Raw genomic sequence first — 144,179 nt, 5'->3', positions numbered from 1 at the left:
TCATGATCCAAAGCGTGTGATGGCATGAGCGTGCATGGCTTCCAGTGGCACTGGGTTACTGGCGTTTATAGGTAACGTGACAGAAGACAGAAGCAGAAGTGTATAGGGATATTATACACAGGGTATTCTGAAGTGTATAGGGATATTATAGGGATATACCGTCTGCTCAAAATCAGGCAAATGCAGAAAAGTTGATTGGACAGCGCTTCATAGTACAAGTGGACAACACAGGAGTTTTTGAAGGTAAAAATTTTGAATATTCTGCAATGGCCAAGTCAATCTCCTGATTTCAACCCGACTGAGCATGAACTTCTCTTGCTGAAGACAAAACTAAAGGCCCACAAACAAACAACAACTAAAGTGAGCTGCAGCAAAGGCTTGACAAAGCATCACAAAGGAGGAAACCCAGTCTTTGGTGATGTTCCGGCAGTCATTGCCTGCAAAGGATTCTAAACAAAATATTTAAAACAAACATTATATTGATGATTACATTTATTTGTCCAATTACATTTGAGCCCCTGAAAATGTGTATAAAAATGGATGTAATTATACGCATTTTGTGTTATATGTTTGTTCAGCCCCTTGAATTTCAAGTTCAAGTTCAAGTTCAAGTTGAGCTTTATTGTCATTCCGCTACATGTGGGGACATACAGTGGAACGAAATGTCGTGTCTCGCAGGACCACGGTGCTACATAAATACAGACATACAACAATGAAGTAAAAAACACTATAAACCTATACACTACTAACCTACTGACAGATTTAACTATAAGTATACTAATATATATATATATATATATATATATATATATATATATATATATATATATATATATATATATATATATATATATATATATATAAGTATTGTATATACCTGTATATAAGTATTTACCCTATACAAACTAAAAGAATAAAGGATAAAAAATACAACTATACGAATGTTTCACATAAATATTACCCTATACAAACTAAAAATAGAAGATAAAAAATACAAACTATACAAATGCTTCACAAATACTGTACATGTGCAAAGAGAGACATTTGAGTCAGCAGCTGGTTGGGGAACAGTGCAGGATGATTTGTAGTGCATGAGCATGTAAACATACATATATTGCTGAGTCTTTTGTGACATTGTGCACACGCAGCAGTGTGTGTAAGTGTCCATAGTGCACATAGTGTAAAGTGTAAGTGTCCATAGTGTAAAGTGTCCATAGTGCACATAGAGGAGAATGACCATAGTGTAAAGAAATGTAAGAATAAAATAAATAATTTTTTTTTTTTTTTTTAAGTTCCATACAGTTTTTCTTTGGTGTGGTAAGGTTTGGAGTGGGGGGGGGGGGGTGGTCCATGTTCAGGAGGTAGGGGTTTGCATGGGGTTTCAGAGGGGGGCGGGGTGGTTTGAGTTCAGGGCTCTCACAGCCTGGGGGAAAAAAGCTGTTGAGCAGTCTGGCGGAGCGGGCTCTGATGCTCCGGTACGGTCTTCCTGATGGTAGGAGCTGGAAGAGACTGTGGGAGGGATGGGTGGAGTCCTTCACGATGCTGTTGGTTTTGCTGGAGCATCGTGTAAGGAAGATGTCCAGGATGGAGGGGAGAGGGGCACCGATGATCTTTGCAGCGGTGTTCACTGTCCGCTGGAGGGTCTTGCAGTCAGCAGCACTGCAGTTCCCGTACCAGACAGTGATGCAGCTGGTCAGCACACTCTCAATGGTGCCTCTGTAGAATGTGGTGAGGATGGGTGGAGGGAGACTTGCTCTTTTCAGCCGGCGGAGAAAGTGTAGACGCTGTTGTGCCTTTTTGGAGAGTGACATGGTGTTGGTGGTCCAGGTGAGATCCTCTGTGATGTGCACCCCCAGGAATTTAGTGCTGCTGACTCTCTCCACAGTCGAGCTGTCGATGGTCAGTGGGGGGTGGTAAACGGAGTTTCTTCTGAAGTCCACCACAACCTCCTTTGTCTTCTCCACATTGAGGGACAGATTGTTTGTGCCACACCATTCAGCCAGCTGTGCCACTTCCTCTCTGTAGTGCGTTTCATCGTTGTTGCTGATGAGACCTACCACTGTTGTGTCATCAGCAAACTTGATGATGTGGTTGGAGCTGAACTTGGCAGTGCAGTCGTGGGTCAGCAGTGTGAAGAGCAGCGGGCTAAGCACACAGCCTTGTGGGGCACCTGTGCTCAGTGTTGTAGTGCTCGAGGTGTTGTTGCCGACACGGACTGACTGAGGTCTTCCAGTTAGAAAGTCCAGGATCCAGTTACAAAGGGAATTGTTAAGGCCCAGCAGGTTTAGCTTATTTATGAGCTGTTGTGGGATTATTGTGTTGAATGCCGAGCTGAAGTCAATGAACAGCATTCTAACATAGGAGTCTTTATTTTCTAGGTGGGTAAGAGCCAGGTGGAGGGTGGAGGAAATTGCATCGTCCGTAGAGCGGTTTGGACGGTATGCAAACTGGAGCGGGTCGAGTGTGTTGGGGAGGCTGGTTTTGATGTTATGCATGACTAGCCTCTCAAAGCACTTCATCATGATTGGAGTCAGTGCTATGGGACGGTAGTCATTGAGACAGGACACAGGTGATTTCTTTGGTACCGGTATGATTGTTGTGGATTTGAAACACGTGGGGACGACTGCCTGGCTCAGCGAGGTGTTGAAGATATCTGTTAGGACATCTGTCAGCTGTGCAGCACAGTCTCCCAGAACACGGCCAGGTATGTTGTCAGGACCCGCAGCCTTGCGTGGGTTAATCCTAAATAGGGTCTTCCTTACGTCGGCTGGAGACAGACAGAGCGCCCGGTCGTTGGGAGGTGTGGGCAGTTTTTGTGCAGGTGTGTCATTCTGCATTTCAAACCGTGAATTAAAGTGGTTGAGTGCATCGGGGAGGGATGTGTCCTCATCACAGGCCTGTGGCGGGGGCTTGTAGTCAGTGATGGTCTGAATGGCTTGCCACAGGCTCCGTGTGTCTCTGCTGTCTGTGAAGTGGTTGTTGATTTTTTGGGCATATGACCGTTTTGCTTTTTTGATGCCACAGGACAGATTGGCTCTTGCTGTTTTGAGGGCTGCTTTATCTCCTGATCTGAATGCTTCATCTCTGGTCTTTAGCAGCCCACGAACCTCTGCTGTCATCCATGGCTTCTGGTTTGCACGTGTGGTGATGGTCTTGGTGACTGTCACATCATCAGTGCACTTTTTGATGTAAGCAGTCACAGTTTCAGTGTACTCATTCAGGTCTGTGTGGTTGTTGTAGGTGGCTGCCTCTTTAAACATGTTCCAGTCTGTGTCCTGGAAGCAGTCCTGCAGTGCTGAGGTGGCATTGTCTGGCCATACTGTGATCTGCTTTTCAACCGGTTTGGTGAGTTTGAGAAGTGGTCTATATGCTGGGATTAGCATAACAGTGATGTGGTCGGAGTACCCGAGGTGGGGGCGGGGTTCAGCCTTGTAAGAGTTCTTAACTGTTGTGTAAACAAAGTCCAGTGTGTTGTTTCCCCTTGTTGCAAAGTTCACATGTTGGTAGAACTTTGGCACAACTGTCTTTAAGTTTGCGTGGTTGAAGTCACCGGCTATGATGAAAAAGCCGTCGGGGTTTTTTGTTTGTTGTTCACTGATGGCGCTATACAGTTCACGAAGCGCGTCCTTTAGCGTTTGCACACGGGGGGGATGTAAACCGCAACGATAACAATGGCCATGAACTCCCGCGGCAGATAGAACGGTCGACACTTCACAAACATAAACTCCACCAGCGATGAACAGTGTTTTGATAATACCGCAGCATTGTTACACCAGTCTTTGTTGATATACACACACAAGCCACCTCCGCGTGTCTTACCAGACAGTGATGAATCTCTGTCCGCTCGGAAGTTGGATAGCCCGTGCAATTGAATGGCGGAGTCCGGGATGTTGTCGTTTAGCCATGTTTCGGTGAAAACAAACACGCAACAGTCCCTTGCCTCATGCTGTGTAGATCGACTGAGTTGAATTAAGTCCAGTTTGTTTTCCAGAGAGCGAACGTTTGAGAGCATGAGTGTTGGAAGAGCCGGTCTTGAGGGGTTAGCTCTTAGCCTAGCTCGTATACCTCCGCGCTTACCGCGCTTCCGTCCTCTCTCACACCGCTTGCGACGCTGCCTTGTGCGGGTAGCGTCAGTAGGCGAGGCCGCGGTCTCGAGGTCCGGCTCCAGCAGTAAACAAAGGCCTCGTAGCTTCTCAGTAGCCGCCGGCGAGAGTTGGTGTTCGTAAGCGTTGCTGATATCCGAAAGACTTTGGCGATCATAGATGAATTCTGGGGTGATTTCCTTAAGAGTTAGCGGTAAACTGACACTATTTGGAGACGAACAGACGACATTAAACGACATAAAAGCACCGTCTTTGGGACCCGGAGCAGCCGCAGCGATCGATCGCGCCGCCATCTTCCTTCCTTTTCATCTTGATTGTTTCATTTTAATTCTATTCTGGTGGCATACAGAGCCAAAATTATGAAAATTGTGTCAGTGTCCAAATATATATGGACCTATGGAATAAGGCTGAGAACGTCTTCATGAGCGCTGAATGGCCGTTGACACCCTGGAGCTCACATCGCCAAAAACCTCAAAGGAAACTTTCAAATAGGCGATACCTTTATTAATAAACTGCATATTTGAAGTTTAAACAACTACATTCCGTAGTAATGTAATCAAAAATTAAGTTTTGATATATTTAAGGTAGGAAATTTACAAAATATCTTCATGGAACATGATCTTTACTTAATATCCAAATTATTTTTGGGATAAAAGATAAATCGATAATTTTGATGGTTACAGTGTATTTTTTGGCTACTTCAGATATATAGAAACAGAATAATCTTAATGATTGAGTTATGGATACTTGCTCGGCTCTTGGCATAATTGGCTCTTTACGACAGCATTCATGACTCCATATTTCCTTTGGAATATCTGTTTCTCTAGTGTAACATGCATGCATACAGCCTATCATTAAATGGCCTATTTACACAGTATTGCAGTGTCAAGCTCACATATAAAGCGGTCAACACCTCAGTGTTGAGAGTGGATTCCAATTACCGAGGCAGTCTCATTGCCCACAGCCGTGCTTCCTCCTGTCAACTCCTATCTCCACTATGATTGTTCACCATAGCAACAAGCCACATGGGTTCCTGATGTGGGTCAGAGCTGGTGAGACCCAAGAATGCAGTTCTTCTGTTAACCATTACAATTGGCAACCGCTTCTCAGACCTTTCTGATTCATCATCAGAGCAGTGATGAAATGGCGGCAGTACCTACACCACTCATTTCAGGAGTCCTGTCAAGACGTGGAGAGGAGTGAAAAGGGGGTGTTACTGCGGAGGTTTTGCAAACAAAAGACATCTAATCAGTGCCCAGGGAAGCAGATCGGCCAGGAAAATTGACCTTTGAAACAAGAGCTTCGGCCTTTAATTAGACCGACCCTTCATGTACTGTCAAGCTACGTGGTGGTGCAATGTGCTTACTAAAATCCCAAATGTCAGAAAGGCTCTGTGCTTTGGGAAACAAACGGTGGGGAGCATGTGTTTTTTTGGGGGGAGTATTTTTAGAGTTGAGCCAAATTGGTCTGTGCAATTTATCTATTCTAAAAATGCATTATCATGCTTTGCAGAGAAGCTCAGAAGGAAAGAGCACCTTAAAAATGTTCTGACATGAAATGTGAGATATCCCTATAGGAAGTTAGCCTGGTAATACCAAACTCTGCTACTTTGCTTTGCTTCGTAGACAGAGTCCGGAAGGGCGTAATTAACAAGCGTTTACTTTCTCGTGGGGGGGGGGGGGGGGTTGCACTTGTCTGAAGTTTAAAATCATTGGTGTAACCCGTAAGCCAATCACATAACGTTTGGTTATGAAGTATGTTATGCACCGGCTCAGCCGCCTCGAACATCCGCTGTAAACACAGGTATGCAGCCATCGAGTGAAATACCGGAGTGAAGATGGCTGTGAATGCCTTTTGCAGATTATGTGAAGTAAATCTACGCATCCACGGTACAATTAGTGCATCTAAACTAATATTTGACATTAAAATATTTGCAGCCAACTGTCAAAGTTAGGATTAGTTCTGTTAAACACAGCTCTTCGTTCATTTCGAGTCTGTCTATTAATTGCAAGATTACAGCATGACATGGCAATATTCAAGGACTGGAAAAGAAAGGAGACACTGACCTGTCAAAAGGGTGCCAGTTCGAGCTTCAAAACCTGTCGGGCGTAGGGCCATAACATCACCTCCATTCAAAATGTGAACCAAACACTCTTCTTGTTCGGGCTTCAGTTGGCAAATGCCGGGAATATTCTCCACAACAGAGCGAATAAAGAGTTTAAGAAGTATATGTAAAAAGATGGCTCAGATAAATTGGTATACCACCCCCTCTTGACATAAATAATGGTGAAATATGAATAAATCAACACAGAAGCATTTAAAGCTATTACCAAACTGCCAAACAAAGGCTTTCTGAAGAATAACAAATACATCTCGTCCAGTCTCATAGCATTTCCATGTCAGAGAAAGCAATGTAACACTGTAACAGCAGGCTCACCACCCACCCTTCACTGACTGCTGCTGCTGAGGCTAAAATATATGGTTAAGCTGAATCACACATTTGTCATTGTGTTATGCACTTTTATGGGATGACTGTACGTTCAAGGCCTGTGAAAATACATTCATATAGCTGCATAAATGACTTTACAAAGCTCTCAAATTAAAAAATAAAAAAATAAAATACAATTAAATTAAATAAAGAGAGAGGAAGTGAGCCAGAATACAAATATCGACTTTCAGTCCTCCACAGCCCTTGAGACTTCTGGCAGTCAATTGCTTCAGTCAGCTGACACCTGATTGAGAGCTAAAAATCAACCTTTTAAAATGGTGAATACACTTGATTTTTCAAACAACAAATCATTTCAGGACGCAAGAACAAAAAAAAGGTAATAATGCTTGGGGCAATGGCTCTTGTACCAGAAATTATATCTTAATTTATACTGCAAGCCATTTCCACTGGGTTTTTTTCCCCTCCTTTTTCTGCTTAGGAATTCATAGACTTGGATTATATTTAGATTCAGTCTTATACATGCAATTTTTTGCTTAGAAATGTACTGAACAATTGATTGTAATCTGCTTTTATCTGCTGACAGTGATTCACCAAATTATCGCAGTGTCTTTCAGAAAGGTTGGTACGTTGCAAGTGATTTCTTAAACCCATGATTAAAATCAGGAAAAGCGAGTTCATGAATTTCAATAAGACAGATTTAGTGAGAAGCTAACCTCATGAAGATCTGTCAAATACCCATCCTTCACTGTTTTTTTTCAAAGGGACTGTCCGTCAAAGTGACACCATGTGTTTGTACATATTACAAACACATGGTAACAAACACATACAAACAAGATGGTGCCACGCATGGCAGCCATTGTGCTTGGCTCTCCAGTTGTTTTAGTGTTTTTGTTATTTTTTTTCCTGTTTTTTGTTTGTCTAACACGATCAGTTTCACCAACGAAGAACTGCTGAACATTCGGCACAACACACCACAAAATCTCCAACCGGTTTTCGATTATTCGGATGTTTTGCTGAACATTGTAGTCGGCGGAGCTGCAGCGCTGTTTAGACACTTTAGGACACGCAGATGGGAGAAGAGAGCCGCACATGAGCACAGCTTTACAGAAACTCGCTGATATGATCACAGAGAGTGAAAAACACCACCCGGACTCTGTTTTAATCATTCTCGGGGGCTTTAATAAAGCAAATTTCTCCCGCGAACTGCCAAAATACAGACAGCATGTTACATGTCCCACCAGAGACAGTAATATATTGGATCACTGTTACACAGCAATAAAGGACGCATATCACTCTGTTCCACGAGCAACTTTAGGACCCTCTGATCACTGTTTGGTTAATCTTATTCCAACCTACAGACAGAAACTTGAAAGACATCACCAATTACAAGACACCATCCCCCAGCACTGTGGAGAATCAACAACTGGCAGACGATCTGAATGAGTTCTATTGTAGGTTTGAAAAACACCATTCACATCTCGTACAACCCCCCTCTCCCCCACACCTGAACTGCAGATAAGTGAAGATGACGTGCGCCAGGTCTTCAAAAAGAACAAGAGAAGGAAGGCCCCAGGCCCAGACGGTGTAACACCAGCCTGTCTGAAATCCTGTGCTGACCAGCTGGCCCCCATCTTCACACAGATCTTCAACAGATCACTGGAGCTGTGTGAAGTCCCCTCATGCTTCAAACACACCACCATCATCCCCATCCCAAATAAACCCAAGATAACAGGACTTAACGACTACAGACCTGTGGCTCTAACATCTGTGGTCATGAAGTCATTTGAAAAACTGGTTTTGGCTTATCTGAAGGATATCATTGGACCCCCTGCAGTTTGCCTACAGAGCAAACAGGTCTGTGGATGATGCAGTCAACACGGGACTGCATTACACACTGCATCACCTGGACAGACTAGGGACTTATGTGAAGATACTGTTTGTGCACTTCAGCTCGGCCTTTAACACTATCATTCCAGGCCTCCTCCTGCCCAAACTAACTCAGCTTTCCTTGCCCACCTCCGTCTGTCAGTGGATGAACAGCTTCCTGACAGACAGGCAGCAGCTAGTGAGGCTGGGAAAATACACATCCAGCACCCGCACCATCAGCACTGGAGCTCCTCAGGGCTGCGTTCTCTCCCCACTGCTCTTCTCCCTCTACACGAACGACTGCATCTCTAAAGACCCCTCTGTCAAGCTCCTAAAAAACTGTGGAGATTATTGTGGACTTCAGGAGAAACTCCTCTGCACTCCCCCACTCACCATCATGAACAGCACTGTGACTGCAGTGGAGTCATTCAGGTTCCTGGGCACCACTATTTCTCAGGACCTGAAGTGGGACATTCACACTGACTGAGCCCAGCAGAGGTTGTACTTCCTTTGCCAGCTGAGGAAGTTCAACCTGCTACAGGACTTGCTGAAAAAATTCTACTCTGCCATCACTGAATCCATCCTCTGCACTTCAATAACTGTCTGGTTCAGCTCAGCTACCAAATCTTACCTCAGAAGACTACAGAGGGTAGTCCGGACTGCTGAGCGAATCATTGGTACAACCCTTCCCACTCTCCAAGAACTACATAACCAAATATATCCAACTACTGTGTGTCTTCAGATACAAAAAAAAAATGTTCATGCATCTATGTGGTGCCATGCCAGTCTTGATATTTTTGTTGTATACTGCAACATTTCTCAACAAGTAAAGCTACAAGTTATTTATTTGTGGGGAAAAAAAGCAACAACCATGTTGTCTGTGAATATTCCAACACTTGGCACAGACCTTTAACCCCTAAATGTAACCCCTCTGCACATAATTTTCAAACATATTTAGCCCATGAAATGGCTGCCGGTCCCCCACCGTGTTTAACAGCTGCTGACATTGTGTGTTGAAGCCATCCTTTGTCTTTCTGCTAACATAAACCGGTCTGGATGTAGAAAATGACGTGTAATAGATGACTCATCAGAACATATTAAATTTTTCCATTGCCCAGGGGTCCAGGGTTTGTTCTTCTCACACCAGGTCATGCATCTGGTCTAATGCGAGCAGTTTCTAAATAACAAATTCTAGCTTTGTGAAGCTCACAATGTTTTTGTTGGCCCTCAGATTATTTTAGAAGCCATATTTTTGGTGCCATTTCTCAGCTGTCTGTATCTCATGTCATGAATGCTGTTCATCTTTACCAGTTTGTTTGAGCTTGTTATGTAATAATCATTATTTCGGAGGCTGATAATTGTGTAACTACAGCACACACACAACCCCGCCACATTATATGCTCTTGCTGCTAACTGTGATTCAGCTGATTTTCTATTCAAATCATAGTGCATGTGGTATTTCCATTATTTCTCCTACCGATTAAACAATAGATATGACAACAGATACTTGACCAAACCTAGACAGAATGAATTTGTTACTTTTTGACTCCTTTTGCAGTTTAAACATTAGGCTATATGAACTGACTGCCTTTATGAGTGCATCATGAATTATCCATTCAAATGTTTTGTTTAAAAACACTGATTCATTCAAGAGTTAAACAAGTAACTGTTTTTATGAATTAGTCATTGAATCACTCAACCGATTCACTCAACCGCTTTTCTATGCACTCAAAGCACTTTACATTGTGGGGGGGGGGGTCGGGGTCTCCTCATCCATCACCAGTGTGCAGCATCCACCTGGATGATGCGATGGCAGCCATAAGGCCTATTCGCACGGGATTAGTATTATCTGGGGACCATGTGTGATTTTGAAATTACCCCCCCACATCTGAATTTCGTGTGGTGAATTCACACGGGATAAGCGAAGCCTCTGATTTTACTCAATTACCGACTTATCGCCCGGATACCCGGATGTCAAGGCTTTAAAGTCCCATTCTATGGTCCAATTAGATGCATTTAAAAAAAAGAGAAAAGAAACTAATATAGTTTTGTGCCCCATGTCATTTACATTTCACCAGGTTAAAATAATATCTCAAGCTTTATGCTTGATTTATTTGTAACACATTAAACCTTTTCAGCTTTCTCTTTCTGAAAATTGTATGGTGTAGCGATATGACAGCACCCAAAATACTATCAAACACTCCAACGCAGCTCCATTCTTTGCGAAAGATGGATAAAAAGGTGCACAGGAAACAAAAACCTTGAAAAATGATATACGACCTGCCAAATGCTGGCCAAATCACAGAGATGCCGATTCGCACGGGATTAAGATCACAGACATCCTCTGCAATTATTACAAATGACTGGAGGTCACCAGGTAATACTAATCCTGTGCGAATAGGGCTATAGTGTGCCAGTAAGCCAGTAACTAAATAAGTAAATAAATAAACCAACAGTTAACTCGAACAATACAAAATAATTCTATTGTCATTTATGTGATCTACAGCTAACTGTGCATTAAAATTATTTATAGGGGTGGCTGACTGATTTTTTTTCTAGGCTTGATTGCGTTTATGGGGTGCAGTCTAACATGTGTGTCAATGCTTCATTTAAAAAAAATGCTCTGTCCCCTTTCCGATGAACACTCTGATGATTTCCTTTTTTTATGAAGCCCCTCCCTCAGAAATACGCAATGGGCTTAGATTGGCTAGCTGGCCCAGTGTGTTGTGACTAAACCGTCAGTGCGCATCTGACAGTGCCCCCCCCCCCAATTTTGTCCCTAGTGTCCTTAAGAGAGCTCTTTGGTCTTGCCCATAGTGGAGAGGTTGGAGTCTGATTGAGTGTGTGAACAGGTGTCTTTTATACAGGTAACGAGTTCAAACATGTGCAATTAATACAGGTAATGAGTGGAGGATAGGAGGGCTTCTTAGGCTACGTCCACACGAAGACGGGTTTCTCCGTATCCAATCTTTTTTTTTGCCTCAAATTCTGTAAACACGGAGTCGTCTCAGGAAATATCTGCGTCCACACGGAATCACTGAAACCGACTGAAAACGATGTAGTACACATGCCAGACCAATATGTGGCGCTGTAATTCTGCCACAGACATACACAAAAAAACAGAAGAAGACTTGGACCATGTGCGTAAACCTCGCGCGCTGAATATAAACTAACACACAAAGCAGAAGATTTTGCTTTAATAAAACTAATGAGCTCAGTAGGTTCTGCAGCACGAACACAGGCACGTAGTCTGACATTGTTGTTGTTGTTGTTGTCGCTGTTATGTGATGTAACGGTGTCTGATTAGGGGCGAGACGTGGGCTGATGACGTCATCGTTTCAGAAAATATACGGATTCGCCGTCCACACGAAAACGGCGTTTTCAAATTTATCCACCCTGGGACCCGGTTTCAAAAATGATCGGTTTCACTCTTCGAAAACGCTGGTTTCGTTTTACCGTTTCGCCTATACGGTAAAAAATGTATGCGTATACAGAGAAACCCATCTTCGTGTGGACGGGGCCTTAAAGGCAAACTAAAAGGTCTGGGAGAGCAAGAATTCTTGCCGGTTGATAGGTGATCACATACTTATTTCATGCAATAAAATGGAAGTTAATTATTTAAAAATCATATAATGTGATTTTCTGGATTTTTTTTTTTGATTCTGTCTCTCACAGTTGAGCTGTACCTACGATGAAAATTACAGATTTTCTCTCCATTCTTTGTAAGTGGGAAAATGGGTGTGTGAGAGAGGAGGGGCGCTGAAATAGCCAGGGCTGGTGGCGTGTGATGAGGCGCACCTGATTCGAATAGAGCCTCATCACCGCCGCTGTTTAAATGCCGAGCACGCCTCTCCTCGAGAGACCGGTCTCTTTCCCGTGCATGCACGCTGGTGTCCTCGTGGGTCCAGGAAGGGAGCGTAGAGAGACTCCCGCACCGGCAGAGACATGAGCTGCCGGACCCGCAGTCCGGGATGAAACCGCACCCGTGATACGGCCGTCGGGCCAGAATGCCAAGCCAACTAGTCCCGTCGAGCGCCGTGAACCTAGAGGTAGACGAAGCCGCTGGAGAAGCCACCATCCCTCGTGCCCCGGACCTCAGAGGGGAGCGAGTGCGGCCGCCGGACTCCGCCCCTTACCTGGACCCTTCCTTTCAGAACACTGCCCTCCTTCACAAACCCCGCAGCACAATGAGGACACCAGATTCCCTGTTTATTTTGGACACTTCATTTTATTATTTCTGTTTAATAAAAGCCTCTCCGAGGCCTGACGCCACACCCACTGTGTCTGTCGTTTGCTCTGCTAAATTCAAATCTGTGTTCGCTGGCTGGCACACTCTGGATAAGCACACCAATGATGTACTTATCCAGAGTGAGCAAAAGGGCTGTTAAAATCACTCTGGACCCCTCACACCCAGCACGCTCCCTCTTTGAACTGTTACCGTCTGGTCGACGCTACAGAGCTCTGTGCACCAGAACGACCAGACATAGGAACAGTTTCTTCCCTCAGGCAATCCATCTCATGAACACTCAACAATAAATGTGGAACACACAACTATAATACACTATCCATTCACCACACTCACTAATTTTATCTTTATTTTCTCATTTCTAATTTGCACATACTTGACCTGTACATACATAGTTGTCTATATTATATATTGTGTTTCTGCTGCTTTGTACATTGCCTTTTGGTTATTCTTTTATTATCTGTGTCCTGTCCTATTGCTGTCTTTCTGTTGCACTGTGGAGCTTCTGTCACTATAACAAATTCCTTGTATGTGTAAACATACTTGGCCAATAAAGCTCATTCTGATTCCGATTCTGATTAAATCATACATGGTATAAGTCTTATCTTCACTTTTTAAAAGACCACCTACATATGAAAAAAAAAAAAAATCACCTAATAAAAGCTTTTAAAATGTACCTCATTTTACTCAAGGTTGATCTGAAGGAGTGTCTAATGGAGTCTAAAGGAAATTAAATCCTCAAATTAAATGGAGTGCTAGAGAAAGTATGAGAAAGCATTTTCACCAATTGTTCTGAATAACTCAGAGATGGCTATTTTGGTAAATTGACAGGGCCATGTTACATCTCAACTGCTCAACACAATCTTTTAAGTCTGACCATACTGCACTCACAGCTACAGTTAATGAAATGTAGTCATGCGGTATGAAAGATCAGCTAAACAATAATACACAAAAAAGCAATAAGACACATGAAGTGATTTTATCATCACGTTTTGGAGGTTGTAAACCAAAATCCAAAGCCAAAACATGGCAAAATGACTGTAAAACAATTTCAACTGTGCATTTCTCATTAACAAAAAAAAAAATCAAACAATTCTACTGCCAAGTATAGAGTTTATTATGTAACTATATGAGTTTTACAGTAATCACGAAACATTGTAACTTGTACCATTACTATAGAATTTAACTGATGTGAGGTCACAGATATTGGCTTTGTTCTTAGAGTGAGCTGTCTTGCTGCTATGAAGTTATTAAGATGCCAACTCTGTGATAGTCTAACAAGCACAAAATGCACACACAAATATTAAGTAAAAATGTACATTATCCTGCTTACTGTTCTTTTTTAAACAGCGTTTATGTTAGGAATGTGACTTAAAATGCTGTATATATAGGCAGCTCACAAGATGATTTCAGATCCAATGTCTATTGACTACGGAATTGATTTTGGCTCTTTTAAAAAAAAAAAAAAAAACTAACGCTAATGCTTATAATGTCAACCGAATGCCTTTTTATTTTTAAAAGCACCTGGTTTTAATAATTTACGCCCACACGACTGACTACCCTTCATCATAAAATTAATTAGGGCCCTCAGATTTCATGGGCAGAAAGGCTCGGAGGTGAACTGAAAGAATAAAAAATAAACAATTAACACTACTCAGCATGTCTATGCTGAGTAGTATGTTAATGTGTGAATGAGTAACTGGCTGTAAATAAATCAAAACCAGAGTATTTGTAATTAAGTGGCATTTCAGAAGCATTCAGACAATTAGAACTGATTTTGAAGAGTCAGAGAAGTAGACTAGGTACAGGAGAAACGTGCCTCGTGTTTTATGTGTTATGGACGTTGGGGAGATCTTCTATCTCTCCCTCTCTGCTGCTTTAACCAATTCTGTTTTAACATATTCCAGCCTGCGATTGCATTTCCCTGGTGAACTCCACATTTCTGACTCTGAGACAGTAATTAGAGCAGTTTCTGTTCTGTGCCCCTCATCTGTCCTTTAAGGAGAAAGGGCTTATGCACAACATATGTTGCTTTAATGTGTTTTCCACAAGATACACTTTATTTATTTCAGTAAAATGGATTGAATAGATAAGGTATAATTAGATTTAACACAATACATTTTGTCTCTTGCTAATTTACACAATTTGATAAGTATACTTATAAGCTACTTAATTTGTAGCAAGGAAATATGGAAATATTAAAGTACCGTTTAGAAGTTTGGGGTTGGTAATGTGTGTCTGAAATAAGTCTCTTATTGCTCACCAAAGCAAAATACAGTAAAATCAGTAATATTATGAAATATTACAATTTAAAATATTCTTTGCTTTTAATAAATCGCATCCAAAGTAAAAGTTTTATCTACATAATATCTCTGTGTACTATGTATATTTATTATGTATCTATAAATACACACACATACAGTATATATTTGGAATATTTACCTGTATTTACATATATTTATATTATTTATTAATATATTTCATATATAAATGTAACATTTTTCTTAAATGAATACATGCATGGGTGTGTATTTATATATAAACATTATAAATATACATAGTACACACACATTTACTATGTAAACAAAAACTTTTATTTTCTATGGCATTGTGAAGTACCTTTATTTTTAAGAGTGTACCATCATAAGATCATCAGCAAAGGCTTGAACTGGCTCCATGAGAAAAATAACTAGAGCATCTTCAAGGTGCAGTGGAGGAAAGGTTTAATGTAGATTCAGTCACGGGTGAATGGTTGCCACAGAAACAGGTCCCAAATGATTCATAAGGTTGAGTTTATGTCAGGGGTCACAGCTCCAGGAGCTAGACCTGATGGACAGCACTTATGTATTGTATGAGATAAGACAACAGATTTGCTCCCAGACATACATATGCAGCCATGTGCTCTTCTTGCAGTAAATCAGTGGTGCATTGTGAGCCAAATCAACAGAAAGCCTTTTAAATATGTTCCCCTGTGCCACACTAAGGTCTCTAAGCTCCAAAACGTCGATAGGAGGCGAGTCCGCTTATTTACTTAGACTCACATAAATTGCTGTGTTTATAGACGTCTGTCTGCAGAGGTTGACCGGCGTGGACATCCTCTAATTAACCTGATGAACGATGAAGCCCAAATTAAAAAAGGTACTATTGTGTTGTCCAGGGATTTCAACCACTGGTAACATTTTCTATCATATTTTCAACAGATGTGCGTCAATCAGCAACAATCAGAAATAACTTTTTTTGGGGGATTGTGATGGTAACCTCAGCAGGTACCAATAACAAATCTCTATCAATATGATTGCAGTGCCATCAGTGCAACCCATTTAATGATTAAGTGGGCCATGGGCTACTAAACCTCCAACCAGGTGGTCAGAAAAAGGCTAGTTAGCATTACTTTCTCAGCCCTTGCTGGTGGATGCCAATACTACACTGTGATGAAAAAAAGCATGTTTGCCTATTGTCAGGTATACAAAGGTATAAAATATATATGCCTAAAATCTATATTTTATACAAAGGTAGAAGACATATTTTTCCCAGAATTAGTTCCTAGAGCCAAACACATACTCCTTAGGGTTCATACACAAGCCGCCCAACTGCCACTGAGATGAATGAAAATGCTAACGGATAGCTCTCTCTGCAGGTAATACAGACCTTCTCTGTGGTGAGAAAATTGAGATGTCATCCAATGGAGATCTCTTTCCCCCAAGCAATCTCAACAATATTTCTGAGTCTGAAATACAAAATTAATCCCACAAATCAAGCATCTGCCTTAGAGAGAGTGCGTCTTTATAAACAACTGTTGCCATCTGAAATTATCTCAAACAAGCTTCTTTTAATGTAACTAAGTCCATGGAGGAACTGTGTGTTTGGGTAGTATTAATCAATTCTATGGAAATTATGGTAAAATAGTGTGCCTATGTCACTTATAATAGTGACACATAAATTGCTCCTTCCCAAATGACCAAAAACAAAATTATGCTTTACAATTCAGTAATTAATATTAAAAAAAAAGTAATGTATTGATTCACAACCAATACTAACTGAAATGTTTAAAGTGCTATAAAAAAAATTCAGTCCTCTTACACTAATATTATCACTAGAAATTAAATTACATTTATCCTTTCAATTGACTGTGATGCATTTAGCGTTTGCCTCCATTTTAATTTGCAGTCTGCGGTTTTTAACCACATTTCATTTTAATTTAACAATTTTTATTAAAAAATACAGATAAATATGCAATGCAATCTCACAATTAATTTCAGTCCAATTAAGAATAATATCCAGTCAATCTTTACCCCTATATGAGCATTGAAAAGTAGGAATATAGTAGGAATTAGTGTATGAATGAACTACATTTGTCATGTGACTCAGTTGCGTTGCCTCACTCAACATATAAATACATTATCATAATTAAAACAATAAAATATGCATTAAAATATATCATGCATGTGTATACAATTTACTCCTTTTTATATAGAAAAAGCATGGTGTAGTTATGATTTCTTTTAACATTTTTAGAAAAATAGTATAGAACTTTCAATATTGACTATATATATTTGTATGTGTGTGTGTGTGTGTGTGTATATATATATCTTATATATATGGCTTATCAGTATTAGCCATGGCCAGAATTCATGTCCTTTAGTTCCACACTTTTTTTGTTTTTTTACTAAACTGATGACTCCAGTCCAATGGCCTTGGGATAGCAAAATGTTTTTCTGCACACTCTGGCTACTGTTTTCCTTTTGATTCATAATAAATATGTTTAGTCCCTCTCATTTAACAAACCACTTTTTTGTTTTAGTTAAGTGTGCATATTCAGACATGGTATGATGAGAAGATCGGCTTCATACATGTCTTATTTCTGCCTGATTGTAGCATGCCTACAAGGCCTTAAGACTACAGGATCTTTCTGTATTTCCTCTGGGGAGCAGTGAGAGTGCAGTCACAGCATACCAATCACATCCTGGTTTTGACTGAAATTTCAAATGTGTCACCTACTGCAGACATGATGAACTCCAGCATCTTCTGGTTCATAGGCAGAAGCGCTGAGGCAGATATGATGCCTGTAGAGAATTGGGATGCTGACAGTGCAGCTGAAAGGATGCTGAAGCCGGGCTAATAAACACAGCAGAGATGCGCTGGAAAGAGCACGTGTTGAAATAGCTCTGCAAAAGCTGTTGATACGCAGCAACCGTTATCTCAAAACAAAAATAACCCGTTATGTGCTGTTTGATTGAGCCTGACCACTGTTCAATTCTCCATTCACAACACAGAAAAAAATGGCTCTAACGTTAATTGCTTTGTCCTTTGCGAACACGAAAACAGCATCGGGTTTGCGAAATGCCCTTCGTTTTTACCAAAAGATGCCACCATTTGTTCTTTCTCAAAGGAATCACGAACTTTGTACACAACTTCGGTCGTTAAAATCAGCGTGTTGTGTCACCGTCAGGAGCCGTTGGGTTGGCTTGTTCGTTACCGTTTCTCGTCGCGATTTACTTGACCACATGAGTTATTTAACACATACAGATAAAAACAGATTTTACAGCGTGTTTACAGAATAACGCGTGTTTACCTGTCATAACTCCATCGACTGTATGACATGCTCTTATTGTTGCTCAGTCCGTCCATGGCCATCTGTGGACACAAATGCTCGATTATTCAGCGACGCCTGTGATATTGGCGTCTTGTGTTAAATCCTCCGTCTTCACCACAGTGCACGTCTTCAGATGTTTCTAGTGGAGAGCTGGGAAAAGCGTTTGGTTGAGGGGTTTAATATGTGGACTGAACCACTGGCTGTGAGAGGGGAAATGTAACTTAGTTGTTAAATTCACCATGCGCGCACACGTTTAGATTAAGATTTCCTTCAAGAAAATAACGTAGCCGTCAGTTTTGTTGTTGCAGAAGTTACAGTGGGAACCTTTTGCGTGTGTGTAATATTAAAAAGCAGCCAATTTGTTCCCGTCTATTGTAGGATAGAAGGTACATGGTAGGCAAAATTTTGTTTCGAGCATCGATATTTATATATATATATCCATACACATACAGTAAAGATTACAATTAAGCTTATAGTTTCTTCAGGATGGTTGCCCCCTTAAGAAAACTGAGCATTAGTGACAATGCTGCATTATGATGATGCATCATCCAAGATATTATTTAGAGAAGTATTTAGGGAAATAAATATAGGCTAATAAAACGCTCAACCTCTGGCACAAAGGCCCCTGAGGTAAACTAATGCCAGTCGTCATCTAATTTTTTACAGAATAGATATAGGCCTATAAAATACAATTGATAGTTTTCATTTTTTTGTGACCCTGTCAAAAGTGTACATTTTTCAAAATTGATATTTATACATCATCTGAAAGCTGAATAAATAAGCTTTGTTAGGATAGGACAATATTTGGATAGGATACAACTATTAGAAAATCTGGAATCTCAGGCTGCAAAAAAAATATCTAAATATTTAGAAAATCGCCTTTAAAGTTGTCCAAATTATGTTCTTAGCCATGCATATTACTAATCAAAAATTAAGTTTTGATATAATTACAGTAGGAAATTTACAAAATATCTTCATGGAACATGATCTTTACTTAATGTCCTAATGATTTTTGGCATAAAAGAAAAATCAATCATCTTGACCCATACGGTGTATTTTTGGATATTGCTACAAATATACCCCAGCGACAAGTTTTGTGGTCCAGGGTCATATTTTTAAAAGCTATCAATGTTGAATAGTAAATGAAATGTCATGTAAAATCATGCGATTTGACAATAGTTGAATAATAATTAAATAATGTTATTGAAAAACGAAGTAACAGAACCCCAGTCAAAAGTATAAACACTTGCAGCAATTATGAGGGGATTATCTTTACCTCATTATTTCAAAATACAAAAGAAAAAAAAAATCCACACAAATCTAATCCATATATATAATCCAGTGACCAAAATAAAAAATAAAATAATTAATTTCCAATAGAATATATCCCAAAAATATTAAATATTATTTTCCAGTTTCTTGCATTAGCTCTGCCTCTTTTCTGGAGTACCAACATGTGTTAAAAGGCAAGTGGACATCTATTAATAGAGTGAAAGAGAGAGTAATGAGGATCAGTTAGTGGGTTGCCTATGTAAGTTTTGCACTCCTTGACCGGATCACAGCATGAATGGACTGAGGGACAAAAGAGGCAGGAAATCTGGAGAGTCCAACTGTCATTCAGTTAACAAAGAGACTGATTACATGGCCAAAATCACTAATCAAAAAGTACTGAAGAGAAGAAAAATAGCACAAAATATTGACTAAAACCATGGCATATTCAAATATGTGAAGTCTTGATAATGTAGGATAAGATCAAAATTCAATATGCAAGGAAATACAAGAGCAAAGACCAATTACAATTCAGTTTTTAAACAATGATTTCACCACTGTTGATTAAATAGTTAAAAACCCAATTAAAAAACAGTGATGACTGATAGTTATCTATATGGTAATGTACTCATTAAAGAGGACAAAATTAACTTTTAGCAGATATATGCAGTTAAATATAGTCTTCTTCTTAACCGATAATATGTTTCATTTTGCACTCGCAGGCTTGTCTGTCCAATAAACTGCTCTCTAGAATGAGAATCTTTTCCCCCAATAGCATTTCATGGCCCTGAAAAAGCCCTGAACATTGTCAGAGTACATCAGTGTAAGATTTATTAAAATTCAAAATCTCTTAAAATCATCCATGAAATGTTTGAATAGAAATTACAGAGATTTTATAAAACTGATTAAAAGTAATCAGATCGTTGTTCAAAGTGTTGATCAAAACAGACTTTTGGAAGGAAAGTATCCTTACCAAATTTACAATTTCTAGATGGTGTATCAGTTTTACAGTGACAATGCTGTAACAATGCTGATCTAAACAATGCTGTTCACTCGCGTCTCTCTGCTGGTTGCCATGTTGGACATGTGCTGCCAAGAAAACCGAACTTCAAACGACGAGAATACTTGTTGTACGCAAAGAAAATAAAAATAACGACTTTTTTAACAATTCGTCTCCTCTCTGTCTCTCCGCGTCACCGTTTTGACGAGACGAATTGTTGAAAAAAAGTCATTATTTTTTATTTTCTTTGCGTACAAAAAATTGAACCACTGATGGCAGATGGACTATCCTGACGATGCTTTTCATACTTTTCTGGGGCTTGACAGTCAATGGGACAGTCACAAACCTCCCGGTTTTCAACCAAAATATCTTAAATTGTGTTCCGAAGACGAAATGACACTTACCCCCATGTCGTTTTATACGGGTTTGGAAAAAAAATCATTTTGGGGTGGAGTAACCCTTTAAACTGTCAATCCACCCATTCGTGACCCAGATGTGATCAAAGGACACAAAGCTGTCTCCCAAACAATGGCTCAAGTACAGCCAATCTAAGGCACATTCTGACCTCATAAGAACATATCACGCTTTTGCCACATGCTCATCGGGGGTGGTAGGAAAGCGTTTTAAGCTACCATAGATCAGACAAATTGACAGACCAGTGTCAATGTGCTCATTTTCTTCTTCCCTTTAATGATCTTGTGTGAAAGTGCGCCACCCCCTCCCCCCCCCCCAAATGATTTTGTATGGTTCCCTGACAGAACATTTAAGATAAACTTTTAGTTATCAGTATGCTGAATGTATATTCAGTGCTGCATGACAAACCTAAAAGCTCCACTTTTCCACACAATGTGTAACCAGGTGTTATTAAAATGTGACCCTGGATCACAAAACCAGTCTTAAGTGTCAATTTTTCGAAATTGAGATTTATTCATCATCTGAAAGCTGAATAAATAAGCTTTCCATTGATGTATGGTATGAAGTTTTGATATATTTACAGTAAGAAATTTACAAAATATCTTCATGGAACATGATCTTTACTTACTATCCTAATGATTTTTGGCATAAAAGAAAAATAGAAAATTTTGACCCATACAATGTATTTTTGGCTATTGCTGCAAATATACCCCAGCGACATAAGACTGTTTTTGTGGTCCAGGGTCACAAATGGTTTTATATCCCAATATAATTGAACATTAACACTATCAAGTCACCGTTTTTCTCAACTTTGTCAAAAACACATTAAATAATAGTTAAAATGTTTTACTCTCCCCATCAAGTCCCATGCAAAGCATGCTGGGAACTACAGTTTTAGCATTACGTCACCTGCCCACCAATGGATTCTCTGCAGTGAATGGGTGCCATCAGAATGATTTTAAATATTCCTTTAAGTAGATTGTAGGCCATTGGCGCCAATGGTCACTTAGTCATATGATGCTTTTGGGAAACTCAGCCCTGATCATTCAAGGCCTGTCTCAGAATAATCTTTAAAAATAAAGGTCATTGCACACTGAGTCCGAAATTTTCGCACATTAAAAAAATAATACGACCTCACGTTGTGTCAATCACGTTTGCACACTGCCTTTGAAACTTTCTGCCATCAAAACAAATTCGGATCAGGTTCGATTTTCTGCGTTTTCGCATCCGTAGCATGCATTTTAATAGGAGAGGATGGGGAATATGGAAAACCGCATGCGAAAATTTCAGACTCAGTGTGCAATGACCTTAACTGTGCATTCAGATTTACAATCACTATAAAACTGACACATCCAGCAACAACTCTATATTATAGCGGTCACTGCATTGATTTAATTCCGTTAATTGACACATTAACTGTAGAAGTGTCACAACATGAACAAACAGCTTTTCTGAAGCCGGTCCTCTTAATTCGGAGTATTCTCCAAAATGATATGACACCCTCCTCCTTCACAATGTTACCTAACACTTTTAAATCTCATGGAAGAATACACAGCAGACTCACTAACAATAAAACCAAGCTTTTGACATAAGTTGTCACACAGCTCATTACCGTATCAGCTGGAACACTGTCCAAGAAAAGAATGGACGTTTTGCAAATCACAGGGGATATACTTAAGGACAGCAAAATAACAATCTACTTGTCACTTGGTGACACTTGTTATTCAATGCCGACTTAAAGAACGAGAGCTATAATTTTGTGCAACATGTTGTACCCTGTTTCCTCAGTAAGGAAAAGCAAATATATCAGATAAATCATAGATTTTATTATAGCACCAGAGGCTATACAGGGGGAGGGAAAGATGTGACAAATAAAACACAGTATGTATTAGATGTACACAGAACCTGGGGAAAAGAAGAGCCATGCACTTCTGTTCTTACTAGCTTTCAATTTGATCAATGTTGCTATTAACTGGTGTAACGGACAAGGTTTAGTTAGGAAATGAACCTGAGTCATCACAAAAGGGCATCGGCTCGAAGCATTGGCCCAGTGATCACTGATAAAGTTGTTATAGGCTATGAGGTGGACAACTGTTAGGATGGGTTATCGGCTTCAGTCCACCGAAAGGACCACAGTTCAACATACATTGGCCTTTTTCAGTTCAAAACAAACCGAGATAATTAAATACTCCTCTTTACATATACACATAGTTATGCCGCGAGAGCGTTTTCACTTACAAACATATAAAAATACTCATTAACTAGTCTGATAAGAAAATAATGTATAAAAGTATATAGTAAAAACATTTAATCATGTCCACTCAAAAGATCACTTCCATCTTTTTTCTTATATTACATGATGATAAAACACAAAAACTAAAATTGTTTATTTGTATCCCTCAAACAGAAATGCACGCTGGAAAAAAAGATGAAAATAAAACGTGACATGATGTGATAAGTGATATGAACCCTTGGTGTACAAAGCCAGGAAGCAAATTATCACCTGTCAGATGAGAAATACCAGATTGAAGTGTGAATGTCACAGCGACATCAAACCATATTAAAAAAAATTAAAAATAAATAACAGTCTTGAGGGAATGTGGATGTCTGGTGTCTTTTGTATAATCTAAAAAAACTTGATTTTATCTGATTATATACATGAAAAGATGCCTGTGATGTCAGCAGTTCAACGGAGTCCTCGCGCTGTTTCAGTCACTTAAAAATGTTTCCAAACCGATAAAAAAAAACAAAATCAGTGTAAAAGTGAATTGAAATACAAGGCCAGAAAAAGAAACAATTATTTGAGAGACTAACTGTGTCATCGATCTCGGTGGGGTACCTAGTAGAGAACAGACAGCCTATTATGCACTACTGAATGAGCACACATCGTCAGAACATTGTGAAAACACTTTAAATGGAGAAACCTGAGTCTGAAGATAGTCTGTAGAAATCTGAGCTGAGAGTCAAGAAGGCTTGAACAGCTACATGTAGAATACATTTCACAATCACAGAACGGAAAGGGTAAGTTCAACCAAAGATGAACATTCTGTCATCCTTCCCAACCTGCACCACATACTTTCTTCTGTGAAACACAAAAGGAGATATTTTGAAATATGTTTTGGTCAAATAATGAAAAGAAATGGGGCCTAAAACAACAACAGACCAGAGTGACTTTCATTCTGGCATCTGATCAAAAAAAAAAAATCCCCTATTCGATATGACTATATTAATAATAAGAAGAAGAAGAATAAAACATTTGTTTTGTTGACAAACGCAGCTATTTTTTTCTCGCATACACATAATTCAAGTGGGTCATAAGATATGAAATCAGTATAAATATGAAAAAAAAAATTTTTAAATCCCTGTTCATTGTATGGACAAAAATTAAAATTCAGTTTGGAACAAATGAGGCTAAGTGAATGATTTTTCATTTTTAGGAGAACTATCCCTTTAAAAGAATCAAACCCCATACATGCCCAGAAGCCTTACAATGCAAACAAAAAAGACATCTTGACCAAAAAAAAAACAAAAAAAACTGACTTCACTGCTGACAAAATTAGAGGCTAAAAGGTTAGAGGCTATCTCTGTACATATCTGCGAGTACATTATTGTTTTAATGCATGTCAAAACAAGCTCGTCAACCTCACACAAGGTACTCTGCGACTGAGTTTTGTCATTATAAAGGTGGTCTCAACTCACACGAATCTTCACTTATGTACAATCGCTGCTTAGCATATGGAAGTAAAAACAGATATGGCACGACACACACAAAGCTTTAGAACATCATCTCACTCTAGATCTCGTGACTAAACGTCGTCTGCAATCTCAACGGTGTTTCGTTTAGTCTTTCCATCTCAGCAAACGTACAAATGTCACAAGGCAAGAGAAAAAAAATCCCTCGAAATACAAAAAAAAGGAATTGTGTGTGTGTTTTATAGCAAATTTGTAAGAAGCGATGTTTAGTGTTGGGACACGATTACCATATTCTAGGTCACACTGATGTCAGTACTCTAGTTGAAGGTAGAACGGTGAGTTCGATCAAGATTTTGTCAGTTTGGTTCTTCTAGTAGTGAAGTCCTAGGGGCGCAAATGCCCCTGATAAGGCTATGAGAGAGACTGCTGTTTTGAAGACATGCACATGTAGAAAGGCAGCGAATTCATCTGCACAGGACGTGATGTCAGAAGGCAGGGTGGGGGGCAGGGACCGGTGACAGCAGCTGGGTGAGTGGTGGCAGTGAAAGGCCAATTAGACAATCGCACAATGGCAGCCACTCTTATCCTTCTCTTTGCGCGTGGGCTCCGGCGAGGGTGGGCACTCTTGCTCTTGGAACTTCCTGTGAGAGGATGTGACAATCAGTTAAAACATGTCGCACATTTAGTGTACAAATCTCTGAGCTCAAATTAAGATTATATGTCATACGAGACATTTGGCTTCCAACTGAATTTATATCAATTTATTTAGTTATTTTTAACTGAAACTATTAAAAAATGTTTTCGATATTTGAAATAAGGCTGAAATAATAGAAATGTTAAAAATTACAAAGGCTACCTTTAGCAATACAATAAATCAATTTAAGATGAAATTCTAACATTACTAAAACACAAATATGTATTAATAAAAATTTAAGCTAAATAGAAATTGAGAAAAGCACACAATAAAATTACTAAACCTTAAATGAAAATTAAACTAAAATTTTAAAAATATAAAAATAAAGCCAATTTAACACTATAATAGTATATAAATAACACTGAATTGAAATCTGTTCAGCACAGCTGCATTTTTTGTTTCAGTTTTTTTTTTTTAAATGGAAAATCCAGATGCTGTGCATAAAAGTTAAGGATATTATATCCCACAATGCACTGTAGCATACTACTGTTTGAAATGTTTATCATTTCTTAATGTGCACAGATTTACATATTTCAAAAACAGTATGCAGTATGCAAGTATGCAAGTGCTCCATTCCAATCACAGTCTGCTGCCACCATCTCGTGGTACAACAGCAATGTATGGCACACGCACACACACCTTATGACTCGGACAAGCTCATGGAAAGCCTGGTCTACATTCATACGGATCTTAGCTGAGGCCTCCATGTATGTGACTTTGAGTTGTCGGGCAAGCTGCTGCCCCTCCTCCTGGGTCACCTGGAAAAGAAATCCCTCCTTAATTAAAATCCAGCTATGCACTTTATTTTTTCTCCTATCACAATTTTTGCTATCCGTTCGATATTGATTAAAACAATGTGTCTCATAAGATGCCTTTCATAAAGACAATTGATGCAGTTAATTTACAACAGGTTGACATTCTCTGTTCTGACACTAGGTGGCAGTGTAACACAATCCGAGTGTCTTTCTATGCACTCAATAACCCCATATCTTTTATTACAATCTCTCTCCCTCACAGACACACACACTCTCTGATATTTTTCAGCCTTTCAGCTCATTAATTTTCAGGATTGAATTTCATCCACATGTAATTACCGTGACGTTGTGTTCTTGAGTTCTGTATGCGGAATGTGTGCGGTATGTACATGTGTCATTTTACAACAGAAACTAAATAGACAGAATCCTCTGCAATGGATACAATAGACTGCCAAGTCATGCTGAGATTGCAATGCAAACAAAGAATATTAAAATGTTAATATCAATATTGATTCAGTGTAGCTCTCTGAAATTACAGTACTTGAAGTGATTCATGCCACTCACTTGTCTCTGTTGCTCAAGATCAGCTTTGTTACCCACTAGAATCATGGGAAATTCGTCCCGGTCCTTCACTCTCAAGATCTGTCGCTGGAACTTGTAGATCTCTTCAAAGCTGAGAAAAACAAGATGATGCATAGCCATTAAAAAGGTCCAAACAGCTTGAAACTAGCAACACATTTTCTCTCAGACACACACACACACAAATACAAACATGAAAACTTTATTTTTTACAACCACATGTAGCTCTAAATGTCATAAAATTCTAAATTATGATAGAATTTTCATTTCGGGGTAAACCCTATAAATAAAGAAATAAAAATAAAAACAATTTATAAATATAAAATTAAAATAAAAAATGTAAAGATAAATGATAAATCCATCAATTCATTAACCAATCAATCAAATCAATAATTTGAGGTCAGTAAGATTTTATAAACTCTCTTATGCATTTTTGATCAAAAATACAGTAAACAGTAATTATAATATACTGATCTGTTGCTCAAAAAACATTTGTTATTATTATTATTATTAATAATGTTGAAACCAGTTATGCTGATAAATATATTTCTGTAGAAACCTTAATGCATTTTCTTCAGGGTCCGTTGATGAATAATAAAAAAAAAATCAGAACAGCATTTACTGAAATTATTTTTTGTAACAATGTAAAAGTTTTTACTATCATTTCTGATAAATATAATGCATTCTTACTGAATAGAAGTATTATTTTCATTTTTAAAAAATCGCTAATATCTGCACCTTAATATTGTAGTAAATTATAAAACAGTATGCAATGATAACGTAATGAGTGTAAATTGTCATTTTAACTCATTTAACAGATGCTACTTTATTGGGACTATAAAGCCCTCGATACACCTACCCCAACCATACCCAATATGTATTTTCAACTTTCCGATTATTTCCTTCATTTTTATTGAAAATAAATGCCTTTCTGATGAGATATGAGATTTGCAAAGGGAGAAAAAAAAGTTTGGCAAAAGGCGGATTCAAACTCGGGTCGATCACATAAAAAATAACTACGGCACGCACTTTACTATCTACTCCACTGGAGCTGTTGTTAGGTGATCATCTTTTGTAGTGTTGAGTAGCCCAATCACACATTGGTGGGCGGAGTTAGTGTAAATAGCCTATGTCAACAAGGTGGCCTATTTGCACTTAGTGTAAATAGACACTCGGATTAAATGTGACCCTAGACAACAAAACCTCAATTTTTCAAATTTGAGATTTATACATCATCTGAAAGATGAATAAATAAGCTTTCCATTGATGTATGATTTGTTAGGATAGGACAATATTTGGACGAAATACAACTATTTGAAAATATGGAATCTGAGGGTGCAAAAAAATCTAAATATTGAGAAAATCGCCTTTAAAGTTGTCTAAATTAAGTTCTTAGCAATGCATATTACTGATCAAAAATTAAGTTTTGATATATTTACAGTAGGAAATTTACAAAATATCTTCATGGAACATGATCTTTACTTAATATCCTAATGATTTTTGGCATAAAATAAAAATCTATAATTTTGACCCATCCAATTTATTTTTCGCTATTGCTACAAATATACCCCAGCGACTTGAGACTGGTTTTGTGATCCAGGGTAACAAATATACTTTTCAAAGTTAAGACAAAACTCTGTGGAAAATACTATAAATAACTACACTAGTGGTTTTTCTGCTAAGACACCTGGTGTGTCAACTTGAGGGGAACTAATAACAAAAAAAAACAAAAAAAAATTATAATTGGCCGTTAACCCATATGGTCCCAATATATCAGGCATGCCTAGTGAGGACGTTTTCAGAAATGATGAAATGAAAGGACACACATACACCCACAAAGCAGATCTCCACCTCTCTACAAAACCTAAAAGGAATGCAAGCCCACCCTTCCAGCTGATGAACAGCTATCTCTGTTTTGGGCCGCAGAACTGCATTACAGTATACAGGATGACACAAGGTCACTCGGTTCTCATGCCGTTGCTATAAACTTTCCAGTAATGCTGTAAGATGGCTAGAAGCTGTATCACGGTGAACAGTGTGTGTAAGCTGGAGAGGGAAGGACACTGATATGAGGTCTCTGTTGATTCTAACAGTACGAGTCGTCTAAATGTCATGCTGGAGGAGGAAATGCTTGTCATGGACTCTGGAGAGATTGCGAGAGAGTGTGTTCAGAGAGGCCTGTGTCATCGGCTCCGAGTGGGGTAATGTAAATGCAGGAAGGAAAGACTGTTTGCTGCATAAACACAAAGTGGGAAAGACTCAAAGAGGGCACAAACTGGCTGATCACACTCCTCATTCCTCGAGGACACACACTGCAACGTGTGTGAGATCTGCTTATTTGCATGTGCTGGGTTTCACCAAGACAAAACCTGGGGCGTAAATTAGCACGCTTCTAAATTTACAGTTACAGAAAATGTAAATGAGTGCAGGGGGGAGGGACATTATTACAACCGGAATGACAAAAATGGAATGAAAGTGAAACTGAGACAGACAATGTAGGGGAAAGGGGAAGAAAGAGAGAAAGTTGAGCGAAAACGTGAGTGGAACGTTGCTCACCTTCCCCGGTCAGTGACAGAGAAGACGAGAAGGAAGCCCTCCCCTGTCCTCATGTATTGTTCTCTCATGGCTCCGAACTCTTCCTGTCCTGCTGTATCCAGGACTAACAAACACAGAACAGCCATGTTAGTCACCCACAGACAGCACATGAGCACTATGGGTTTGATTAGAATCTAAATTAAATGATTATTTTGTATTATATTCAGATTTCTTCATTTATAGGCCTAACAGGAGTTATGTCGTGTATCAATGGCAACGGTTAGGATTAATAAGTGTATTTACTAACGGGTGTGACTCAAACGGCAGATTGAATAATGTCAGTTTGAACACGTGACAGAATTTGGCTCCCTTCTTGAGTAATGCTTGTAATCACAGGCTCCATTTGTGTTTTTGGTTGAACCACTGATGTCACATGGACAATTTTAATGATGTCGTTACTACATTTCTGGGCCTTGAACGTGGTACTTGCATTGCTGTCTATGCAAGGTCAGAAAGCTCTTGGATTACATCATAAATATCTTAATTTATGTTCTGAATGAGGGTGAGTAATTAGTAATCAATGACAGAATTTTCATTTTGGGGTGAACTATCCCTTTATGTCATGCAATTTTTCGCCTAGAAAAAATGTTTAAATTTAAAGTATTTCAATAGTTTTTTTTACCAGCCATGTATATGTATGCTGGAGTAAGTAGGCTAGTCATTTAGTAGATGCTTTTGTCCAAAGTGATATTACAGTGCATTTATTATAACCCCACCTGCACAAGTATGCATAGAATAATAACAAAATGCACCAGTTCCTCTGTAATTTATCTGATCTCTATGATGTATTATCAAATCATAAAGTGCTTCATCTTTGCTGCCGGTTAGCAGTATGTTGTTTCCCTACATCCTGTGTGATTTGTTTGACAATCAGACTCCTTCATCCATCAGCGGCATACTTACTGTCCAGCCGCGCAGGCCTCTCGTCAATCACACACTGCTTTGTGTAGGAGTCTTCAATCGTAGGGTCATAGTCAGTGACGAAGTATGACTAAACAAAAAAGAGATAGAATATGAACATAAGAACGGTCAATATTGCATCAGATTTAAAAAAAATGCTGTATAAGGAGTTGAGAAAGGCATCGAGACATATTTATTTTCAACATATGAGACATCCTGTCTACTAAAATGCTTTAATCTCTTTGGATTTTGATTCAATCGATGTCTCCTTAACAGTTTATAAAATCCCAGAATCCTGTGCATGTGGTTTGACGGATGGTGGAGATGAATAAACATGGCATTTGATGAAGCAGCTAAAAGACTTTTATTTAGAAATGTCAATTCTTAGACTCAATTTTTACCAAGAAATTAGCATTCTAGTCTATAAAATATTTGCTTGTTTGTATCTAAAGCTCACTTGAATTCATTTTAGATCATTAGATGTGATGTTAACCAGCCTGTCTCACACCAGTTTCCTTTTTAAGGAACACAAACATCATAAAAAACATAATTTACTTCAGCTTTGAGGGATCTACATGCATAAAGAGCATTTGTTTTGAAAGCGGAAAAGAGGGCTTAGACTCATAACACAACAGAAAAAAATGTTCCATCTCTCTTCTGAAAAAAAAAAAAAAGAAGAGGTCTACACTTGTGTTTATGGTCAAAACATGCACTGACTTCATGTCAACATTGTCTGAGTGGCCCTCCGTTTGGGGTTGATAATTACTGTTAATTAATCGCAAACTTTTCCGTTTTCACAGGCTATGTTTCTATGCTAATCTGAACACGGTATCAGTTTGTAGGAGAAGGGGGAGTTCTAAGGAGACATTTTTCCCATGTTTTGTGTGCCTCTCCTCCCAGGAGGCTGTTTAAGTAACGACAGCTGAACGTTATGTTCAGGCATGTCTCTGTGTCAACTGAACACATGCTCATGCGCACACACAAACACACAATACCTAAGCAGTAGCTTCCTATTGTGAGTTTGACTTATTGATGTTCCTGTAACCACTGGTTGAGTAAACCGTTTTTAGCAACGAAACGAGAAGCACTCCAAAAATGAGAGTAGGGTTAAACTTTGTTCTCTTTTCTGCATCAACCATTCACTAAGGATGGAATAAAAGCCTTCAATAGCCTACAATGGAAAACCAGTACCAGTTAAATATTTCTTATGCTCTATAAAAGCTCACAAGCTGTTTACAGTAAATGTTTAAAATATTTGTTAATATGACTTTTTTTGAAAAATTTTTTTTTTGCATAATTATAATTCAGAATTCACATGTAATTCACATTTTAAAGTTTTAATGACTTTAATGTTATTCTAAAAAGTATAAAACAGTAAAAGTTAAGAATGATAAAGTGTGCCCAAGCTTTTGTCTGGTGTTACTTACACACTACCACTTTTTTGGGGCCAGTAAGTTTTTTTTTTTTTTTGAAAGCTTTTGGTACTCACCATGGCTGCATTTATTTGATTAAAAATACCATGAAAAGAGTAATATTGTGAAACATTATTACAATTTTTATACATTGTTATTTCTGTGATGGCAAAACTGAATTTTCAGTAGCATTACTGCAGCCTTCAGTGTCACAAGATCCTTCCAAAATTATTTTAACTGATTTGGTGCACAAGAAACATTTATGATCAATTTTGTTCAATCTAATACCTAATACTAAAAGTGATACATTTATTTATTTATTCGGATTTTTCAGGATACTTTGTTAAACAGACAGTTCAAAATTAATTCAATTTAATGCATCCTTGCTGAATAAAAGTATTCACTTCTTTAAAAAAATTAACTGACCACTTAAAACAAGCAGAAAAAAATATATAATTTTTTACACATAGTAGTTAAGGCCACCTATAAAGTGTGACCAAAGCTTTAAACAGAATCGGATTATTTGCAACATACTGCTATTTTTAAAGCGCAGGCAAAGTACATTTGCAAACATTTCTGAAAGTGAGCAAATGAAGCATGCATGTTAGCGTTTGTGCGTTGACAAAGTAGTCTGTAAACCCTCGCTCTTTTTTTCTTGACATCAGTCATCCTTTCTCACAGTGGCTCCTCTGTATGCACTGTGTGCAAGACTCCATCACGTCCACTTTCCACTGTTCAATAATTCATCAGCAGTGCTGCATATGCAGTAGACGCTCACTCGTCGCAGTAGGGATAGAGGCAGAATGAGGTGAGAGAGAGCAAGACAGATGGACAGGCAGAGAGAATATACCTGCTGCTAATTCCAACGAACACAACAAATATTTTAAGCTCTGAATATAAAGCTTCAGAAATAATTATAATAAACTGATCTGGTGCTCAAGAAGCATTTCATATTATTATCAATGTTGAAAACAGGTGTGCTGCTTAAATATTATGAATCTGATACTTTTTTATGTTGTGATATTTTGCAGATTTTTTTTCTTTAATTTTAATGCATCCTTGCTGAATAAATTAATTTCTTTTTAAAAAATAATGCCATCAAAATTTGAACGGTAGTATAGTTAAATTAGGACATAACATAAACTTACATATGCATATAAAAATAAATATTTTCTTTTAATGTTTTCTATTATATTTTTATAAACATTTTCCAGAATTTTAATATCAGTACATTCCTAATTTATTACATTTGTAATCTGCAACATTAGCTCAAAATACCCAAATATACAAGAAGTATCGTGTATCTTGTCAGTGTGTGCACTTGCTTGGCCATTTGTAGTTGATAAACAGGAAAGTGGGTTCAAGCGCCAGCAGAAGGCAGTGTAATGAAGTGGTCTTTAAGAGAAGCAGTCTATCAGCGGAAGTTTAAAATCAGCTCGTAAGTGTATTTACTTGTCTCAGTGTTTAGCGCATTTGCCGTTGCTAGGAAACGCTTATTTTGTTTACTAGGATGAGAGTTGCTGAAATCGCGTTTGGTCTCGTACTGTATCGTGTATCTTGTCAGTGTGTGCACTTGCTTGGCCATTTGTAGTTGATAAACAGGAAAGTGGGTCCAGCTGAATTGAAATGATCATTTGTTGGATTGGTATAAAAAAGGTTATTATACCGCGGCAGCGGTCGCGGCAGTCGTCGTGTGAAGCCCTCTTAGTGTGAAGACCAAAGAGTGTAAAGACCATCGACTCTACCGTGCGACTCCACCGGGCAGGGACACCGGCAAGGGATAGTAGTAGCTTTTTATTTAATTTTTTCATTGATATGTTTATTATTGAAATGTTGTTGTTATATGCATGTGTTAATTTTATTTAATTTCTTTATTTTCTTAAATATGTGGGTAGATAGTATTTATAGAGTTGTAACTTTTTAGTTTTAGTTACTTTTTCTTATTTGTAAGTCGCTTTGGACAAAAGCGTCTGCTAAATGACAAAAGTAAAAGTAAAGTAAAGAAAATACATACCATTACAAGAAAAACTTTTAGAGTAAAATTGCATAGGCCTATTATTTTCAGAATAAAATGCACAGTATATAAAAAACACATTTACTTTACTATTTTTTTTTTTGTATGTCCCTTGATCGCCACCAAAAGAAGGCTGTCTTATTTAATTAACATCTATGGACAATATTGTAGCCAAAGAATAGCTAAGTAAACCAAAACACATAGTCTGCTTTGGTTGTAGGGCAGGTGTAGAGGGTCTGTGGTTGAACAAAGCCTGCATTTAAAAGTCAAACAATAGCTGTGGGTAGCTGTTTAGTAATGCCCAAGTGTACACATCGCCGACCCGATGCCCACCTGTCCTACCTTCGTTCTGTGTGACAGCACGTCCCAGTTGACCTTCATCAGACGTATGAATGACCAGAACTAATGGCTAACTCTAACAGTGGGGGGTCCATCTGCTTTGGCCCTCACACAAACTCTCCCACAGAGAGTGTTTGTTCTTAGAAACAACCATCCTAAATGCAAATCACAGCTCTTCTCTTCAACAAATCTACACTCTTAAAAATAAAGGTTCTTTATTTGCATCTATGGTTTCATGAAGAACATTTACGATACATGGAACCTTTCCATTGTGCAGAAGTTTCTTTAAAGTGGAAAAAGAGTTTTTCAAAGAAGAAACTGTTCCTTTAAGAACCAATCACTGAAATGTTCTTTGGGTAAACCAAAAGGGTTCTTCAATGACATCACTGAAATATGCAAAAAAAAGCTTTTATTTTTAAGAGTGTAGCCCAATCCATTCAGCCGAGATGTTGTTGTCGTGTGAAAAAGAGTCACTCTGTACCAGTGCAGGAGATCCCTGATATAAACATTTCAGTCATCAGTCGTTTTTAGGGGGCCTCCAAACTCCCTGAATGCTCTATAAATGCTCTCCACGCCAAGGTATACCAATTAAAGACTGCTAGCCAGAGTTTCCAACCATGTCATACAACTCTAGGCTGCCATAAAGGGTGATCTGAGCCACCTGACGTAAAGCATTCTGGGAGAGGAGAGGAAAAGGCCCAACCCAGTGAGTCGAAACCAACAGGACACCTCCAACGTTTGACCTAAAGGAAGGAAACTCCACCTACAGGGCCAGCAGCCAGCAAAGTACAGTCCTCTGGGTGGTGATGATTTCACAAAAGAGATATTCCCGTTCCGCCCACCCTCCCACCGCACACAAGGACACTCCTTTCCAGTTCAGTCACTACTCTTTCTTTCTGCTTTTCAACACCCACCTATCCCTCCATTCATTCATTAGATACACTTACATACTCATTCTCTATCCACCCAGTGAATTCATACCTTTAAACAGTAAGCGCTTGTTTTCCCAGAAAAAAAAGGTCAGAGCCAATGCAAAGAACAGCAGTTAGACTGGGGTGTTTGTAGTCTTAGAGCAATACAGCAATAGAAGAAACTGTAACTGTAAGTGTCTGTAACTGTCTTTGACAATAAAAATGCAAACATAAAAAAAAATGTGTGGGTGCACACCAAGCTACACTCCCACTTCACTATTCACCCACTTCCTAACCAAAGACGCCTCCACACATTGATCCATCTGACACATTTGAGATATGAATCACATTCCGTACATTCACATGATGTAAACTGGCAGAACTCCATACAAACCATACAAGTGTATCTAATGAGCAACATTAGTGGATATGATTGAAAATAATGAAACAATTCATCTTCAATTGTAATTATATATTACTGTTTTTAATTTTGATCAAATAAATGTAACCTTGGTGGGCAAAAACATATACCAATCTAGGTTTCCCACTGCATGTGTGTGTGTGTGTGTGTGTGTACAGCTATGTATGCGAGTATGTGGAGTAACGGAGTGTGTATTTAGATGAAAAGTGTATGGCTCAGAGTCAGAATCAAGGAGACCCTGCTCCGAGCGCTGCTTCTTTAATTAAAGCCAGGCTTCCGTTATGCAGCCAGAATTACATCCAGCTCGAGGGCATCATGCCAGGCCTTAACAGAACCACTTTCCTTTACATTCATCCATCCAAAGTGCCCCTATATGCTAGGAGTAGAAAATATTAAGTCAATATAAGGTCTTTTCACAATTGAAATACTTAACCCTGGGTTATCTAGCTTCACGTTTTACCCGAGGTTAACAATTAACCCTGGGTATTCATATGCTGACGTTTCACGCTGTACATTCCTAAACCCTGGGTATAATGGTGCTAAACCTGCTCTGAAGCGTGAAACGTTCCTTAAACCCAGAGTTAAAAGAACAATAACCTGGGGTTAAGTGCAGTGTGAAAAGCCCTATACTGTGTGTGGTGACACAAAACTTGAAATATAGTGTAGGGTTAAATGGACATTTTAGATTTTTTTCGCTCAGCTGTTTACAATCACAAACTGATAAGGAGGCAAATATCCCATCGAAATTACTTTGTTTAAAAAAAGTTAGTTATAACAAATGTTACTTCTTAGTTAGAATATAGAGACTATAAAATGATATAATATAGAATATTAAAATAAAATTAAGATTAAGAAAAAATTACAGTAAAAGGAGATTACATGGTTTTATTCCTCCACTGCATTGACTGTTCAACTTAAGACTCCTGTATTACACACCAATGCAGGATTTCCATCTAGTTTTCCATTCAATACAGCTCAATTCAACAGTACATTTGAGAAACACACTCCCATGAGATGGAGCTACTTCTGGGAAGTAGGGCTGGGCGATATGTCAAAAATATATTATCGATAATCGCCGTAAAAAATATCGCGATATCCGATAATATCGTCTACCCAAGCTCCACCTCCACCTCCACCACGCCCCGCCCCAGCCGAGACAACATTGCCGACATGCACCATAAACACAGTTCAGTTCAGTTTGGTCTTAATTATTGCCACATTAAAGTTTCGTTTTTACTTTTTCATAGTTTGTGTTTAAACTAACAGAAAACATTGCTTTACTGTTATATTGGTGTTGCTAATAATTTCCATTTTGTTCTTATCAAGTTTGAAAAGAATTTTGTTTTTTGAGGAGAACTGTTGAGGAAAAATAATAGAACCCAATTTTAAGTTCATCATGGTGAAGTTGGACATGATAAATGCATGTTGATGTCATTAATAAATGCCTCCATTCATTCATTAATTTAATATCTTGAATAAAATATGCCTATTTTCCGATGTCTCTCTTTCTTTTTGGCACTGTGTAGACATTTCATGATGGTAAGTATAATGTCCTTGAATACAACAATTGTTGCGTTGTTTTAAAACTTGTAGTCAAGCTATAACGTATGCTGTTTGATATTTATCATATATGACTAAAATCATGCAGGGATTAAAAACGAATTCTGAGCAAAAACGTTGAGGGTTTTTTTTCTTTTCCGGTAGCCTACACTCAAAAAAATTATTTTCCAACACTGTTCAGTTTATTTAAAAAAATAATTTTCATTTAACACAATTATGTTAGGTTTCCCATTTATACAATTGCATTGTGCTAAACTGACTTGAAACAGTTGCGTTTTGACTCAACTCAATATTTTCAATTTGAAGGAACATAAATTATTTTACTTTTGTAACTAGGAAGTGGATTTCCCCTTCCCATCATGCTTTGCACGGCTGGATAAGGAGAGTAAATCTTGAAATAAAATGTTATTTCAGGCATTTTTATTAAGATGATAACATTGTGAGACTTGTTAATGTTTACTGCTCTTTTATGTTTGTATTTAAAAGAGTTTCTGGTATGTTAGTGTTTTTGGGGGGTTACCATTGTGGTAAAGTGTAGAGCATGTGCTTGGGTTGAGGACCTGCTAATGCGTACATGAAGTAAAGTTGTGTAAATGATTGGAAAATGAGTATGGGCATACCACAGATGCACCAATACCATGTTTAGTAATGCCTAGCAAGTTGGATAATGCCGAAAATTCAATAAATTCAGCAATAATTTAATGGTGTAGAAGGATTTCTGCCTGATTATAGTTAAACTTAATCAATGTATCACTTTCATTTAAACTATATGTGATCATATTGAGTTGGCCTAACTCAATAACATTTCATGGCATGAATTAGTTTTTTATGAGTTGGGGCTACACATATTTATTGGATGGAAATCCTGCCCTTAATTAAATTGAGTTCATTCAATGAATTATTTTTTAGTAGGAATGACAAAAAATTTTTTTTGTAGTCTTCACTGAAGGAATTTAAGTTTATACGAGATTACAGCAAATAATTTCAAACTAATTAGATTTTGTTGGAAAAATGTAATTAAATTTCGTGGAAAAGTTTACCATAGTTTTTTTAAGTTCATTCAACAACTTTTTTTTTTGAGTGTAGTTCAGAGGTCTCTTTTGGCCCGTTTTTAACGAAATAAAAATAACTACTTTTTATTTAGAAGCGGGGTAATTTTTTAATTTCATTTTTGTATTTTAAATTTTATAATTTTTGTTTTATTATTCAAAATACAATGCCCACAATATAATTTTCAGTGTTGGGCTGCCGAAACTCCGAGCGCGTGCATGCTGAGATAGGCCTAGGCTAGAACTATAATGCCTTAATCTGTTTGCAACAAAACTTTATAGTTTTGTTGCAAATGAATTAAGAATTTAAAGTGCTATATCTCAGCTTAATTATACTGTATACACCGTTTAAAAAAATCTGTAAAAATGTGCGTTGTGAAGGAATTTGCGTATTTTAATTATAACCGTCATGTTTGTGGTTTTTCATCGTTATACATCGTTTAAATAAATATTCAGAAACACATGCAGTGCTACTATTTTTCTTTTTTCTGTTTAACTTTTATTAAACTGCAGATCAAAATAGAATAGGTCTATACCCTAAATGAGGATAAATAGGATTGGAACGCATCTCCAAAATCGCATACACAGATGCACGCTGCCATTATGGTAGTCAGCGCTGAAAAACGACAAATAAAATATAAACCGAGGTTACAAAAGTGATTCAGTCAAGATCAGTGAGGGATTTTCTTTTCTTTTGTTCTTTGATTAACATTAATGACTGGCGGCTGCGGCTGCTGTCAATGCATGGATCCAATGCACCCTTGTATTCTTTCTCAACTCTTTAAGTTCACTTAAGACATAACCGATTGTATTTATGAGATATTTTGATATCATTCTGTGTGTATTTGTCCATTCAAATGTGTAAGAATGCGCGAAAGAGAGCTGAGTCCAGTGTTCGTGTATATAAGAGGCGGCGTGTGTGTGTGTGTGTGTGTGTGTGTGTATGTGTGTGCGCGTGCGTGCGTGCAGCACGAAAAACAGCGCCCGAGTGCAGAAGCGAGTTCTATTTCTTTGTCTTCTTGTAGTTGAATCTTTTGAAATCACAATAAATGCGCATACAGAAATCGAGAAGCAGAATCGAAATTTAATTTTATAACAGGTAATTCGGTTCCTGACCTTCCATCTGATCTGATTTCATAAATTGGAATAGCTTTTCGATTCCCAACCCTCCTACTAAATGATTTAATTCTTGCATGCAAAAAGACCTGTATGGTGACTATGGGGCTGTGTAAAATATTTTTTGCAACCTACAAGTTTATCACTTGTCATTTTTTTTCCTGATAATGTCGATAATCGTCTGTTACCTGACTGTTGACATCGACATCGCGATACTTACGAGACATCGTCGATATACCATAATATCGTCATATCGCCCAGCCCTACTGGGAAGGTTACAATTAAATAAAAATGCCAATAAATGCCCTAAGGTCGCAAAACTCTGGACTTTTGGTAGTACCTAGGATAGCAAAGTCCACTAAAGGAGGTAGAGCTTTTTCACATTTGGCTCCCAAACTCTGGAATAGCCTTCCTGATAATGTTCGGGGTTCAGATACACTTTCTCTGTTTAAATCTAGATTAAATACACATCTCTTTAGCAAAGCATTCACATAATGCATCTTATAATCTTGTACTGCAGTTATATCTGATCAAATGTACATTATTATTATTCTTTAGCTTAGGTTGAACAAATATTTTTTTCTTAGATGGAACAGCAGCTACGCTAATTATGTCTCTATTTGTTTCTCAATAACATCATGATTAACATCCCGTGGTAACTAAGAATTACAACCCTTAAATGATCTGAGATGACCGAACACCTGAGAAAAGATGATGCCAACCCCTCAGAGGACCTCAGAGGATGCCAAAGCTCAGACAACATACAGAATTACCAAATTTTGCCATAAGTTAAATATATTAAGGTTCTGCAATATATAAATATATTGTGGAAACTTAATTTCCTGTAGAGCTGCTTTGCAACAATTTGTATTGTAAAATAAATGCTATACAAATAAACTTGAAACTCAATGCCAACTGGTTTTCATTTTTATGGGCTCTAGGACTCAATGAGAGAAGAAGGGACAGATTCATCCTGGAATTAATTTATCACAGTGCAGCTGACTGCTGCAGACAGTGCCAGCTTACAGTCTGAGACCATTTGCTACAGGAAGAACTCTTGTCTTGTAGATAATCATGATGAAAAATAGGATGGTAGAGACATGAAGGTCAGGGACATGTGACAAATTGCAGTTATGCTAAGTTTTTAACGATTCCCTGAAGCCACTGACCATGTTTGTATCGCTCTCCTGTACACCAGTCAAGCATATCAATCACGCTGAGCAACATGTAACCAACAATCTACTTATTCAACATTTTACCATGACGACCTCTCGACTTTCAGAGGTCTTCACACGGCTGACCTCTACACAAGCTAGTAGACGAGCTTGGCCTTTGCCAGCTGTCAGTAATCACAGGCCAATAGCTGTGATGGGAAGGTTAAGATGAAGCAGATGAACTGCGTAGTGCTGGTGTCCACACCGTGAGATCAGGGCCTCCATTTCCCTCTTGTTCAGTACAGACAGACTAGCACACAAAAGAACCTCCATTTCCTGGGGAAACGCCTATTTTTCCCATGAGCTCATGCAACAACCAAAAATTTCATTCAATAATAACAATATGAATAAGAACAAGGCGCGTATAGGGCAGGGGTGCCCAAACTCGGTCCTGGAGGGCCGGTGTCCTGCTTGCCTCAACACACCTGCTAGGAAGGTTCTAGTATGCCTAGTAAGAGCTTGATTAGCTGCTTCAGGTGTGTTTAATTGGGGTTGGAGCTAAAATCTGCAGGACACCGGCCCTCCAGGACAGAGTTTGGGCACCCCTGGTATAGGGAGTAATTGTTGAAAGAACGCAGGGGATTGCAATGTTTCTAGCCAGTGCTTTAAATAATGATGTAGTGCATCACATCAAGGATGTGCAAGATTCAGAACTGAAAAAATGGCTCATTCGATTTTTTTTAAGCTGGAATTTGAATTGAAGTGGTTTCACCTCACAGGAAGTTGAAGTGAAATTTGAAATGAGATGAATTTACTCAACTGCATATGCAAAAACAGTACACCAAAGGAGGAGTATGTCTAAATCAGGGGTGTCAAACCCAGTTCCTGGAGGGCTGGAGCCCTGCAGCGTTTAGATGCAACCCAAATTAAACACACCTGATCCAGTTAATCAAGTCCTTCAGGCTTATTTGAAAACTACATGGTTTGTGTGTTGAAGCAGGGTTGGAACTAAACTCTGCAGGGGTGCAGCCCTCCAGGAACTGAGTTTGACACACCTGGTCTAAATAGAAATATCTGAAACACACAGGTAAAAAGAAACTTAACTACTTCCTCCAAGATTCTAAAGTGAACATCTGATGGAAACTTTACAATCCCATGGAGCCACAGGAGAGGGGTCTGCAATTCTGCATCCAAAATTTAATTCAAATTCAGGAATTAAATTCTTACTGCTTACATCTTTTGTAAATGGGCTGACACTCATCTGAAACTTGTGGGACACACTAAATTTCCTGTTGACATAATTTTCTTTAGATAAGCAAATGTATTTCCATCCATGTTCTCATCTCATGAACTGCAGCTGGAGGCTAAAAGCTGCAGAATCAAGAAGACGACACACAACTCTTTATTTCCATATGTAATCAAGGATTCTAGCACGGTCATGGATCATTCCCAGCAGTGGTCTGAGCAAATCATCTGAAACCCCTGGAGTCCTCAGAGCAGCTGGTGAGGCATGAAAACCTCCATCTGTGGGTGAAGGAATCTACAGGTGTCTCGTTAAAAAGTATGAACTCACATTAAAATCACACAAAACCACATAGACCATGGGGAAGTCCAAACCATCAGAGATGTGTGTGTAGTGAGGACACCTGTGAATAGTTTTTGAAGCGGAGCTTCATAAACCTGAAATAGTTCAATGGAGCCTGTTGATGGCCTTGCCAACAAGAGGAGCATCCCTGCAGAGTTTAAAAGAACCGAGAGACTGAGAGAGCTGACCAACAGTTTAGGCCTTCAAACATGTTGCAAAAGATCAGCATGATCTAAACGCTCTGTTTAAACTTTCCAGGAGGTCCTATAAAGACACACGACCAGCAACCGCCCCACTCAACACACTCAAAGAGCTAATTTCACGCAACTGGCTTTTAATCAGCGGCTGACCACTCTGCATCATGGCCTATATTTTACCGCAATTTGGGGAACTGGTTTCCAGTTGTGTAACACACTTCCTTGTCACCTGCATGGTTGGCTTTGTTCTAAATCACACCAAAACAAGCAGAAGCACAGCATCACATATCAAAAAGAAACACTCTTAGCCTCCCTGTGAGCTCCAGATCCAGAGTTGAGCCTCTAATTTTGCTAGGCTGCCACTAGGGCTGAGCGATTAATTGCATTTGCGATAATATCGTGATAAGAAAAAAATAGATTTTTCAACCGCAGAGGCGGCGATTACACTCTGTCACGTGACACGCGAGAGTAAAGAGGTGTGTTCGACTTGAATATCGATCGGTGTATGACATCAAAGTACGGCAAGAAAAAGCATAAGGAGACGTCCGCTCTCTTATAGCTCTCGCAGTATTTGATGACACACAGCGATCGGTCTAGCTGCGCTGCTTCAAGTCGAACACATCTAAGCAGTCTTCAGAGGACGCATCAACTTGGCACGCTATGTTGCCAAGTCCGCAGTTTGCGGTCTTACATATCTTGCATCAGTTCCTCTGGAATTCTTCAGCTTTTAAGAACTGCCGGGTTTTCCGGTAGTGGGTGGGACTAATGCGCAAACGGCAATCTCATTGGCTGGCGCTCACCTATTATCCTCCCTGTTTTGATTTCAGCGAATCAGTTCGAACGAAAGCAGACAAGCTGATTAATATTCATGAACCCAGCAGCTCAATAATCCTTAGTGCATTTTATATTGTTCTTATTAGTTGTAGAATTCGTAATAGTTTTATCTTATCAGTATTAGTTGTAGTTTTTTCCCCCCTTTTTTTATAGAAACACTAAATGACAAACAATATCTTAAGCACCACCACCAGACCTAAGTTCAGTCAGCATGACAAATATGCATTCATACATGGTTATTCTAATTACTAAAGTTCTATCATCATTTAATGCTAAATTATCATAATATCGTATAACGTTTGACTGACTGATGCTAAGTGAGATATTTAAAAAAAACTGTGCCATTTTCCAAACATAAGCTTATATATAAATTAGTATATCAGATCATTAATATTAGTCTGGTAAGTAAACTAAAAAAAATTACAAGCCAGTGGAGATTCTATTACCAAGTAGAGGGTTGATATTATTTACAATAATCAATTGAATTTGATAGGTGTCTCTCACATTGTCCCACAGAAACATTAAAATAGTGTAGATTACTGTACAATGTTTTATAATAATAATTTATTCTATTTAGTGACCATTTCTTTTAACATATTTAAAATTGGGGCATCCAAGTTATTTGACATATTTGAACATTTAAAAAAAAGTAACAATAGTTACTTTCCCTGGTAATTAGTTTCTTTTATAATGATGTAACTCAGTTACTGTTTGTGAGAAGTAACTAGTAATATAATTATTTACTTTTTTAAAGTAATGTGCCCAACACTGCATACTATACAATGATTTATTACTTGTCTTTGTTGAATAATACAGAATATAAAAAGCTTTAAAAAAAAATATATTGCATATTAAATCGCAATCGCAATATTGGTAAAAAAAAAAAATTTGCAATTAGATTATTTTCCAAAATCGTTCAGCCCTAGCTGCCACTGTGGCCTCTGATTTTGTAGTAGCGAAGGGGGAAAAAAAAGATTTTTTTGTTTCGGCTGGCATCAGACCCTGAATGCTAGGACTACAGTATTCTCATTTCAGTAGTGTATCAGACTGAAGGGGAGTACCATTCAGTTGGCTGGCCGAGAAAACCAATCAGTAATGGACCACAGTTAAAATACAGGTACATCTAAAAAAAATTGAATATCGTGAAAAAGGTCAATATTTTTTGTCACTCATTTCAGAAAGTGAAACTCATATTATATAGATTCAGTACACATAGAGTGAAATAATTCAAGCCTTTATTTCTTGATATTTTGATGATTATGGCTTACAGCTAATGAAAACCCCAAATTCAATGTCTCAGAAAATTTGAATATTAGATCAATAAAAAAAAGGATATTTTAAACAGAAATTTCAGGCTTCTGAAAAGTATGTTCATTTCTATGCACTCAATACTTGGTTGGGCCTACTTTTGCATGAATTATTGTATCAATGTAGCGTGGCATGGAGGCAATCAGCCTGTGGCACTGCTCAGGTGTAATGGAAGCCCAGGTTGCTTTGATAGCAGCCTTCAGGTCATCTGCATTGTTGGGTCTGGTGTCTCTCATCTTCCTCTTGACAATAGCACATAGATTCTCTATGGGGTTCAGGTCAGGAGAGTTTGCTGGCCAATCAAGCACAGTAACACCATGGTCATTGAACCAGCTTTTGGTACCTTTGGCAGTGTGGGCAGGTGCCAAGTCCTGCTGGAAAATGAAATCAGCATCTCCATAAAGCTTGTCAGCAGAAGGAAGCATGAAGTGCTCTAAAATTTCCTGGTAGATGGCTGCATTGACTGTGGACTTCAGAAAACACAGTGGACCAACACCAGCAGATGACATGGCAGCCCAAATCCTCACTGACTGTGGAAACTTCACACTGGACTTCAAGCAACATGGATTCTGTGCCTCTACAGTCTTCCTCCAGACTCTGGGACCTTGATTTCCAAATTAAATGCTAAATGTACTTTCATCTGAAAAGAGGACTTTGGGCCACTGAGCAATAGTCCAGTTCTTTTTCTCTACAGCCCAGGTAAGATGCTTCTGACGTTGTCTCTGGTTCAGAAGTGGCTTGGTAACCCTTTTCCAGAAGACGTCTGAGCGTGGTGACTCTTGATGCAAAGCTTCAGTCCACTCCTTGTGAAGCTCTCCCAAGTGTTTGAATCAGCTTTGCTTGACAGTATTCTCAAGCTTGCGGTTATCCCTGTTGCTTGTGCACCTTTTCCTATCCAAATTCTTCCTCCAGTCAACTTTGTATTTATTATGCTTTGATACAGCACTCTGTAGGGATGGTCATTTATTGAAACTCAAATGTAAATATTCTAATATTTTGAGATACTGATTTTTGACATTCATGAGCTGTAAGCTCTAATCATCAAAATTAAAACAAAAAAACTTTTTAAATGTTTTACTTTACATGTAATCAATCTAAAATATATGAAAGTTTCACTTTTTGAAATAAGTTACAAGAAAAAAAAATAACTTTTTCACAATATTCAAATTTTTTGAGATGTACCTGTATCTGACCTCATTCATCACAAGTTAACTTGGTGACTCCACTAATGTAGTAAAACTATCCTATGCATGAGCTCATACATCCATTCATTTCCATCTGATGTCTTTAGAGCAGCAGCAAAGCCATATAGGATTTCATATGGTGGTCTTTTGCTCAAGTTACTCCTCGCAGGTGAACCATACTGAGAAACATTTACTAACAGAAACTAGATTTTAAATTGTGAGCAGTGCTTGATTCGAAAAGACAGTGCTAAGGTGTTGTGGGTAGTGGCCAGGGAAAGTCTTTAATGTGTTGCTATGTGGTTTCCTACTGGCCCAAGTCTCATCCCTAAATCTCTATTGCTGTCTGAATTTGCCCCTATACCTTTATATAGTGCCCTATTTGTGGGGATAGCAATTTGTAGCAGTTTCCGAAACCATTCTCTGTGGGAGTTGTGCTGAATGAATTACCACATCTTGGCAAAAAATGGTGTCCACAACCCTTCCTGAACTCAGTGTTCAAAATTGCTCACTTGTTTTTATTCACTCCATTTAAGTGGACTAAACTAATGACAGAATAGTGTATCAGGGTGTATGAAGCAATTTTGGATACAGCCCATGATATTCTGGCCCCTGTATTAAAGGTAAAGTTCACCTAAAAATGAAAATTACGCACTTACACAGTAAAAAAAAAAAGATTTTTCAAAATTGAAATAAAGCAAAAATGATTGGAGCGGGCTTTACGAGAAAATACTATTTCTGTCTTTTTACAATTTCATGTTTAATTCAATGTTTTACTTGTGATTTTTTTGTAATTATTTGAGAAATTTACTATCAATTTCTAATTGGACATTGTTTCCAAGTAAATTGTGCACCAATTTTTTTCCATGTATTTTGCTGACACTCTTGGGTGCTCTGCAAAATTCATCCAACCAGATAAGTGGAACAACCGTAATGTTATGAAGCAACGAGAATACTTTGTGCGCAAAAGAAAACAAAAATAACTTCCAAGAATTTCTTCTCTTCTGTGTCAGTCTTCGCCACATGTTCACAAGAGTACCACAATGCATGCGTGTGATGCTGCTGACACAGGAGCCGGTGTTCTGACGTAGAACACGGATGAGCTGTGTCTTGTTTACAAGCAGAGGAATGCACACGCATGCGTCATGATACTCTTGTGAATGCAACACGGAAAAGAAGAAATTGTTGAATAAAGTTGTTATTTTTGTTTTCTTTGTGCACAAATAGTATTCTCATAGCTTGATAACATTACAATTGAACCACTGATGTCACATGGACTATTATAATGATGTCCTAAGTAGCTTTCTGGGGCTTGAACGTTTCAGTTGCATTGCTGTCTATGGAGGGTCAGAAAGCTCTCGGATTTCATCAAAAATATCTTAATTTGTGTTCCAAAGATGAACAAAGGTCTTATGGGTTTGGAATGACATGAGGGTGAGTAAATAATGACAGAATTTTCATTTTTGGGTGAACTAACCCTTTAAAGTGAGGATGTATTGTCATTTTATTCATCAAATCCATCATTTTTGGGGTAAACTATTATGGGTAAACTATTATTTTAACTCTTCAATGCAATTCATTAAATCTTTTGACACATTTTATGGTCTTCGGTGAAAGTCGCAATTCATATTCATTAACATCCATAGAACAAACAGTGTGGGATGAGTACCACGCCAAAATCTAATACTCAGGGTGAGGAGCAACACTAATATTGATGCTTGCCTTAGCAAGCAGCACTAATTACCAGACCACTTCAGATTCCAGGAAGTACATGACACAAGCATACTACAGTCATTCAATGCTTGGAATGTGGAACGAGTCAGCCGTGTCAAAAACGACTATCAGCCAGGAGCGTGAGCGGGTTGAGAGCAGTCACCCTCTCGACCCCCATCTAATCAAACAGCCTTCTTTTATGGTTACTTCAGCTCGACGTTAACCACCCACACGGTCAGAATTCCACTGCCACTATGGCTTTCCAAGGACAAAAGAGGAATTTTCTGATTGAAAAAACCTTCACACAGCTTTCTGGCTACGTAATATTACAATATTTTGGAAGTTAAAAAGAGGCTTGTGAGTTGTTCTAGAAAGACTACCAGAATGAGATCTTTGCTTGGCAGCCTGACAGAAATACAGCACCATTACCGTTTTAGGCCAGCGGTCTCCCAACGCACAGAGAACAGAAATGCTATTAAAGCACCAGACTGCTGCTAATAAATAAGAGCTAATGGCACTACGCACCGACTGTCCTCAAGAGCCCTCCTGTTTGAGAAAGCGAGAAGAGAGCTGTACAATTCATCTCCAGACACCGTTTTAACACCCGGGGAGGCTGATACAGATCACATTAAATCAAAACGCTCCTCATTCTCAACAAACATTACTCTATTCTGACAGAGGAATTAGATCTTAATCCTGAAAGAATGTTTTGGTTGCTGAAGCTTAGAGGTTACCGCAACCGGAGCTATACGTGTGCAATCTGGGGACAGGTCCTGCAAAACAAAAAATATTAAATGTTTTGGTTGCTTATGCCAACATTTATCAGACCCACTTGACATGTGTCCTCTTAGGCCAAGTGGTTCTAGTAGGCCACATGCTCTCGGGTCGTGAAGCAGGCTGTGAGACACACGTCCTTCACCTGTTGAGGAGCTCTCCGGCCCCCTGCTTTCTATGCAACAGCTGCGCCGCTAATGAACTCAACTCGGCCGTCTAAACTGAACCTGTCTTGCTCACTGACAACTGGCCTGCCCCCGTGGACTGGACCCCAGGCACCAGCAGACTGAGAACATCTCCTGCAGTACAACGATACAGATTGGTTGGACTGGATCATGTGTGCTTGAATAAGTCTATTTTACAAAAAAAAAATATGAAAGGTTCTCCTTTATTGCTCTACAAAGGCCTTTAGCTGTTCATAGGAAATGGGATTATTAGAATCACTGAGCCTGGAAACCGTGGCATTGGATTACCGTCACAGTTTGAACTCTTAACAGTAAACAGCTAACAGAAAAACTCTACACCACAAAATAGGTTTCCATCCGCATATTTGGCATACTGCATAAATTTGATGGGTGGAAACACCAAAGTGCAATTCAAATTTCTGCAATGTGAATAAAAAGCATCTGCTCACTTGAGGTACAACGTGTTGGTCTAGCAAAATGGTATTCGCATTAACTACAGTGAAAACACATTTACTGAATAAATTCTTAACTGTGCATCAAAAAAGTTCAACATATCATGTCCCTGAGGAATTCACCAACAATTCGCTTAAGAGATCTGCCATTGATCATTCATTTGAAGAGTTTTGTCTACATGTTCTAAATTAAAATATGACTTAATTTCATCATCTTAAAGGAAGTAAAAATCTACAACTTATTTAAGACTATTATGATTTAATTATTTAAATTATTATGATCACTGAACTGCAATTAAAATTTCTAAATTGTGTATTTTCATAATAATTTTGTAGATAAAAGCTTGTTCGGTAAGAAGACATGCACATAAAGTGTGATGGAAACACATTTAGTGAATACATTTCTAGATGAGCATCAAGAAATTTGCAACTTTTTTCAACACGTCTAAATGAATAATTCATGAGATCTGCAATAAATTAATAGCAAATATGTACTTTGTCAAATATAATATAATATAATATTCATTTAAAATAAAATCTTGCTTCATTTATTAACATTAAAAGCAATATAAATGAATAATTTGTTACTTAATTTGATAAAAGAGGCCAGTGGTTACAACATCCATGCATCAATGTATTCGTATTCAAAGAGAAGAACTCTTCTGCCTTCTTACCAAAGGAAGACAATACTTCTAGCTTTAACTAAAAAAGCATTTAACAAAAAGCAACAAATATCTCAGATACAGTAATCATTTAATTGATAACCACCAACTTAAATATTTTTTTTATCAATTTAAGGTCTAATTTTAAAATGCAATGTAATGGAACTTCTTTTCAATACTTCTTTATTTGTAATTCACATCATAATGAAATGGATTATAAAGAATGAAAAATATGTCGGGTGGAGACTTGGTTCGATCCACTGGCAGATCTGAATGCAAGCTTGCAGTTGATTGTAATTAAGGGGCAGAGTTTATGTGGAAGAAATGTGTTTAGTGAAGTCTGGCATGTGTCACCAGAGAGAAGTCTGTAGTTTCTCTGTAATATATTAAAAAAAAAATGTATACATGAAAAATATAGATCAATAACATGGATTTACATAATAGGATGGATTTTCATTTCATGCTGACTTTAAATAGGATAGAAAAGTCTTCTTTGTAAGTTCGGATGGTGGTCTGCATGCTGTTCTACAGCTGGAGGTGATAATGGTGCATGCTAGGCTAGGGCTGAGGGGAGTGGGTGGCTTATACTGGGCTAGACCAGGAGCACAGGGTGAGGTATGCATGCATACTGAGGGCACATGAGGAATGCAGGGAAGGGGGGGCTGATTCGCTGGCCAGACTTCCGGGGGAAGGCGCCATGAGTTCAGTGACTCACAGAGCAGCTGAACTGTAACTTCATCAAAGCCCACTATAAAGCCACTGACCCCGTGGCACGTGCCTGTATGGAAAATCATCAAGGCAGGCAATGCCAAAAGGCTCAAATATTGCTCCGCAGCACAGAAATAAAGACCGAAAGAGAATGGGGGGGTTGAGCAACTGCAATTGTTTGGGAGTGTGATATCAGGTCAGCACTTTCATAATGTCCCTCCTGCGTGTGACTGTTCCACACTTGCTGCCACAATAAAGACTTGCATTGTTACCCACCCAGCTTCAGAGAGCAAATAACTTTTCGTCCAGCTTGCAAAAATAGACAACATTATTTACGCAGAACATTTTTTAAATGTTTCTGAAATTCTCACCAAGGCTGCAATTGAAAAAAATACAGTAAAAACAGTAATATTGTAAAATATAAAACAACTATTAAAATGTATTAAAATATATAATATTTTGTAATATTATTACAATTAAAAATAATAATTAATACATTTTAAAGCTGTGGTGATAAAGCTTTTCAGCAACCAATACTCCAGTTTCCAGTGTCACATGATCCTTCACAATCTTATGCTCAAGAAATCAATCCTCATTATTAATGTTGAAAACCGTAGCTCTGCTTAATATTTTTGTCCACATATTGTGATTCTTTGATTAATTGAAAGTTCAAAACCATTTATTTGAAACAGAAATATTTAGTAATATTATAAATGTCTTTGTCTCTTTTGATCAATTTAATTCCTTCTTGAATAAAAGAATAGGCTAGGGATGGGCATTTTGGGCAATTTCTTATTTCGATCATCGATAGGTTTAAAAAACGATTAATCGAGTAATCGGGGGCGGGCCGTGTGCGGGGGGCGGGGCATGACCGTAATGGAGATAATGAAAATATCTGAAGGCTGTTACGAAAATGAATGTTAAAAACAAAAATATGACATGAAAACAAGTCTATTAAAACACGTACATATGCAGCAATGTTATTAAAAAAGAAGCATCTAAAAAAGAATAGCTGCCTTAGGCGAAGCTGACTTTATGCCAATAAACTGAAACCCGTTCTGACGCTTCCTATGATATTAATCAGATAACTTAGATAAATAACATAAACGTAACATTACAACTTGTATCTACACAAAAGGATGCATATGCCAGTGAACTTTAAGTTACGCGCTATAGCGCGAGAGAGAGAGAGAGCGCTCCCGCCTTGATGCACTTTAAACAGCGCGCTGAAAAACGGGCAAGGACAGGATTTACTGTAGATTTCACATTCTATAAAGTTCTCATTATAATACTTATGTCATTAATGTTTATGGCAGATTTGTACAATATTTTCATCTACGTTATCAAGTGATTCCTAAAATTGCCTGCATGTTTTCAAAGCCATACGAAGTAAAAACATCACTGTTGCATTATTATAGGATCGGTATTTTTTAAAAAGAAACATCTAAAAGCAATATGACCATCTCAAATAACTCAGTCAATATTGGGCATTGCATTTGAGCATGAAACTAAATATTGGTAATATGCAGCGCATTCAGCTGCATGTAAATACATGTTAACATCCCAACGCAATCCTATTAGATTAATCAGATGTGTATAGCTAACCCAGACATCACTTGACTTCGAAGCCAAGCTTCTCTCTCTTCTCACGTCTATACTTAGAACCCCATGCTGTTGCAAGCTAAACAATCAGAGCTCAGGGTGCCGCCCAAAGTGCTGCTATAACCAATCAGAACCCCACCCCCCACCCCACAATCATCGTTTTCATAATCGATCATCGCTGTCACGGCCGAGTAATCGAGTACTCGATCACTGATGCACATCCCTGGTATAGGCCTACTTTTTCTTTTAAATAAAAAAAGTTGGACTACTAGACACAGCATCTAAAAACAGTGATCCTTATGCTGAAAAAAAGTTACACATAATGCAATTACCAATGATTGTGAGTCTGACTCATGCACACAGATCATTTCAATTGAAAAAATCGTGTAGACCGGACATCCTATGTGAACCCATAAGTGTACCGGAGACATACAGATATCCTTTCATGCAAAACTGACTGTCCTAATTTGAAGCAAAAATAACATGTTTACTGTTGAACAGACAGAACTCTGATTTAAAAAAACAAAACAAAAAACAGACTTGGTTCTAATTGAATTGCAGATATATCAGGGTTCCTCAAATCTTTCGCTGGAGGACCAATCTGCTGCAGAGTTTAGCTCAACCCTGATCAAACTCACCTACCTGTGATTTTCTAATGATCTTGAAGACTCTGCTAATGCATGCTCAGGTGTGTTTGATTAGGGTTAGAGCTAAACTCTGCAGGAATGATCCAGATTTGAGGATCCCTGAGATATATCAATAAGCAGATATTAAAGCAGATGTGAATATGTTTTGCAGATGCTCATCGGACTGCTTGACATGACCGATCTCCTATTATTCTCCTCGTTTATACCTAAAAAATTATTAGGCATATTAGAAATACAAACTTTTAATAGTCTCGTTGGAAGAAAACAAACATACATAGTATGTGTTAATTAACACAATTCCAAGAAAAGCAAGAGTATAGCATGCAAACTCAACAGACTGTATGTTTTTTACGCAATGGAAATGTTGTTTTTTTGTTTCTATAGAGTAGAAAAGGTGTGGTATAATTTTCAGAGCACAGCGTAAAGCAGACAAGGTGTGAGCCACGATTCAATCAATAGATGTTCATCCAGCAGTTAGCACAAGTAAACAGGATACCTCAGAAGAACACGAGCCACATAAAAGCCACAGACGTTAACGAAAGAGGCAGTATGCGAGCGAGAGATGTGTGTGGGCGCCACACAACAAACATCAGGCAAACACAGACGCACAGCCTACATACCCTCCCCCTCTCATGAAGAGTCACACTCCTCTACTTCAAACACAAACACGCTCAAAACACATGTAGCCAAAACTTACCATTTCTGCAAACTGCTACTCTAACCAGTGCAGAGCTGTGTTTTCAGTAGCGACGCAAATCGGAAAAGAGTGACTTAATTTAAATGAGGGCTGAAAAACATCCGAGAGGTATATTATTAGATGAGCCGGGCGTGGGTAACCTACAATAGACGGGCAAGTAAATGAGGTATGCCGTGTGCTCCATTTCTGATGATGAGGTGTAGTCTCCTGAGACACCGCAATGAATTGGCCTGTCGCTGTGCTTTATTAAAGAACCGGCTAAGTCAGCACAGCGGTGGATAAGCTACAGCTGGGAAGAAACGTAACCCCTCTAAGAAGTTTAAGCTTACAGCATCTGCCTAATGTGCTAGTTGGAATCAATGGATTTCTGCAAGGAGGTTCGCGTAGAGGCGTGTGGGCCTCCTTCTCGATTTATACAAATCAAAGGCCAGAGGTCAACTCATATATTCTTATGATTTATTTTTTTCCACTGAGGTCCACTTATTTAAAGGGGCCATCGAATGCCCATTTTCCACATGTTAGTGTAAAAAACACATTTTTTACCCTGTCAAAATCCTGTTTTTTAGTCCATGTTGCATTAAATGCTAATGAGCTCTGCTAACCCCGCCCCTCTCTTCCGTGGGGTGACGAGCAGATTGTAAACTTCAGCCGTGAAACTGGCTAACTAGCACATATTGATCCTTGAGAAATCATTTTGATGTGTTGACTGGCTGCTCAAGAAACATTTCTTAGTATTAGGGATGCACCGAATGTTCGGCAACCCTCTCCAACTAGCATAAACATTACATAGATAGGCCCACTTAGTTATTCACTAGAGAGCAGTGCATCTCCGGATAGCTTTCAATCTACTAAAATAAGTAATGGAACATAATAACTAAGAAATATAGTGAAATTGCCAATTAAATGCAAAAATCAGACATGCTATATATAAGCATGTTTTAAAAGAAGTGACTAGAGCACCATTTATAGCTTTGTTTTAGCTAACAACACGGAAACAAAATGGATTATCATACGCTGTTAACAATAAACAAAAAGCAGGAATTAATAATAAACAAAAGAGCAGCAAACTATGTTTGCTTAATCGAGAAGATCCTGCATAAAATCCTGGCCATAAGGGGTATCTTGCAACAAAAACCTAAATGTGAGCAATTAATAGGCCAACCAACAACCCGCAAAATGTCCTATCATTAGTGTGACACACTGACTAAGAAATGACATGGGGAAAAGAGAAAGAACATGTCACCGAATCGACCAATTTCCATAATGAGCTAATCAAAACTGTACTCACAAGACAAACAAAAACAGGCCCTTGCAAACTGACAATCTCAACTGTTAAACTGTTCTGTGATAAATGACAGTGTCTGCTTAAAACTGACATTATTTAGCTCGAACTGATTATTTGGCTTGAACTGACAGCTACTCTTGAGAGTATTAGATCAGACGAGAGGAAATTAACTGTGACTCAGCTCATAGATGCACGGAGTTTGTGGGATGCCAGTGATCAGAGCCAAAACTGTGTATCACTATATGAATAAATTAAATTAAATTCATGATTTATTATTACTGTGTGTTGCATGGTTAAGTCATGACTAAACTAATGATTACTTAGTGATTATGTGAGTGATAGGAGTTTGAGTACAGCTTGCAACACAATCCTATTTCCTCTGTCCTCTTTCCTATTGCTCTCTACTCTAGCTGTCTAGTAAAGAAGCAAAAAACAAAACATTAAATCATAAAACAAAACATGTTGCTGGACAAGTTTCTTTAGGGATTAAGAAAAAAGTTTGGGGATGGTACAATTTGTTAAGGTTTTTAAAGAAGCCTCTTACGCTCACCAAAATACAGAAAAAAAAAACAATTTAAAATAATACTTTTCTTTTTTTTAATATATTTTAAAATGTAATTTATTCCTGTAATATTGAAAACTGTTGTGCTGATTAATATTTGTGTGTAAACCCTAATAATTTTGTTCAGGTTTATTTAATGAATAGAAAGTTTAAAAGAACAGCATTTATCTACATTTGAAATCTTTTAGAACATTATGAATTATTGTTGAATAACAATATTAATTTCTTTAAAAAATAAAAAATAAATTGACCCCAAACCTTTTAATGGTAGTAGTTACAGGAAAGTACTTATAAAATGTGGAGGTCCTTCCTCTTCCTCCTACAATAGTACCATGTTTATCAGTACAGCAGCGTGAGAAATCAACAGGTGAGTCTGCAGGAAGAAAACAACATCTCTACTCTCACGTTACCTGCTTCAGACATCCTCCCACACAGTCTTTCACACATACAACTGTCAACCTCATTGTGAATATGTAATGATTTCTTTAAAGGTAAAGTTTACGTTTAAAAAAAATTCTATTAACTTTTTCCCCTCCACTAAAGATCTGTGGTTTGAGGTAAAATACACGTGCAAAAAAAGACCTTTACGTTCTCTGAATGCTCCATACAATCGGCTATTGCATGATCAGAACCAGCTGCAATACAAACTGTCTACCAGATTGTCAGAATACTGGAGTCTCTGCTTTCCCTCAGCACAGCATATATGTCTTGTTTGAAGCTAAAACACTCACATTCGCAAGCACCAATGTCTGACCATGCTGCAGTCGTAAGGAAACAGTGCTGCAGGGAGTCCGTTCTCCCAGAAATGAGAGCCAGCGATAAGAGCTAATATTAGCTAACAGGTGATCATGCCTTCAACAGCACCATGCTAGTGTACTCTGAGACCGCCTGAAGCGATAAAAAAGTCAGTGAGGCCTGCAATGATTTCATTTTCACACTTCTGCTAATGAGGAACAGCCGTTACTCACAAGAAGCTCGGCTGACAACTAACAATCTAGGAAAACCAAAGGCAAAAACAATGATTTTCTTGCAGCTTTAAATCACAGCACAAACTACATCAACTACACCTTTACCTAAAAGTTATAAATAAAAAACAAAAACTAAGCCTAGATATAATATTTAGTATTATTATTAATAATTAAATTATAATTCATTCATTTAATTAATATCTGACACAAAGTTAAAATAGTCAAAAATAATAACATAAATCATCTTTTACATTATATTATTAACATTCATTCTAACGCATAAAAGGTAATCTGCTACTATACATAATATCTGCACGAAACTCTATGAAAGGCCATACTTATACTGCACAGCTTGGGTTGCATCACAATGACGTCAACTAATCCATTTTGGTCTGAGTCACATGCCTGACTGGCGCTGATCATGGCCCATGCCATGACGTTGGTTGAGATCAACCAGTTTGCTTTTGTAGTGAAGTCATCCTTGTGGCACCGTGTGAAGCAGTCAAGCAAAGTAATGCATCATCTTCAACCAAATTTTGACAGCAATCATTTCAAAGCAATTATGTTTTCCGACAGCGTAACTAACAAAGAATGTCATGCATGCACCTAACATTCTGTCGCAAAGCGGTGTGAGTTAGGAGGCTGCACATACTTTCCCATACACATCCAGGAGGTCCTTAGAGACCGAACAGGAGTGGAGGGACTTCCTCTTTCAGAGACCGGATTCCGGCTTCTCCTTGATCATTAACCCAACAGGGCTCAGATGAAACCTCCCTGAGTAACACACATCTGAATGGGAAAGCCTGGACTGCACTTTTGTCACTGGCAAAAACTTCTAGACACACTCCAACAGGAAGGGTCTTGCATGGTTTTCTTTGGACTACTCTCGTTTTCACACATTTAGTACCAGTGGAAATCAGCACTATCCTCCTACATCCCTACCAGTGTTGGGCACGTTCCTTTAAAAAAGTAATTAGTTATAGTTACTAGTTACTTCTAACAAATAGTAACCGAGTTAGTAACTGAGTTACATCATTATAAAAGTAACTAGGCCTAATTACCATGTAGGGCTGCAACGATTAGTCGACATTATCGACAACGTCGACAACAGAAAATTGTCGACAAATATTTTTGTTGTCGAGTAGTCGTATGATCTCATGTGACCTAATGTTAGAGCCTGCAATACTGTGGTTTGACCAGACTGTAGTTCAGCCCTCCTGGATGCATTCAAGAGAAGAAAACACACAGCGCTTCAGAGAAAATGCATCCGAACTTGAGTGAATATGTTAATATATACTGTGCGCTTTCCTCTCAGTAACGAAATAAACACAACAAAAACTGACAGCAGTGTGAAAGCAGCAGTTAAAAATGCATCTGATTACAACGATGTGGATGTTTGCATGAGCCCTGCACATCATGTTTATTTATATAGCACTTTATGCAATAGATAGCCATAATTCAAGCATCTTTACGGTATTAAACATGAAAAACCAGAACCAGTGTTGCTTTCAGTTAGAATTACAACTTGATTTTTGATATAAAGCAGCTCTCCAGTGTGGAGCTAGCTAATGATCAAATATTTTTATTAATGGGAAAAAAATAGTTTCATTAAAGTGACAGTTTGGTTTACAGAGACCAAAGCTTGATCTAGCTAAGGACTGTTTTGATTATCATAAGGTATTTTAAAATATTATGTTGTGAATAAAATAGTTTATCCAAAGCGTCGTATCACTTACCTTTATTATGTTTCTTATCTATATGACTTACAAAAGGAGAAGTTAGGCAGAATGTGCAAGATGTGTCATTCAGTTTCTTTTTCATGTAGCTAATTAAATAGTGAGAGAGTGTCTGTCTGTCATCTCATTTTGTGTGCCAAATACATCTATTTGTATAATGAACTGGTAACGCTTTACAATAAGGTATCATTTATTAACATTAGTTAATGTATTAATTAACATGAATGAACAATGATCAATGCATTTATTACATTTAACTATTAATCTTTGTTAATGATTTTAAAAAAAGCATTAGTAAATGCTGAAATTAACTTTTAGATTAACAAATGCTGTAGAAGTATTGTTCATTCTTAGTCCATGTTAACTAATCTTAACTAATGAACCTTATTGTAAAGTGTTACCAATTAATTGTTTAATAATTTTTATTACATAATATGTTTTTCTAAAGCTGAAGTGACCTTTATTTATGTTAGAATATGTATAACTTAATATTTTAACTAATTGCAAAAGCTGAATAATCAAAGTCTACCGATTAATCAGTGAAATAATCGATGGTTAGTCGATTAATCGTTCTAATAATTGTTAGATTAATCGATTATTAAAATAATCGTTTGTTGCAGCCCAACTACCATGAAAAGTAACTATTGTGTTACTTTTAAAAAATATATTTGAATATGTCAAATAGCTTGGATGCCCCAAATATTAAATATATTAAATGAATTAAATGGACACTAAATAGAATAAATTACTAAACATTGTACATTAATCTAAACTATTTATCTACTGACACTTAGCATCAGTCAGTCAAGCATTATATGATATTATGATAATTTTGCATTATATGATGATAGAACTTTAGTAATTAGAATAACCAAGTATGAATGCATACAAGCATTCAGATGAACTGAAAAATAAAATTATAATAATATTATAATAAATGAAAGTGAAAGTGACATACTGCCAAGTATGGTCACCCATACTCAGAATTCGTGCTCTGCATTTAACCCATCCAAAGTGCACACACACAGCAGTGAACACACACACACACCGTGAACACACACTCGGAGCAGTGGGCAGCCATTTATGCTGTGGCGCCTGGGGAGCAGTTGGGGGTTCGGTGCCTTGCTCAAGGGCACCTCAGTCGTGGTATTGAGGGTGGAGAGAGCTCTGGACATTCACTCCCCCCACCTACAATCCCTGCCGGCCCGAGACTCGCACTCGCAACCCTTCGATTACGAGTCTGACTCTCTAACCATTAGGCCACAACTTCCCTTGTGGTGAATGATAAATGATAGTAACGCCGCATTTAATTGTCAGTAACGGTAACGCCGTTGTAACGGGGGAAACAGTAATTCGTTTGATTACTCGTTACTGAAAAAAACATATATTTATAACGCCGTTATTCCCATCAATGATCCCTACTAAACCCCATTTCAGATTAGTACAGTACACACACTTAAAAACTTTCACCGCATGCTGAAGTGTGTTAGGTTAATGTATAATTGTAGTCTGATTTTCATTACATCTGAAGGTGTTTTATTTAGTCCATTTGCTAGTAACAGATCATGATGTCAACAAATGTTGATTATTAAGCTCAAATGTGGCACTGCCAGCAGCAGCTAAGCATTAGTAAAAATCACAAGGGCTTAAGGTGATCGAGCATATTAATCCACTTTAATTCCTCTCTTGCTAATGCTTGCAAAAATATAGGCAAAGAAAGCAATATTTCAGCAAGTCTATGATCAAACTGGTTTATGGGGAGGAGACTGTGACTTATCTGGAATGATTGAAACGAACATACAACACTACTACAATAAAGAAAGCAGTTAAAGAGAAAACACCTGTTCTGATATTGATCTGCTGCTTTAAGCAGATCAGACCGATTTTCAATGAAAACATCTATTGTATTTCGCTGCTTTTAAATCCAACAAATATATTTTTAATATATAAGTTCACACTATAAATTAATTAGTTACTGACAAGCTTGTTGCACACTCACCCAAACATTTATCATTGGGTTTCTTCACCAAGATAAAATAGTTGGGCTTGAACGTATACCTAAAGATAAGAAATTCTGATTTCCTATTAAATGTTCATCACAAAAACAAATCTGCTTCCTCAGGCATGTGACTACATTTTCTTGAATTACACCCAAAATAGCTCATCGACGTGTTGCCAGTCGAGCCAAGTTATTTAACACACTGTTGCTCAGTAATCTGCTGTAATGTAGCTGCCTTGCTAAAAGTTCATTGGGACAAACTATGAGAGATGAGGCAACTTTACGAGAGACAGGTTTAGACCGTGTCTCAAAATTCTAGTCAGTTGTCTACCTAGACACCATTTTGGGGCATCACAGGCACATAGGTCACCTAAAATGTGAGTACTGGAACAAACAGACTACAAAACTAAATAAAAACAGTTAATGCATCACAGAATTATTTTTACATTTATACTTCTTTTTGTTTTTTTCTTGTGTAACATTACAACAGTGTCAAATACAAAAATCCCATTGACAAATTTAGCATTCACTTCAATGAATGAATGAACTGAGACAACAGGGTGGCTTCAAACCGATTTTCGGCTCCAACTATTGAGCTGTCACCACAGCCAGACAGAAAACCTTACATTTTTGTTGACCGCTTATGATATTCACAAAACAATCATGTTTCACATATCACATGAAAAGCAGTAGCCATTTTGTTTATCTTATGTTGCTTACATGACTTACTTAAACTTTAAGAAAACATCTAAAAATCCTAAACAATTTCTTTATTATTTTAACAATGGCGCTTGTATATCATAATTGAACAAACAAAAAAAATAAGCATAATTAATTTTTGAAAATATTAAAAGCACAACCTGTTCCTTCTACCAAGACAGCAGTAATATTTTAAATATATTTATATACTTACTTTCTTAAAGTTTAATAGATTTCTATCAGTACATGAGGTACTGATTAATGTAATTAACTGTCTGAGAATAATGTAATGTCATAGATAAAATAAAGCGAAATGATACATTTCTGTTATGAACATTTTATTTACCCTTTATGGTTAATTGTGATGTGTTTATGTTGCCATTTTGATAACTAAGCAGGTAAAGTTGCAATACAAGTTTTGTCCCATGTCTCAAGAATGAGTGTAACAATAACTGAACCTGTAACTGCAGTTTTTACTATAATAACCTGGTATTAACCACCTATTTTCTCAACAACTACAATGACATAATGATTCTGAAAACAACTTGTTACACTATAAATATAATTTTCATTAGCACAGATTTGGCAGAAGAAACAATATCTATAGCAACTATGGTATCCTGGCAGAAACATTTCTAAGGGACTAGTCAACTATCCAAAAGAAAAGGGGGAAAACTTGTGTCAATATTGTTTTACATACTGTTCCATAACTTTGTTATGCAGTCTTTAAATATATTCCTAGTCACTATATAGCCTTTGAAACTCCAAACAAACAGCTCAAGTATTTCAATCGCCTGCTATGGTTATTAATTTGGTGTAACTCAGTCTAATATGCAACAGTTTACGAAAGTGCCTATGAACTACATACAGCACTTTCGCTACAGAGTTTTAACTCTTACTAGATGCATTAACGCCTACATTTCTCCTGATATCTTTGTTTTTACGTTTAAGCAGTAATTTTCTTAAATAAAGGCGGGGAGTTAAAGTGACGCAGGCCTCGATCGGATTCCTGAACCCCCTTTTCCGCTTATGGGGTCCCCATTACTGTGAGCAAAATCCACCCATATCTCCTAAACAGCCTCACATCTTTTTTTTTTTTTTTTTAAAGGGCCGAAAAGCACATAAGATTCCGCCATCTATCCGCTTACCTGGATAAACTGGATGGTTAATGCTGATTTCCCGACGCCTCCACCTCCGACGACCACCAGGCGATATTTCTCCTGCACTGAGCCGTCCTTCCAGCCAGCCATCGGGGACACACTGCTGCTCTCGGTCCGCTGTCTAAACACACGCACACCGAGCCACTTTACTCTGTGACAGGCCTTCAGATGGAGAAATGTAGCGGAAAAACGCGATACGGTGTTTAGGCGATATGTGAACTCAGTGGTAATCCGTACGAGAGGAGAAAAGTACGACCACAGTCTGTGGGAAATGCATTCACTGCTGCCTCAGGTCCACACGCCCTCGTCTAAATCGCAACCAAGCACGGACTGCCTGCGCTTGCTGCAAGATGAGGGGAAGATAGGGCTAATCAGTCCAGCCAGTACACGCGGCAGGCGCTAGGTGGCGCCGCAGCTATTCCCGCCGGTATGTGTTGGTTTCAAACTCATCATCATGTGAATGTATCATTGATCTCAGTTACTAAATATCCGGTATTACGTCGTAAACGTTTAAGTCTGCCACTGACAAACCCATATTGTCCCACTCAGTGTCTGTGGTGGTCCTGGGCTATCCTATGGTCATTCACTGTTGAATGTCAGTCTGAAAAATACCCAAAACCCCTCTAAAACGAGCCAAGGCTGGGAGACCATTTAAGACCAGTTAAGACCAGCAAACCATTAGGCTGGTTTGCTAAATGTACATTTGAATCCTCTATCAGTGGTTCTCAACCAGGGAACTGGAGCGCGCCAGGGGGCTCGAGCACAAGTCCGAGGGTCTGCAAGATGGCTTAAAATAGTTACTTCAAAAATGCTACAAGATCTAATACCTCAAAATACCTCAACAACTGCCATTTTGCCATTATTTAAGAACCAGGGTTCCCACAAGTTTAGAAAAACTGGATTATATATGCAGGGATTTTAAAAGTGTGTATTTTTTTTTTGTTGTTTTTTTTTTTGTAGACTTTGAAAAGTTATGGAAATTAATAAAATAATAAATAGTCATGGACATTTCTATAGGCTAATAAATATACATTTTGTAATTATGTCAGTTATGTAAAATGTAAAATTGCTATTTATGAGTAAATAATAATAACAATAAAAACAAACTTAAAAATCTTGTTTTCATTCAATTCAGTTCAATAAAAATATTATTATTTAAATAAAATGTAAAAAGAAAATACATTTTTACCAATCATAGTTTCTGTACAGGAAAAAAGTTTGAAAACAAACACCTCTGTAATTACATCCTAAGTAAAAGAAACATAGTGGGTATTTAGATATTGTTTTGGACAATGGGGGTCTTGGAATTAAAAAGGTTAGAACCACTGCTCTAAACTGTCATTATACATGCAGTGCTCAGCACAAATGAGTACACCCTCTGCAGCTTAACAAATGCAGCAATTGCTTTTTACTTAGAAGACATATTAGTGTCATATTAGACACATCCAGCAAGTCTGCTTGATCAATTACCAAAAAAAAAAAAAAAGCATTTTAAAATTATTCAGGAAAATAAGATTTTCTTATCAAAGTGATAAAATGTTGTGTTGCAGAAATGAGTACACAAATGATTTACAAAATAAAACTAAATAAAAAAGAAATTCTGGTGTAAGTTAAAGGCCTTTTTTGATCAACAGGTGGGTGTGTTAAACCAAAACCATTAAAGAGGAGTAATTCTTGACAATTAAACGTGTTACATAGCCCACTGAATCATTCTCAGACTTAATAGTGTCAACAGTGGAATCACTTGGGAGAGAATTGTCAGGAGACTTGTTTCAAGTGGAATACCAAATCATTGTTTTAAGTGTGAAAATATATCAAAAGTAGAAACACAAAAACGTTGAGCTTGTGGCAAAATCCCTGATATAATCAGGCCTTCACTGTCAGCTGTCATTTTGATATGAGTAAGAAAAAGAGCAGTATATCAAGCTGGTAAAAGCTATAAATGTGGCAGTTTGGCTATTGAACTGTTGCCAAAGCACAAAAAACTCATTTAGTGTTTTCCAAGGCTCACAGTGAAGTTCGGTGGTGGTATAGCTCTTATATGACATGAGTAATTGCTGAAAATGTGAAGGAGTAGTTCTTTATCAGTGCTGTCATGAATTCACACTAAACTGAGTGATGTAATTAAAAAAAATTTAAAAGGATGATGCCACCCTCTCCTCGTTCCCTATATTGACGTGCTTTTTTTCAACATGACAATGAATATATACATTCTCCCAAGATGAAAATCCTTCAGAGGACAAGTATTTCACCCAGTTTCAACACTCTTGAGCACCTGTGGAGGATTCTGAAGAGATGAGTTGAGCAACACTCCCCAAGGCATTTAAGGAGGTCATCCTCCAGAAGTTAAACAGGACAGATGTGACAATTTGTCATGAACTTGTTCACTCAATCCCAAGAAAGTACTTAAAGTTTTGGAGGACATATGTTGAATTTAATCAAGGGTGTACTCATTTCTCAATTTAAACAAAACTGGCTAATTTACGTATTTTACAGATATTATATTTCTATTTTTATTAAGTATATGTTTAATACATTTAGATTTTGCCATCTTTCCATACATTGTATTATTAGTGATTATTAAGAAGAAAAAAAAAACTTTTGTATTTGTTCAGAGGGGGTGTACTGGGGGTGTTCACTGAGTACTGAGGTAATATTATTCATTGTAATGTTGAAAATGAAATGTATGATCTCACTATGTTTAATCTCTTTTATTGTATGGGTTGTTTGTCTCCTCTCCTAAAGGAGCTGTCAAGTACAATTTTAGATTGTGGAAAACCTCTGTAAAGGATTTTATCTGTCTACTGAAATCTGAAAAAGACAACCAACAGCACAGCACCTGTTTGTGTGACAAATATAACAATTAAGGCCCTTTTCCACCCACTTGAATGTGCGGGGTTTATAATGGAGCTGTTTATTTCCACAGCTGCAGAACAGTGACCAGACACTTACTTACTGAGGCTCAGTCTATCTTAACACAATGACCCATCCTAATAAACCCCCAACAGCCCTCTACATGTCATGACTTGGTATTCTGACCTCTGGAGGTCTTCACAAAGAGGGCCTGTGAATCAACAGATCAAGAATTCTTACAACATGAGGAAGCATCAGCTGTGAAATGTAAATCCTGTAAATACTATGCCACTGAACTCCAGAAATGTCATTGATACTGTGGTTTGTATACTCATTTTTGTTCACACACAATGGTTTGCATACTCTTTTTAGCAGTAGCTCGTACACAAACGTTCGGAGAGATATTATTTTGAGTAGCAGAATTAATCAATTCCCTTTGACTCCTTCACTCGCCCCAGAGGAATTTAAGGAATTTCAATTAACTCGTAATCTAGAACTCCAAGATACACATGGTCCCACTGCAGTCGCCGAGAGGAAAGCAACAACAGGAGTTCTTTCCACCTCCCATAGTCCTGGAAACCAAAAAGATAGTGAGTGTACATGTTGCATAAAACATCTGATTAATATTATTTTTCCAGCTCCTCTCAAGAAATGTCAGTTTTATCTATAATGAACCCTCTGAACACCCTCTATCCAGTGTAGCAGAGATAATCATATATTCTGCTTTTATTAGGAGTCTGTAATATAACATCTCTGGGTGATATCTGTTCACCTCACCAGCTTTTGCCAGCTTTACTTCTCTTATTTGAAATGACTTGTCCCTATACAAAACTGTTCAAATATCTCAGTAGTTTAATAGTTTTTAATGAAGTCTCTTATGCTCACCAAAGCTGCATTTATATGATCAAAACTACAGTAAAAACAGCAATATTGTGAAATATTATTAAAATGTTTTCTATTTGAATATATTTGAAAATGCAGTTTATATGAATTTTCAGCAGCATTACTCATGTTTTCAAGTCACATGATCAGAAATCAATATGCTGATTTGATGATCAAGAAATATATATATATATATTTTTTTATTATTATCAACAGTTGAACTGCTTTAACATTTTTGTGGAAACCATAACTTCGATTCATAAAGAGCTCATTTATTTTCAAATAGAAATCTTTTGTCATATTTTAATTGTCTTTACTGTCTCCTTTGATCAATTTAACGCATTCTTGGTCAGTAAAATAATTTATTTCTTCCAATAAATAAATCTTACTGACCCCAAACTGTTGAACATAGTGTACATTAAAGCAGTATCATACAACTAAGAGTGTGTTATGAGCATTTATCAGTACAGAGTGTGATTGTGTGCTTTTAGAGTTAATGAAATATCATGCAAAATGAAAATGAATACAAAATAACACAAGTACTATACTGTAAATCAAAGGAACAAAAACCTTTTAATGCAAAAGTCAAAACTCTGAGACCATGACTCACATCATGGAACAATTCTGTTATTACTTTACATGTATGATTAATAGTCACCAATCTAAACAGAAACTGTAGCTAGCTTCGTCATTTTGTGATTCACCACTCATTTAGTCACTAATTACAAAATGAGGCTAAGCAATCACTGCAGCATTTTCAAAGGGCTGATCAGTTTCAATGTTCTGAAATCCCCATGCAGAGTCAAGGTTTTTTTCTTCTGTTTTACAATCAAATAATAGTCTACATTTTACTGATGTGATGAACATGTTCAAATGTGTCTCATGAGAACTAAAGGAGCTGACAAGTTACAATATAGATCAAAGTCTCATTCTGAAATTGCTTTCTTGGAAAAAACCTGACGTGTAAAGATATGTCAAAGAAACCAATCAAGCTCCAGCTTTGTGTCACTGTTAGATGGAGAGTCTTGAGTGCTTTAATGAGTTTTGAATAACAGTATAGAATATAATGGTAATGTCTTCAGTTGTTGCACAATATTTTAAGTGAGGCCTTCATGACATATAATGTGAAAAACTTTATGAAAAGCTGATCCCCTCCAATTAATAGTGTTTGCTTAAAGGGTCATGATGCAATTTCAAGTTTGGAAAATAATGTGTTTTTTGAACTTTAAACCACATAAACACATTGCATTACACCAAATACACAAAATATTGTTCTTTTTAGCAAAGTCATATGACCACTTTAACTTTATTACCTCATTTCCCTGGCTGTCATTTGATTATATGTGGAACATTTATAGCAGTAAGTTTGAGAAACTCATAAAACTCCATTAACGTAATTTTTATGTAAGTAATGTTCCTCGTTATAAAAGCCTAATGAAATTAAATGCAGGACTTACATAAAGTCACATCAGCACTTTTCACATCCATCTCCAACACCCTACATGAAACTGGAAGCTACTTAAATCTAATGTATCATTTACATCAAAAACTGCTTCCACTGCACTTTAACAGACAATGACTGCTGACCAGGTATAAGTCAAGTCAAGTCAATATTATTTAAAGGACTCATCTGGTTCCTGTGGTCTTGTCCCGATGGCCGTCTTGGAGACAGGGTCTTCACTGGGGATCAGTCTCTGGGGCTCATCTAGGTGTCCTGGCTGTAGAAGTCATCTCTAGGTGCTGATCCACCTTTTGATCTGGATGCAGTCTGGATCTGGGTGGCTACGGTGACCTCAGAATAAGAAAGAAACAGACTAATATTAGCGTAGATGCCATTCTTATAACATGTAACAAGTACATCAGGTGTTTTGGGAAGTGTTCCCGGTTCCGGTTGACCTAATTAATGCAGCCTATCAATCCTTTAACCCTTTAAGACCGGCTGTGTCGTCGCCGACACACTAAACCAAGCTGTATTCACGTTACCGTAACTCTTGAACCGTTTGCACCATCACAATAATTCAAATTGCTCCTGACAGTAAACTACATGCGCTTTTCGGCAATATATTGCTTATTACGGTAATTTCTTGCGCTCCGTCGACAAATGATGACTGATTTCCGGGAGAGCGGGGAGGGAGAATTTGAATGGAGCGATAGGGAGCGCGGAGTTTTGGATTGCATAAAATAATAAACGAAACAAACAAAAACATGGTGAAGGAGGAGTAAACAGCACAGGAGTCGATTGGGATGATTTTTGAGGAGACTTTGGGAGCAGTCTGAGTGAGACTTTTTCACATGTAGTGTGTGCATCGCTATAATGAGTCCGTGCGTGTAAATGAATGGGTGTATGCATGTGCACGCATTTACATGCATGTATAAATGTATGCGTGTATGAACAAAAAAGCCTCCTGAATGAAAACTGTGCAACCCAGTGTCCCAAAACTACTTGTATATATGTAATATAGTTGAATTTTGAAGTAAGAAGTGTTGGATTATTTCGATCACGATTTTTCTCTTTTTTATAAATAAAAAACAGAAAATGTTTTACTGTTGTTTTTTATTTTTGTCTATTTAAATTCTGTTTACAAACTCAACACACGACATTAATGGTCAAAAACTGTACTTTTTTGAAAGCCGTCTGTTTTCTGAAAAAAATGACACCTTGCACTTGAAAATAGCACATTCTGTTAGAATTTTACAGTCAAATAAACAAAATATGTAAAAATGACCTATTTTACCCTTAGGTTTTAAAGGGTTAACAGATTTGAATTATAGAAATGCGATAGTGTATTATGTGTAAACCAGGTTAAAGAGATGGGTCTTTAATCTAGATTTAAACTGACAGAGTGTGTCTGCTTCCCGAACAGTGTTAGGTAGATTTTCCAGAGTTTGGGCGCTAAATAGGAAAACGATCTCCCGCCCGCAGTTGATTTTGATATTCTAGGTATTATTAAATGGCCAGAGTTTTGAGATCACAGCAGACGTGAAGGACTATAATGCTATAAGAGCTCACTCAAATACTGAGGTGCCAAACCATTCAGGACGTTATAGGTAATTAGCAAGATCTTAAAATGTATACGATGTTTAATAGGGAGCCAGTGCAGTGACAGAACCGGGCTAATGTGGTCATACTTCCTGGTTCTAGTAAGAACTCTAGCTGCTGCATTTTAAACCAACTGGAGTTTGTTTATTAAACGTGCAGAGCAACCACCCAATAAAGCATTACAATAATTTAGCCTCGAGGTCATGAATGCATGAATTAATGTTTCTGCATTTGACATTAAGAGCATAGGTCGTAATTTAGATATATTTTTAAGATGGAAAAATGCAGTTTTACAAATGCTAGAAACATGTTTTTCAAAGGAAAGATTGCTATCAAAAAATACGCCTAGATTCCTAACTGATGACAAAGAATTTACAGAGCAGCCATCAAGTATTAGACAGTGATCTAGGTTATTACATGCAAAAGTTTTTGATCCAATAATTAACACCTCTGTTTTTTCAGAATTTAGCAGTAAGAAATTGCTAGTCATCCAGTTTTTGATATCAACTATACATTCTGTTAGTTTTGCAAATTGGTAAGTTTCATCAGATCACAAAGAAATATAGAGCTGGGTATCATCAGCATAACAGTGAAAGCTAACACCATGTTTCCTAATGATATCTCCCAAGGGTAACATGTAAAGCGTGAAAAGTAAGGGGCCAATTACTGAGCCTTGAGGTACTCCATACTGCACTTGTGATTGGTATGATAGCTCTTCATGTACTGCCACAAATTGATGGCGGTCAGATAAGTACGATTTGAACCATGCCAGTGCACTTCCTCTAATGTCAACATCATTTTCTAGTCTATTTAAAAGAATGTTGTGGTCGATAGTGTCAAACGCGGCGCTAAGATCCAGTAGCACTGATAGAGAGATTCAACCACAATCAGATGATAAAAGCAGGTCGTTTGTAACTCTAATGAGAGCAGTCTCAGTACTATGATATGGTCTAAAACCTGACTGGAAATCCTAACATATATAATTTTTCTCTAAGGAACATAGTTGTGATGATACTACCTTTTCTAATATCTTTGACGGGGCAGTTGTGGCCCAATGGATAGAGTTGGCTTGTAACCTGAAGGTCGTGGGTTCGAGTCTCAGGTCCGGCAGGGATTGTAGGTCGGGGGAGTGAATAACCAACACTCTCTCCACCCTCAATACCACGACTGAGGTGAGACCCTTGAGCAAGGCACCGAACCCCCAACTGCTCCCCGGGCGCCGCAGCATTGGCTGCCCACGGCTCTGGGTGTATGTTCACTACTGTGTGTACACTTGGATGGGTTAAACGCAGAGCACAAATTCCGAGTATGTGTCACCATACTTGGCCACACACCACTTCCCTTTCCCCTTTTCCCCTTCAGAAAAGGGAGATTCGAGATTGGTCTGTAATTAATTAATTATTTGTGGTCAAGTTGTGGTTTTTTAATGAGAGGCTTAATAACAGCCAGTTTGAAGGTTTTTGGGACATATCCTAATGACAGTGATGAGTTAATCATATTCAGAAGAGGATTTATTACTTCTGGAAGCACCTATTTTAGGAGCTTAGATGGAACAGGGTCTAAAATACAGGTTGTTGGTTTAGATGATTTTAAAAGTTTAAAATCTATATAGAGATCTATATTTCCAATAGAAGAGAATGAGTGGAATTGTTTCTCAGGGGATCTATAATGCACTATCTGATGTGATACTGTGGCTGACAGCTGCATGGTTACAATTTTATCTCTAATAAGTTTCGATCTTGGAAGTAAAGTAGTTCATAAAGTCATTACTACTGTGCTGCTGGGTAATGTCTTCACCTGCTGATGTTATATGTTTTCTTAATTTAGCCGCTGTATTAAATAAATACTTGGGGTTGTGTTTGTTTTCTTCTAAAAGAGACGTAAAGTAAGCAGATCTAGCAGTTTTTAATTATTTTCTGTCGGATAGGGTACTTTCCCGCCAAGCAATACAAAATACCTCTAATTTTGTTTTTCTCCAGCTGCGCCCCATTTTCCGGGGCTGCTCTCTTTAGGGCCCGAGTGTGCTCATTATACCTCGGTGCTGGACTCTTTTCCTTAATCTTCCTTAAGCATAAAGGAGCAACCGTATCTAAAGTGCTAGAAAAGTGAGAGTCAATAGTTTCTGTTATATCATCAAGTTGTTCTGAGCTATTGGATATGCTGAGGAATTGAGATAAATCAGGAAGATTATTTATAAAGTAGTCTTTTGTGATAGAATTGATGGAATAGAAATCTACCATATTTGTAACAAGGAGTTGGCTTTACAGCTTTAGCTATATGGAATATACACACAACTAGATAATGATCTGAGATATCATCGCTCTGCTGCAATATTTCAACGCCACTGACATCAATTCCATGTGACAGTATTAAATCTAGAGTATGATTTCGACAATGAGTAGGTTCTGAAACGTGTTGTTTTAACACCAATGGAGTTTAGAATGTCTATAAATGCTGATCCCAACAAATCGCTTTCATTATCAACATGGATATTAAAATCACCAGAAATTATGACTTTATCTGCAGCCAGCACTACCTCAGATAGAAAATCAGCTAATTCTTTAATAAAGTCTGTATGGTGCCCTGGTGGCCTGTATACAGTAGCCAGTACAAACATCGCAGGGGATTTATCATTAACACTTGTTCTTTGTATAACGTTATATGAAGCACCATTACTTCGAACAAATTATACTTGAAACCCGACCTCTGAGAAATACTGAAAATATTGCTATAAATTGTGGCAACACCTCCCCCTTTACCTTTTGGATGCGGTTCATGTTTGTAACTGTAATCTTGGGGGGTAGACTCGTTTAAAGTAATGTAGTCATCTGGTTTTAGCCAGTTTTCTGTCAAACAAAGCACATCTAGTTTATGGTCAGTTATTTTAAATGACAATAGTTCACAATGTTACTGTTTTTATTGCACTTTAAACTAGTGTATATTCACTTGAATGTACACCCTTATAAGGCCAAATCTACTCAGGGCAAGGCCACAGCCTTGACACCTTTGTCCTTAATATTATTATACATTATGCAAATATGAAAGTTATGACTGACCACAAGTCTTTTGAGCCTACGTCATCTAAGAGGCAGGAGACCATAACAAAATTCTCAAAATTCCAGAAGGTTTTCTTCAAGAGAACACATCCTTTGTTGTGTCAACTGGTTTGAGGGCAGGACTGTTCTTGACTACTTACAAGCCACCCAATTTATAAAAAAAAGGGTTGTTGTAACACTATTCATTAACAAGAGAATACAAACGCTTTCATGATATATGGTGTGCAATGTTTATTGAAACAGATTAAAGATTAACAGGGTCAATCCCTTTTAGAGCAGTAAGGAAGAATCGTGTTGGTAGAAAATGTCAAAATGATCCCGTTTAGACATAGTTTGAGGGATTGAAGAGCTTAGATCTTGGCCACAGAGCACTGCATGTGTACGGTAGTCTGGAGAGACACAAAAGCAGCGATAGAGAGAAAAAAAAAAAGACAAGACATAGGAGTAACCATATGACTTTGTCAAATCTCGCCCTTTCAGTCAATATCCTCAGTCTCTGAAATTTATGCGGCAGTCCTCTTCTGAGAGAGGTTGATTTTGTCACCCAGACTCAAAGCCATACCCTATAAAAAAAACAAAAAACAGTAATTATCAATCATGCAGTAAACTACACAGGCAAATTCAAGAACGGACTGTTGTAAAAAAATTAATTATGACTTTGTAACGGACCATTAAAATATACAAATGACTATACATAATCCAAATTCACCTGGCTTTTGGCTCGGATGCGAATATGACCATTGACTGGGGCATCAGGTCCCATGTGGATTTGCTTCTCAATGCTGACGTTTGCAAGGGCATCCTCCCCAAATATAGAGCGGGCATATAGATTTGCTGCCATAAAGCCACAGATGCCGGACAGGGCCTGAGTTACAAAAGCAAAATGTGAGATATGAACGAAATAACATTACAACGTCATAAAGGCATTTACTGTTCTCATCGAGTGGGTACTGTACCTTCTCTGGGGTCAAGCACTTCATGTTGGTAGATTTAAGAATGTGTAGGAGATACTCGTTCAGATCTATGATATTGGTGTTGACGGTAACCTGTGTGGAAACAAGAGCACAGAACAAATTCCAGACATTCCCGCTCACAAAATGGAGAACAACATAGCCACTATCTGCAAAAAGAAATCACCAGACACCAAGACTTGCCTTATTTTCCCACTCAAATTCAGCCCACATCTGTCTGAACTCGGCATCTGTGCAGGAGGCCGGCTGAATGTAGTCCATGATATCAATGTGAATGTCGCTGAGAACTACGCAGTTCCTGTCACTGGCTGCTCCTGATACATCATATACTGCAAAACATGCGGTTTTGTTTATTAAAGTGATTCCCTGTCCCTGCTCAACAACAAAAATTAGTACAGGTATGAATAGGGACAGCTACACATATGGCACTTTTCCACTGCATGGTGCGATTTTTTTCAGTACCACCTCGGCCGAGGTTCCAAGCGAGCCGTACCGTTACCAAAACGTGACGTGTAAACTCTGCTGATCACTGATTGGCCAGAGAAAATCGTCACTGCCTGCGTCATTGAACGTGCGGCACGAGACACAACAGACCCGCTATATTTAAATCAGCACAAATAGTGAAGGACCGAACACAACTGTTTTGAATGAGCGTACCTTTCTTTTAACAACCAAATAATGGCTGTTTCGTTGTCTGTTGAGGAAGTACAGACGTTGCTCTCGTTGATAGCCGAGGAGCGGATCCAGCGAGAGCTTAAATGGAGCGACGCGGAATTAAAACGTTTTTCAGGAGTCACGGCAGTAGAGGCGGCGCAACTATAACGACACGTGAATAATGCCGCCCACTCTAAAGCAGTACTAAACTGCAGTGGAAACACAACCCTAGCCGAACTGAGCCGTGTTGTGCTGTTCTGAGCCGTGCAGAGTCGTACCACGCAGTGGAAAAGCGCCAATAGTCCACAAACCTATGTTTCCAAATATGATGCCATTCTCTGTGGAGGCCACTTTCACATTGGCTTTGATGTTGGCAAAGTCGTGAGGAGCCAATGTAAGAGGAGATGGTTTCTCAACCAATTTAAGATCACCTGGAGATTGAAAAACATGTTCAGTAAAACATGCACCAAACACATACAATAGTTTTTTTAAGGATCAAAGGAACAACTTGTACCAAGTGTTGCCAGCTCCAGGGTGCAGTTCTGTAGGGTGTCGCTAGTCTGATTAACAACCAGGACATCCAGGACAATGTCATACTGATTGACATGGACATAAGCTTCTGCATACACTGGATCTGAGAAACCAGTTAATTGGGTGACCTGGAAGAAAACATGAGACGGCTCAATCTAGGACAATGGTTTTCAAACAGGGGGCTTTAAGATAACTTAAAATGACTTAAAATAAGAAATATCAAGCTAAAAAAAAAAAAAAAAAAAGAATAATATAAAATTAGCTAAAAAATTATTATTTTTTATTTTAACTATTTATTTATTACAGCTCTTAAGGTAGACTAAGTTTTAAATGGATATTTCTAGACCTGGAGAAGTCATATAAATGTATTTGTTAAATAGAATAAGATTCTTGAAGAACATTTAGCTCTTAAAACTTTCAAAATTTTATAAAAAAAAAGAAAAATAAATTTTCATTACATCTATAAGTCAAAAAGATTGAGAACCACTGGTCATGGTAATCTAACTGATAAACAAATGCACAAAAATGAAAGACCAGAAGCTCCGATATCAAATGAGGATGATGAGTTAATTTCTAGCATGTAAGATGCTAGAAATGGGTGGAAAATTCAGACTCCTGCCTGATGTGAGGCATTAACAATTTCCATCAGGTGAACCAACATGCCCTCTGGTGGTCAAAGATGACAAACTACAAGCAACCTTTCCAATTATGTTTAAGCTTTGCAACTAGTCGTCGTCCTCATCATAAAAATATGGCTTGTACAGATTCAAACAGATCCATATAAAATCTTCAAAAAACCTTATTAAGTTTGGAGGCCAGAGGGTCTGCGGCTTCTTTCCTCTGAGTATTGCCCATAGCAGCCAGCAGACTGAGCTGGAATTGATCCTCTTTGGATGCCATCTCGTTCTTAGCGGTCAGCTGCATGAAGGAGATCGGATCATCTGCCTGAACTGTTACACTGCGCTTCTCCGACTCTTTCTGAGGGGCAAACAAATAACACCATGATTAAATATAATGGTCACAAATAAATGAGCAATGGTCATCTTTTAATCTGTAAGACAAGATCTGACAATATGTTTGTCTATATCCTCACATAGATATAACAATGCTATAATCATATGATAAGGTTTCTGATTTCACTTACTATCAGGAAGCAATGAGGGGAAACGTGCTTACCTTCTGAGACAGTTTCTCCTCCTCCAGTCTGACAGCGAGCATATGGGACAGAGATCTGCGGCATTCCTTGTTAAAGATGTCATTCATGAGGGGCGAGCACTCAGACAGGACCTTGAGGCACAGTGAGATCCGGTCCACATCATCATCTGTGATGGGCTTCTTGGGTAGAGATGACTTGCCAAGATGGAGCACAGTGGCCATGATCAGCATGGCCTCAGCAACAAATGACTAAAGGCAGGAAAATAGCATTTATTCCACCACAAACATACACACGAATAATTAGAGTTTAGTCACTGTTTTAAAATGAACTTACATTTTGCCTTTTTTTGTCCTCGGCAAGGGCAACATAGCGCAAGGCCACTTTGGTGAGGGTGGTGGCCAATGAGGCAGCAACGTAGAAGTCTCCGTCCATCAGGAAACCCCTAAGAGGAGGCCTACAGAATAAAGAGATATTTTAGAGATGTAATACGGAGGATAATCTCCATAATGTATAAGTAAGGGGGGATAATCACCTATCCTCTTCTTTTTTGGATGGTCTGGAGGTGCTCAGGGCACTCTGAGTGACGTAAGTGCCCATTTCTGTCACCAGCTTAGGAGCTGGAGCTGCAGTCACCTCCTCCTCAGGTTTCACCTCTCCAGCCTCCTTTTTCAACTCATTTTCCACAATAGGGATCTGAATAAAAAGAAAGATCATAATTTAAAACAAATGTTTGAGAGCACTGTAAGGTGTAGTACAATTAATAGAGAATGCTTATCACAATTTTTGTATATTTTAGAGCACCTTAGTTGTTTCATATGCGTACTGTGAACTTTTCTGCAATCCTGCATATTTTAATATATAACTATTATATATATTATTAGTAGAAGAAATAATGTTATATTCAGGGCTCCCACACTTTGACAAATTAACTTGTCTATGACTTTAAGTCATTTTTATTTTTTTTAAATAATTTTACAGTGAGCACACTTAACATAATAGTTCCTAGCCAAATACATTTTTTCTCACTTTTATATTGACTACAGAACTGTCCATGATCTTAAGATATTACTTTTCAAGAATTTTCCAGCCCTTGAAATCACATTTGTGAAATTCCCAGATATTTCCAGAAACATGAGAACCATCATTTTTATTTTCCAATACAACACTAATTAACCCTAAGACCTCTGACTCGGTTTCATTCAACTTAATATGTTTACTGCTGTTAATGGTGTTAATTTGGTTCTTGTTCCAGACAAGTGTTAATGATGAGCCCTGAATGTAACAAAGCAATATGAACTGCTGCCCTACAGACCTCTCCCAAAGATCTGCGGACTTCTGTCATGACGCTCTGTATGTCTTCTTTAGTGCTGGAATATTCACCCAAAATCCACAGTGCTCCTCTGTAAATCCTGCAACAGAAAAGTCCTTGTTTAAAATCACTGCAATGCATCATAATCCCTTTTATAGCCCCAAACGACACAAAGTAGCATTAAGCAGTCCAGAATAATACACCAATTAATTTTTAATACAAATGTTTTATGCAATTGGATTTATCAAACTTCTAATGAAGCAGTTAAGCATAATTTCTTACTTGACCGTCTTGATAGCGTGAAAGACCTCTAGCATCTTCTCAATGATGAGAGGTCTAAGGTTGTCAAACCTCTGAATTGCCTCACGCACAAAGTCCAGCACGTCGGCTGCGGCCGCCTCGTTAGTGTCACTCAGAAACTCCATCAGCTGTGGCCACACACAAAACACAAATGTAAATTTAAGAGCAAAGATGAGAACAGTGAGTTTATTAATCATGAGAACATCTAAAAGGGCTAGCGATCTGGTGAAGTGTGTAACTTCAATTTTGTTGCTAGTAATGAATGTTTTTAAATAGCTGAAATGCATAAAAAGAGCTTAGAGTGTTCACTCAACAGCCATACCACAGGGATGACATTGGCTGCCATGTCAGGGAAGCGCACGCTACAGGAGTGGAGAGTGCGAACAAGCAGCTGCCTGTACTTGTCTGTGTCCTCATGCTCAGTCACATTGTTGGTTTTGATGACTTCTTTCTTTAGTACTATAACCAGCTGCAAAAAAAAAAAAAAAGAAAGAACAATTCAGGTCCTTTGCTTGAATCAGAAAGATTATTTGATATTAAATAGTAATCATTTACCATTGTATGAAAAACCTTAATTTTGTTTACTTTTTGTATACATATAATGCCAGTAAATAGGGATCCAGCATGTCAAGCTCCAAAATAATAATAAATAAAAAAACCCTCGAATATAGCACATAAATCAGTGATCACACTAGACTAGCGAAATTTCTTCAGACACTGAACGAGGTATGACATCATGCCTTTTTGGCCGTTTAAGGTTTCCGTAAATGTCCCCATGTTCCCTTCATTACATGGAAAAAAGAGGACAATACAATTTTCAAAATTTTTTCTTTTGTGCTTTTACCCCTTAAAAAAAGCATATCATAAAGGTTTGTAACAACATAAATGATGATAATGTTAATTTTTGGGTGAACAATCCTTTAAAATGGCAGGTATCGACACACACCTCTTCTACATTGCGGGATGACACCAGGTCCAGGGCCAGCTGTAGGGTCTTCTTGCGGACCTCAAGATCAGGAGTGGTCAAAACCCTCAGAATATCCATCACAAGATCCTAAGTTCAAAACACAGCAACAAGCTTACTGCTAGGTTTCATTTGTGGAATGAATGTCTCCAAACGAGGTGATATACTCATGTGTACCTGCAGCACACGCTCATGTGTAGGATGTTCCTTCAGCTCGATCAGTCGGTCCAGAACAATGAGCTTGACGTTGTTGTCACTCTCTTTAATGATCAGATCAATGTAGCACTGAGCAGCAGCCTGAAACACAAAAAGAACATGCAAACAATGCCATTCAACTTACATTTACCACCATGCAGAAAAAGTATGAGAACAACTGTGGAGTTAGATGCTGTACCTTGATGGCGGTGGGAGCGCTGGACAGAGTAACCAGAGTTCCAGCTGCTTCATATTTTACAGCAGGACTGGATGACTGCAGCAGGTTGTAGATACAACGGATGAAACGAGCTCTCTCTGAGGGGTTGGCATGGCAGACCTAAACACATTTAAGAATGTAAAATAGACATGGAGAATGCATTTAAGACCATCTGGCAGTATGCAGTGTGTGTAAAGCTGAAGAGCTTAGAATTTGATTGAACAAGAGGGATAAATGTGCTGTTGATGACAGCATTTCTGTAATGAAATAGGGCATCCAAAAAAGAAACTGATGATTTGACGTCGGCTGCAAGATAAACAATATAGCATAAAATAGCAAAAAACTTGTGGACTTGGACCACTTTCATGGTTCTTATGTCCTTTCACGGGGCTTGACAGCCCTAAACTAAAAACTTTAAAAAAAAATTTAATAATATTAATAATAATAAAATAAAACAAAAAGTTCCAACAAATAAGAAATACCCATCAACATGTTTTTTTAAGAAGCCATTATTTATAAAAAAAAAAAAAAAACTAAATTGTGAAATGGACATTTAGCGTTGTAAAATCTCACCCCTACAGTACAAAATGTAAGGATAAAATGGTGAAGGTTGTGTGTAAAGGAAGTTATCTGACTGTTTAAACACTGTAATAAATATTCACATCCAAGCATTTATTTATTTATATAATATATTAATTTATTTATATGCAAGCCCAAAGTATACTCTGGGCATGAGCCTTGTCAAAGCCTTTCCCTTCACTAGACATACTGTGGCAGTTAATGTACTGCAAATATTGTCCCAAAAAACTGTTGTTTAGATCAATTTCAGAGTGTCAACTACAGTTGCAGTTCTACTATGTTGGGTCTCTAAGGGTTAAACAAGAATGACTTGTGAAGATAGAAGATAGATAGTCCTGTGAATAGTATTGTGAATAAACAACTCACCTTATAAATCAGTTCCACAATAACAAGCTGTAGAATGTCTCCGAAAGTATGCACCTGATCAATACAGGTGCTAAGGTAGTCCAAAGCTCTATCCTGAAATAATTATTAGAAGAACAAGTACGTAGTTTCATGAGATTCACATTCTTGCACTTAAAAACACAATTTGCAAAACTATAATAAGACTATGTACCTGATCTGCATGAATCAGCATCATAAAAGCATTTCTCTTACAGCTTGCGTCTTTCTCATTTACGAGAAAATCATGAATCAACTCAGGGGCGTCTGGGATCAAATGCTCAAAGTTCCTAAACAAAAAAAATTATTATTAATAATAATATATTTATATATATACACACACACTGAACAAAATTATAAACAAAACACTTTTGTTTTTGCCCCCATTTTTCATGAGCTGAACTCAAAAAATCTAAGACCTTTTTTATGTATACAAAAGGCCTATTTCTCTCAAATATTGTTCACAAATCTGTCTACATCTGTGTTAGTGAGTCACTTCCAGAAAGCTGGGGTGATGCTCTGACAATCTACTGTCCTCAGGAGACTTTGACACAGAATTACAGATGCTACACAGCAAGATGCAAACCTCTGACCAGCACTAAAAATAGAAAGGCAAGATTAGAGTTTGCAAAAAAGCACAAAGGTGAGCCAGAAGAGTTTTGGAACTGTGTTTCTGGACCGATCAGACAAAGATGAACCTTTATCTAAGTGATAGGAAAGCAAAAATGTGGAGAAAAAAAGGGAACTGCAATGATCCCAAGCATACAGCCTCCTCTGTAAAGCATGGTGGAGGTGGTGTTGAGGCATGGGCATGCATGGCTTCCTCTGGAACAGGCCCTCTCAACTTTACTGATGACTTAATGTATGATGACAGTAGCAGAATGAATTTGGAATGGTACAAAACCATCTTGCCTACCAATATTCAAGAAAATGCCACCAGATTCATTGGGAAGTGCTTCATATTGCATCAGGACAATGACCCAAAACACCCTGCCAGTTCAGTCAAGGAATTTATAAGGGCAAAGAAATGGAAAGTCTTAGATTACCCAAGTCAATCTCCAGATTTAAATCCGATTGAACATGAATTTCACCAGCTGGAGAGGAGAGTAAAGGCAGAAACTCCTCAAAACAAGCAACAATTGGAATTGGCTGCATTAAAGGCTGGGAAAAGCATTTCAAAGGATGAGACCAAGAGTCTGGTGATGTCTATGGGTCACAGACTCACTGCTGTGATTGTGCGCAAGGGATCTGCAACTAAATAATAGCTTTTAATCTTTTATATCTGCCTTATGTTCAACCTTCCCAATACGTATGCTCACATCAATGAGTGGGATTAACTCAAAAGTGCTGTTCTTTTTATTTGGTAAAACATGTATGTGTTGAAACGGCTAATAATAAAATGTGACATTCTGTAGTTTTGTCTCATATTCATCTTTTAATCATATTTGCAAATGTCTTGACTCCACAGACAACAGAGCAATTTTGTCTTTACTGTTCCAATACTTATGGAGGGCACTGTATATAAAACATCTTTGATGTTTGTTTCTTGCTTGTGCGCACAAAGATCCATTAACACACCTGTAGATAGTGTAGATGGCCAGGACTGCATTGCGGCGTACATAGCTGTGACGATGCTCCAGACAGGCACGGATCGCTGGCATGAGGGGCTCCAGCAGCTCAGATTCCTTCAGCTTGCACAGGAAGCGCAGGGTGGAGCCACGGATGAACTCGTTGGGATGCTGGAGATCCTAAAGATGCATAACACAGATGGCATATTTGAACAAAGAAATGCACACAATATACATCTTTACAATAAACAATAAGCTGCATAGCTAATGCCTACCTTCCTGTAGGCATCACAGACCAAGATCATCTCCTGAAGAAGTTTGCCATCAGGAGTAGTTTTGGGAACTATCTCCCAAAAAACTAGTAATAGTTTCTTAATTGTGTGGTCCTGAAGAGGCAGCACAAACCGAATAATGGTCATTAATAGGCCTGGAAGTTTCTCTCCATTCAGGATCATGATGATGACCTTTTTCAAAGCCTCTGTCTTGGCTTTAATTTCCCCCTTTTCTGTTTTGACAAAAATTAGAGAGAAAAACTGTTACACACATTTACTACCTTTCAAATATTTGGGGTCAGCACAATAGTTTAGAAGAAATTAGCACTTTATTAGCAGTAAGGACACATTAAATTGATCAAAAATGGCAAAGAATTGTACAGTGTTATAAAAGATTTCTATGTCAAATAAATGCTGTTCTTTTGACCTTCAAAAAGAAAAAAGACAGGTTCCACAAAACAGCAGCACAAGTGTTTTCAACTGTGCTAAAAATAAAGTTTTTGAGCACCAAATCAGCATATTAGAATGATTTCTGAAGATCATGTGACTATTAATGGCTCCTGACAATTCAGCTTTGCCATCCACAAGAAAAAAAATGACATTATAAAATATATTAATGTAGAAAACAGTCTTTTTAAATTGTAATAGTATTTGATTATACTAATTATTTTACTGCATTTTGATCAAATATATGCAACTCTAGTGAAGGGACTTCTTTCAAAAACATATGAAAAATCTTACCAACCCCTAACTTCTAAAATGGCATGCACTGTACGTTATAAATATATGTAAATTTACATTTAAAAAGTCATTTTATTTAATAAACTCCACATGAATATTACCTAAATCAGTTTTCAAGCTGACTTCTGATGGTGGTTCAGAGTCATTGGTGACATTGATAAGTGTGTAACACACATTCTCCGCCGCTGTCATGATGTCAGCTTTCTTCTCTTCACGAGACTCCACTCGAAGAGAATGAGTTTTACTGAAACACAGGTTACAACACAATCATTAAAAGTTCAAATGAATAGTCAATTTATTACAATGGGACAACTCTATCTGTGTGAGGTATATTATCTGGTAGTTTTATGTTCATGCACATGCATAAAGTGACCAGACCACTAGCTCAAAGCACTATATAAATTATTCGTTTTCAGAAGTAAAACCTTTTGTTATCATCAAAAACACAGGTCGCACCTTTAAATGATTACCATATCCACGCACCTTGTATTTACGTGGCATTCCAAAGCACTTCAAAGAACACTATGGTACTTCCACAGTATGTGTGTATAACTACATGCATTTTAGCTGATTTTCTGTCTCTACTCTGTTAAGGAGTTTTTATATCAATATCCCGTCCAAAGTCTAATCAAGGTCTGCGGCCGCACAGGATTCAATGAATTAGCAGCTAGTTTGCCAGCCGTGGCAGAAGACCAGTTTGCACCATGTTGTGCAGTTATGATAAATAACAGCGTATTAATATCACCACTGCTGTTTAATAACACACCTTGATAACGGACTTAAAGTTATACAGTTATATTAATGATTGCGTGATCATTCGACATCACTGCTACAGTAGCAGCTAGCACGCTAACAAAACCTAACACAGACGACCAGCGCTTCAGAGCTTGAAGCAGCTCAAAATAACAACAAATTTGTCTTTTATTAATGTAAGTTACTCTTTTGTAAAGCTGCCAATTTATTACCTTTCAAACAGGTCTTAGGTCTCTCTCTTCTTCTGTGTGCGCATTCGTGTCTGGAGAGATTCTGATCCTTCCGAATGACGTGGAACCTGACTGACTTCGCCACATCAATACTACAGCGAGCCAGAAGGACCAAACCACACGGCGCGTTACGCAAACGCGAAAGTTTGCTGCAGAGTGTACAGTATGTTCGTGACTGGAGTAGTGTGATTTATGTTGTGCTTGTTCATACTGGAATATTACACTTAAATTTCCCTGTGATTTGTTTGCCAACCGCCTTAAAACACCAAAAGAAGAAGAAGAAGAAGAAATTTCCCTGTGTTAGTCAAACCCCCGGCTTCACAGAAAAGGCTTAAGCCTATTCCTAGACTAAAATGTAAGTCTGAGCTGTTTCAGCTGAAATAAACTTCCACTGACTGATCATAAAATATATCAGTGCCTTTGTTTGTCTCAAGATGCACACCAGTAATGTTTTTTTCTAAGCATGTTTATAAAAATTACTTAAATGTCCTAATTGAACTATGGCCTAATCCTGGCTTAGTCTAAGACCTGTCTGTGAAACCGGGCCAAGATATATATAAGGAAAAATAACAAGCTATTTGTATATTAATTGCTGTGAAAAGAGGTTTTTATCTAAAACCATAAAAATAAAAATATTTTTTAATTAAAGTACACTGTAAGAATAAAATCTGTGGAAAAATGGAAAAAGTACTGGTAAATTGTTGTTGTTTTTTTCATTCAGTTTATAGACATTTCCTGTAACAAATCAAAATACATATATATGTAATTCAAAATACAGGGGGAAAAACTGTAAAAATGAATAAAGACCTTCATACCCTCAAATTAACACAGTATTACATTACATGTACATTACATATACATTTGTTTATTCATATAATATCATTGCCTCCTGCTGAACAGCTTTCTACCAGTTCCATAAAAGCTTGGAAGATACATTAGTGTGATCCTCACATGAGAATGACTGGTGGTTTTATTGACTTGTCTACTCAAGCACTTCACTTGTGCAGTTGGAATCATGGAAAAGCTCTTAAGATAGCTATGGGGATTGCAGCACAGAAGTAAAGTAAATGAGGTCAATTTCAATGCATTATGGAACCAGCATTAGTCTCCAGCATTTGAGATCATAAATGAACCATAATACGAGAACCACAATTTCAAACCAATTTTCCAGCCAAGTGCATGAATTGTTCTTGCTCGTCAATATGGAATAAATATATTACATTTTCATAAACTTCTATATCTGGATCTTTTTACAAATGTGAGTCATCTTAAGACCATTAAAAAACATCCTTTGTGTTCACGCTTGAAAGGAAAGGCCACAACTTTGTTCAGAATACAGGTTCTTTTTACCTGAAGCATTGGCATGGGAGGGACTTTCCCTCTTTATAACGTTTTTTAGGAAAGGGAAAAGGTGTTGACTGAACAAAGACAAAGGGAGCATGGGCCAATTTCATTTTCTACTTTATATTACATGTCTTATAATCTCTAGATCAGTTAGATAAAAAAAAAAATTAAAATAAAATAAAAGCTTCAGTTTTACCAAGGAATGTTACAAAAGCAAAAGTCCTCAAGTTGTAACCTTGAATTAAAATAATGCTCAAAAAGTATATATATAGCCTAATACTCTAACAAAATATTTTTAAAGGTACTGCAGGGATCTGTGGACAGATTGATTTGCAATAAGAGAGATTTTTCAAAAAATATATTAAGTTTATTTGCAAAAACAGATAACTTTAAAATGTAAAAAAAAATCATATTGTGTTTTACTGTGTTAGCTGTATTTTTTTTTAGTTATTTTTACTTAATCAAAATAACCCAAATGCAGTTTGAATGAGACTAGTTGGAATACACAATTAAAAAAACTTGATTTTTGAAAATAGTTAAAAACAGAGTTTTTGCAAATGAACTCTTCATATATCATCTTTGGTTGATTTTGCTTTTATAGAGGACATTGTAAAGAATCCAAAATTCAATGAGAAAATTAACATAATATAATAATGATGAGTTAGTATACAGTGTTATAAATAAAACAACAATATTAGGGGGTTCCTCAGCCAGCTAAGACTTGGGATCCCCATGGTAAGAAACAGTTGATAACTCAGCTGTAACATAATATCAGTGTTAGTGACCTCTTGTGGTGCTTATGCATTGAAACCAAAAGGGCCTGTTGCCGAAAACGTAGAAGATACTATAGTAAAAACTAGTCTGTTTACGTGACTGATTAGTGACTTAGCTCAATCATATGCTACAATCGTTGATATAAACAAACAATAAAGACAACTTATGCATACATACCCACGACTCTAACGTTAATTAGGCTATAGGATACACTCACTCACACATAGGATTCAAATATGCTGTGTTTTAAGTTATATATATTTATATATTTTCCACATATAGATATACTTCAGCATTCTTTAGTATTGTTCAGGAACCGCATTAAGGCTAGGAAAAAAATGACCAGAAATGAAAGATACAAACATAAATTTAAGGCGGCGCGGCTTTGCTGCGCTGCAGAGCGCGCGCGTGTCTCTCGCGCTCTAGTCATTGTTACAAATTGTCGCACCTAGACGGCGACATAGAGCTCGAGTCTGCTAAAAACAACAACATTTCAGCCTCTTTTCCTCCTGGCCAAAATGCCTGAGCACGTTTGAGTGACCATGGAGCGCGTTTGCCGTCATGTAGTGAAACGTTGACACGCAGAGGATTTATCTCGGAGGAATGAAAGTTTAAAGCGCACCGAAGGAGGACAACATGGCTGTGCGGGAGGAAGGAGAGGTTTTGCACAGTAAAATCAGACAGCACGATGGTGTTGTTGGCAATGCAAACAGCGCGGAGAGCTTCAGGAACGGCTATGTGAAGAGCTGCGTCACTCCGTTAAAACAAGACCATCCGAGGGGCTTTTTATTTTACGTCTGCAGGTTTTGCAATGAGGATATCCTCAAGTCCAAACTATTCCGCGGCTCGGCTCTCTACGTGGGAGCGCTGGCAGTCCTGGCGCTCTCCTGCTTCATTTCTAGGAGCTTTCAGAGTGAACACGGCGTCTCGGAGCTGCGGACTTTCCTCTTTGATTTCTCTCAGTCCATCAGTCCTTTATTCAGCATCGGCTGCGCGTATTTCTTCCTCACCCTCTACCTGAGGCGGACGAAGAGGGAAAGCAGCAGATGTTGGCTTTTGTCCTTGCCAGCATCATGCTACTTGGGGGATTTGATGGTCTTGCGCTTGTTGCAGTGGGGAGAGGAGCACCATCAGATGCAAATGATGGGCAGGTTGCTGTTTGTGCTGGGCTGCGTGGGTCTGCTCACTCTCATCCCCACTCTCAAACTCAAACACAGCGTCCTGATCCTGGTCTTCGCCAGCCTGGTGTGGCTGCTGTCCTTCACCAGCCTCGGCTGCCTGTCTCCGTACCTCAGGCCGGTGCTGGCGTGTATGGCGGGGGTCTCCGGCTCTCTGCTGGCGCTCTGTTTCGATCACTATTACCCACCGAGAGAGACGGCCGGCAGGATCCCTAACGCGGAGGAGAAAGTTCCCGTCATCAGACCCAGGAGAAGATCCAGCTGTGTGTCTTTGGGAGAGACGTCCAGCAGTTATTATGGCAGTTGTAAGATGCCCCGCAGACCTTCTCTGCCCTGTATATCCAGAGAACAGGTAGGGGCTTTCAGCAGTCGGTCAACTCAGTTACCGCTTGATATATGCCATCACATTCCTGAAATGCACTATAAAACCCATCGCAAATCATCATACCCCTGATACACACACTCACACTTCTGACTCTCCAAAAGGCCACATACACTCATAAAAATAAAGGTTCTTTATTTGCATGTGTAGCTCCATGAAGAACTGTTAACATGCATGGAACTTTTCTATTAAACAACAAGTTATTTATAGTGGAAAAAAGGTTTAAAATGTTCTTCATATTTAGAAAAATGGTTCTTTTAAGAATGCTTCACTGAAAGGTTCTTTGGGGAACCATGTTCTATGGCATTTCTGCAAAAAAAGAGTGTACATTGCCATCCTAAACACACTGCTGATACCCCATCACACTACACCACACGTCTTATACAGCGATTGTCCACAGAGTTTATATCATAAATGTGATAGTATTATACACTGTTGTTGGTCCAGGTCTTAATGTTTGGCCAGTCACCTGTTGCCTAGTTTCCAAATTTATTTAGGTTTGGTTGTTTCACTGCAATGGGGTGAGAACTTGTCTTTATTTGCTAAACATTTCAGTTTAACTTTGTATGGTATTTTAGAGTGAACACAGAGCATATTTCGGGATGTTTCAGATGGATTCGAAATTGCATTTAGGCCTATGTAAAGTTTTTGGTTATATCCCCTTTTTTGGTCCAGTAGTCTGATTCAGTTTTATTTTAAAGATGAACATGTGTCCTGTAAAATATTTTTGATCCTTTTTTTAACAAGTTACAAAATTACAATCATAGTAATATTTCCTTATTGCCTTTTCTCAGTACTACAGGAAAACATTTACTCTTCACCCACAAGACATTATTCATGCAGTTTACAGCACTCTTATAATGCTGCTCAAAATGTTGTTCGTCCTGAAGTGAAACAACTTGCACTATTAATCATGGGTTCAAACACTTGAAAAGTGGGGCATCGCTTGTCCCAGTGTCTGTGCTGTAAATAGAGTATATAAGGTTTTACATGTTTTGCTTTGATTAGCTCTAATTTTGCATTCTAGTGTGAAGTGAAAAGTTTTAACAAAAGTATTTGGTTTATGTTATGTGTGTGTGAGATAATGGAAAATTAGCAGACTGTTTATTTAACTTTTTTAGACACATGCAGTTTGTTATCTAAGTTGTATAAATATGGAAACTTTGTTAGTTCATTGAGTAGGATATGGTGCTTGCAGTTGTTTGATTTTATTTATTTTTTATCTTTTTTAAACGTAAAGCCCACATTGCCCAAAAAGTTAGCCCCAGCCAAGGGTAAAGGGTCATGTTTAAACACTAAATTCAAGGTCATCAAACCTGTGCGGCAAAGTAAATATACTGACACACAGTGCTGGGTTTTCATGTAGTCATCCTGACTTGTTTCTGTATATACATAAAGGCAGCATTTCAGTAAATTACAAAAATATATTATAATAAAATATAAAGTAAATTTGGAGCTATGCATGTTTTCATCCTAATTATAAAGCATTTAGTTCCTTCTCTACTTGCTTGGACATAAGGCCATTCACTTTGTGCTTCAAGTGATTTGAGTGTGCTTTGAATGAGTGCACTGTGCATGACCAGTTTCAGTATGACCAGTTTCAGACGTTATTTTGACCTGCGAACACCTGTTCTTACTGAGCAGTAGCATCAGTTCTCCCTCACGTGGGATCTGTAAGGACACCTGGAACAAAATATCAAGTTAGAAAGAAAGTAACTGGAATTTGCTAAGTTTGAACTCCATCTTGTCCTAGTTTGAATTGCAGCAGTTGGTGCTTATTGAGACAAATATATTTAAATTTTACTTTTGCATTTGAATTTTCAATTTTGTGCAACTTTTCAATCTTTTTCTCAGTTTGAGTCATATGACATGAGAGACAAGTCTCTCGTTCTGATTTGCTCTGACTGTTTTTGATGGTTAAGCTTTTTTTCTTTAGTTCAAACTCGCACACAATCTTGTTTAGATTTTTTTTTCCCTCTCAAAGTGCTGCTTGGGCTTAATTTTATGGAATGCATTATATTGGTATTAGTATTCTCAAATTTATCATGGATATTATTATAAATTATGACAATATTAATAATATATTTTATGGTTAAGTTACTTTTAGTAAAAATATACATAAGCTCTAGTAAATGTATTATACTCTGAGTGAAGTTGATCTGCCTAAAACAATATTTGTTGTGTACACTACAAAATAAACTTTTTTATATATATATATATATATATATATATATTTATTTATTTATTTTTTTTTTTTTTTATCTGGATATATATTTTTAAAATGTTTTTATATTCTTTTTTCACATTCTCCATGTACAGACCTCGAAAGCATTAGAGTGTAAGGTTATTATCAGTCATTATCAGTTGTGAAAAAACGTCATGGGCAATCTGAAGTAAACACAAGTTTAGCCTATTTTGTTCTGCTGATAAACCCTTTGCTGTGTGAAAGTAATGTACATTTATTTATTTTATGTTACGGGCGCTATGTAGTTTTTCTCCCGTGACAGGGTCTTAATGTGTGAGTGAGTGTTCTATTTTCTTCTTTTTCTTCTTCTTTTTTTTTTTTTGCATGCTGTTCCGGTCAGTGCTTGCACACAGTGCGAAACGGCTCCAGTCCTCTCTTCAAGCCACCTGTGACTCATTGCATTTTCAGCTCAATGTTCGTCACAGCCTGAGCTGTGTTTAGAACTGATGGCAGGATTATGGCACTTTTAAGATGGACCACTATATGAGGTAGCCAAGCTTGTTTGAGATGTTTATGTGGCTTGGATCTTTAAATCAGTTGATAATCATAACAAAGCCCAGTCACATTTAGCATAGCACATGGAGCGGGGATTATATTGTAGAGATGCTAGGGGCCAAGCAGCAAACAATGTCTTGTTCCTTTTTGTTTTTTTGTTTTTTTTATTACATAGAAGTTGAGCTAAAATAATGCAATTAGATGGAATTTGGTTTGTTTTATACATTATCATATATTTTAGAGTTAGAATTGAATTTAGCTCCTCGAGTTATGACCATAACACACACACACACACACACACACACAATATATACAAAAAGAAGCAGTTATTTGCAGATCAGGTGAAGTTGTGGTTGTTTTATTGGATCATGGATTGGAAAAATCTGTTTTTGTTAAGGCCAAAAAAGTACTGGTTAATCAGGAGGAATTGCATAATACATTTCTATTTAAAATTTTATTTCCAAAATCTATAAAAATGCTTAATTTGTATAAAACATGCTTTTTTTTCTGTTGATGCATATTTAGACTTTTACTCAAGAAACATCTTTAATTTTATCACCTTAGAAGGTAGTTAGAAATTCAAGGCAGTACTTAACTATGAAGAAGTTTGAGCAGTAGCAAACAGAATGCAAATAAGTGTACATGTTTTTATTTTAACATTTCAAACGGATGATTTAATGTATATTGTTTATTGAACGTGATCATTCTAATTTCTTTATCATTAAGAGTAAACAGTGGACACATTGAAGATAGATAAAAGACACTGGACATTTTTTAGGTCCATTCCATGGGGTCTGCTCTATGTTGTCAGACATCTTAGTTATACTGTACTGATAAAGGGCATGGTGAAGGAAAAGCTGAGCAATTGAAGAAAATGCAGAAAGAATTGCACAGAGAAACCCAACATGACCAGCCAATCGTGTCGCATAATCTGTTTGCACTTTAATCACATTGTAAGCTGGTCAGTTACGTACATGTGGAAATACAGTTCATGAAAATGCAGCAGTCAGCATAACAGCCATAATGCTTACAGCCTCGAATTAATATGTGCGTGCGTTAATCAGCATCAAGCAAAAACCATCATGAGCAGCATCACTGGTGTGGTCAGTTATTGGTCAATTGTGGCACAGAGCAGCTAAGCTGGATATTTCACTGTTGCCCATGGTAACATATAGGTGCTGCTTTCATGTTTCGTCACTTTGTGGACTCTTGTTTTTCATATCAACTCAAGCTAGTTAGTGCCATGTAGTGTCTCAAAGCACTAACTCCAACTACTGAATCTTATATTTTTAATATAAATATTCTCTGACAAAAATACATGCTAGTCCCAAAAGAGACACAAAGGAAATATTTAGCCCTTCGAATGTGATATTGTTGCTATATGGGTGTATTGTCATTTAGCTAGGCTGAATGTTAATGCAAGATAATTTACAAGTTAGATAAAAATATTTAATCAGCATTTGATGCCAACATATTTATTTATTTATTTAATAAGGTGTGATATGAGTCCTCTCTGCTTCAGGGTCCTGATCACACTAGCAGGGGTTATTTTGTGATGATGACTGGCTGGCTGTACATTCAGTGACAAAGTGTAGTAAATGTACTGTCTGCCTTATTTCCTTACTATAAGGCAGAACTGTTTTAGCCAGCTGAGTGATGCTTTTTGTGGCATTTGTTTGAAATTTTTGGCATTTTTTAAAAATTATTGCCATGATTAACATTGCGATGCTATTATGATATTACATATATTTATATATGTATATGAATATGTGTGTGTGTGTGTATGTGTGGAAGCGATTAATCGATTTTAAAGCGCTACTACTAATAATAATAAAGTTTATTTGTTGTATGACGGCCTTTGCAAAATTATATGTAAACTGATGAACAGCGCTGACCTTTGCTGATGAAAAAGGGTACTGCAGTATTAAAGTAAAAAATAATTAATATTTACATGCTGTGTCATAATTGATGACAAGTGATCACATATTATAAAAGTTTAGTTAGAAACTTTTTTTTTTTTTTTAGAAAATACATTTGTGTAATTTTGCTTTTTGTTGCTATCAGAATGATTCAGATTGGAATGTAGCTTGGTCATTTGCTATTAGTGGCTCATGTTGATATGGAAGCTGTGAAGTTGGCAGTTGTTGTTTGTCTCTGGGGTGTTTTGCCATATGGGTTTGTAGATAGTTTTGGGTATTTTGTGATGTTGGTGACCTCATGAAAGCGAAGAGAATGAGAACAATCACTACTTGGCTCATAGCTATTTTCAGTTTTGCCAGCTTCTGGGAGGTTTAATATATTGTGTTTAGGTAAGGTTTCAGCTAATCTTTTTCAACACGCCAACAATAAGTGAGGGCCCAGAAGGTTTAGACATACATAAGTAATGCTGAAGTCACGAAAGTTTAAAATGCTGTCACACGGGGCTGGATCTTTCAAACTCTACAAACTGACCAATGTTTATTTGATGAAATACAGTTTGTTTAACAGCTTAATGCTGATTGTGACAGTGTTTCCATTATAGTGCAATCCGCTGAGAAACCGCTATTCTTAGTCATGCTGTTGTTTTATCGAAATTAGAAATTTATGGGAATTTCACAGCTGGCGTGTATTTCATATTCAAATTATTGCAATGGTATGAATGAGAACTGACCAAAACATTGCATTGTTTTCTTCGGGAATATCTTTCTTCATTGAACTAAGAATTTAAATTATAAGACTTTAGTTATATACACTGTAAGAAATTACTTATAAACAAAGATTATTGGAGTATATTTAAGAATAATAAGTATAATTAGAATTTAAATATAATAATGTAAGATTTTTATGTTTTTTGTCTTTCTACTTCAAAATTGCACATTTAATTCACTTTGTGTGAAAATTATTTCTAGGTTTTTAGTGTGTGTATATGTACGTGTGTGAAAGTGGTTTGTCAGGAGAATGATTTGAATGAATTGATGACCTGTTAAAGGCCTGTGATTGTGTGTGTGTGAATGCAAATGCCAGAGAGAGGCCATGTGTGCTCTCAATAATTTCGCTCAGTTGAAAATGAATAGATCACTTTTGCGAAAGCGATGCCTGAATGTGGGAGATGTCCTGGGCCGGGAATCCCCAGCAATGCATGTGGCACGTTTGGAAAGCACTCCATATTATGTATTTATGAAAGAACAGCGAGACTGACAATTCATAATTCATTGGACTTGATGAGAGGGATTTACATTTTACCGCCGATGAGGTGTCAGTGAGGTGAAAGTGCGTGCGGAGATTCACAGTAAAACATCATCATCCGAACATCGGTTTATGCAAGCTACCCAAAAAAAGGGAGCAATAGCATAAGTGCATCTTTTCATTAGGTATAAAGGCCTTGTTACGCATACATCTTATTTGAATGTTTTTCTACCTTGCTTTGGCAAAGTTGATGCTTCACCCATTAGTTGTTATGTTTAATATATTGAAATGTTCTCTTCTGCTGAATGTGGTGCTAGTGTGTTTATCCGTGAGAGCTGGAGCTCTTCAAGCTCTGATTCAGTCTCTAAATTTTATTTTGGATTAAGCAGGAGCATTTGCAGTCACTCATCAACATGAAGTGTGTGTGTGTGTGTGTGTGTGTGTGTATTAAAGGAAAAAAGCCTGTGTGGTATTACATGGCCTTCTGCCATGGTGTGTGCCACAGTCATAACGTCTCATTGAGATTTTTGAAACATCAGCTGTTACTGTGCTTTACTGTAATAATACAGAGGACTTAAAATAGTAAGAGACAAAGGCTGTCACACAGATAGTGTGGTGTTATTGTAAGTGCAGTCAGCAGTTTTGTCTTTTTTGAATTGTCAAATTATGTAAAATTATCAAATTAAATTATTTTTATTGATTTATTTATTTTTCATCTTGCATCCATTAAGTACACACAAATAAATCAACAGTGCAACAGACAAATTATTTAATTTACTAATTAAATGACTTTAATTCTTTTAGTAATTCAAATTCATGTATTTGTGGTCATATAGTGGCAAGCAATGCCTCTAAGCAACCCTTAAATATAAAGCAAAGAGAGCGAGCGAGAGAGAAAAGGTGCGTGTGTGTGTGTGTGTGTGTGTGTGTGAGGCGGTGGAGCTCCTCTCAGCTGTCACGTTCTCCTGCACTAATGCCATGTGGAATGATATAACATTGACGTCACTAAGTGGTGACGTATGAGAGTATGTCTACTGAAAAAAAGGCCAAGTTTTACTTATTGCCATGTACAATTTACTGACTGCCTCCTCAACGGCATGATCAGAGTAGAGAACACTCCGTCCATACCGAGCGCTCGGAGACATGACAAACCGTTGTGTGTGTGTGTTCTCTCGCAGAGGTCTGATAGTTTCAATATTAATACTTTTCTTTAAATGAAAATTACAGCTTGAAAAACAATGACAGCATAATGTTTCAAAAATGTAGTTTGTAGTCATAAATGAAAAAGATGAAGTGATGTGAATCAGGGTGTGAATCTCTGAGAATGCCTTTTAAAACAAGTGAAAAGAGAATGGGGAGGCTTGGCCCTATTATGTGTGAGATGAAGCGCTGTGATCTATTTCCATTATTGGAGTGCGAGTGAGGTTTTGGTCTCATTCTCTGAATGGACTGGTATGGTGAGTGTGTGTGTGTGTGTGTATATGTTGGAAAGGGGATAATCTTGAAATGTGGAAATGTAACTACTATTCACACATTTTAGGATTAAGTGACTGCCTTCCTCTGCAGCATGTATAAATTGGTGGTTATGTGTGTTGTATCTGTTAACATTGGTTACACAAATCCTCTCCCTGACCCAAGTCGCAAATTTAAAATGAGGAGCAGGGGCTAGACGACACGAGTAATGATCTTTAAGCCGGAAACACTTATTTAATAATAATCAAATTACTACTATTATTATTGTTATGAAATTAACACAATTAAATTAGGGACTTTCTGAATTGTTTATTTTTAAAAATAATTTTTATCTATTGAAGTTTTAGTTAAAACAATAATGAACTGATATAGTTATACTATTACAAAAATTGCTCTTTATTTCGTCTCAGCTAGATTTACAGTGCATTCACAATGTAATGCTGTTTGATTATCTAATAATGTGTTCGGCTGGTTTTAATGTGAAATGTGCTCTTTATTGAGGGGAGCAGTAGATAAATGTGTGCTGTTGTGCCAGGAACCGTGCCAAGCTGGAATATTTCAACACTTGACGCTTTCAGTTGCATTCTTTTCATCTCTCTCAGTTCGTAAGTTGTCTGTTGCATTTGAAGGTAGACACAAAGAACCGTAACGTTAAACCAGCTGTTCCTCTCTGTTACTTCCCAAAAACCCCTCTTATTTATTTATTTTTTTCCCAGACTTCCACCCGACACGATCCTAACAGCACCTGTGGCGTGAGTAATTACTGTAGCGCGCAGCAGTTCTCCAGGTTAAGGAGGAAGGGGTTAACCAAGATCAGCGGCATTTCTGTATGCAGCCTGAAACAGGATGCAGCGAGTGCATTGTCAGCCTGCTGGTGTGAGTGCAAACAGATGAGGAAATGCTGGAACGGCTACTCCAAAACTCGGGTTACCTTGGAAACCGTTTGCGTCATGATCACCAGCAATTAGCTTGCAGCTCTTTAGTTTTTCATGCTGGTTGAGCCAAGCTGAGCAGCGGTTGCTTAACGCGCTGAAGTGTTGCCGTTAGTCAGGTTTACTAACACGGTGTGTTACTTTTTTATCAAACACATTTTCATTTGATTCTTTTTTTAAATACTACATTTTCTTTTCTTTTTTTTTGCAGTAGAGTTTTTTTCTCCCTTCTTGTTACCGCCTTGTCCACATATGTGCATCATTTCTATTAATTAGTCTTGATGTCTCATCCAGTTGCTGTATTTCTTCAGACAAGTTCAGCAGTGGTTTCTTTAATATATTACATGTGATTGACATGATTAACATTGATAAATCTTATTATTTTAGCACACAAGGGATATTTGAGGACAAGCCGTCCGAGCCAAACTCTTGTCAAATTGTACTCTGGCTGTTCCTCATTTTCCCAGCTTCTTATCTGGCCTTTTCACACTTTCTCCACAGCCGTGTGTGTGTGTGTGTGTGTGTGTGCACTCTTGCTCGCCGTATCCATGCAGTGCTTTGTGTCTCCATGTATTGGGGACATTAATGGAAACAGTTGAGAGATAAGTGGCTTTTCCTGGAAGTGTAGAAGTGACGGTTCACACCTTCTCTTAGTGAACAGGGTCGAAAGTAAGATAGGAGACCCGCGGGTCAGAACAGGGGACGTCTGGCACACCTTCCTTCTTTATATTAGCCACACACTCAGCACATCTCATTGGTTTTAAGTAGGCCCAGGGATTTTCTGCATGGCTTATCGTGAAAGGTTTATTGCACCATAAGGTTCCCAGACACTCAAACATTTAAGGTGGCCTAGTAGCTCTTAAGTCCACAAGGAGCTTGTTGATCCTTGTATGTGTCCAGCATTTTGAAAAAGCTGTTTGTTCGCTTAGCTGGCTGCGGGGGGGACGAACACATGGAAAGGTCCAACGGGGAGGAGGGAATTGTGGGTCGAATGTAGAGTTCATGGGTGAGTTACTGAGCTCGGGAAGCCTGTGTCCAATTTACGTAAAGATCCCGATTGTAACTTGGCTTTGGCACGAGAATGAAAGGCATGCAAGATTGTATTTATTTTTTATTACTTGAATTGTTACACTTGACAATTAAAATTTGAGAGCTTTATTAAAAAATACTGTAATAAATACACAATTCTGTAAAAATAAATCTAAATCATTATTTTTTTTTTTTAAATACTGTAATTTCCAGTATGAATACTTGGTTTTGGAAACACAACTAATATTATTATGTTTAGTATTTTATTTATTTTTAAGTGTGTGTGTGTGTGTGGGGGGGGCATAATTTTATTTTAATGTCCCAAGTGTGTACATTATTCTGTGAAGGCACGGAAAGCATTAGCTAAATCAAATCGAACTGATTTTTTCCTAAAAATATAAAGCTCCATAAATGTGTGTGTTTGAGGAAGCATTAAATTACTGTGACATTATGCCATTGAAACACAAGTATCTTAAAAGCGTCGCTGCCCTCCTTTTTCCTCTTTTTTTGTCTATTTTTTTCTTACTTTTACCATCTGTCTCTCTCTCTCTCTCTCTCTCTCTCTCTCTCTCTCACTCTGTTTCTGTCTTATTTGAAAACAGTGTCAGCACTGCTGCTTTTACACCGAAAGACTGTTGCTAGGTGACTGCTGACGTCAGTGGTGGCTACAGAGGAAGGTCTGTGTGTTTAGCTGCTGTGAGCGAACCCCACTGAAAGAGGGCAAAACTATGAAACGCTGTTACTCACTACAGTGCAGAAACCTGAACTTCTGGAAGAACTGGCCTAAATATTACAAACATTTCCTTTTCTATTCAAAGTTTTCACTGTGAAAATGTAATGCTAATAAAATGTAGCCGTTCCACCGGCCCCCCTCCCCCCACCCCCTGTTTTGAGCTTCAGCTATGATGACGTCAGTCGCATTTCACAGGAGGGGAAAAGTCAATCATTAGTGTCAAAAGAAGGGTCCTAACTTCAGGGGTGGCGTCTCGCCCACTCTCGCATGAGCCCTGTCCTGAATTTTCTTGACTTTGTTTGTGCTGCTCAGGAAGTCCTTCTTTTCACCAGATGAAATGGTTAAAGGCAGATGTTTTGCAATGTTTTAACAGGTTTAGAAATAGCATTTTACTAGCGTTTTTTATAATAATTTTACTCTGATCCTGTCAGATTTTCTTTTTGCCTTTGTGTATGGTTCAAATTTTCAAACTGATATTTAAAAACTACTGAACTGGGACTGCTGTATTTTTTTAAATTATTAATGTTAGTTTACTCTTGAAATTAATTTTACAATTAAAGTGTGTTTGTATACAACGCAGGTTTTGTTAGCAAATCAAACTTTTAAAAATATAAAATGTAATTATTATTAAAATTAATATCTTAATATATAAAATTAATAATTATTAAAACATAAAAATCTAAAATTTAAATGCATTTAGTGAATGTCTTTCAGGTCTGTCCACATTGGCATTCTTATTGGTACATGACTAAAATGTATTAAGTTTATAGAAAAACAACATCGTAAATGTAAGTAATGAGGCATAAAAGTACTGTCTGTTAAACCCTGAGAGGTGTGTGTCTGTGTATGTCTCTTTAGGCTCATGTGTGTGTTATGAATGACGTGAGCTGTCATGAGAGATAAGAAGGCCACTCAAGCATGTGGCTTAATGAAGAGTGTGATAGGCATCTGTGGGAATCACGTGGCCATTAGCACAGAAGACTCGTTACTTTAGTGAGCTCTCTCACAGACACACGCTCCGGTGGTGGTGGTGGCGCTGCGCTATATTAAATCAGAATCGTGGCCCACCCAAACTGCCACGTATGACGCACACACAGTTCCCCACCAGGTTAATGAATAGAGGCCTCTAAGAAACAGACAAGTGAGCTTTGATTGTTGATTGTAGTTTTTTCTCAAAAGACGTCACAGAGAAATATAACAGTGCTTGAAGAGAAAGGAAAAAAATTTAAATTTCATGCCAGTATATATATATACCACATATTATATTTGTCTTAGTATATGTAAAAAAAATATATATATACACAGCATGGCATTTGCTAGGGTATAGATGCCCATTTCGGCCACAGAATAAAACAAATAAAAAGGTAATTATGACTTTTTAATTGAACAATTCTGACTTTTTTCTTGCAATTATATTTTGCAATTCTGAAAACAAAAATCATAATTCAGTCAGAAGTCAGTTTTTTTACACTTTTTTTTTTTCACCTAATTCTGTGTTTATATCTCAGATTTTGGACTTTATTCTTAATTCTCTACATTGAGTTTACATTTAGAAGTTTAGACCCCCCCCCCCCTCTGAATTCTGAATTCACATTTCGCAATTCAGTTTTCTTTTTCTGCCAAGGAATAACAAATAAAAATGTAATTTTGACATTGTCTCACAATTTTGTCTTTTTTTCCCTCACAATTGTGAGCTCATATCTCACAATCCTGAATTTTCTTCTCAGAATTGCAAGTTTATATCTCACAACTAACTTCAGAATTAAAAAATTTTTCTCAGTATTCTCAGTTTGTCTCACAACTCTGACATTTTGAACTCATAATTGTGGAAAAAAAAGTCGCAGTTCCCTTTTTTATTTATTTATTTTTATCTCATGGCAGAAACAAGCTTCCATATAGGATGATTTTCTTGGTGTCTTTTAAACTTTTTATCCCATTTTTGAAGTGCTTTTAAGAGGGAACGGGCTCTTGGGAAATGGAGCGTGATGCTCCTCTTCGCTCGTGCCCGGAGAATGACTGCAGCAGCTGCAGGGCTCCCACAGTGCTGTGCAACAGGGATCATACAGGAGCACGGCAAAGCCTTTCTCCGCTGCACACAGACAGGCTCATGGAGAGTTAAAGTTCCCTGGCTCGACCCCGGTGCTTGACAGACAGATCTGACCCCCCCAGAAACCCGATGACAGCAAACACGGCCCTGCGTACACATAGGAAGGGATGTATGACCAGAAGCCCTATCACGATCCCTGTCGCAGCCTGTATCATGTTCGCTCTCGGCATCATGGCACACAGGACAAAAGGAGCTCAGTGGTCTGATGAGCACCTGTATCCTCGATGACAGGCCGCTGAGGTAAAACCTGCTTAGGGGCGCCACGGATGCGAGCTTGACGTTACTCGGTTACATACTCGCTGCACGTAGGCAGAGGAACCTTTATGAATCATTAAGACAATGTAATTAAAGGAAAAAATGTGCGAACTGTGCCCCTGGCCCTTAGACCTCTCAAGATTTAGATGAGTTTGTTTCTGCATAAGAACAAATTTGGAGAAATTTAGCATTGCATCACTTTCTCCCCAGTGGATTCTCTGCAGTGAATGGGTGCCGTCAGAATGAAAGTTGAAGCAGCTGATAAAAACATCACAGTAATCCATATGACTCCAGTCCATCCATTAATGCCTTGTGAAGTGAAAACTGTGTTTGTAAGAAACAAATCTATCAAGATGTTTTTAACTTCTAGATAAAATATGAGTCCTCTATTCACAATATTGCTTCTCCAGTAAAAAAGTTGTCTCTTCTGAATCAGGGCAGAATTATGCACAGATACAGTTCTAAACAAATATGTTGGTGGATTTTAATGTGAGAGAAGGAGATGAACTTTCCACGAGAGAAAGCATCTGCATGGGCTCATATTTAGGCCAGAAGTGACAGTTTAAAGTTAAAATGCCTTAATAATGGATTTGTTTCTTACAAACACACAGCTTTTCACTTCACAAGACGTTAATTCATTTTGTGAATTATTGTGATGTTTTTATCAGCTGTTTGGACTCTCATTCTGGCGGCACCCATTCACTCTAGAGGGTCCATTGGTGAGCATGTGATGTAATGCTAAATTTCATCAAAACTGAAGAAACAAACTACTGGGGTGTCTTATTTTTATGCCGACGATACCCAAATTGATCTACTTATCTAGAGAAATGATCCCTCTGCATTTACTTCCTTACTAAAATGCTTAGAGGAAGTTAAATTGTGGCTAGCCCAAAAGTTTTTATCATTAAATGAAGATAAGACTGAGGTGATTGTTTTTGGGACCTCCGGCAATTCTCAGGCAACCAGCTTTGACCTGGGTAGTTTATCAGTGTTTAGATCTTCACGTGTATGGAACCTGGGCGTTTTGTTAGATGAGTCCTTAAAGGAACACTCCACTTTTTTGGAAATAGGCTCATTTTACAACTCCCCAAGAGTTAAACAGTTGAGTTTTACCGTTTTTGAATCCATTCAGCCGATCTCCGGGTCTGGCGGTAGCACTTTTAGCTTAGCTTAGCATAGATCATTGAATCACTGAAAGTAGTCCCCAGCTCAGTAGCCTATGATATAGTTGGGGACTACTTTCAGGCGCTGCGTAATATCATTGCGCCTGCTGCACCCATGGTACGGCAGCAAAGTTCCTTGATTATTACACCGGAATGAGAGTATAGTTCCTAGTAGTGTTGTCACGATACTGGAATTTCTAACTTCGATACGATACCTTGAAAAATATCGATTTTCGATACCATGGAGAAAAAAACTGCCACAATATTAAGGGGGTAATTTTTTTTTAATTTAAAGATAAATGTAACAAGTCGAGAACATGCGGTATATTTTACATGAACAAAAAAATGTCTTGAGGTACTGCATTTGTTGATTTATTTATTAATCTTTTATTAATCTTAGTTAAATGTTAATTGAAACTAACATTTACTAATACGTGTACTAATTAAAATCCAAAGTTCTATTTGTTGATATTCTCATTTGCTTCATAACCAAAATATTTCCAGATATAGGGCCCTATGAAATCCGTTTTATTTTTCCCCAAATTTTGTTTTATTTTTTTCTACATTCAATTTTTCCCATTTAAATTTTTCTGGACTCTTTTTTTTTTCCGTTTGAATTTTTCTGGACTCTTTTTTTTTTTAATGGTCAAATTAAATGCTATTAATCTAAAAGCATGTCTAATTAATTAAAATCATGAAAATTATACAATTTAACATTTAATTTATTAAAAGTGTAACAAAAATGACACGTTTAGGGCCGTATGAAATGTTTTATTTTTTTCTCACCTTATGTTTTATTGTTACCAAATTCTGTGTTTTAGCATGTCTATTATTTGAATGCATACAAACAATTTTTATTTATTCTTACAGTAGCCTTATGAAATGTGTTTTCCCCCTCAGAAATTCTGTGTTTTGTATTTAAATTTTACTGGATATCAGATGAAGGCATAAAACAATTTTAATTAATTTATATTTGAATGAATGAAAATTAAACATTTAAATTTTTGGCAAATGAAGGGGATTTACTATTAAAATTAAAATATTTTGTGATTATTTCTTTAAAAAAAATTAACAGCAGTAGTAAGTAGTAGTATTATGTACATTCTACTAAATAATAGTAATATAGCCTATTTCTGGCACACGGTCTAAGGCTAAGTTAAACCGAACTTTTATTTTGACGGGTTGCCGTGAATACCTTTAAAGTTCTGTGTGTGTATGATATGACGCTAGTTTTACTCAAATTAAATGGTAAAATGCTCGTAAAGTGCCTTTCAGATCAGTTCTGGAGATATTGTTGATGTATTTATGTCCTCATTGAGACGGCAGACGCTGAAATCACCGCGAGCGCCACATTAGTAAACAAAACCGCACGTGCAGCACATTCACACAGAGACTCGCAGAACATGCAGGATTCATATTTAAATCGACTTTTGCAGCTTAATATTTACAGATACTATATCGCGATTTGATTTAAGTGTAATGACCTACTTTTGATTAATTCATCCAAACTTTGACAAATTCCGTGACATTCCGCGTTAAACTGTAAATTCCGTTTTTATGACTGGATTCCGTGCACGTTCTCTGCATCGCGGAGATCATAGATCCTACAGATAGCGCTCCTTTAGGTGACCTCTTTCTATTCACTTCACTTTTGCTATTTAACCAGAGCGAAGGAGACGAGTGCGGTCACGTGTGGTGCTTGTCCACGCGCCTTTGGAGAGAAGTGAAAGTGACAGCTCGGCTAGTATCGGTGTATTGATACTTCGGGAAATTAATATTGGTACCGTTCAGATATTTCAGTATCGATATTTATCGAAATATCGATATTTTTGACAACACTAGTTCCTAGCCATATCAGCCTAGAAAATCGCAACTTTTCATTTTCCGTCGGTCTTGGTACACGATGTAACTACAGAAGTGTCAAGTTTTAAATGGGAAAATTATCGAAACTCTTTGGTCATTTTTGATGTCCAAATGCTAATGGTCTAATCCGATTCAATGATCTATGCTAAGCTAAGCTAAAAGTGCTACCGTCAGCCCCGAAGATCGGCTGAATGGATTTAAAAACGGTTAAACTCAACTGTTTAACTCTTGGGGAGTTGTAAAATGAGCCTATTTCCAAAAAAAGAGGAGTGTTCCTTTAAACTTTGACATTTCCTCTGTAATCAGTTCTAGTTTTTATCAACTTCGCCTGCTATCAAAAATCAAACCTTTCTTAAATCATAAAACCTTAGAGATGGCTGTTCATGCTTTTGTCACCTCACGCTTAGACTACTGCAATTCACTTTACTGTGGTAGCTCTAAGTCATTAATTTATCGCCTTCAACTAGTTCAAAATGCTGCTGCCAAATTCCTTCACAATTGCCGTGAAAGCGCTCACATTACTCTTATTTTCAGGACCCTTCATTGGCTGCCTATTAAATTCAGAATTGATTTTTAAAATTATTTTATTTGTATATAAATCTTTACATGATTTAGCCCCTATTTATCTATCTGGATTGTTGTACCCATATACTCTCTCCAGATGTTTAAGATCCAGTGATCAGAATCTTCTTCTCGTCCCACAATCCAGACTCCGAGCTTTCTCAGTGGTTGGGCCGCGGTTATGGAATAACCTCCCTTTAGAGACTAGACTTGCCCCTTCTCTGTCCACTTTTAAATCTCTCCTAAAAACATATATATGTTTTCTTTTGGTTTATAAATAAATATTTATTACGGTCTTCGCTTAGTCTTTTATGGGTTTATACTCTTTGTTTCTTTTGTGTTTTTAATACATTTACTTATCTTAGGGCGAGAGCCTGTTTAAATTGTTTAGTTGTGCTGATTTTTGAATCTCTGTAAAGCACTTTGGTCAGCCGTGTGGATGTTTTAAATGTGCTTTAGAAATAAATTGAAACTTAAAACCACATCTTGAATGTAGGGTCAAACAAATTTCATTAAGGCATATTAAAAACGGAAACTGGAAATCCACAATTGGCCTTAGCGGAAAACAAGATCTCACCTGTTTACGTTTAAAGTGATGATTGTGATGCGATTACCCTCTAATCAGATCTAGGATCTTTAGGATAGAAGGATCAGAAGATCTTGCAGTGATTGTTTGGGAATGTTACCGATATCCTAAAGACCTGAATGTGGCAGATCCTTGATTGATGCTGGCTCAGACTTTAGGACGAGGACCGAGGAACATGATTTAGTCACTGTTTCAGCGGGAGCCGCTCTGGGCCCATTTATTATTTTTTGGGATGTTCTCGCTGCCTATAACTCATTAGTCAGCTGTGCGCTGTGTTTGCGCTGTTTTTCTTTTCCTAAAAAGTGATTGGAGAGTCTGTATCGTGATAACAGTTTTAAAGGCCCTTGGGGATCAAGTGGAAAGTATTCTTTTTGCATTCCTCTCATGCCTTGCTCTTTTCGAGATGCTGTTTGGTTAGTGCAAATTGACACCACATGTCGAAGGTAACCTACACTAAGGCATTATAATATTTCATTTGTGTTTGTTTTTCTATGGGCAAATAAAAAAAATATTTACTGTCTGTTAATTATGAGACAGCATCAACAAATGTTTGCTTAGGGAAACCTCAATTCCATTGGGGGTTTGACACAAAAACATTACATGTTTTATGTAAGCAAAAACAGCCCATGCAATATTTAGTGTAGCTATAGCAGTCATAAAGTATTTTATTTTTAATCCTAACAATTAGTAAATAATTATCATATTTTAATAATTTAAATGTGTTCTGTTTTTTCACAAGTTATCACTAAATGTTTTAATCAGAATCCGTGTGTTTTTTCCTCTGTCAGTGAATTGCTTTTGTTTTGTTTCTGGAAACACATTTAGGAACTGGAACACTGCTAATCTTGCCCGGAGAGTCAGCCTAGTCAATTAGTAATCCTGAAGAGATCTTACTTAAGAAATTTCCTCTAGCCACCACATTCCAAAGATGTGACTTTGGCCAACTAATGTGTTTTTCCCTTTATCACCTCTTACCTCATCCAACTTGTTTGACCACAACATTGGAAAACTCATTCATGAAGATACAAAAAGATTTAATTATAATTTTTTTTTCCCTTTTATTGATTTTTAATGTTATTTTGTATCACTGAACAAGCTAGTGCCAGTTCTGTGGGTATTCTGCGTTCACTGAATAAGGCCATTTGTTCTGCTGATCTCGGATGAAGCTGGTTTGCGCTTGAGTGCTTTCTCTGTTTGGGTTCATATAGGGTTTATATCTGATATAAACCCTAAGTCGTGAAGTCGTGGCCTAATGGTTAGAGAGTCGGACTCATAATCCAAAGTCTCGGGCCGGCAGGGATTGTAGGTGGGGGGAGTGAATGTCCAGCGCTCTCTCCACCCTCAATACCACGACTGAGGTGCCCTTGAGCAAGGCACCGAACCCCCAACTGCTCCCCGGGCGCCGCAGCATAAATGGCTGCCCACTGCTCCGGGTGTGTGTTCACGGTGTGTGTGTGTTCACTGCTGTGTGTGTGCACGTTGAATGGGTTAAATGCAGAGCACGAATTCCGAGTATGGGTGACCATACTTGGCTGTATGTCACGTCACTTCACTTCACTTCGTATTTGAACATTAAAGCACCACAGTGATGTGAAAAATGATGCTCACACTAGATGACACGAGACAAGTGCCTATAGACTCTGGAGTGTTTGGGATTTAGTCTAATACGTTGTCTATCTGTCTATCTGTCTGTCTGTCTGTCTGTCTGTCTATCTATCTATCTATCTATCTGTCTAGATGAACTGATTAAGATCCAGGAAGGACCAAAGGTTTTGTAATAAAAAAATACTTTCACGTCAGTTGAGAGTTGCTAGGAAAGATAAAAATAGTAATGACAATAGTAGTAAAGTAGATAGAAATACACAGAATATATAATTAAAACAGTCCAAGGCACCCAGTAATCTCACTCAGACAGTGCTTTATTTTGAAGTGAGTGTTAAGTTGGTCATGGTTCTGAATCACTGAGGAGAGACAGAGCAACATGAATTGAAGGGAGGGATAACATCAGGTGTATTTTTAATATAATACATAATGTTTATTTTTATATAATGTTTGTTTTTTTGGTGGCAGCATTTGTGAAGACCCGGCTGTGCATTTAAGTGAATGACACTTATATATATCTAAAATAATGAAAAGGAAAAATCTAGTTTGTTTTCAAATAGTAATCTTTATATTTGTGTTGTTTTATACTGTTTTAATAATAATAAAAAAAATGTTTTATTTAATGACTCTAAAATGTGGTGTAATTTTCAAATATCTTTTCGATCCCACTTTATATTGTGGCCCTAATACCTGTGTACTTACATAGTATGTAACCCACAGTGTAAGTAATTCACTATGTACACATCTAGTTACTATTGGTACATAGTATCTACAGCTCTAATGTTTGTGTAACTACACATGTAACAACCCACTGAATGGTATGTGTAAGTACAAATGTGTAACAGGACATTGGTAACCACACTTTTTGGTAATGAAAGTACAAATGTGTACCAGGACTAACAGCACTTTTTGGTAAAGAAAGTGTTACTTTTCATATTAAGTAAACAATTCCTACAGATTTGCCATGTTACACAGCAGTGGCCAGTAAGTTAGGCTTTACATATAAATTGTGGTTGGTGTCCAGAATGTTACACTTTATATTAAGTGGACACTTCCTGAGGAGTTACAATGTAAGTGCACTGATATTACATTGGTGCACCAACTCCACCAACTTGAGATCCAACTCCTCCCACTTTACATAACCCTAAACCTACCCATTCCCCCTGGATCAAATTGTTCTAATTACTCTTATACATATTGTTGTTACAAAATGTAGTTATATAATTCCTGCTACATGAGTACTTAGTGAAGGGGGAAAAAATGTTGTTACCAATGTCCTGTTACACATTTGTACTTGCACATATATTCTGAGGGTTGTTACACTCTCTGTCTTCTCCGTCTCCACGAACTGCTTTTAGAAACGCGTCACTAAAATGAACTGAAACTCAGCAAATACTCAGCACACAGACATTGGCGTTATATCTATAGAAATTTTTAAGTGTCTACTTTTAAATGAAGTAAGTCATATCAAAAACAAATATTCTGTGATAAAGTAATCTGTATGAAACCAACATGATGTTCAGTCTTTCCTGTCTAAACTCATTATCTCTAATGTAATCCCGCCCCCGTGCAGCTCGCACTCTTCATATGTAAATATCCACGTGAGACGCGCGCACATGTAAACGCCCAATGTAAACGTGAGGAGATCGTTCATCGCGGCTACTGTGTTTGTTTCTGGAAGAAAACGCGCTAAGAGGAATAAGGCAGAATTTCCCTCAAAAGAATTTCAGAAGATTTCATCTAGTATAGGAGATCAATCTGACGAGTAAGTAATGTTTCTTTTTTGCATTAGTTAACATGATATTGTGACACACATTTACTAGATGGGTTTTTCCCAAACTACAACATGATGAATGCTACGTGTCTAAGAATGTTTAGACCATGTTTGTTGTTAATACTCTGTTCACAAATAGATTTTTTTTCTGAACAATTTTTTTTATTTTATTTAAAGGGCACACTCAAGCACATGAAAAGACACAAAACAAAAATAACATACATGAATACAAAAACAACAATGTAGGGGTGTGCGATATGACGATTTTTGATCGTGGACGATAAAAATGTCTCCACGATCTGCTTTTTAAGAAATATCGTAGTATCGCGCTACCGCGCACATTGTCAAATACAGTTCTGGCGCCGCCGTCTCTATATACTGTACAACACGACATACAGCAGTAGAGTTACTCAGACAGGACACTGCACTTATTCGCGATCGCAAAAGTACATTATTTGCATAAAAGCCTTGCTGGTTAAATGTTTAATTCGCGCGCTGGTCTGACGTGCGCTTGTTCTGAGCGCATACACCTGAAGCACGCGCACTAAAACGCCTGTCTAACAGCGCCTGATTACTCAACTAAGTTATATTTTGCGCTAATACTGTCAAAACACACAAGGTTTACATACAGACTGAGTTGGTTATCTCTAAAATGAAAGTAAATAGTTAAGAGAGAAACGGATGCGTGCCTGTACTGTATATTAGATGCGTGCAGCTCTTAAAGGGACAGGACACTAAACGTGCTGTCGACTGTCATTAAAGGGATAGTTCACCCTAAAATTTAATTTCTGTCATTATTTACTCAGTGGAAAACCAAACAGTTGCTGGTCTACATTGACTTTGATAGTAGGAAAGAAAAATCCTATGGAAGTCACTGAGGACCAGCAACTGTTTGGTTTTCCACCTTCTTCAAAATAGCATTTATAAATGTTCAGCACAAGAAAGAAACTCATTCCGGTTTAAAACAACTTTTGAGTAAATGATGATATAAAAATACAACATTATGACAGAATTGACAGACAGATGACAGAATATTAATTTGTGGGGGAACTATTCATTTAACGTTAACAAAACAACAAAACGCAAAAGAGAAAAATCACTCACTATTCTTGACTGAAAATCTTTAATACAGTTGCTTTAGGAATCAGTCTATCTAGTGTTTTATTTTTATATTTGTTCATTCAATTTCATTGAATGCTCTGCTAAATACACCTATTGTACCTGGAAATAAAGCACTGTTTGTTTTATTTGTATATTATGTGTATCTTTGTTCTTATTTTTTAATAAGAAAAATAAAATAATGACAAAGATTTTTTATCTTCACCCACTTTGGCCTAAATATCTGCCATGCATCTTTGTCTTTCTAGTTTGGCTGTAATGCTCAGACAACTTGTAAAACCAAAATAGTAAAACTAACAAAGAATCGTGATAAAAATCGTGAATCGTGATATTTCTATAAAAAATCGTGATATGATATTTTTCCCATATCGCCCACCCCTACAACAATGGTCTGCATGGTTGTACGTAGAGAAAAGAGCAAACGACGGAAGCAGAAACAACAGAATTATCAGTTAGGATCAGGGAGAATTACTTTTCACAAGAGATGTACAGGCAATTCTGTCAGCATTATCACCATTTCTGTCCAAATGGAAATATTCAAATTTCTTCAAACAGTTATCAAAACATCTTTAGTTTTATTGTCAGTCACAGCTTTCTGGATCAAAGCAATGTCAACCTTTTTTCGTTGCAGTAGTTATAAAAAACTTGTACGTTTATGGGGGCCATTTAAACCATTGACATTACAACTTATTATATTAATTTCAGTCATTACTATCAAACAAATAAGTGAACTGAGCAAATGAGAGAAAGTTGTAGCACTGCAAATTAATAAACTCAAGTCTGCCTTTAAAAACCCATTAACATAAAGAAAACCCACCCCATAAAACTTTTACAGACTGGGGTGAAAACCCCAGCCTGCCGCCCTCCCCTGTCTTAATCAGTGACAGTAACATGACAGCCAGTACCATTCTTTAGAACTCCGCCATTAGCCCTATTATAAGAGAACAGAATAACTTTGAATTAACACGAGTAATAAAGTGGGGTAAAAAAAAAAAAAAAGTGTGTACTTTCCATAACGAGGAAACAAACAAATATTTGTATCATGTTCATTAAAAACTGTACATTAGTGATACCAAGTTTCCTAGCTTACATGAAGAACTGACAGTAGCCGATTGACACATGAAGTTCTAGATCAGTAAATCAGAAGGCGAGTCACTCTGTATTATCAAACCCTTATGCCACGTCCATCCCAGGAGAATGAGGAGCATTACTGGAGCTCAGGAATTGACTCGCTTCGTCCGGTGAGTGCATTAGTTTGGCCCCTGATCGTCAGCGTAGCAGGATACTGAAGAAAGGTCTGCAGACCCGCCTCTTTCAATTCCTTCCGTATTGCACTGAAGGAGCTCCGCTTCTTTGCCGTCGTTGGAGAGAAGTCGGGGAAGAAGCTCAACATCGCACCATCACCCGCTTTCACAGGACCGCGGTGTCTTGCTTCAGTAAGGGTCAAGGAAGGATTCCTGTTGTTGTAGCGTAACAGTTTGAAGAGAAACACTCGCGGTTTGGAGTGATCAGTTGAATCTCTGGGGTAAACTCGATGCGCGCATTCGATCTCTATCTCTGCCTGCAAGTGATGGGATCCAAATCGGCAGTGACCGTTTCAGAAAGCCAATCGGGTCATCCTTCTCGGCCCCTTCAGGTAGTCCCAGCTGGTAGAGATTACTGCGTCTGCTGCGGTCTTGTAAATCAGTCACCTGCTGCTCGAGGGCATCCAGATGGCCAGTGTATTCACCGATCACTCACTTTTTTTCTGCTCTCTCTGTTCGCCGATTAAAAAGTCAATTTTAGAGCATATATTATGGATTGTAGTCATGCGAGAGGCGAATTCGGTGCGCATTGCTGCTAATTCAGCCTTCAAAATCAGGGCTCGCAAAATCGCTACCAAAATGAATCACCTCCCTGCCCGACGGGCTACCTTAAAATACAGGGCTCCCACGGGTCCTTAAAAATTCTTCAATTTAGTTGTATCAAACTTAAGGCCATAAAAACTTTTAAATACGTTAAACGGTATAATAAATGTCTTAACTATAATTTCAAGAGGTCTTACAGTTGGGGACGGAAAGACAAGAATCGCGATACGGCTGGATTAAACTTCAAAAGGCAATGATGCATTGAATAAATATGAGCGCTGCACGTTTCAAATCAAAATACGACACGGATGTCTTTATGTGAATGTATCTGAAGGGAACCGACTGTCTTCAGAAACGTGTCGTTGGCATTTTTATTTCGTCTTACCTATAATGCCTGATAAAGCAGTGTTTGTAAGCGTGGACGGTGCTGCTTTGTGTAATGTTGCTAACAGGGAATTTTCCTGAGGGAAATAACATTAAGCCGCTCCTAAAGCGCCACCTCGTGGCAGAGAATGAATTTTCATTTCCAATAAGCCTTTCTTGCTGCTTATGGTCAGGTCAATGCAAATATCGACCCATGTTTTTAAGCAGCAAACACATACCCCCGGTTTCACAGACAAGGCTTAAGACTAGTCCTAGACGTAATCTAGGACGAATTACGAATGTTATTCTGAGCTGTTTCAACTGAAAGAAACTTGCACTGACTGGTCTTAAAACATATCAGTGCCTTTGTTTTGTCTCAAGATGCACACCAGTAATGTTTTTTTCTAAGGCATGTTAATAAAAATGACATTAATGTCCTAATTGAACTATGACCTGATCCTGGCTTTGTCCAAGCCTTTTCTGTGAAACCGGGCCATAGTGTTGTAAATGAGAAGGAAGTTAACGTTCCTTCTAAAAATCTAAACAATTAAGACAGTAATATTTATTTGTTTTAAATGAATAGAATAATTTATATGCTTGATTTATCCCTTTTCATAAAAATGGTCTGAAATTCTTGCAATTCTAGCAATAATAGCAATCTGATTTTCTATATTTATTTGGGCTAGTTAAATAAATTTCCGGGCTACCAAAATCTGAAGAGTACCTGCCCGAAGGGCTACCGGGGATTTTGAAATTTTGCGAGCCCTGAAAATGTCCTCAAATCGCTTTATAGTGATCACCATATTGTCTTCAATGTCGGCTCGGCCCGCTGCGGCTGCTGGTTTTGTTTTCTTCTTAATTGGCGAGGATGATGGTGAAAGATAAGGGAGTTTCCGACAGTGTGACATCTCCAGACCAACGACAAACAAAAAAAACTACCCCAAATGTAAAAAAAGAAGACGAACAACAGTAAAAGACGGTAATATACACGGAACTCAGCTAATATGCGACTTGGCTCATGAAAGCGTCACATGATCCCCTGTTCACAAATATATTTTAATAGCATGCTAAACAATAATAATTAGTTTCTCCGATATAAAATATCCTTTTCTTTTTTACAATAGTACAAAGCATGCGTGAGTCTATGGATACAGAATCATATCATAGGCTACAATAAAATCATACATAAGCTACTAGGCTATATGACTACAAAATCATAGTTGGGTTTTTCCCAAACTATAATTCTTGACTAAAATGTCTGAAATCAAGTAAGACATTTTGAATATGATAGGTAATTCATTGTATTTAAATTTCTTACAGCGCAATGTTTTTATGCTCTATATAAAACAATAAAATTAATATGAAAAAAGTGTTGGCCCCCTTCCTGATTTTTAAATTTATTTGCATGTTTGTCACACTTTAACGTTTCAGATCATCAAACAAATTTAAATATTAATCAAAGATAACACAAGTAAACACAACATGCGGTTTTTAAATGAAGGGGTTTTTTTTATGATGGGAAAACAAAATACAAACCCACATGGCCCTAGAGCCCTGCATTTCGGCCCGGGCCCGACGGGCCCCGACTTTTTTATGCCTCCAGGGCCAGGCTTCGGGCCAATTTCCACGTCATAGTTAAGACGTGGGCCGGGCCTCGGGCCTCGGGCCGGTTTTGGGTTTCACCTTATTTTTATATTATAGACATCTATCGATTGGTGATGAAAAAAATTGCAGCGCTGGTGGAAACAAGACGAGACCGTGCCGTGACTGTGAGCAGCTCGATGGTGTTTAGTGTCCCGCAGCAGTAGCGTGCGCAAGTGACTTCAGCGCAGCTGAGTAGTTCTGCGTTCAAATGCACGCAATAGGCTAAAGCTTGCTGCAAAACCCCAGCAAACATACCCATGAATGTGTCTGCGGGAAATAGTAAGGAGATATTTAAATTATTTACTAATAAACTAATGTTTTCTGAATCTGTGTCGCAAGGATGAAGTTACTGATCCTGACTCGCCGTCTCCTCATTAGACGCGCCTTTAGAGAGAAATGCATCTTTATTGATTATGATTAAGATTTAAGGTATAATAAAAGAGTTTTTGTTTTCGATTTTTTTATTTTTTTCGTTAAGTGATAATTTAAAGCTTTCTATATGTCTGTGAGGCATGTATTCGCTCAGCTTCAGGTCATTTTTGTGAAGTGCTCCTGTTCAAGACGGCAGAAAGCGCATCATGTTTGTTTTCTTTATTTTATAAAAGAACTACCTTTTGTTGGTATTGTGAGTGCACACAAATACAAGTAGACCCTTTATAGTCCCGAATGATGTATTACTCTTATCAAAAAGAAAAAAAAAAATTACGGCATAGGCTATTTTAATTTGTTTCCACTGAAGTAAATGCAAGTGTTTGCTGGTGCCTCCATGTCCTGCAGAGCACGCTTTAGCTTCCACTCTCCGCACAAACTTATCTAGGCTAGAGCACATTATTATTATAGCGCAGGTTTAACGTTTAAACATTGTTATATACTTGAACTGTTTTAGTATATCTATAGATTTTATTTCAGGCAAGTCGTGATGATATGAGAAGGCTAAATGTATCAAACATAGGCTATGATCAGCTCATGCAGCTGACCGCTTGGTCGTTACTTTAAAAAACTTATAGGCTATTTAACGAACAAAAATGCTCCAAACGTTTTTTCTAAATTAACTTGATAAAAAAACAAAACGAAATATAATAATTTTGCCATTACACACAAAACTGAACTATTTTAATAGCCGAAACAGTAGTATAAACTGTTTTAGGTGAAGGGGGTAAAAAAAGACGGGCTCGGTTCGGACTCGGGCCGGTAATTCTGATAAGCTGTCGGACATGGGCCGGGCTAGGGCCTGAGCGTCTCGGTCCAGGGCCAGGCTAGGGCCTAAATTTGAGGCCCGTGCAGGGCTCTACATGGCCCTGTGTGAAAAAGTGTTGCCCCCCCCCCCCCCCCCCGTTAAACCATAACTGTGGCTTATCACACCTGAGTTCAGTTTCTCTAGCCACACCCAGGCCTGATCACACCTGTTCGCAATCAAGAAATCACTTAAATAGGACCTGCCTGACAAAGCGAAGTATCTTTTTATTCTATTGCATTTATCCTTTGCTTTTTTATTACTGACAGTTTAATTATTTCCAAATATTTTGAGGACTTTTGTTTGTTTGTTTCTAATATCAGTTACCCTCTGATCTCTAAAATGTAATGTCATTGCAAGTAGCAACCTTATTTGCAGGAAATATATATTTATATTTAATATATCACTATATTTAAATATGTCACTCATATAAAATTTTGGGCATATGGCCCACTCATAATCGTGTTAAAATAATCTTGATTTCAATATTGACCAAAATAATCGTGATTATGATTTTTGCCATAATCGAGCAGCCCTAACTTACACTGTGGTTACATACTACGTACACATCTAGTTACTATGTAAGTACACAGGTATTAGGGCCACTTAATATAAAGTGGGACCATATTTTCTAATATACTTCTTAAAAATAAAGTTTTAAAAGTTTTTTTTTATGTTGTTGAAAATTGTCTTTTGCTTACCATGCAAGGCTGTATTTATTTTATAAAAATACTCTAATATTGTGAAATGTTGTTACAATTTAAAAGAACAGTCTTCTATATTTTGGTGTAACATCAACCTTCAGAAATCATTCTAATATGCTAATATGATGCTGAAAACATTTCTTATTATTATGAATATTGAAAACATTTGTGCTGCTTAATATTTTTTTTGTGGAAACCATGATACTTTTTCCAATTGAAATAAAAAAATATTTATATGAAATGGAAAACCTTTCGTTTTTACTGTGACTTTTGATCAGTTAAAGCTTCCTTGCTCTCTGCACATCAGAGGGTGGTTGAGGCCTTGTTTGATATGATGCCTGGATTTCTGATTTCTCACCTACGTACGTACATACCGTGTTCTACACATTTCACACTCTCCTGTCATGATTTGGACTCTTGATCCAGAACAACACGCACCTTGCCAACAAAGGACCATTTTATGTTTCTCGTAAAACAAATCATTACACTCACATTTGGCGACAAGAGGGCATTTTTCAGGCATTTCACAAAGCATACCCTGAAAAAACCAGTCAGTGTCTGATATTTTATTAGTGTTTTGGCCAGAATACCCATGATTTGATTGTGCTGATTGACAGCAGGCAGAGTACACAGTTTGTCAGGTGCAAGATCACGATAACACGGCTGTGCCAGTGAGTTTGAGGAAGATTAGTTGGGTTTACAGACTTGTCTTGTGTTACTTTCTTGGCCAGACTCTTGTGTAAGACAGAGAACATGGTAGCGTGAAGTCATATTTGCGCATGTGAGATCCCACTGTGAAGCAAGGGCAGACATCACATACTATGGCAGCACACTAGATGGCTAACCTTTCCTGCCCTGATCCCCTCTCAGTTCTCAGAGCTTTTCCTCGTCGTCCGCTGTTCCTTAACAACTACCGGCCTGTGAGCTCAATGCTTAACACTACTGCCAGAATCATCAAAAAGCTTTCTATGAAATGCCTTATTGCTGGTATTATTCACTTTTGTCAAACGTTTGCCATTTGTATCATTGCTGCAACTTTTAGTGTAGTATTCAGTACTGTCAAGATACCCCAGGTGAACTGGGTAATAGATATCAGCATACTTTCCCAGTTGATTGATTACAATAAATATTGCAAACGTTATAGTATTACAAGTTTAAAAAAAAAAAAATGTATATGCAAATGAGGCATTATCTAATTAAATGTGCACTAATTTGTGTACATTTCCAGAATAGAAATGTGAACATTCCATAAAGCCAGATTCAGTTTCATTTTGTTGTCTCATTAGAATCAATGGGTTTTTGTTTTGGATCTCTTTTTAATATTCCATGAATCAGAAAATACTGTCAACAGCCAAAAAAAAAAAAAAAAAAGATTTTCATCATGTTTTAGGAAAGTTTTTAAAAAATCAGACAAATGATACTGTGAACAAACCCCCTTGTAAAAATGTTCAGAATATTGATAGGATCATTCATTTGTGAGAAAATGGCCTTTAAATATATTATATCTATAATCTAATATAATTTTATTGTTATATTATAATTACATTATATATATTATGTTGTGCAATATAATTAAAATCTGCAAATAGATAAGGGGACCTAAAATAAACACTTAAAAGTGTGTTATGGATGTTTTCTTTCCATTAGTCTGAAACAACGTATATATTTTTTTTCAAAGTTTCCAGTAATGGAAATAAAAACAGTTGTTTTTGCCTCTAGAGTCTTGTCTTAACATAGCTGCGTCACGTGTTTATTGATAAAATGTGTTTACTGGTTAATATCTTAATGTAATATTCCAGGACGCTGTTGTTTACTTACAGAAAACCATTTCAATTCATCTCGTGGTTTGTGTAAAAAACAAAAAAAGTTTATTAACATTTGCATTCTAACTGGGATATACACTAGGCTAAATATTTTTCTGTATGGCTTTTTACAGGCCTTAAATACAATATAAACTGTACCCTAGAACAACAAAACAAGACTGCATGCTCCCATACATCAAAAAAGTTTGACGATGCCCGTCTGTCAAGACAAAAGCAGATCGCTCCCAACATAATCAAGAGTGCCGTATACACTGGAAGGAAGACCTGTTTCTGTTTTTGATCGGCTGCACAGCTAGACCAGCTACTTGCCCAGCTAAAATAATATTATTTACACAAACCGTGTGTGTTCATTGATTGCCATATATTTTCAGTTGTTTTATATTTCTTATGACAGTTACATCAAAGCCAGCTATATTTTTTTTTAGCTGGGGAAAAAAAAAAAAAAAATATATATATCAATCACTTAATTTAGTTTTATTATATTATTTAATTAGTTTTATTATTTGTAAATGCTTTGTGTTAATTGTTTTTTTTCTATCATTTATAATGTATATAAAATATATATGTATAATTCCTAATGTATAATACATATAATATATTATTTTAAAATACATTCATATATTATTTAATATATTATTATATCTCATTCTTAATTATAATTATTACTATAATTTATAATGTATATAAAATACAATGTAATATTTTACATAAACTATTTACTTAGTTGTTTATTCATTATATTTTCACATACAATATATAAACATATAGGCCTACATTGCTGTCATTTGGTAACTTGAATCTGTTTTAACTTTTTAATGGCTGTCAGTGGCACCACCTGGTTATAAAGGCCTCCAGGTCATTTTAGTTGGAGACCCCTGATTACAGTTAATTTGTTGGATATGATTGATATGTATGTAAGAGTTAAGCAGGAAGAAGAACTCATGGTTATATGATAGCTTTGATGAGCAGTTAAGAAGCCTGTGGCCCCAAGCGTCCACTTGTTTGTAAATGATTCACTTGTCAACAGGCGATTTCTCTGGGTTCTCTAATAGATGGCAGCTCGGCGCAGTTCACAGTCTTGTTAGTGACTGGAGATCTTGGGCTTCCAGAGCGCCTGTGTTTATGTGAGAGGTCTGTCCGCGCTGATTCCAAGATAAAGCCAGATGTTCCCTTACAAGGCCTCCAGCCTGGGCCTATCTGGCAGCCATGGCCATATCAGGTAGAGTCTTTCTGTTGTGCTCCGACTCTCCCCCTCCACCCCCACTCCCCCCTCATGAGAGGATGCCTCTCTGCCAGCGTTGTTTGTGTGTTTGGCCTTACTTGACACAAATCAGTCTGGCATGAGCCGTGCTCCACGGAGCGAAAAATTCCTGGGCTTGACGTGTTGTATCCAGCATGTTGGCGTTTTGGAGACATTATGGGGTGTAATGTTAACACTGGAGTTCTGGACAAACTCTGAGGGATCAATTATGCGTGAGGCTGTCGTGTGTGTGTGTGTGTGTGTGTGTGTGTGTGCGTGCGTGCGTGAGTACATGTGTCTTCTGTTTCATCAAGCTGTAAGGAACAGTGGCCTGTGTTCGTTCAGCCTTCATTTACAAGGCAATTACTGCATAAACGTCTGTCTGTCAGGAAACACTATATATTACCCCTTCCTTTCAAAGTCACTTACATAAAATATATGAGTGGCTTTTGATGGTGACAACAGGGAAGTCAAAGGCTACTTTAGAGTCAATCTTGGATCATGTACTGTAACATTTCTGAACACAGTTTTATTGTTCTATTGCACGTCAGCTTCACAAGAAATGCGCTGACAACTTTCAGTAACATCTATATGACATCAGACTAATGAAGTTTATTCAAGATGCCAGAAAAAAATTAAAGAATATTTCAATATTTTATTTTTATTTATTTTATTTTATTTTTTATTTAGTTGTATTAAATTTTACTTTATTTTATTGTATTAATTACTTATTTTATTGGTAGTTTTATTAGTATTGAAGTAAAAAGTACATAGATAATTAAAAGCAGTAATAGATTAACATTCAGGTGACATTAGACTAGAGTAAGCTTAGTCAAGGCACCATATAAATTTGTTAAAGAATGTTCCAGTACTCGGCTTGATTGCTTTATTTATTTTTATAGTGTCAAATTACTATTAATAGCTTTTAGTTTGGTTTTGAAATCATAAATGCAGAGATACTTTTGATTTATATTTACATCCAGATGATATCGGACTAACAAAGTTTGGTCAAGAACACCAGAAATAATTTGTACTTATATATTTCAAAACTGTGTGCAGTTTTTTAATGTCTGCTAAACGTAGATAAACTTGGTAAACTGGTGGCTTGACAAATGAAGGCTGAGCTTAAGAGGCTTATCATTGAGAGGGACTGTTGAGGGTGTTCATGACGGTAGGGTACATAGCCAGTGTCCATTTAGACCTATTTGTGCTGGGTTGAACAGCTGAGGTCTAGGTCAATAGAGGATACTGGGTGCAGATAAAGCTGAACCCATATGAAATGTCACCTGTCTGAAACTATTAATGGGCGTGTGATTTACTGAGTGCTGTGTTTTAACTTCGGATCAAACTACCTCGCAGAATCTAATCTCAAAAGTACACTGATGGCTTGCATTAACGTTGCTGTATGGACGCAATATACTAGCTGTTGTTATGTCCCTAAGCTGCTAAATTTATTGGGTGCAATAAATTGAAAATAAGAGATTTTATGATAAACCTAAAATGCTCATGCTTTTTCATGTAGCTTGGAATTGTATACCTCTTGATTCTGTGGAGCTTGTATTTTAACTTGATTTGCAATGAAAGCTTCCAGAAGACAATAATAAATAGAAAGGCAGGGGAGGAGTTTGAGTTGGTCGAATGAGGCTGCTTCACCTTTCATGCTGTAGACTTTTCACACTGTCCTATCAGCCGGAGTTTGAGAGAGTCAGTCAATATGTCACACGCTCCTGCTAGAACTCCATGTGCTCGCCCTGGAACAGTTTGGATAAGCTTTCAAAACTGACTTTAACAAAACCTGCTTCGACTTTTGTTGTGAATGTTTCTTGTTTATTCAGGGATCAATAAGGAAGGCCTGATGGCCCAGGGCCAGTGACTGTACAGACCAGTTGATGGAAGTGGGTTATCAATATATTATATGTTTGTTGGTCATGAACGTTGTTGTTGTTTTTGGATTTAAATATCACTAAGGTATTGTAATGACTTGTGATTGTTTTGGAGCCTGTTACAGCTGGTAGAAAACTATAAGCAAATTAGTATTATTTTCCAGCCAAAGTGTGTTTTTTATGAATTTATAGCTGTTGTCAAGTCTTTTTTTTTTTTCTGACATTTTAAGATAAAATTTATAAATTCCTGATATGTAATAATATACTACAAAAAATAGGTATTTATCATATATTGTGGGGCCTTTTTATTATTTAATAGTTTTTTTTAAAGCACACATTAATGTTCAAAAGTTTAAAAAGCAAAACAAATTAATACTTCTATTCAGCAAGGATGCATTAAATTGATCAAAAGGAACAGTAATATTTTCAACATTGATAAGAAATTCTGCATCAAATCAGTATATTACAATAATTTCTGAAGGATCATGCAGTTTATTAAAAACATATTATATGTTGTGAAAATGTATTAGATGTATTATAATAAAGTTATTTAAAAAAAAAATATTTTCCCGCATTACTGTTTTTACTGCATTTCTGATCAAATAAATGCAGCTTTGATGAGCATAAACTAATCTAAGAAACATTAAAAAGTGTTACCAAACCCAAACTTGTTAAGTGTACATATTATTGTAGTTATGTCAAACATGCAGAGATGACGCTACATCGCTGGGTTTCTTCAGATAATTTGTATATATAAACCATAACCTGTCTGTGCGGTTTGTTTTGGGTGTGTGTGTTCATTATAGTTCTGGTACTTTCTAAACACGTTTGCATGTGGTTCTTTGTTACTTTTTCACTCTTATAATGTCGAATTTTTTGATGAGTATAAAGCAGAACAAAGCCAAATAGCGATGGGCCATTTAGACCTGAAGCATACCATTGTGGGAAAAAGTTCATCATTGACGTAATATTGTTGACCTTCCTCAGCTTGTGGCATTTTTGTTGTTCCTGCAAAAACGTGTTTGTTATTATGCAAGCTCTGCTCGGTCTGGCATGTGGCCAAGAGCCAAACCTGAAGAGACAGACACGATTAGCCTTGCGTGTGTTCGCAGCTTTTGAACTCTTAAGATGTTATCTGTTATATTCTATATTTTTTTGTTTTCCTGGTGCATTTTTTCACAGATCTTCATGTTTGAAAGGAAATTCAGAAACACTGCTTGCACACTACTTCATGTAATATTGTTCATTTTATACACTTAATCCAAACCTTATGTTAAAACAAGTTCTGACAGTCTTTTAAAAGAGATTTGATCATTTTAATCAGTTTCACTTGCTGTAACATGTCTTATCAGAATCACAGGTCAATTTAAAGAAAGAAGTCCCAGTACTGACGACACCTTCCAACCGTCTGTGTTCTGGACTTTGGAAGAGCTCTGAAAAATCCAATCCAGGAGTAGGGGTTGATGGAGGTAGTGTGACTTGAGAGAGTGGAAAATGCAAGATCACACCGTCAGCAGGTTCAGAGCCAGGTCTTCCAAACGACACACAACTTTCGGCACAGATTTACTGTGGCTCTGGTTTCATTCTCCAGGTGCCACACTTGCTTGAGCTTGATTACACGCGTCAAGGACAACCTTTGGGAAACCCTCGTTCCCTCCTCGAGGATTCAACCCTGGAGTCTTTCTTCTTGGAATGGAAGCGTTGTGACAGAGGAACACTGTGGACCGGACCGTTTTGCGTCAGCAGCATCTGTTTGTGTTGGAGGCAGGTGAACCCAGAGGGGTGAGCTGTAAATCGGAGAAGCACAGCAGCTGGGACGGCCTGTTTAAATGTGTGCTCATATGCACATTATTTATATGTATATTTGATCATATCGACGCATACAAACAGTGATTACAACTGTACGCATACAACTATTGCTTTCTTTCCCTCGAGTGCCTTCTGTGTCAGCACTGTCGGAGATTCGTCACACACTCAGATGCGCTGTATTCCCTGCTCTCCCAGCCACACTTCAGACAGCAGGATTTTCATTTAAGCCCTAAAAAAAAAAGAGCAGTCACTTTGGAGTTCTTTGCTCTTAGCTGTGCCAAAACAGCAGAGGGGCAACGTGGTGCAGAGCAGCCAGCCAGCTGTGCGCAGAGGCAGGGCTAAAGAGAGGGCAGCCAAACTCTAGGGCTGCCCTGATGACCCCGTAAAGCCTCCCCACCTGTTCCCAGCACCCGCTCTGGTGTGACTGGGATCTGGTTGGTTTGAAAGCGACTTTTGTGGCTGCTGGCCTGCGATTAACATTTGGCTGCTTTCTTTCTTTTTCCATTTTGCTTTTCAGGAGTTCTGCTCGAATCATACGTTTAATGCAAAAAAATAAAAAATTGTATGTATATAATACTTAGCAAGGACACAATCATTTGATCAAAAGTGACTGTTGTGAAGACTGTTGTTACAACCTATTTCTATTTCAAATAAATGCTGTTCTTTTGAACTTTATTCCTCAAAGAATCCTGAAAAAAAGTATCACTGTTTCCGCACAAATATTGAGCAGTACAACTGTTTTCAGTGTTGATAATAGTAAGATATTTCTTGATCAACAAATCAGTATATTAGAATGATTTCTGAAGGATCACGTGACACTGAAAACTGGAGTAATGGGTGCTTTTTAGTTAAAATGGGTTCCTTTTTCAAAAAAGTACAATCTTCAAACCTCTGAACATTGTTTTAAATTTTGTTTTCTTTTTTGGCAGCATTTTTGGTACCCTGCCATCATGTTTTTTTTAAGATGCTTCCTTTTTGAAAAACAGCCCTTTCTAACGTATACATTTTCAAATATATAGATTTGCACATCCCTAGACAGGACAGGATTGCCTTCCTCCTAGTCTAGCGAATCAGATACCCTGGATGACCACTGAATAACCCCACCTCCACAGCCCCCCTACGGTAATACCAAAACAAATGGCGATGGCTAAAGCAGATGCTAGCGAGCTCAGACTAAGACAACACACAATAAACTGGAACACGTCTTGGAGCTTAACTGTGTTCCAGACCCAAATCAAACTAATTCTTGTGATGTTTAGATTGTCATATTTTGCAAAAAGAGACAGTGAGCCATTTTGAAAACCATTGTCTTTATTGTGGAAAGAAGAAAAGCCATCAAAATCATCATCCAAAGACGGCATTGTGCGGAAATGCTTTCAAACCCTCCCTTTGGAACGACTCTCCATTATCACCCCATAACCTGTTTTAATAATTTATAAAACTGCAATTGATGCATCAACCCATTTACAGCATCTTGGTTTTAGAGCACCTCATAATGTCTTGCATCATTTCCTGGAAGACTGTAATCACACAATCACCATCATACTGAAGCTTTTTGGCCAAGTGGAACGTTAGAAGCATGTAGCCGGTTCGGTCTGTATCTGTAACTACCCTAAGTAGTTTGGAGAGAAGTGATGCTCCCATGTGAAAAGTGCAGGACGGCGCGGTATCTCTTCTTCATTCCCCTCCGCAAAGGGAATGTTCCACAGGCCTGCCAGCTCCTCTTGACAACATAACCCTCTTCCCCAGTCTCTCTCCTGTCCGTCAGAGTCCTGACACCAGCCACTGAGAGCCAGACATAATCACTGCTCAGCATGAAGTCACTGACTGCTTTCCAGAAGACAGCATAACTCTGTAATGACTAGGACTGTGAGCCATTAAGGATGGGTTGTGCCCAAGTTCAAGGGCGAAAGCAGTGATATTGGAGATGCTTGGATAAATATCTGTCAGATAATTATGCTTGGCACCAAAAATCTTTCAGGTTGCTGTACACATGAATTGATTAAGTAATAGGGTGTGAGATGCTATTTCACTACTTCCTTTTTTTTTAGGTAGCAGTGCTCTTGATTTTGTGGTGTTGCGTAATGATAGCTCCATTGCACTGTTTTCCCGGAGAACGCGAAATGTGCAATTCAAATCGATGCGGCCGAAAAGTCATAATGTTCAATGTGAAATGCGATCGTCTCTAGGGGTCAGATGAAACTTGAGAAAGGGCCGTTGACCTTGTCTTTGTGAGACTGGCTGGAGTTGACTGCAGAGTAGCCAGGACTTTCCCACACTCACAGCTGCTGCAGACGAGCTGAGCCATGAGGGGCGTTAGCCTGCACTGACATCAGCTCTCTGACACCCACAGGAACACAGACTGGGACACATTCAGCTCTGCTACACACACACACACACACACACACACACACACGCACACTCTTGCTACCATACATGATATGGCCATTCAAAATCACCACATTTTTTTGGGCTAAAACCAGATACATCATCATTTCGTACATGGTATTTTTGGTGGCATAAGTTTTAAATATTATTTCTGGCTTTTTGTTGCTCCTTTTTGAAGCTTTTATCTACATACTGACCCGTTTTTTTTTTTGCAAACCCTTATGTGCTGATTTCTTTACTTGGATCTATTTTTGTTGTATTATGATAAATATCCTCTACCATTCAAAAGTTTGGGATTGGACTCTTTGTTTTTGAAGTCTCTTATTCTCATTCTCAAGGCTAAAAAAATCCTTTAAAGTCTTAATCAAAACAACAGTAAAACCGTAATGCTTTGAAATATTATTACAGTTTAAAATAACTGATTCTGTTTTAATAAATTTGATTAAAATTCTCATTTATTCCAGTGATAACAAATATGATGTTTTTATTTCATTACTCCAGTCTTCAGTGTCACATGATCCTTCAGAGAACATTCTAATATGTTGATTTGATGCTTGGCAAACAGTTCTTTTTTTCATTATTACAATGCTGAAAACAGATGTGCTGCTTATTTTGGTGGAAACCGTGATACATTCTTTAATTACAACATACAGAACAACAGAATTTATTTGACAGATGTTTTTTTTTTATTATAATACGAAAGTGTTTTTGATTAGTTTGAAGCATCCTTGCTGAATAAAAGTATTATTCTTTTTCTTTTTCTTTTTTTTTCTTAAATGTTAGTGTAAAGGCCCTACTATTACTATAGAACATATAAACTTTTACTAGTATATCTGTTCTATATATACAGGTACTATAGAATCTGTTATTCGTGTCAAGTTGTTTTTTAAGTCACGTTAGTTCATAATAAATCAAATAATGTTGCTTTATACAACTTTGAATAATAAAAATGTATTAGTATGTAAACATCAACATTTAACATTAATAAATATAATTAATTGGTAGTTACGCTATTGCATTACACAATGTTAATATATAGAAGCATATTGTAATGTGTTTTGGGAAAAAGCTTTCAAAATCACCCAATAACGACATGTTTGTCATTTCCCGTGTTGCATATCCGGGTATATTTTCATTGTCTTTATTCTCAGATCATACAGCATTTGCTTTTAACAAACTGTTTGCTGTGTTTTTAATCAAATAAAACGGGTTTCTCGTTTTTATAAAATCATGAAGTACAGACTGGTGTTTTCCCCTCTCTCTCTCTCTCTCTCTCTCTCTCTCTCTCTCTCTCTCTAACGCTGTCTCTCTGCATGTAAAGTGATACGTGTTCATCAGCGGTTGGTTTGTTGTTCTGGTTCACTGGCTGGTCTGTTGTGTGTTGATGAAGCTCTTGACTGGCTCTGTGTAGTTCCGTGGCTTTTATGATGCTGTTTTTGTTTGGCCAGCCCTGGTTGGCCTCTTTCTTTCAGACGGTGTGCAGTTATTTAGCCACTCGACTGAGATTCTCTCAAACACAAATACACAATGGTCTTATACTCTCCATCTCACACCTCAATACACTGACTCTCTTATAAAGACAATTTAGTAGCGGAAGTTCTGGGGTTTTTTCAGTCTTGTTGATGTCTCATTTTTATTTAGTCTCATTGTCAGCAAAGTTCCCACGTCATTTGTGTTAGCTTTAGGTTTACGTAAAGTATGATGGCTTTGACCTTATGTAGGCGAATATCTGCAGACTAGAGTCTACTTTCCAGTGTTTTAAATTGGTATTTTGTAATGCAAATACTATGACACATTTTCCCCACAATACACTCGCAGGTTATCTGTCCTTAAAAGAACAAGACTCTCTTTTTTTCCCTCTGGGTCGGATTAAGTGAGTGTATTTTTTACACATGTATGGGTGTTTGTTCTTTTACTTTTTGCTTGGATTGATACCGATTTTTTTTAGTTTTTTTTGGCTAAATGTCAGTATAAATGTGTTAAAAATGCAATTCTTCAGTACAATTATTATTATTTTTTTTAAAGAAATTAATAGTTTATTCAGCAGGGATGCATTAAAGTAACGGCCAAGAGTTTTTACATTTGAGTTCTAACCAAAATGTTCTATTTTAAATAAATGCTGTTATTTCTATTTATCAAGGAAAAATGTATCACACTTTCCACAAAAATATTTTTCAACAATAAGAATAATAATAATAAATGTTTATTGAGCAGAAAATCAGCATGTTAGAATGATTTCTGAAGGATCGTGTGACACTGAAGACTTTGCCATCACAGGAATCTGGAAACTACAAGAGTTTAAGATGTATTAAAATAGAAAACATTGATATTAATTATCAAAAAATATTTCACAGTATTACTATTTTTGTATTTTTTTCATCATACAAATGCAAACTTGGTGAGCAGTAAGAGACTGCTTTCAAAGACATTTTATTTAATATTTTAGTTTTGACCTTTTGATTTATCAAAGCTATAGCAAATGGTACAACTCTAGTAAGACAACACAATATTCATGAGATTCATAAATTCATTGTATTTGTAAAAAAATAATACTTTTTTATAATATATAAAACTTTTTGAAACTAGTGATTGAGATTGTACACCCATATGGAGTCAGGGTAAGACAATATCCTTTAACTTTTTACAGGTGTTTACTAGTTACATGAATCTCAAGTGTGTCTCCTGTGACCACTTGTGATCGGATTTCATGGGGAAAGTCTCTGATTTCATGACTATATGTGACCCTTGACCACAAAACCAGTCATAAGTGTCATATGAAAGCTGAATAAATAAGCTTTACATTAATGTATGGTTTGTTAGGATAGGGCAATATCTGGTCGAGATACAACTATTTGAAAATCTGGAATCTGAGGGTGCAAAAAAATCTATATATTGAGAAAATCGCCTTTAAAGTTGTCTAAATGAAGTTCTTAGCAATGCATATTACTGATCAAAAATTAAGTTTTGATGTATTTATGGTAGGAAATTCACCAAATATCTTCATAGAACATGATCTTATGTATCAATATCCTAATGATTTTTGGCATAAAAGAAAAATTGATCATTTTGACCCATACAGTGTATTTTTGACTATTGCTACAAATATACCCCAGCGACTTAAGACTGGTTTTGTGGTCCAGAGTCAACGTATACATCACTGACTGCGTCCGAGTGTACAAGGAAAATCTGCATAGTGTTACTCTCAAAACTACATGCATTTTAATCTAAAAACAAACATGATGTTTTAAGTGGAATTGTCCTTTACCTACTTTATTTACTTCAGCTGTGCTTCATGTGATCTGTCTCACTGCATGTCAAAATCAGTAAATTTATCTAAAATGTATTTGAAAAGTCTCATACTCACCAAGGCGGCATTTATTATATCTAAATATTATTGTGATTTGTGAAATATTACAATTTAAACTATTTTTGATTTAATATTTATGCATATAATGCAAATTTAATTTATTTCTGTGATGGCAATGCAGAATTTTCAGAATGTTCCATTTCTCCAGTCTTCAGCGTAACATGATCTTTCTGGAATCACTATAATATGCTGATTTGCTTTTTTTTAAAAAGTACTGTATTATTATGAATGTTGAAAACAAGTTGTGCTGTTCAGTATTTTGTAGAAACCATTATGCACTTTTTACAGGATTCTTTGATAAAGAGAAAACATAAAAGGAAATTTATTTAAAACAGAATTTCTTTTATAGCAATTTAAAATGTTTTACTGTCACTTTAGATAAATTTAATCCAAACTTGATTAGTAGTTAAACTCTAAACGGCTATATGAATTAGCTCACAAAACATTTTGGACCCACATTTAGTGCTGTTCACTTCACCCCAACAAATTTTAATACCAGGTATACAAGAGTCAAAATATTGTAAAATATTCAAGGATGCAGATTTTCTGAAACTGACCCACCTTTATTTTTCTGTTAATCTCTGTTCCATCTGTGAAGCTTACTAGCTCAACAGAGCGTAAAGAACAAAGCGAGATTTGCTTAAGTAACTCTTTGACATTCTGAGGGGTCAAGACTCGAGTCTGTTTATGTACTTGTGTAGCTCTATACCACATGCTTGATTTAATGGGAATGTATCTGACCAGTCAGATGTTAAGAGGTCATTTTTGACCCACAGAACCTTTCCTGTGTTTGAGAGAGAAAGTGTTAGAGGAGAGATGTGTCAGAAAAAGGTGCCTATCTATCTCCCGCCATCCTGGATGCTGTGACGTTTGTACTATTGTTTGCTGGCCTCTGTCAGGTTGCCATGGCAGTGCTTATTTGCCATTCTAAATGCCTGATGGTGTTAAACAGATGCTGACAGCTAACAGTGATCATCTGTCTGATCAGAAAAAAAGCTGATTTGAGAACAAGAGGCCACAGTGTGTACATCGTAAATGAATCCCAATCCAGACTTGGAATTAAGGTTTATGTTGCACTTTTGATTCAGTGAAAGCAGGTGAGTGTGTTTCCATCACCTCCATCTGTTGCTCTCTGAGCCTGTGTGTTGGATGAGTAAGAGTCTGTGGTCATGTCTTTAGGACAGAGCTCTGAGTGCCTGAGAGTGCTGCTGGTTTTAAAGATCAGAGCTGCTGGAAGTGACACATGACACAGCCAGCGCAGGTGCAGGGGACTTCTGCTTTGTCTGTTGTGTGGAGAAACCAGGCTCTTCTCTCGCATATCACCAGTACTCCCTCATGTGGGCAAACGCTGCGCTGCCATTCAGTTACAGTGACTTTCTGAGTTTAACATGGCGACTGCTTGCATATGAGCCGTTGCTGGCCGAGAACTCTCTCGAACCTTCTCTTGTTTGTCTGATTATTTTAGAACTGTGACATGCCACTGTTTTGATAATGCTGTTGATCTCTTGTTAATTTGTGTTTGCTTGGTTGCTAAATTAATTTATGCCACTGTTCCCTGAAAAGTTTTCCATATCCCTGAAAGAAAGGATTTTATTTCTCTTTATTGTTGTAAACACACTAACCAGACTCCTTGTTAAAAAGGGTTGTTATAAAATTTTAAACATTTTCCTAATTCCTGTAAAACTATATACATATAGTCTTTTAATAAATATGAGGCCATAAAACTGCATGGAATTTATCCTTTTAAAAAATTAATTTGTCACTTTTTAGGTCTGTAGAATTGAACTGCAAAAATATAAACTGGCCAGGAAAATGGCCAGAAACATATTTACTTATTAGTTATAGCTCCTATTTTTTTCTTGCATATTCATATAAACTTTAATAAAATATTAACCAATGTATTAATGTTGAAAAATAAACAACAAACCCCCTTTTTTTGTTAGTCAGCCTAATATGGCTCATACTTTCCAAATTTGCCAAATGAAAAAGATATTTTTAGCTGAATGCATATTAAAATCACATTTAACATGTCTGTTTAGCGTGTGAAATATTTGTTTTTTTTTTGCTAAACATGTTGTTTGTGACTTGTGCAAGTTTGTTTTAAAGTTTGAGCCTCTAATTTGGTATGTAATGGATTAGTGAAATGTCATTCTACAAGACCATTCAATCATATTTTTTTTATATATATATATATATATATATATATATATATATATATATATATATATATTTAGACAACTTGTTTTGCAATGTAACTGTAAACGTTGCTTTGCTACTCCATGATACCAAAAAACAGACACAGCCTGTGACCTATCTTGGTGATAGTGTTGTGGGACTTGGCTTTTGTTGGGTGACTTTCCTCTGAGCCTCTGAGACAGATAACGTGGAAATGCAGTCAAATGACGTAGTTTTGTTAGATAAGATCTGTGAGCGCTATTGTTGACGTCTCATTGTGGTTACAGTGGTTTTCTTTTTTTTCCCTGGAAGCCCCATTTAGCAGTTTTCAGCTCACGAAAAGCATTGCTCAGGTGTTGACAAAACGTTCAATCTCACATCAAACGCTTGTTCAAACCAATATGTACAAATGTGTTTATTTTTACATGGTTATAGGCACTTCAGAAACATAAAAATAACTAATTTATCTGCTGCTTTGTCTTAAATTTCCATAGGTTTTGTGCAGGGTGGCAGTTGTGAATGAAATGTGCTTTAAAGAGCCTTTGTTTTGTGTCCTTTAGATGATCCTGTGGGACTGGGACCTTAAACAATGGTACAAGCCACAATATCAGGTCAGTACAACGCCTGTTTAGCTTTTCAACATTTCATCGGCATGATTTATGTAAGTTTTGCACTCCCATGACATTATGGCTTAAATAGCCAATATCCAGACCAGACTATGTTTTGAATTCACTTTTTATGAACCTTTTGTGAGCTACTTTCAGTTATAAATCAATGCATAAAATAATTTAATAAAATGTATTTAGTAATCATTTATTCAGAATGCCTGGTTCTAAATGTTAAGCACATTTTATGTTTTAAAAACATATAATTAAAATTATATATTTTATTAGTTATTATATATTTGATTATTTATTAGTATAATCTTTGTGGTCCGTCACATACAGACTAGTATCTCCTCTCACTTTCTTTCCGTCTGAATGAGCCTTATAATGTCCATCTGAAGACAGTTTGTAGCCTGTTAGCATGCTGAGGCCTGTAGCCCCTCCATCTGCCCGCCTCTCATTACTGCGGCTGACCTGCGAGTGGATAACCCTCATCCTGGCTTACATAAAGCTTGCCAAATGACGTCAAATCCTGAAGGAAGTGCTCGCTGTGCACTTTTACCACACATGTGAGCACGCACACACACGCAGGTCGCAGCAGTGCCGCCACTCTGCTTTATTACTTTCATCAGAACCACAACCCCCTCTTCAAAAAAAATTATGTAGGTCTGAATTAAATACAATCAATAAAACGAGCTCAGCATGTACGCACAAGGCTGAAGATGGATTAAAACTAGCTGAGTTTATAGATACCCAGAGTTCTTCCTGTAATATCATTATGAACGGTTCCTTTTTTTCCGTTGAGTGGATATCATCAAAAACTGTCTCTGCTACTTGGCTGGATTTATCAAATGGATGGCTCCGAGAATGAGTCATTCTTTGCTACAGTTACTACTGGCACGAGTCTAGAGCAGCAGGATGGCATGCTGTAGTGTTGCTGTAGCTCAAACATTGCATGGTGCTATAAACGCCAAAGTTATGGGTTTGATTCCAAGGGAATGCATGAACTGATAAAATGTGTAGATTTAATGCAATGTAAATCACTTTGGATAAAAGTGTCTGCCAAATGTGAAAATGTATAAAATCCTGCTGTACTTCTAAATGACCACAAGGAGGCAGTATACGTCTCATAAACAGATACATACAGGGTAAATTGCTATTTCTTTATGCAGCAAATTTCCTAATTTTGCATTCTATCTGATGTCTGCTTAGGGTGCAGTGAGTGGCAATGGTGTGGATCTGTCTGTGATAAACGAAGCCAGGAACGTGGTGTCAGACCTGCTGATGGACCCCTCACTGTCACCACACGTCCTCTCGTCACTGCGCAGCGTCAGCAGCCTCATGGGAGCTTTCTCTGGGTCCTGCCGGCCCCGGGTCAACCCCTTCACCCCCTTCCCCGGCTTCTACTCCTGCGCTGAGATAGAAGACCCCTCAGAGAGAGGAGAGAGAAAGCCACTGAAGGTAGGTGAGCCGCAGTGTTGGGAAAGAGACTTTCCTCACCGAGTTTCAAGTCACTCAGAATTTGAAGTAGTGTAACTGCAGCCAAGCTACACTTTTAAAACCGTAGGTAGCAACTACTGACAAAAAGTAGCTACTTTATTCTTGTTGCTCAAGGGCCAATAGTTATATATTTAGGGTAAACATATCTTCTGATATGTTTATATATATATATATATATATATATATATATATATATAATTAATAATTATAATTTTAGAATTGAATGTATTTTTCTGTGCACTGATATTAAAGTTATGACCAGTGCTGGTAAGCTGATAATTATATAAATTTTAAGGCAGATTACTGACCAAAAAAAGTAAATTCTGTGCCATTTTGTCGGTATAAATTACAGTTTATATTAAAGTAAAATCAGTGGTTTTAAATGCTTAAAATTAATTTAGGCATCACATCATTATAATGTATAGTCTGATAGATGGATATTTATTATGAAAAGTTAGTCTAATAATATGGTAAATGTGGCATAATTACATTTCCAGTATGAGCCATTGTATATCCAATATAGACAATAACAATGAAAAAAAAATCTCTAATATCAGCTAATAACCATTATGGAACCGATATACACTATCATTCAAATGTTTGGAATCAGTAAGATTTTTATTTTTGAATTTTTTTTTCTGTAAGAAAACTGTACATTTGTTTAAATTGTCTTTAAATAGCTTATTTTTGAATTTTGATTCTATTCTTCAAAGAATCCTGAAAAGAGTATATCCCGGTTTCCAAAAAAAAAAAACTTAAGCAGGACCTTTTCTCAACATTTGATTAATAATACAAATATTTATTGTGCACCAAATTAAAAAACTGCTTGACAGTTTCATGAATTGAATAATTTACTAGAATGAATAATACTTTTTAATACTACAAATGAGAGCGAGAAAAGGTGAGAAGGCAGTTTAGGAGAGTGTTTTAAAATATTAACTTGGGGCTAAGTGATCAATACAGTGGGACATTAGGACATTTGCTGGTTCAATCTCTGCTAGTAGCCGTCATCTTTGCCCTTGAGCACAGTTGTGCCCTCAGATATCTCCAGAGGTATTGTCCCTGCAACTGGTGCACTGTATGCCATGCCTGTTTATTGAGTACTTCCTAAATGACCTTGCACTTTCAGGGTCTGAGCAGCAGGAACAGTCTCCCTACCCCTCAGCTGAGGCGCAGTTCAGCCTCTTCCTCTCTGCCCCCACTGGAGTCTGCCTCGTCACGCTGGGAACGCACCAATGGAAAGAGATCTCACTCTGAGCTCAGCAGGTCAGACCTCTCAAACTGTCTCACAATTCAGAAACAGAATCAGCTTGATTCGCCAAGTGTGCGCAAACACACGAGGAATTTGTTGTGGTTTTTAAGAAGCTCTTGATACATACATGCATATCTGACACGAGAACAGAAACATTTAAATAAGACTTAACAATAATAATAATAATAATGTGTAAGAATCTGGAACAGAAGATTTATGTACAGATTTGTGCCTCATTTACTCTATATTTACAGCTGTTTAGAAAAATATACATATATATTTACAAAGTACTAGGGAGAGAGTCAATAATTAGAGATGGGGAATGAATTACAGGCATTAATTACAGGACACAGGTAATAATTCCTGTGTTAGTTGTTTAGGCTGGAGATGGCATGGGGGAAAAAACAGTTTTTAGCACCCTTACACCTCTCTGTACTCCTCAGGGGTGGGCAAGGACAGGAACACAGGTGCATTTGAATCTGTGGATAGATAATCGTCACCAAGCATGATATAATATGACCAAATAGTTGAGGTTTTAGTGGGACACTGCTTTCTGTAATTTCACTGTTTGTCCTCAAGGTGGCAGTGTTAAAAAGAGATCTGTGAGAAGCTGAGTTGAGAATCGCTAAAGAAACTTCATCTGATGCAAATTTGACTTATAGCTAGGCTCACATGGAATTGTTGAATGGGAACATTATTCATTCATAAGCCCCCCCCCCCCCCCCCCCCCCCCCAATGTCTTTTTATTAAATATTTTAATTATAAAGTTATTTTATTATGCTTTCAGCTATCCGTGAAATTGTAGTGATCTCAGTTGTGACACATTTTGCCATGTGACTTATATACATTATTATTATTTTTTTTACCCTACAGCCAGAGTTGTGTTTCTAATGGGCCCAACAGCAACTTGCTGACTATTCCTAAACAGAGATCCTCCTCTGTCACGCTCTCCTACGGCCACACTATACCCAGAAGACCAGGTCTGCAACCATCAAGAGTGAAATAACCTTCTTTTTATAAAATATTTTGTAAAAGTTATGAGTTTAGCCAGACTGATTTACATGTCATAATTGTGGAGGTGGCATTACTTCAACAGCTGTCCTCTTCTTATATTGGTAAATGAAAAATAAAACAAAATCTACTATAAAATACTTAAGCAAAGTCTGTCTGTCTGTCTGTATTTTTATTTATTCTAAAGAAAAAATTACATTTATTTTTTAAACATATTGTAGAGATATATTTTGGTCTAAAGACTGGTTTAAAAAAAATGTGTGGTGTAACCAGTAAGTAAAACGTAAAAACAAATTCAACATATTTTCCAAAGTTAAATGAATGAATGTGTGAAATGTGTGAGATATAGAATACTTAAAAGTATAGTTCATCCAAAACGAAAATTCTGTCATTTGTTTATTCACCCTCATGTTGTTCCTCATCTTTCTTCTGTGGAACTTATAAAATATATTTTGAGAAATGTCTTTTATGTTTTTGTCCATACAATGGAAGTCAAATGTCACTGATGTTGATGCACAACATGAGGGTCTGAAGGGGTCTTTTCTCATTGTTTTCTTGTTGCAAGACAACGAAATGGCCACCTGTACAGTATGTTGACTAAACCACACTTATTTAATTGGATAGAAAAGCAAAAATATTTGGCTATGCCAACATTAGTTTTTCAAAAATTTCAGTATTTTAATACTGGCCTTAACAGACCTTTAGCGGTCTCTGTACAATTACACCACCTTGACTTAAAGCCCACAAAAATATCAAAATGATTTTAATTCAGGACTTAAATAATTGCACAAATGTATTTGTTATTGGATAAATGAATAGATATTGATTTTCATGTCTATAGGTGCTTCTCCCAGCCTGAGTCCTGTCAGCTCCCCGAGTCACAGTCCCCCTGCTGCTCCCGGCTCCTCTCTGGTCACACGCTCTCCAGTGGAGTTCCCAGACACCGCTGATTTCCTTACCAAGCCCAGCGTCTACCTGCACAAACCGCTGGGCTACACGCTGAGCTCACCTGATTTCCAGCAACAGTATCGAGGTCCCTCCTCGGCCCCCTTGTGCACCAGGTACTGTAACATCTAGAACCCTTCCCCTCTCAATTAGGTTGTACCTTATAAACAACATAATTAATTTTTTTTTTTTTTTTTTTGTAGCTGTGGCCGACAGATGCTAAAAGGTGTGGCCAGCATGGAGGTGGGTGAGGGCCATCATGCAACAGCCAATGAGATGCAAAGAACACGCTCAGGTAAAGTTAATAAGCCATGACACTAGTGCCATTTATCACAACAGAGTTATTCCTGATTCCATCCTTAGGTTTATTACTCAAAATAATGCTTTTGCTTGCTTTCTTAGCTGAAGGAGCAGAGTATGGTGGGGAAAACTTGATCCGAGAGGAGAGCTTGGAGGCAGAGTCTCAGGAGGAGAGGACTGCAGACACAGCCGGGGGAAAACTAAATAGCCAGCCTGAGGAAGAGGAACAGACGTCCAGTACGGAGCAGTCCTCATTGGATCCTGAGGTAGAGCATGCACACATGCTGAACTATATGTACACTTTATTCCTGCATGGTTTTATTATAGTAATGTCTAAAACATTGCCTCAGGAACTGAAATCAAGATCCAGTGTTGCTTGTGGATGAGTAATTTTAGTGCTGTTTTGCCTTAGAAAGGGCCGCAAGAGAAGAGCTTTTCTTTCACGTAACCTGAAATGCCCTCATCTTGATTCCACCGCTCTCCTACTCCTTTTATTGGCCAATCTGGCAGTTGTTAAAGTGGCCAGCTGTTGAACAAGCCGTGTGGAGTTTAGAAGCCGAGTGCTTATTTGCATTCCCATGCCTTTGCATTATTATGTGGTTGCTGGATTTATAGCTGTGATCTCTCTGCAAACCCTCAGTTTATTGTTCTTGCCAAAGGGGTCTACAGTAAGAGCCTGTGAGGACAACATATATTTAGCTGACTTAGTAAAACCCTTTCCTTTTTATCTCTGACTTTTTCCTGCAAGACAAAGCTGAGATTACTGCAAAACCTTCTACCTTCTGTCAGCTGACTGTGGTTGATCTCTGGCAGGGAGACGAGGAGTTTAGGTTGGACTCTATGCTGGTGGACCATGAAGCACTCATGGAAAGGATCAACACCTGGAACTTCCAGATCTTTGAGCTGATGGAGATGACGGGAGGAAAGACTGGCAGGATTCTCAGCTATGTTAGTGCTTTGTACCTCTAAGTATTAAAAAATCCTGTTGAAATGATTAAGCTAATAAAAGGCTATTATTGAGTTTTGGGAAAATGCAATTGAGAGGGGTTTTTTTCACTTTGGTGGAAAACATGGTTCTCTTTTAGCTAATTGAAACCATTCCCGTTTATTTAAATCCACAAAATTACACACTTTTATTGTCTGATCTGGTGTGACTGGCATTTCATAGATTTAGCTGAATGTAATGCGAGTGGTCCTTCTCAGTACTCCGTGCCAGTAAACATGAATCTGCAGGGACTCAATGGCTCACTGCTTGTCTTTTCTTAATGAAGTTCTGTTTGTTACATTCTCTCAGGTGGCGTACACTTTGTTCCAGGACACGGGTCTGTTCGAAATCTTCAAAATCCCTGTGCGGGAATTCATGACGTACTTTTGCGCTCTGGAGAACGGCTATCGTGACATCCCCTGTGAGAATAAAAAAAATCTTGTTGAAGTTTAACTTGAAAACTGGGTTAGAATTGTTCCAGTATTTCTCAAATTGGACCACGGTGAAGATTTGTTTCCTGTGAAGCTGAGAACGGTTGAAAACAATTCCAGTGAAGCGTTAACTTGATGATTTTTCTGTTCTTCCTTTAGATCACAACCGTGTCCATGCCACTGATGTCCTTCATGCGGTGTGGTATCTTACCACCCGGCCAATCCCAGGCTTTCAGCAGATCCATAATGAGCATGTCACAGAAAGTGATACAGGTACATCTGTACTCTCACACTCTATTATAGTTTTGGCATCAAGAAACTTTGGGGTCTGCAGGGGATGTGTAGTGACCTGGTAACTGAAGGTTGTAGGTTCATATCCCACAATGGCCGATTCATGATCTACCATCATTGTGCCCTTAGATAAGGCACCGGATAAAACGGTAATATGGAGTACATGATGGACAGATTCAGGTTAGAGCATCTGTATCGTCAGTCATGTCTTTAATTATAACTCACATACCTCCTGATCCATCGGAACTAAAGGGAAAGGGAAGTGGTGTGTGGCCAAGTACGGTGACCCATACTCTGAATTTGTGCTCTGCATTTAACCCATCCAAGTGTACACACAGTAGTGAACATACACCCGGCGCCCGGGGACCAGTTGGGGGTTCGGTGCCTTGCTCAAGGGTCTCACCTCAGTTGTGGTATTGAGGGTGGAGAGAGTGTTGGTTATTCCCCCACATACAATCCCTGCCGGACCCGAGACTCAAACCCACAACCTTTGGGTTACAAGTCCAACTCTCTATCCACTAGGCCACGACTGCCCAAATAAATTAGAGGCCGTCGCTGCTGCCCGGTCTTCGTTATTCCAGCCAGTGGCACAAATGCTGTCCGATAAGAGATCCTCTATTACGATTGAGATCTGAGGTGGCTGCTGGCTCAGCATGTTCAAGGCTTATTTTAAGTCTGCTGATGGCCCTTGTAATTTCTCAAATGGAGTTGACTCTGAGTCACTCTGCTGCTGTTCCACGCAGCAGCCAGCTCTGGCAGGCAAATGTGTTGAATCACACTGAGATCAGTGACTTCACTAGCTGGCTCAAATACGGAGTTGCAAAATATTCAAAAATCTTTGGGAAAGAGATGGAGTATGGTTTCAGAATATTTGGTTTGCTTAATTGCAGCCTCTTGGCAGTGTTTGATTCTCTTATTTCATTGGTGACATTTTAAAGCCTATGCAAGTTTGAATTAGTAGCGAAGAAATAATGCAAAAAAAAAAAAACTTCCCTGAACAGATGTTGACGTGTGTGTGCAAATAAAAAATTATTTGCTGAACAATTTCTGTATTTGTGTATATTGTATATTTACTTTTATAACAATTTCTAATTTAATCTAAATGTTTTTTAGAGGATTATTATAATGAATTAATTTTAATGGATAGGTTTCGTATAAAAATGCTGCACTTTTCTATGGTTGCATATTGGTTATTGTCTGATATTAGAGTTTTTTTGTTTTGTTTTTTTACATTTAAGGAATCTAAATTGGATATATATGGCATCTTACATTCCCATGTCGCCTGATTTTGACTGATTACTTTCTTAATTTGAACTCAAAAGAAGATATTTTGAAGAATCAAACAGTTGTTGGTCCCCATTGACTTTCATACTAGGGAAAGAAATACTATGGAAGTCAATAGGAACCATCAGCTATTTGATTACCAGCATTCTTCAATATATCGTCTTTTATGGTCAACAATCAATGAATTTCCATTACTGTATATTATAATGTTGTGATGTCTAAATTCACTTATAGCATTTAAAGAAATTGCTTTAGTGTTCAGTATTTTAAATTTGTTTAGAAAAAAATGCTACCAAATAAATTTTCAAATCAGGCATTTATCAGTCATTTGCCACACCATGAAATTTTTATTATTGTGGAATCTCTATCACGTGTGATTAGCTGATAATTTAAATTGTGAATTATTGGCTAATTCAGATTCTTAAAATAAAGCAAGTTCAGAAAATCAGATTGCATGTGCCACCTAGGTGTTTATGTAAGACACTGTATTGATTGTGACTGTCACCTGGAAAGGATGTGTAGTAGTGTATTATCACTTTTCTTTGTATTTATTAGATTCGGACAGTGGAATTTCCCCAGGCAGGGTGGCATATGCCACGTCCTTAAGTTCCTCGTTCTCGGATGACAGTTACGGCTGTCTGGCCTGGAATATCCCTGCGCTGGAACTCATGGCACTATATGTAGCAGCTGCTATGCATGACTATGATCATCCTGGTCGCACAAATGCCTTTCTTGTAGCCACTAACGCTCCTCAGGTAAGTCATGAGCAATGCCCAAAATTGTAGTTTAGAAGCACCTTCGAATTTGTATAGTTCATTTGGTTCTGAATCTAGTTTTCACACTGTTTCGTCAAGAAGTGAAACCAGCCCATCTTTTATCAGAAGCATATGCTTTTGTAATCAGAGCAGGGAACCTCTTGACTCATGCACACCATGTTTCTCTCTCCTTTTCTTCATCCTTCTTTTCTTATTTCCACCTCTCCACACACTCTGTCACACACAGGCGGTGTTGTATAATGACCGTTCAGTTTTGGAGAACCACCATGCAGCCTCTGCCTGGAGCCTGTTTCTTTCCCAGCCAGAGTTCAACTTCCTGTGCAGTTTGGACCATGTTGAGTTTAAGCGTTTTCGGTTCCTAGTCATCGAGGCCATCCTTGCAACAGACCTAAAGAAGCACTTTGACTTCCTAGCAGAGTTTAATTCCAAGGTCAGTAGTAGGGGTGCATTGATATGGTATCATCAATAATCAATAACAAGGACAATAGCTTATACAGTAAATCAGACCAACTCTTAACTACTGGTTTTTATTTTGCTGATCTTTTTTCTTTCTTTTTTTTTTTTCAAATATAAGTAACCTGTCAACTTCTAGTCAGCACCTAGCACCCATATTGAACTAGGTTCATTAATCCTTTCAGCTAGAGGAATCAACATGACCAGACAAATGGCTTTTATTATTATCTTTTATTAAGATAAAAATTTGGGTGGATTATTTAATGAATAGAAAATTCAAAAGAACAGCACTCATTTGAAATAGAAATCTTGGTCCCACTTTATATTAGGTGGCCTTAACTACTATGTACTTACATAAAAAAGTACAATGTACATATTGTATTGCAAGTTATTGAGGTGGGATACGGGTAAAGTTAGGGACAGGTTTGGTTTGTATGGGTATGTTTAAGCGTGGGTTAAGGTGTAAGGGATTCAGCTTTGCCATTACAGGAATAAAATACACTTTAAAATATGTTCAAAGAGAAAACCGGTATAGTAAATTGTAATAATATTTCACAATATTATTGGTAAATTGCAATAGTATTGTATTTTTGAACAAAATAATGCAACCTTGATGAGCATACAAGACTACTTTCAAAAACATTAACTTATTTATTATAAACTTTTGATCAGAAGTCTATGTTTATAAATGTATGATTTAATGCATATCTCCTGAACATGCCTACTGCAGGAAATTGTTATTTTTAGGTTAATCCTCTGATTGATCCTTTTCTTTTTTTTTACAGGTTAATGATGTGAATAGTCCAGGCATCGACTGGACTAATGAAAATGACAGGTTGTTAGTGTGCCAAGTGTGCATTAAGCTGGCAGATATCAATGGGCCAGCCAAAGACCGCAGCCTTCACCTCAAATGGACAGAGGGTATCGTCAATGAGTTTTATGAGCAGGTTTGTCCTATTCTCTTCACATAACATACAAAACATTGAGCAACATAAGATCAACATTTGTGCATTTTTGCATTTCCGCCTTCATAGGGTGATGAAGAAGCCACTCTAGGATTGCCCATCAGTCCTTTCATGGATCGCTCGGCACCACAGTTAGCTAAGCTGCAGGAGTCTTTTATCACGCACATCGTCGGGCCTCTTTGTAACTCCTACGATGCTGCCGGCCTGCTGCCGGGATACTGGATTGACGAGGAGGGCTCAGACGACGAAGAAGAGACGGAAGACATCGAAACAGAAGATGAAGAGCTGGACGAGGATCTTGAACCAAGTATGAGTATACACATACAGTTGTGCAGAAAAGGCAGACCATTTGTGTTTAGATTTTTATTTAGCTAGTACTTCGGTATCGCACACTAATCGAGTAGTTTTCCTTACAGAGAGGAGGAAGGGTCAACGGCGGTTATTCTGCAGCATCATGCAGCACTTAACAGACAACCACAAGGTGTGGAAGAAAACCATAGAAGAAGAGGAGAAGGCCAAAGAGCTGGAGACTCAGCAGCAGCAGCAATCCGAGAGCCCCAGCCTTCCTCCGTCCACCTCCTCCTCCGACGACATCCAGGTCATTCAAGAGGAGGCCGAGGAGGAGGAACGGCAGTAGCAAGAGGAGAAGGTCGAGAAACGAAGCTCACCGAGGGGTTTACACAGAGGTGGACGACCCCTCCCTCTCCTTCACCTACACAAACACACACATTGACACCCAGAGGAAGACCCTAGCGGATCTCCCCACGCTGAAATTCGTCACTGTGCCGACACTCTGAAGCTAATGCAGTTAACATTGTGTTGAAAAAAAGGCCTTACTACTGTGAGAGGACCCTTTGGTGGGAGCCCCACTCCTATGCACTTTCACCCCATGGAGAATCAGCAGAGAACGAACAGAGCTTTGAAGATGCCGAACCGTATTGTGAGATTAAAACCAGACGGAGAAGAACACAGGCAGGGGAGAATCGTGCCATCCCATGGTTCACTGGCTGTGACGCTGCCTTCAACGTAGAGCTCTTAACTCTCCCGTAGGTACTTAAGTCCAAAAGGACACGAAAAAGACAATGATGTAATTGACACCCGTTACCAAAGCGAACAGTTCAAAAACATAGAAAGACTGCGACTGAAGCCGTTTCAGGCTCAGTGTCAGGAAGCATAACTCAAAATGTGCCTGTCTGAACTTTAAAAAAAACATATATATATAAAATATTGTTTGTTTTTATTTTTCTTGTGGTCCAGAAAATGGGCTATGTACGCTGCACTGTATGTGCAGTCCCCAATTCATGCTGGCGACATAAAACACTGTATTAATGAACGGAGTCATTATGACGAGTGGAAATGCTGACATTTTGACTGAAAAATGACCTGACTTCTGCATCGTTTTGGATGCTTTTTATTCATGTTGATCACCTTCATGCAGTTTTGTGTTTGCCTATGTTGTTTGAATGGTTGTTTCTTTCTTTCTTTTTTTTCCCCCATTTGTGGTGTCCCCCTGCTCCCTCTTTTTCCTCTTCAGGAACGCTGAATTGCCAATCGTTCTCTGTAAAGTCTGTCTGTGTTTAAAAGCATAGCAAATGGGACAGGAATGCTGTTCAAATGAAGGGACGTTTCTCCTTTTTTATGTTTAAATAGATATATTTTTTCACGGTTACTCAGGATTCATGTGAAGGATCGATCCTTGTTTTTTGCGAAAATTTAATTCTTCAATTTCAACTTGCACATCGAACGTTCTTTTCAGAGGTGGGACAAAAAAAAAAAAAAAGGTTTCTATTTTTTGTATGAATAGCTTGAAAGTCGCTAACAACAAGAGATGCTCCTCCAAAGTGCAGTGTCCTAGACATTAACCCCCGTCCTTATCAGCTGCTCCAGACCAGTATATCCATGTTTGTTTTAAGACCCCTGATAAGAATTGGGAGCCAGGAAAGTTACTGAAAACTAAATGTTTGAGTTAGCATGCATGTCATAGACTAAACATTGCTTTGGGGTAACTTCACGTTTGGCATCATTTGAACATGCTTGTACTTTAATTATTGCCAAACGCGAAATCCGGCCAGTTCATTTTCAAGGAATCCAGGGTTTCACATTGAAAGCTGTACTTTTTTTTTTTTTTCCTTCGTATTTTCTTATTCTTCACCATAAGGCAGGTTTAATACTAATAGTTATATATTTTTTTTGGCTGAAGCAAGAACTCTAGGCATTCCACTAGAATAATGAGGGGCGGACAGGGAGGTGGAGATAGACCCGGGTCTCTGGGTCTCTTTCTCTCTCTTGGTTTGCCTCACCTCAACAAAAACTCATTTTGTCTCTGTAGAGGAAAGTTCTCAAGTAGGCAGTGTAAATCAAGCTAGTATATTTAAGAGTTAAAAAAAAAAAAAAAAGATATAAATGTGCACATTTTACTACCAAACAAGTGTTTAACCTCTGCACAGAAAGAATACTTGCCTATATAAATATATATTATATTATATATTTTTTAATTAATCAACAATGCGTCTGTTTTCTACATACAGCTGACATATATTGTACATTGAGACCATGTAATTATCATCTTGTTTCAGGAGTTTTTAAAAAAAATCTAATGCTATTTACAGATGTGGATGTGTTTGGGTGTTGTGTTTTTCAGTTTGTTAGTTGTTGTTTTTTTGGGTGCACTGTCTTTTGTTCCTGCCCATAACCACTCTATGCTGAAAGCCCCTAATTTCTAAAGCTGGCGGCAATGCCGGATGCCTCCCTGTCTCTGTCTGCCTTTGTGGGTTTGTTCATTAGTCACTTTTTTTTGGCCTGTGCTCAGGGTGTGTTCTGTGTTGGGGGCTTGTGCACACCCAGAACAGCTTGTGGTGCTTCTCTCTCTCTCTCTCGCTCTCTCTGTCTCTCTTTCTGTCCAGACTGTGTGTTCATCAGTTCTTGGATCCGGGACTCCAGTGTGGCTCAGTTCGTCCACTTCACTGAGCTCACCCCGGCTGAGCTCAAACCCACACACTCTGAACTTCATTCAGGTTGCCAAGCAAGGTGACGGCGGATCAGAGCTTCACGGCACCCCCATCCCCTCGTGTTGACCACTTGCTCGACTGTGGTATCTCACTTTTGGGGGTTTGTCGCACCACAGTAACCTCCGACGATCCTGTCATCAGTACCTTTATGATGGCATTCACTTTTTTTATGTAGCATTTAGATAGCAATGTCTGATGTAACCATTCAGCCTTTTCAGGGTTGTGGGGGAGAGTTGATTTTTTGTTATTATTTATAGCTGTCATAAAAGCACCATCCCTGAACAAGAGTTTCACTCTCTCTCTCAATTGATTTCTGCCTGTCTGTGTCTTTTTCGTTTTGTGTTCTGTTTTGAATGAGAGCGGATGTGTACTTTCCTGTTCTAAGTCAGGGGTTTTCAAACTGGTGCGTGAAGAGGGCCTGCAAAAAAAAATAAATAAAGTATTTCAGGGCCGTCAGGGAATGCATTTTAATGCTGTTAGAGCCGTCAGAGAAGTCAAGGTTTGCACTTACGATATTAATGAAATCTATTGACAGTTAAGAAAAAAATCTGCATGTTTCCTTCACTGAGGCTCCATAAATATGAATCAAAAGTACAGAAAAAAAATACTGTAAATTCACTTTATAATCTTTTTCAACAGTCATTAGTCCAGTCTTTAGTGTCACATGATCCTTCAGAAATCATTTTAATATGCTGATTTAGGGCTCAAGAAACATTTATCTTTATATTTTTGTGGAAACGACAAAGCATTTTTTCAGGATCCTTTGATGAATAGAACATTAGGAACAATATAAACATCTTTACTGTCACTTTTGATCGATTTAATCTTCAGCGAGTATTTAATTCTTTAAAAATGTACTGACCCCACACTTTTGACTGTATGTAGTTTGTATTTTTCCCAACAAAACTATACTTTTTCAGCTTGAGCTGCCAACTCAAAGTAAATATGGTACACATGTAACATTTTAATCACACTACAGTGAACATGACCTTTCACCTATTAAGAGATGTCCAAACACAAGCAGAATGTCTTCACCCTTCAGAATTATCTCTATGATGCAACATGTTTTTGACATTATCTAAGTGTGTTTACTGAGCATCATCAACTCGATGTTGCTGCTTATTTCCTTCGTGCTCAGCCCAAGTGTTCTCCTGGGAGGAACTGCCTGTAAGATGACAGTCGGCAGATGATGAGTCCCCAAGTGTAGGTCGTATGAAAGGCCAGCCTTATCTCTTCAGATGACAGCATCTCTGTGACAGCTTACCCAAAGCAACAATGCCCCTACCCTTCACTTCGCTTTTGAGTTTTCCGGTCCTGAGCAGGAAAGATTTTTTCGGCCAGTAAATGTTTTTACAGTGACAACATAGGGGTTTTAAAGGCACTGCAGAAGGAAAACAAGATATTCCATAGGTTCACAATCAACAAACACTTGTCACAGCCAAAAAAAAAAAACGCTTCCAAAAAAACCAATTCATACAACTGCTCGAGTCACTCAAGAAATCTTGAGGTTTCTATCTATATGCTCCTTTTCCAGCTTTATATGGTGTATAATTGGCTTTGGAAAATTCCAGCACAGTTGAAAGAGGTCGCAGACAGAAAGCTTAGGATCAGCAGTAAAACCCAACACGCAAAGCAAAGGCTTTTGTCTTTATTTTATAATTTTTTTTTTTGTCAGGTTTTTCATTTTTTTTATCATAACATGCAAAAAAAAAACTTGTTAAAAGTGAATAAAAATAATATTGAGCTATAAAATGTATACTGGAGTCCAGCTTTTCATGAAAGCACCTTTTTTTTTCCTCAGAAATATTGCAGCTCAAGTTTCTCGACAGTCTCTTTTCACTGAAATAAACTAGGGACAGGGCCTTTACTGCAGAATTGATATATGGCATTAAACCAATGGGAGTCAAGAAGCATTTCCAAAACTTTCTGGGAAAGGCAGCTGTTCTCTTCTCACTTGACTGACTCCAGAAATGGGGGAATTCAAGGAATGCTGGAAAAGACAGACCTCCAAACCGTTATAGAGGTAAACCCTGTCAATCATTGACACAATAGCTCGTCTCATATTGACAAGCACAATGTTCGGTTTGCTACACAGTACACTTATTGGTTCAAGTTATGAAAGATACATGCTACATTTATCTTGATACCCTCATGCACATTCTCATTTGGTAACACACATTCTTTGCTCTCCAGAGCATGTGTTCTGTAACAGTTCTCTTATCACTCTCAGGCTGGGTTCTGTGAAACTATGGAGGACAGGTTCTGAGAATTTAACAAGTCAATATCAGAGGTCAGTATTCCCTGCTGAAAACCTGGTGGAATTTAAGACGGGGAACTGCTCTGCCGTTTGCATTTCTTTGTAGGATCCCCTGAGGTGAGTGCATGTGTTCCAGAGTTCACAGGGCAAGGTTTACTGCTGTCTCCTGATGGCACATATGGAGTACGGCCGAGGCTGAAGGGTCATGCCTAGTTTCGGAGAGAGGCTTGGAATAAAGCCTTCGGGGAACTGAAGATGGAACCTCTGGAGCAACGTGGCGAAGAACAAGAACATCTCCAGCCTAGCCAACTGCTCTCCCAGACAGTGCCGCTTACCTAAAGACAAACACACAGAAATCAGATACATCAGAACAACGAAATGCTTTTAGATTGAACGATTCCCAAATATCTGCCGCTTACCTATTGAAAAAGGAAGAAACGCTTCATGCCGGACAAATTTGCCATTACAGTCAAGGAACCGCTCTGGGCAGAAGATGGATGGGTCGCTCCAGTACTTCTCATCAAAATGCACCGAGTACAAGTTAGTGATGACCATGGTGCCCCTGGGGATATTGTAGCCACGCACCACCGCATCTTGAGATGTAGCACGGAAGATGCCCAGTGGGACGACATTGCAAAAGCGCAGGACTTCATGCAGCACTGCCTCCACATACGGCATCCTCTGCTTGTCTTCAAGAGCAGGTGGTCTGCCATTCAGGACGCAATCGATCTCCATTTGGACCTTTTCTGCATGGAAAAAACATAACATGATTAGTGCAACGACATTAAAATGATGTAAACGAGGAAAAAATACCCATTGCGCCATGGGCACCAACCTTGTATCCTGGGATACAGAGCCATGTAGAGCATAGCCCAGCGCAGACAATTTGTGGTAGTCTCTGTGCCTGCAATGATGAGCTCTCCAACAGAGAAAATGAGATTATCTTGAGAAAAAGATGTGGCTTTATCGGTGGTGCTCTGCTCCATTTCGTCCAAGTAGGCATCAATGTAATGTTGTGGCGACTGGGGTACCCTATCCTGCGAGAAGCGCTTGATGATTTGCAGAAGGAATTTGTAGACCTCGTTGGCATTGCAGAAGAGCTTTTGGTGCTTCCCGAAGGG

The 144,179-nt window shown here is 37.7% G+C and overlaps 3 protein-coding genes and 1 pseudogene across 4 annotated transcripts in view; 1 reads left to right on the top strand and 3 right to left on the bottom strand.

Moving 5' to 3' along the window:
- Positions 1-22,752: 22,752 nt before the first annotated feature.
- LOC306848438 (ras-related protein R-Ras2-like) lies at positions 22,753-61,428 on the bottom strand. The gene is made up of 6 exons (XM_079382985.1): positions 61,075-61,428; positions 30,160-30,247; positions 29,218-29,320; positions 26,647-26,755; positions 25,967-26,085; positions 22,753-25,274 (listed from the first exon to the last, which is right to left on the bottom strand). The coding sequence occupies exons 1-6, from the start codon at positions 61,174-61,176 to the stop codon at positions 25,187-25,189; spliced, it is 609 nt and encodes a 202-aa protein (XP_079239111.1). The 5' UTR covers positions 61,177-61,428; the 3' UTR covers positions 22,753-25,186.
- Positions 61,429-71,126: 9,698 nt separating this feature from the next.
- LOC306863517 (coatomer subunit beta-like) lies at positions 71,127-81,825 on the bottom strand (annotated as a pseudogene). Its single transcript, XR_013785776.1, has 22 exons — positions 81,721-81,825; positions 80,857-80,999; positions 80,018-80,247; positions 79,753-79,922; positions 78,350-78,464; positions 78,160-78,252; positions 77,197-77,334; positions 76,980-77,099; positions 76,785-76,892; positions 76,161-76,307; positions 75,821-75,966; positions 75,542-75,638; positions 74,762-74,922; positions 74,563-74,683; positions 74,250-74,477; positions 73,872-74,051; positions 73,057-73,201; positions 72,854-72,973; positions 72,072-72,217; positions 71,874-71,963; positions 71,627-71,782; positions 71,127-71,480 (listed from the first exon to the last, which is right to left on the bottom strand). The product of XR_013785776.1 is annotated as a coatomer subunit beta-like (transcript).
- A 2,459-nt stretch (positions 81,826-84,284) lies between these two features.
- On the top strand, positions 84,285-140,173 carry LOC306872886 (cGMP-inhibited 3',5'-cyclic phosphodiesterase 3B-like). Its single transcript, XM_079421792.1, has 16 exons — positions 84,285-85,386; positions 127,556-127,606; positions 128,813-129,061; positions 130,230-130,366; positions 131,226-131,332; positions 132,205-132,424; positions 132,512-132,603; positions 132,711-132,874; positions 133,422-133,556; positions 133,903-134,014; positions 134,184-134,297; positions 136,155-136,354; positions 136,602-136,805; positions 137,614-137,775; positions 137,863-138,100; positions 138,210-140,173. The coding sequence occupies exons 1-16, from the start codon at positions 84,493-84,495 to the stop codon at positions 138,428-138,430; spliced, it is 3,300 nt and encodes a 1,099-aa protein (XP_079277918.1). The 5' UTR covers positions 84,285-84,492; the 3' UTR covers positions 138,431-140,173.
- Positions 140,174-142,434: 2,261 nt separating this feature from the next.
- The window catches only part of LOC306872892 (vitamin D 25-hydroxylase-like), a 4,382-nt gene continuing 2,637 nt past the window's right edge, over positions 142,435-144,179 (bottom strand). The window contains exons 3-5 of the mRNA XM_079421804.1: positions 143,894-144,179; positions 143,478-143,804; positions 142,435-143,393 (exon numbers count right to left, since the gene is read on the bottom strand). The exon at positions 143,894-144,179 is cut by the window's right edge and continues 344 nt beyond it. Coding sequence (XP_079277930.1) covers positions 143,212-143,393; positions 143,478-143,804; positions 143,894-144,179 — 795 coding nt within the window. The 3' untranslated portion in view covers positions 142,435-143,211. The remainder of the gene's footprint in view (positions 143,394-143,477; positions 143,805-143,893) is intronic.

This window comes from Barbus barbus (assembly GCF_936440315.1).
Source record: "Barbus barbus genome assembly, chromosome: 1".
NCBI classification, from domain to species: domain Eukaryota; kingdom Metazoa; phylum Chordata; class Actinopteri; order Cypriniformes; family Cyprinidae; genus Barbus; species Barbus barbus.
The sequence above is the reverse complement of the archived record's forward strand: the minus strand, read 5'-3'. Positions and strand labels throughout refer to the sequence as shown.

Bases quoted from the DNA above. Each gene is read 5' to 3' on its own strand.
- LOC306848438 (XM_079382985.1), bottom strand. From the start codon at position 61,176: ATGGCTGGCTGGAAGGACGGCTCAGTGCAGGAGAAATATCGCCTGGTG. The intron at 30,248-61,074 runs GTAAGCGGATAG...TTTTTTGTTTAG, and splicing joins TAACCATCCAGTTTATCCAG to TCATACTTCGTCACTGACTA. The intron at 25,275-25,966 runs GTGTGTGTGCGT...ATCCTCTCACAG, and splicing joins GAGCTTGTCCGAGTCATAAG to GAAGTTCCAAGAGCAAGAGT.
- LOC306872886 (XM_079421792.1), top strand. From the start codon at position 84,493: ATGGCTGTGCGGGAGGAAGGAGAGGTTTTGCACAGTAAAATCAGACAG. The intron at 132,875-133,421 runs GTAGAGCATGCA...GATCTCTGGCAG, and splicing joins AGTCCTCATTGGATCCTGAG to GGAGACGAGGAGTTTAGGTT. The intron at 133,557-133,902 runs GTTAGTGCTTTG...ACATTCTCTCAG, and splicing joins CTGGCAGGATTCTCAGCTAT to GTGGCGTACACTTTGTTCCA.